This window comes from Tamandua tetradactyla, chromosome 13, assembly GCF_023851605.1.
Source record: "Tamandua tetradactyla isolate mTamTet1 chromosome 13, mTamTet1.pri, whole genome shotgun sequence".
Taxonomy (NCBI): Eukaryota; Metazoa; Chordata; class Mammalia; order Pilosa; family Myrmecophagidae; genus Tamandua; species Tamandua tetradactyla.
The window spans coordinates 90,541,573-90,670,794 of record NC_135339.1 but is presented as its reverse complement, the minus strand read 5'-3'; the positions used below and the strand labels follow the sequence as shown (position 1 = coordinate 90,670,794).

Genomic DNA, 129,222 nt, shown 5'->3' with positions numbered 1-129,222 from the left:
TAGCACAGTTTCCATCTTTTAAGATTTCATGTGTGTGTTAATTACTCTGGGCCATATGAAGCCACAGTCAACTCAATGGACACAGCCATCCTACTTCAACTTGTAAAACAATGTAACAGAGTAGGAAGGAGGTTGGGAGACAGTTCATGGCGACTTAGTGAGTACAGGGAACTAGGGCCATTAAAGGCAGGTGTGTGGGGGGGCGTGCTCACAGGTGTCAGAGACTCGCTGTCTTTGGAGGGACTCCGAGACTGCCTCCTTGGTCTCTGCCTCAGCTGTGTGATCCTTGCAAGTGACTTCACCTCTCTGAATTCACATTCCTTAGAGCGACCTGGGCTGTATTTCACGGCTGTGCCCTGCCAGGTGGAGGTGAGAAAGGCGGACAGCAGAGGTGAGTTAGGCCCTGTGATGGCGCTGTGAGGACTAGTGGTGCGCTTACCCGTACCAGAAAACATTTGCTGAAAGACTGCAGGAGCCTAGGAGTGTCTGGTTGGATAAGTGGCAGTTCCCATCGTTTTGTGGCCAAAATAGAGAGTCAAACAGCGTTGTCCGAGACGGAAAGGAAAGGGGCAGGTTAGGTTTGAGTGAGGATGGACAACGGCCAGGCAGGGGATGCCTGAGAGCAGGAGGCAATAGAGAACAGGACTGGGTCCACGGGGCAGAAGCGGGAGGGCGTTTCAGGAGGAGAGGACCCTTTGGAAAAGGCACTTTCTTTGAAGGTGTGAATCACAAATGTGCCATTTTAGGTAGGCAAGGCTCAGGCAACTCTAAAAGATGGTTTTTGCTGTGATTAAGTTGTTCTGCTAACACTTTGAATTTGGTACTAACTTTGAATCTCCCACACAGAAAATTTTCAATTATCAAAATGCCTGGGGAATGGAATATTCTGATTAATAAAAAAAACCCTTCAGGGTTCAATGCTAACCAAAACTCTCCCTGAACTATATTAGCACATTCTCTGACTTCATAAATACAGTGTTTCCAGAGAATGCTAAGGTTAGTTTCATCTTATAGGGCTACAGATACTGGATTAGAAAAGCTTACCGAAGGGCGACATAGCATTTAAAAGCAAACAAAATAAACGCTTACCCACACAACAAGTCCTTCATTTAAGTTTTTTCTTTTTGACAGGGAGATGGCTTCAGAAAAATATTAACCATTCAGCTAGGCTAATTTTATATTTTAGAACAGGGGACAAATTTTAAAGAAAGAAATACTTGCTACTGGCTGTTCGGTTTGGTAACTTCCGTGAGCCTGTTTCCATGACAGTGATATTGCCCTCTAGAAAATTCTCAATAAATGGAAGCTGTTATATTTTTTGCATTCTGGTCTGGTCACTGCCATCTCTCCCGGGTTTTCTTTGTTCTAAATCTGAAGCTGCCACCTCCAGCCACCCTTGTGCAGCCCCGCCACCCACCTCCCACCTCCCCCCGCCACCCCATCCCCCGCCCGCTGTCTTCTCTGCCTGGGTCTTGTGCCACCCATTGGCTTCTCCCGAAGGTTCGTCTCGTCCCTCAGGGCTCAACCCCGCCAGGCGCCCCCGCTCCAGTGGCCTCAGGCTGCCCCAGGACTGGGAGCCCGCGTTATCCTCTCGGGTCACCTGCGCTTGTTTGCAGCCCGGGGCTGGCTGGACACTAGGGCGCTCAGTGGGGCTCCTTTCTGTCTCGAAGGCTGAGCCCGTAAGCTCCACCCACCCCTGAGGCTGCCCTGGGTTCCTGGCCACCCGCAAAGAGTCCGTGAGGGGAACTGGTCTTCAAAGCCATGGTATTTCTATTTAAGGGGGAGTAAGGGAAAAGAAAACGCATCCCCAAGAGAGGCTGAGTGTCCTGGGACCCCCGCAGCGATGTCCCCACAAACCCACAAACCAGGGCGGGAGCTGAAAACAGCAGATCTATCATCTCTCATGGCTCTGGGCCGGGCCCGGGTTGAGGTAGAGGCAGCTCCCGCAGCCCCGCAGGGAAGGCCGGAACTTGCTGCTCTGGCGCCGGCCTCTGCCAGCCCTAACCTCGTCCTGGGCTGCACCCCCGCTTCCTGCAGCCTCTCCCCTGTGTCCCCCTCCCCTTTGGATCAGGTCGCCAGTCCTATTGAGTGGGGCCACCCTCATTCTAATCATCCCCTTCTCTAATTAGGAAACCCTGTTTCCCAATGCAGTCACCTCCCCGGGGCCGGGGCTCAGGACTTGATGGTATTTCCGGGTAGACAAAATTCAGCCTGTAACAGGGAAGAAAAGAGCCAGACCAGCTGATGGGGCAAGAGGGACCCCCAGAGCACAGACACCTGGGGGCTTCCCGACGTCGGTGACTCCAGCAGAGTCTGCTCTCTGGACTTTTAAGCATATGGCTCGGTGACATTAATCACAGTCACGACAGTGGGTGCCATCACCACGTCCCCCTCTGAAACGGTTTCATCAGTCACCCCAGACAGAAGCTCTGTACCCGGAAGCAGTGACTCCCCCCTCCCCCTTCCCCTCCCCCAAGCCCCTGGGAACCACTCATCTACTTTCTGTCCCTAAACGTTTGCTCATTCTAAATATTTCATATAAGTGAGTCACACAAAATCTGTCCCTTTGTGACTGACTACTTTCACTCAGCATCAAGTGTTCAGAGTTCCGTCCTGTTGGAGCAGAATTTCATCCCTCTGCCTGTTCCTCTGTGAGGATCGGCCACCTTTTGTTTAGTCACTTGTCAGCCGAGGACACGTGGGTCTTCTCCACCTTGGCTATTGGGGATGATGCTGCTATGGACGCAGGTGCAAGGAACTCTTCAAGCCGTTTTGTATTTTGGCAGTAAATTTTTCATTCCTTCATTTGACTTCTGAAAGTAAGGACACTGCATCTGGTTCTGAATATCTTTGGAAATTTGGGGCATGTGCTTCAGAAGAGCAGAGCTTCTGGCATTGAGTTGCCCTCCTTTCTCCATGGCTGTCTTTGAGTTCCCATCCTTTGGTGGATCGTGAGACCCACATTGGCCATTTGTTCAAATAGGGTGTTTGGCCTCCCCTCAAGTCCCGCTGGGTCAGACGGATTGTAAAGGTCATACTAATAATAAATGATGATAGTAATGGCAGCTAGCAGTGACACAGCAGTTACTTCGTGATGCTCTAAGTTTTTTCAGCATATAAACTCAGTTAATCCTCAGACTAGCCATATACAGGGGAAGCTGTTCTCCCATTTCATGGCAAACAGAGGTTACAAAACAGCCCCAGGCCAGGCTAATTCATTGCCACCACAGCCCTTACCATCTCAGTTTATTTGGACAAAACTGGTGTTTTGCTTTCCTTTTCCGGTATAATTAATTCAAATATACGGGAGAATCACAGCGGCGGGAAGAAAACCAGTTTCCTGGACAGGGCACACTGTTTGATTTATAATTGCTCTCACTTGTCTCAGGTAAGGAAAGTCCAATTAAATGTTAAATTTCTTGACCTGAAAAGAGGGGACAGATCCATCGATTGTAAAATAAAATTCCAGGCTGGGGAACGGCTATGGGTGTGCCCGTTCCTGAGGATTCTAGTGCATTTCATGATGATAGTTACTAACTGATCACTTCAACTTTATGAATTTAGAGAAAAATTACTAGACAACATTTTCGGGGGGCTGGTTTCAGTGGAATTGTTATTTTGTGGTGTGCAGGCATCTGGAACTCTGTTACCAGTGACCCTGGCGAGATGCTCTTTGGGGGAAAGTGTGACCTTGGAGGAAGTGGGGGAGGTAGACTGCTGCAAACTTTCCGTTTCCACGCGCTGGAATCAGACCTGCTGGGTAACCTCCTCATCTGTGCAGGGGGAGGCAGCACCTGCCTCAGGGCGTCAAGAGCCTCAGAGGGGAAGGTGAGTGCTTGGTTCCTGTCACTGTCCAGAGCTGGGAGTGCTAAGCGGCAGGCTGCCCTGCCCCATTCCTGCAGCTCTGCCCTGTCACATCCCGCCAGGTCCTCCTCACACTGCCCTCTGGCCCCCCCATCTGCCCTCACCCCTGACTCCTTTCACTTGCCGCCACACCCCCCTTGGCCATGCTGCACGGCTTCCCTCTCCGGATACCCATGCCGGCTTTCTCTGGGGCTTGCCCACCCTCGATCTTTCCAGATGTGGAGCCGGTACCCCTGTCCCAGCCCTAGGGACCCTCACTGGGGCTGCACAGTCTCCCTGACCCCCAAGTCCTCTCCAGGGTGCAGGCTGTGCCTGTCCCTCCTGAGACTCCGGCGTGGAGGTCCTGCAGGCACAACGCCTTCAGTACATATTTGCTAAGGGAGATGTCACCAGGGCTTCTCTTCATGAAGGAACACAAGGTGCCCGTGATGTGTAAACATCAAGCCCTCCCAGTGACTCCACAGACACGGAGGGGAATTACATAGGTGTGCCGGTTTGAAAGGATGCATGTACCCTAGAAAAGCCATGTTTTAATCCTAATCCCATTTTGTAAAGGCAGCTGTTTCTTCTAACCCCTATTCAGTACTGTATATTTGAATCTGTAATTAGATCATCTCCGCGGAGATGTGACTCAATCTACAGTCGTTGTTAAACTGGATTAGGTGGAGACGTGTGTTCACCCATTTGGGTGGGTCCTACTTAGTTTACTGGAATATATAAAAGAGGAGACATTTTGGAGAAAGCAGGAGATTCTGAGAGCACAGAACGATGTAGCCACAAGAAGCAGAGAGTCCACCAGCCAGTGACACTTGGAGATGAAGAAGGAAAATGCCTCCTGGGAAGCTTCATGAAACAGGAAGCCAGGAGAGAAAGCTTGCCGTGTTCACCACATGCCTTTCCAGATGAGCGAGAAACCCTGACCATGTTCACCATGTGCCTTTCCATTTGAGAGAGAAACCCTCAACTTCACTGGCCTTCTTGAATCAAGATATCTTTCTCTGGATGCCTTTGATTGGACATATCTATAGACTTATTATAGTTGGGACATTTTCTTGGCCTTAGAACTGTAAACTTGCAACTTATTAAATTCCCCTTTTTAAAAGCCACTCCATTTCTGGTATATTGCATTCCAGCAGCTAGCAAACTAGAACAATAGGATTATTGCACTTTGCTCTGAAGGAACCAAGGCACGTGCTTACCCACATCCTCTCCTTGCTCACATTAGGCCAAAGCAGCTTGTGCTCATCAATGCATCTGTTGTGTGCAAGTCCCAAACTTGTGCCTAGCCTTGAGCCCTGTTCCCTGAGCCCAGGAGAGAGGACTCAGGTGACTGCTCAGTGTGTTTCTCCACTGAGATTCCTAACCCCTAACTCAATTCTAACCCAACCAGTATCTAACTCCAACCCCAGTGCCAACCCCAACCCCAACCCCAACACTAATCCTATCCTCATCCCAACCCAACCCCAACCCCAACCCTAACCCAACTCTAAGCCTAAACCTAAGTAGAAGCCTAAACCCACTGGTGGGCCCACAGCTGTCATCGGCTGGCACACAGCTGTCGGCGGCGGGCACACAGCTGTCATTAATGGGAACACAGCTGTTGTCAGCGGGCACACACCCTGGGCTGAGCCCTCAGTCCCAGGTGTGTGACCAAGGCTAGTGGCCTGTCTCCTGCTCTATAAACAGGGCTGGCCGGCGTCCACTGCCTCACCGGCTATTTGTGAGGGTTAAATGGGGGAACAATTTTCAGGCGTGTAGCACAGCAGCTGGCGTGAAGGGAAGATAGGATAAAGTGGCTGCCATTTGCTTCTCTGCCGAGGAACAGGGTATTTTCTTTCCCAGCCCGTATTTCTGTGGAGAGGGTGAGCCATTGAAGTCATGACTGAGGCTATGACTGCATGTTTCCAGGGCAGACATGGGCACCCGTGTCCTCCCCGAGGGCCACCCTTTAGCTGCTCCTGGGGGGTGGGAGCTGCTCCCTCATGCCAGACGTCCATCTCCAGCTGACCCTTCCCGCATTCAAGGTCGAGACCAGGGGAGGCTCTGCTCCCTAGTTGCTTCCAGGCCTGGCCAAGTGACCCACTGGCCAAGGGGCCTAGCAAGGAGGCTTCCAGCACCTCCAGCCACAGAGCAGGAGACAAGGCCCAGAGGACAGGGGTGTGCTGCCCGGGGGTTTACCTCGTCCCTGAGGACACCTCTACAGCCTGGCCCAGGTCTCACCCTCAGCTGGGCCCCTTGTGTCCATCCTGCCCTGCTTGACTGTGACATTTCAGGGACAGAGACAAAGATAAGTGAATGAGAAGTATGAGTTCTTGTAACTTCACTCAGCCACAAAGGCTGAGAACTTCTGGAAGTCTAACGTGTGTGGTAAGCTTAGCTTAGCTGCAGAGCTCAGCCTTCTCCCATTATCTTGGTGCACTTGGAGTCTGACCCATGGGCAGCCCGGCTGCTGGCCTGGTCCAGCGAGTGCCCAGAGGAGCGCAAGCCCATCTGGAAAGTTCTGTTCTCCTCCAGGCCTCAGCGCTGGGTACCTTCCCACGGAGCGGGATGGCGGCCGGAGCACTCAGCGCTGCCATCTCACCCTGCGGCTGCGGAGTGCCCGGAGGGGCCGGGTGGGGCTGGGGGAGGGGGGCCTGCTTTTTTCCTGTCCGGGCTGTGGCGCTTCCTCCCCTGTTGACCTTCCCGGGGCGTCTCTGGCCGGCCTCTGTGAAGCGTCTTCTCTGCTGCGTGGTGGCCGGGCAGTGGGGACCTGGAGCCCAGCGGGTGTGACTCAGGCCACAGGGCCCAGCCACCGCCAGACCCCAGCAGCGCCCCGCGCCTCACCTGGGCAGGTGCAAGCCTTCAGGAGATCAAAGGCCAGAGAGACGGGAAGGGGGCGCCCCGAGGGGGTGTCGGGGAGGAGGCGGGAGGAGGGCTCGCCTGTGTGACCCTGATTCCAGAGACTTCCATCCTGGGTGCGCTGAGCCCTGAGGCTTCCTTTCTCCCATGTGCTCACTGCCTCGGCATTGTCATATGTCCAGCAGCTTCAAAGGGCATCTGCCCAACTCTCAGCTGTTTATCTCCTGCTTTGCTCCTCTTTGGAGCTCCAGGATGAATTCCACCTGCCTTCCTGACCGCTCCAGGTAGGTGCTGCTGCAGGCCAGATGATGCAGGAACCCGCTGTGCAGATGGTGACTGGCCTGCAGGAAGGTATTGGGCTAGGGCTCTTGGAAACGTCGCCTGTGAGGACATAAGTGAAGCTGGATCCCGCAGGGGAAGAGATCAATGCCAACTCTACAGAGATCTCTGGAGCTGGGACGGCCCTTCAGAGATGTCCCACATGGAGCAAAAGGGGGCTGGACCTCTGCTCTGATGGTCATTGGATGAGGCTGTCCCCAGAGAGGTGAGACCCTGGCCAGGTAACTCCCTGAGGCTGAGGGAAAATCCTGGGGAGAGTCTTGCCATGAGCTGTCAGCTGCCAACAGTCCCAGCACCTGGGGAGTAGGGCCCCAGTCCTGGAAGAGGATCAGCGTGTCACCTGGCACCTACTGTGGACATGGCTAAGATGGAACACCTGCTGTCCTCCACTGCCCATCTGCCCCAAACCCCAGCCTGCTCTTCCTGTCTGAGTAAAGGGCAGCACCACGTACTGGGAAGCACATTCGGAAGTTACTCCTGAGTTCCCTCTTTGTCTCCCTCTGTAATCCCATCCATCTGTTGACTAGGTAAATGCTCCCTGCAGAGCATAGCCTGAATCCAGCCCTTCCCCTGCACACTCCTCTTCAAGTCTGCACACTCCTCTTCAAGTCATTAGCTCTGCTTGCAGGATGGCTCCAGCTAACCAGCCCGGAGCTTCTCCACTCAGCAGCCAGCGTGATCTGCTAAAGTGTAAACCACTGCATGCACCTGCCTAAACTGCCCCCACCCCCCACGGCTTCCCATCAGCCCTCCGAGTCCTCTTGGATTTCTGAGCCTTCCACGGCTGGACTTGGACGGCCTCCCCCAGGTCACCCTTTCCACCTTCCCCTTCACTCCCAGCCCTCCAGCCACGCCTGCCTCTGCCTGCTTAGAAAACTCCTCCTCTCTCCCCCCCAAGGGGACCTCTGCTCTGATGGTCATTGGATGAGGCTGTCCCCAGAGAGGTGAGACCCTGGCCAGGTAACTCCCTGAGGCTTTCTTTCCTAGGTCATAGCCACATGGCCTTGCCGCCAGGGCCTTCCCTCCTGCCAGACCCCTCACACCCACCCTCTGCAGTTCTCTGCAGGGCCTCATCCCTACCTTATATAGTTTACTTGTTTGTGTATTGTAGTTCCCACTGAATGATAGAAGTGACTCTAAGTGAAAAGCTAGAATTCTAATCAAATTAATAGCTAGTTGATTTGGAGGGAAATAAAAAATAACTACATTGTTGGAAGTACAATCAGTGTATTAGTATTTCTGAGTAATGAATTGTCCCAAAACATAGTTCTTGTTTCAGGCTTTTCTTAAGAAACCCAAACTAAGAGGGAGGTCTTAGGCTGCCAAGGTTGCAGCTGAGGACCCCACTCTGGCCAGAAGAGGCAGGCAGAGATGGCAGGATGCCCTTGTGGTCTCCTGGCTCTCCCCGGGTTTGGGGTGAGGGTTTGGGGTGAAGGCCTTGTGTCCCTGGATGGAAGATTCTCCAGGAGACGTCCAGTGGCTGGAAACACACAGCTGCTGAGAGGTGCCAGGAGCTGAGCTGAGCTTGTGGGAACCGAGCGGCCAGGTGTTGGAACGCCCAATTAAGACAAGCCGCAATGAAAGGAAGCGTGGGTCACTCACTGAGCCAGCAGGAGCAAGAGGGTAACCAGGAGGCAGTGCCGGCTCCACCCATACTCCACTGATCCCCGTGGGACCACACTGGGCGAGGGTCAGGAGGGTTGGCACAGACATGCAGGCCATCCAACTGCCAGGGAGCCCCGAACAAAAGGCTCCAGCCATTGCAGGGACCTGGGGACCTGGGGGGCGGGGGTGAAGGAGGAGGGCAAGGAGTCCTGAGTCAGGATGGAGAAAGTGTCTACAAGGAATCCCTCTCTGATAAGGAGCTCTTGGCAGAGACACCCGGGGATGGCCTCGGCAGAGGACCCCCCGGTAAGGAAGCCTCGGAATGGAGGCACCTGGGCTAGGGATGCAGCGATGCGTGAGGGAATGGCTGGCCTGGGAGCCTGAGTCTTCGACCGTTAGCCCCTTTGGAGATGGCTGCCTGTGCCCTGCACCTGGGGTGGGGCGGGGCGGCGTGGGGATGTGGAGGCAGATTTTCCCTGTGAGGCCTGCCAGGTAAACCATTGCAATTGCATATAGTGAGGCTGGGAGGGTCACCCGTGGGGTTTTGGTTTGGAGCTGACCTCCCTGAGAGGCATCACCAAATCCACGCTCTGCGGTCCTAGATGGGCGTTACCCGTCCAGCCAGCCACAGCTTTGCAGTCTATCCTGAGCCCTTTGGCACGTGGTGTCGTGTCTGAGTGTTTCCCTTGGAGCGGGGCTCGCCTGTGGCAAGCCTGGACGTTGCTCCTCTCCAGCTCCGTGCACCTGCTCGGGCGGATGGGCCCAGAAGGGTTGTCGTCAGTTGCTTCCTGGGGACTTCCTGCCAGCGCCTCACCGAGCACCTCCCCCTTCCCTCCCTGTCCCGCAGGGCATTGCTGCACATTTGCTTCTCCAGTTCCCTCAGGCCCAGGGGACAGAAGTGAGGTCCTCCTTGTCTAGTAAGGGGCACACAGACAAATGTGAGGAAACACCCATGACCAAAGGGCTACTATGGGTTCAATCATGTCCCCCCAGAAGACACGTTCAAGTCCCAACCTCTGGCCCCACGAACGTGACCCTATTTGGAAATTGGATCTTTGAAGATGTTAGGAGTGAAGATGAGGAAAAGCTGGGCTTGGGGGGCCTCACCCAACATGAGGGGTGCCCTTACAGGGGGAGGCAACGTGGGTCCAGACAGAGTGAGAAAGCGGCCACGAGGCGGAGGCCAAGGCCGAGTTACGCTGTGGATGGTGGGCAAGCCCTGGAGGCCTGAGCCAGCGTGGCCCTGCCGATACCTCGGGCTTGGACATCAAGTCTCCAGAACGCGAGACGATCCCTTCCATTTGTCTGGGCCACCTACTCCTTCACGCAGTTGCCCTGGGGAACTAAGCAAGGGCCGGCAATTGCAGGCATAGTCGATTATTTCGTGTTGGTGATTTTTGGGGGTTAGGGGGGTAAAAGGTTCTCATATCACCCATTTTAGCAAGTATAACAGGGCTCCTAAAGTCTTAAAAACAAGTACCATAAATAATAAGGTTTAACTTCCACATGGGACTTGGAGCATGCGAAAGAGAAAATTGGTGTGTGGGGTTGAGAAGGGAGTGAAGAAGTGAAGATGGAAAGTGCTAGAGAGAGACCTGGAGATTACAAGAGGCAAAGATGCAGAGAGAAGGGTGAGCAAAGGGAGGCGCAAAGGGGCTTTAGATTTTAGGAGGAAAGGCCTGTGTTAGAAGGATCAATCGATTCCACCCGGCTGTGCATTTCCAAGCATGCTGGGTCCTCAAGCAAATACCATGCAATGTTTGGCCTGAAAAATGGGGATTCATTAGCTTATGTTTCTGAGGTTAGGTAAAAAGCCCAAATCAAGGTGCCATCAAGGCGATGCTTTCTCTCCAAAGACTTGTGCTGGGGCTGGCAATCCTCAGTCCTTAGCTTGTCACATGGCAGGGCACATGGCAGCCTCTCTGGGCCTCTCACTTGCCTTCTGGGTTTCATTGATTTCAGCTTCTGGCTGTGCCCTCTGTGGCTTTCGTTCTCTTATAAAGAACTCCAGTATTAGGGTTAAGACCCAACCTGACTGAGGTGGGCCACACCTTACCTGAAGTCACCTTCTCTAAAGGACCTACTTACAGTGGGTTCACACCCACAGGAGTGGGTTAAATTTAAGATCATGTTTTTCTGGGGTATATAGAGCTCCAAACCACCATACATGTTATCATCTTCTTAGAAATTCTGCTAAAGCACAACTCACAGCTCAGAGTCCCCTTTGGGCTAGAGAAGGAGCACAGGTTTCCGAGATGACAAATTATTAGCCATGCTTCATGCACAATTTATGTCTTTTGAAGGCCAGCCAACCTGCCACCACACCCACTCCAGCCTTGGAGGCTATTTCTCTGCCAGGTCTGAGCTAAATTTTAAAAGTCCTAAAATTAATTACTTATATGAATCAATTCTCACCTTAGTCCTAATGACTGTCTGGTCTAAAAGGACACAGGAGTGAAATGGAGAGGTGAAGAAAGAGACTCACGCTGAAACTCAAAGTAAAGATTTATCCTTGCATCAGAATGTATTAGATCTTGCAATTTGCATATACAAATAATTCAGCAACATTCACTGGCATTATAATCAGAGCAAGACCAAACTGTAAATGTAATAAAAGAAAATAGGAGCTAAAACTGTAATACATACATAAAAAAGATTGCACATAAATTAAAGGCAACGTAGTTAAACAAGAAAAGTATCGGTTAATCACACAGTTTAAAAAATAACATGGACATGTCTCCAAATGCTGAAAACACAGGTGTCAGGCTCATTTTAAAAAGTTTTAAAAAACACGTAAAAATACCGTTTAAAACACTGGTATGCATTCTTCACTCGTGTAGCACATGGAAAGAAACAGTGAAGCAAGTCACATGGTGACCGATAAAGCGAACAGATCAGAACGATAGTCTTCTAATCGCTATTTGGCATTTTAATGCAACTGCATGCAACATAGAAAAACGTGAAAGGATAAACAACGCCGTCAACCTCGGGCTGCTTTCTTATGTACAATGGGCTTTCTCTGACTGAAGGGGAAGAACAGATAAACTTTCTAGGTCGCACAGAGGAGACGCTGGGCTGCCGAGCCATTGCCTCAACAGGCAGCTGCTCTTGTGCCATCTGGGACTGAGCTGGGACAGCCTGGGCAGGGACGGGGAGACCACCAGGAACAGGACACCCGGGGGAGAAGAGCTGCCTCCAACTGAGAGGGCCACTCCTGCACCCAAGGAGCAGGAAGTGTTCGGGAGCGGGCAGAGCTGAGTCCCAGGACGTCTGCAGCAGGGACAGGGAGAACCCACGCCTGGGGTACTTTCCTGAGGGCAGCCCTCGGAAGGTCTACCTTAAACACGCTTCTTGATGCAAGAGACTTAAGTTAGACTATTAAAGGGCCTAAAGGAGCTTGAGGAAGGGCTCCTAAATTTGGACCCAAATCCACGCCCCTCAAATCTGACGTTGAACTCTCAGATAAATGACTAGGGTCACGTCATCCATCAGAACAAGCCGCCTCTGCTTCCGGGCTGCCTGTGCTGAGTGAAAACTCATTTCCTCCTCTTCTCCTCTAGTCAAAGAAAAGCTCATGGGGTTGGGACTTACACAATGAACATGTTTCCTCTTGGAGCTAAACGCATAATCATTCAACAGAGAAGGAGAGAGGGGCGCATTCAGCCACGAGCAGGGCAGGGCTGCAGCCGGCGGCACGGCAGTGGTCCTCCAGGGGTCAGGAGGAGGCGAGACGCTCGGTTACCTGTGACCCTATTATTACAGCAATCACCTACCCTGTGGGTTGCATCTGTGCACACTATAAATCAAGAGGGGTTAAGCAGTGCAGTAGCAGGGTGCCATCCGTCATCGGTGGAAATGTTGAATAAGGCCTTTACATCTGCTTTTGAAAAGCAAAAAATGTACCGAAAAACTTGCACATTGAAATGTGTTTAGTAAGTTAGACCAGATATCTTCTCTTTTTTGCATTGTGCTCATCTGCTAGGTACCTAATATCTACAGCATGATCATTGCTTTGTAATTAAATATATCTGCATTCATTTTCTTCCCCTCACACCAACTCTATCTGACAACGGGATTAACAGTATCCAGTGTCCAAAGGGGTCAGTAGTATTTGCATCCAAAAATAAGTTAGCCTTTAGGTTAAGGGTTTTTCACTCTTTTGTTTCTTTTATTAAATATTGGGGGATGGGAATTTTAAAAAAACATATAAATCTAAATAGATTTGAATATTTTTTTTCCTTACAAACAATCTTAGCTTTTTACAAGAGAGTTTTAAATACCAAAAATGTTTCTCAGAAAGTTTAAAGTATAGTTGCTTACAGTTATCCTGCTGTTTGTGCCCAAACTTGTGCTCCGTGCTTCTGTGCTAAGGACAAGACGTCTGTCTGTATTTGCATGTTTGGGACAGGAGGTGGTTTCTGACTGAGCCTCCAGGCACAGTTCGGGACCAGGCAGGCAGCCAAGGCAGAGAAGGAGGGGATTCTGAGAAATGCAGCCAACGTGATTCTAAGGTTATCTGAGTCAGACGGACGGATGGACGGCCAGCAGGTGGTGCTTCGGGAGTGCAGCACTCATGTCGGTTCTGCTGTCCCCAAGGCCACAGCAAACGAGAACACCTGACATTCCAGGCCCTCCTAATTTAGCTGAGATTGCCCAGACATGGCCTCGAACAAATAAATACATGTAAAATAGTACTACAGAGTCACAAACTCCTCAAATGGGAATTTGACCTGGATTCAGGTTGTAAAGTCTTATTTGGTGTTTCAAATGTAAAAATAAACCACGTCAGCTGAAACCGAGGACCTGTTTCCACTGTCCTTTCGTGAACAGTTTGCCTTCAGAAAGCTACTGCTGCTCTGGTTGCAAAATCAGTTAGGAAAGTGAATTTTCAACTGATTTCTGAGTCTTTGACTGTTTTCTTCGTAATTAAATTTGTGTTTAGTGTCTGGTATAAGCACACTTGGCATATTAAGATTTACAACTTTTACAGGTGCTGAACATGTGAGATTAAGTGAAATGCATCTAATGAGAAATTAAAATATTTACTGATATAAGCAGAGACACATTTTATGGGATATTATTGGATCTTAGTACATTATTCTAACTTTTATAAAGGGCATTTCAGATCTAATGGTTTTATAGCAGGTGGCTTTTAAAGCGTAACAAAATATATACAAAGAAATTAGGTTGAATATTAATGTCAACTATGAAATAAATTAACATGATTTTTACAAATATACTGACCATTAAATTAAAAAATATTTTAAGGCAGGAATCTTCATTTGAAATTAGCATAATCTGAAAATATATCAATAAAATCTTGTACCACTTTGTAGCAGAATTCATACTGTTCCTGGAAAAGAAAAACAAGAATACATTGAAATTACGTTTTTTGAAAAATGTCTAACTGAATCAGGAAAAACGTTAAAAAACAAGGTATAAAAAGCCTGTTTATAAGAATATCATATACCCTTATGCATATTAGCCTCTGTTAGTAATTCTGTTTTTAGGAATATGAGGTTTTCCAAATAATGCTGTCATCTTACAAAGAAACTACCAGTGTTTCAGTTTTCATTTAGATTGCACATTTTAGAACAGTCTGAGTAAAATGTCTTCAATTTTCATTTTTAAACTGGAAAACAACCATTTTTGAACTAAAAGAAAAAAAAATCCAGAGTATTAAATTTGTCAGAAAAACTTCACAATGTAACAAAAAAATCTATAAAAGGTAAATAAAAAGAAAATCTCAATTGTTTTAAAGCCTAAATCTACTCTACAAAAGGAACCTCGCTTTTCTTAAATTCTTTCTATAACGCAAAAGACTGACGCCTGCCAAGTGTAGGCGGCACTTAACTGATTAAAACACTTGCACATGTTGTTGGGCTTTGGCGCAGTCTGGACGACCGAGAAGGTTTGTGGGTTAACGAGGAGACAGCCGGGCTGCGAAGCGGGCGTTCAGCAGGAGGAGATGAGTAGGGTGAGTTTGCTTGCGGACCTCTCAGAGAACCTGCTGGGGTCTATGGAAGCCCATGTGGGCATAATGGTTGGTGATGGGTGGGGGACCACAGGCTCAGGTGACCACAGGGGGCATCTAACTGCCTCTCAAGTGCAGGACCCGGCCAGTTGCATGTGAGCTGAGCAGAGCCAGCAGGCGCCCTGTTTCCTTCCAGCCTCGTGGTGCTCAGACTCAACACTGGGGTCACCTGGGACAGGTCACCAGCGTCCCACCCCCGAGATGTGATTTACATGATCTGAGGGGCAGCCGGGGCAATCGTTAAGGTAAACGGCCTCAGGTGCGTCTAAGGGCCACGTGCTGTCTCACCTGGACATGGCCTGCAAACCTGCCCGGGCTCAGGGGTTCTCTCTGGCTGGGGTGCTCCGGGCTGAGATGGGAGGAGTGTGAAAGAGCCCCACCTACGTCTCTGAGTGTGGGGCACAAAGCTGGTGAGGACGCCTTGGGGGAAGCATGAGTTGAAACAGCCTTTAAAATCGCACTTGCTGGTGCAGGACAGGCCATTACAGAGATGGCGAGGAGACATCGGTTTTGGAAAAAGTGTGCACTTTCATCACATAATGAAAGAGAATATACAGGACAATTGTGCATTACAAGGGCTCCTGAATCCCCCTGGACTGTAACTTTAGGTTGAGTGAGATGCTTCCAAGGAAAACAGTTCAAATGGAAGTACAAAATAGAAAATTACAAGTATGAGGATTTTAAACGCCAATACGGCTTTTGAACTGTCTAACAGTACTTAAAAATAATGGACGTTGGAGTCACAAAAATAGTTCACTTTGACACAGAAGTTGGCATCCTCAGTGCTTCTATCTTAGGTGGGGGGGGGGGAGCTTAGAAATCAGAAGTGATGGACGAGCCCCCTCCCCGCATCCTGCCTGGAGGGCAGGAATGCAAGGAAGACAGTGGGTTGGTAAAGCTTCACTGTAAAAATCTCCAGTTAAGCTCTTTTCCTTGGGAATTTTTACCACCTCCGTATGCTTGAGGCCCTCTAATGAAACACACGCCAAGCACAGTATGAAACACTTCTCGACTCTTTTGGAAACATCCTTATCGTTCAGTTTCTTACCAGGGTTTGTACCATATGTGGTCTCTGAAGTCGTAAACTCTTCACAGCTTGAAACACATCTAAAAGTCCCTCGGCTTTCACTCGTTCCAGAATGTTGCTGAGTGCTATGAATGTACCTGTGCGCCCGGCTCCCGCACTGCGGAGAAAAGGTGCTGAATGCAGACAACCAAACTCGCAACTGAGGCTGGGAAATGCACGGCCCGGCCCTACCCAGCAGCCGGGAGGCAGCTACCGCCAGGCACCTATGGGGTGTCTCAGGATCACTTACATGTTTTTTAACCTTTGCATAAGCCCAAGAGAACAGAGTTCCTAAAACACTTCCCCAGTGACAGCAGACAGGGATTTAGTGAACTTGGTCAGGACCCGCTCTAGGTCTTAAACTAGTGTGTGGCTGTTTCCTCTCTTCCTTGGGGGGCTGAGCGGTTCCGGGAGCCTGGTCCTGGGACCAGTGTCCCCTGGGAAACCGTTAGAGCTGCAGCCCCTTCCGGTTCAGGTATAGGGAGAGGGGCCTTGCGGCAGGAGCCAGGAACCGCGTTCCCACCGTTAAGACAGACGCGCTCCCTGCAGGGAAGAGCCGAGCAACTCCATGATGGGACCGTTTTCTTGATAAACTGGATAAACCCCACAGGGTTAGAGCCCAGACCCTCCTGGGAGCGCCCAGCTGGCTGAAGGTGGAGCCAGCTGGTCTCTTTTGCACCCAGGAGGCTTCCAGGGCTCCGTCCTGGCGACTGCAGCCACCTCCTGCCAGCTGGGATGCCAAGGTGCAGGTCCTGTTCAGCCTTGCAGCCCAAGGCCGGGCTCTTAGCCTGGGACTGTGAGTAGAGCATGAAAGAATTTAAAGTTTTTTCTAATGGACACCCCGGAAGCCATTCTGGGCGGAAAGTGAATGGTGAGGCGTGGGCGCCACCTGCTGGCCAGGCCGGGAGCACGGCCAGGCGGGTGTTCGCAAGGACAGGCAATGCCAACCTGCAGGCCAAGTGGGGGTCTCTGGTGGCAGCTGGGGAGGGGGTGGCAGGGGTGGCGGGGCTGGGGTGGGGCAAATGGCATTCACGGAAGGTGGGAGCCAGGACGCTGTCAGGGGAGCTGAAGAAAGCCATCCTGAGCGCTGATGTCCAGCGGCACGGACCCAGAGCCCAGGAAAGGGGCCAAGGAATTATGGGCATTGCAGTCAGAATTGCAACCAGAGCAATCTTTCAAAACAAAGTCAAGCAACTGGAAGTATATGAGTGGGTTTTTCCAAGCTTTGCTTGGCTATTTTTCTGAAGACTTAAAAAGCCCATGGAAATGTGGCACATGCATGAGCTGTGTCCTGACCCTCCAAACGCTTTCATATTGATGACCTTCAAAGGACATGCTCCTCACACTGGCTCTCCCTCCCCTCCTTGAGTTATGCTCAGCTCCAAAGCGAGGTGGATGTGGGGTATCGTTGGAATGTGGGTCCACCAAGGCCCCTTGCAAAGCCCGCATTATGTGGCTGCTTTGCTGCGCAACCCATTGAAGGGGTGGCCTTTTTGTGCTGCACCAGTGCCCTCGATCAGCTCTGGGGCTGAACCTGGCAGGCCCAGGTGTCCAAGAGAGCAGGGAAGCAATGGCCGGCCGGGATGCCTTGGATCCCGTGGCTGTCTGTTATGCCGCATTCACACTGGGTCCGGAGGGCTGCACCCTGGGCTCTGGGTGTGAGTTGATTTCAATAACAACGATTGCATTCTGGATCTGGGCAGAACATGGAGGAGCACATGGGTTCAGCCACTTCCTTTCATGGAAGGGAAATTCAGGCCCAGGCTGGAGAAGATTCCAGGTCAAGGTCACAGAGTTAGAGCCTCAACTTGGAGCCAGGTTCAGCCCCCTCCAGGGGCTGTCTGCATGTATGTGAAAAGTGTCTCCACTGGGGCTGCCCAAGGCCCTGCAGGGAGCTTCCACTCCTCACAGCGGGCCTGCCCAAGCCTCTGCTGCCTTCCTCTCCTGCCCCTTGTGGGTTCCCTGTCCTGCCCCACATGCACTGGGCAGCCTGACCCTCAGTGAATCCTGGGGACCCTCTGAGTGACCACACCCTGGCTCGGAGGCAGAGCTCCTCTTTCCACAAGGATTATTTTGGATGTGGGCCACCCATCTTGCCTTGTTGAAATGAGTTCCCTGGGGTTTGGAGCCACCTTAGTCTAGTTTATGTGGAAGCAGGGTGGAGGCCCTTTGGTAAGAGAGTGGGGAAGTCCACTGCACTGCATGACCCAGAGCAGGGGAAGGAGTCAGTGAAGGGGGGGGCCACACCCAAGTGAATCTGAGGGCCTTGTGAAGTGCTGTCCAGGGGGAAAGTGAGAGTCAGAAAAAGGCACCTATTGTCAGCCTACTTTTTGACAAAAATCCTATCTAGGTAAGGGTGTGTGTGGGTGTGTATGTGTGTGTAAACACATACACACACACCCATCTCTCTGCCTGTCCTACCTGGTCCATATATGACAGCAGGTGAGTGGAGGCCAGTGTGGGAAGTGGCCTCTGGGTTAAGACCCTGCATGGAGGTGGGTGAGCAGAGATGAGAGGGGGGCAAAGGCAAGAGGGAGGTGGGGAGGGGCTAGACACAATAAAGGAAACAAGTTGAGAACAAAAAAAAGCCAACCACAAAACACCCTGCACGTGTGATAAGATGACATCTATGCATTCATACACAATTATGCGTGTCTGTGTGTAAGGGAATGAAGTCTAGGAAATCACATTGCTGGGACCAGATTCAGCCAGGTGTGGAGTCTGAGTCTATACCCCACCAGGAGTGGCAGCATGACTGGCAGGCATGTCTCACTGTGGTGCATGATGATGGGGCATTACTTGTCTTACCTCCATGCATGGTGATGGGGCATTACCTGTCTAACCTGAGGGGTGTGGTGATGGGGCATTACCTGTGTCACCTGCAGGGCGTGGTGATGGAGCATTACCTGTGTGCATGGTAATGGAGCATTATCTGTATCACCTGCAGAACGTGGTGATGAAGCATTACCTGTGTCACCTGCAGGGCGTGGTGATGGAGCATTACCTGTGTCACCTGCAGGGTGTGGTGATGGAGCATTACCTGTATCACCTGTGTGCCTGATGATGGAGCATTATCTGTGTCACCTGCAGGGCATGGTGATGGAGCATTACCTGTGTCACCTGTGTGCATGGTGATAGGGCATTACCTGTGTCACCTGCAGGGCATGGTGATGGGGCATTACCTGTCTCCCTTGCGGCACAGTGATGGGGGTGCTCCCCACCTGTGGTGGTTGCCTGTCTCCCCTCCAGTGCATGATGATTGGGGCTGCCCATCTCACCTGCGGGCAAGGCGGGGCGGGGCAGTGCCCATCTCACCTGCAGTGCACGGTGATGGGGTGATTGCCTGTCTGCTGCTGCTGCTTCTGGACGGCGGCAATGAGGTCGATCATGCCTTTGCCCTCAGCGGGGATCCCGACCTCCGGCCAGCCGTGGAAGTGGAACTGGCGCACCATGCGGGTCTGAGCCTCCTGGCGGGCGGGCGGCTGTAGGAGGGAGCGGGGTCGCAGTGCTGCCCGGAGCCGGCCCCAGCCCCGCCAGCCCTCCCCTCTCCCGGCCTGGCTGTCCTGAAGGCCCCGGGCAGGCTGTGTCTCCACTGTGTCCACCTTAACAGACAAAGCTGGCAAGTGGCTGATTCCTTCTGCCTGGGGACCCTGATGCCCAGAGGACATCATTTACGGGGTCCCCACCTGTTCATGGGGTGTTAGGCAGCTTTACTTTCTTATGGAGCCAGGACCCTGCATTTCCTGCCAGAGGCTCACAGTAAGCAGTTCCTGAGTCTAGCAAACCCGAGCTGTTTGGTTGTCGGCACGGGGGAAATGGAGCTAGGGGCAAGCTGGGGTGCTGCGATGGACCTGCCTGAGCTCAGAATCAAGGCAGGCCCCATAGGGGTTGTCAAATTCATTATTTACCCAAAGAGTTTCTATCTTTGCCAGGAAGCAGCTGCTGAGAGCCAGCAGGGCTCGGGGCTCACAGGGAGAGGGTGGCAGGGGGCTCTGAGGTGGGAGAGGCTGAGATGGGCTCAGTGTCCTCATGTGTCCCTGTCACTCCTCCGATCCAGCCAACGGCCTTTTTTCCCGGGCAGGGAGTGGGCAGCAGTGCACTAGGATGCTTCTCGGAGCTGGTCTCTCTGCTCGGCTGCCGCGTCCTCCAGCATGGAGGCAGACAACCACGGAGGTCCGTGTTTCCAGGGGCCTGCTGCTGGATGACCTGGCCCCCTGGCAGGCCAAGGACCATGTGTGGTAAAGGGGGCTCGGTGAAAGGCTGAAGGAACTCAGCAGGGCAGGGCCGCGATCTCGGGCACAGATTAGTGGAATGCTGAGTGGCGGCTGCAGCTCGTTCCGTCTGCAAGAACTTGAAGTGTGAATGTGTGAGTTTGCCCCTACCTGACTGAGTGTGAGCAGGAAGTCCCGGACACTGATGGCCTCCGAAAGGATATCGCTCTTTATCTCGATCGTTATTTCTCCATGAGTCACTGAGCCCTCTGTGGGCCAGTACTGGTAGCATTTATCCTTGAGGGAGAAAATAAAAATTTAAATCTCACAATGAATAACTTGCTCTCAGCAATTTTGACTAGAAGATGAAGACCTGCTCTCGAACCATTAACTTACTTCATTTGATCAGGAAAATAACTTAAGGGTGCAACTACAAATATCTGGTGATGCCTGCTGACCAACAGAAAAGAGAGAGGGTCCAGAGATGACACATATGTACAGAGAACAGACATGACAAGGCAGAAAGGAGAGGTCATTCCAGAAATGGAGCTGGAGTAATTCATTTTCTAGAGGGGAAAAAGAAACTGGATCCACACCTCACACCCTGCCAAGGCTGGTCTTAGGGCCACCATCCCCCACCCTCTAGAGTTGGGCAGGGCACAGCCTGCACTACCAGATGCTGTTGGCTTGCCTCTTCCTAAAACTCAGCCCACATGGGTTGACTTAAAGTCAAAAACAAAACTGTGAAATTCTTAGAAGAAGAACATATCTTTTCACCTTTGGGTATGGAAGTACTTACTAAACAAGACGCAAAAATGAGCTAACCATGATACAAAGGATCGTAACATGGGACTGCGTAAAACGAACTTCTTTTTATCAAAAAATGTCATTAAAGTGAAAAGATAGGGAAGAGATATTTGAAATACATAAGACCAGCAAAGGGCTAGTATCAAGAATATGTAAAGGACTCCTATAAATCAGTAAGAAAAAGGCAAAGAACTCAATAGAAAAATGGGCAAAAGGCATAAGCATACATTAGATACAAGGGAACACACCTTCTATAAATAGGAAGTGATGATGCTGAACTGCGCAGAAATCAGAGAGGTGCAAATCAAAGCCACAAATTAATGACATTTACACCTGCTCAAGTAGCAAAAATTAGGAGGCCTACTCCTACGAAGTGTGTAGCTGACTGATCTCTCTTATCCAGTGCTGGTAGCTTGTAAATTATTACTATTGTTTTGGAAAGCAATTAGGCACCATCTTGCAAATTTAAACTTTCACATACGCTCAGATATGGCATTTCATCTCTTTGGTGCACACTCAGCCTTGTGCAGCAGGAGATGTTTACAGAAATGCAAAGGAAGCATCACTTGTAAGGGAACAAAATGGAAACTACTCAATGCCCATGGCAGGAGACGGGATGAATAAACAGATGCGTGGTTTGCAGCATGGATATTGTCTATTGGTGACAAATGAACCAAGCCACAGGCATCAACAGAGAAGAATCTTGGAAGGCTAGTTCTAAGTAGAAAAAGCATGTCCCTGAAGGCTATGTATTAAAACGATATGTAACTTAGACACAGTACAAAACCAAGCCAAACTAAACACTATTTTCTTTAGGCACACACGTCTGTGAGATAAGGAGCTTAGAACAAGTAAACGACTCATCCACTAGGATAGTTATCACCAAAACAAAAGACAATAAGTGTTGGTGAATATGTGGAGAAATTAGAATCTTCTAAATTGCCAGTGAAAATGTAAAATGATGCTTTAGAAAACAATTTGGCAGTTCCTTAAAACGTTAAATATTATGTAACCATGTGACCCAGCAATTCTGCTCCTAGGCGTCTACCCAGAGAAATGAAAATATACGCCCACGCACTGACTGGTGCCTAATACCCACGGCAGTGTTATTCTCAGTAGTCAAAAGGCGGAGGCTACCCGAACACCCATCAACTGGTGAATGGACACACACCGTGCATTCTCTCTACATACAAGGATGTTTGTTATCAGTCATAAAAAGGAATGATGTTCGGATACATGTTACAAGGGCACGTGCTATAGGATTGAATTTATATGAAGTGTCCAGAACAACAGACAAATCTCCAGAGACAGAAATGTGGTCTCCAGGGGCTAGGGGAAGGGGGAACAAGCAGTGTCCACTATTGGGTATGCAGATATACTTCATAGCACTGAAGTGTGTAATTTAAAAAGGCACGTTGTATGGTATGTGAATTATATGCCAATAAAGGTGTTCAAAAAAAGCTAAGGAACCAAAGCCAAATTGAGCGTGTTGGTTACATCTCTGGGGGAACAACTAGGCAGATGTATATTATTGGTAAAAGTTTAGTTTTTTGGTTGGATGGTGGGTTCACAAGTGTTCTTTTTTTGGGGTGCATGGTTCGGGAATCGAACCCGGGTCTTCTGCACGAAAGGTGAACATTCTACCACTGAACCACCCACGCATCCCACAAGTGTTTAAAACGTTATTGCACAAACGTAATTCTAGAAGGAAGGCTCACTGGAAAGAGGGAAACACTGAGCTTATTGAATCCAACTAGGAAAATGCCAATTGGGCACACATCAAAGCCTTCACCTTCCACTCTTGAAGACAGTGAGTGAGTGTGTTTTCCTTCAACTGGTTAGGGTCTTGGCAAACAGAAAATAGCAGAACTTCGAGGCAGGTTATTGAAATGTAGGCCAAGAACAAAAGCCACTGGGTAGTTATGAAACCACCATCAACAAAAAGGGTGAAACAAAGTCCTTCCTCCTGTGCAATCCCTCTCCGTCCTCAGCCAGGCCTCCCCTCAGCTCTGCTGCCCGTAGGTGTTGGCAGGACTGGGCAGACGGGCGCGTGAAGGATCAGCGACGGCCCAACCCTTCTCCGTCATGGGGCTTCCTCGACCTCGGCTGGGAGCTCCCTCCCCACCCGCCCAGGGCACGGCGGGGCAGTGCCCTGACCTGCTCTCTCTCCTGGACCTCGGTCAGCATCACGATCGTGTGGCACTTCCACTCCCAGACCATCCTCCAGAAGTCCTCGACGGTGTGCGGCAGGGGCCCCTGGGTGGCGATGAAATAGTCCTTCTGCCGGTAGCCCTTCGAAAGGGGGAGCAGAGGTTACAGGCCAATCCCTCTCTGTCCCGTTCCCCGATAGCTGCATGACCACTTCCCTGGTCCTCCACGGCCTGCAGCAAGCCCCAGGTGGACACATATGCACCTGCCCAGGCCCCACAAACAGGCCAGCGTCCCCACATGATCTGAAAATCCGCCACCTCGACCTTCAGCACCCGGGACCACCTATGGCGGGAGCTGGGTGCCACCCCGTCCTTGCAGCCGCTGCTGCAGCCCCTGGCAGCTCTGACCCCGCATGTCTCTATGTGCTGCAGCTAGGAAAGCATCGTGGTGTGGGGCAAAGGGCCTTGGGTGTGGGTTTGGGAACACGGCTGGGATCCTAGCGGCCTTGAGCAGTTTTCTCACCTGCAGAGCAGAAACAGCAACGCACACCTGACTGCAGAGCCCCTTTCCACCCCTGCCTGCTGGTTCCACTGGCCACAAAACCGCCTACGACCGTGCTGGGGACACATGATCCCCTGGCCTGGCTATGGTGGCACCCATCACACAGCAGGGAGCGTGGGGAAGCATCGGCACCCCAGCGGCACTGCAGCCGGCAGACGCAGGAAAGGGCTGCACCGCACAGGCAGGATGGAAAAATGGTGCACGGCCCTGCAGCGAGGCCATGGCTTTGGGTTTCCAAAGTTCACGATTCTTTTTTTTTTTTTAGGCAGGTCGTTGTGCTAAGGAAACGGATTGGATTTCTGGCAGCGTGCCACCCCTCTCTGATCGTGTGACGGAGTGAACCAAGCCCTGCAGGAGGCTGTGCGAAGGCGGGACGGGCGCAAGGCGCTGGGAACCTACGTCGATGAAGGAGGCGTTGATGTAGTCCGTGAACTCCTGGCCCCTCTTCATGGAGAGGATCACGCGATTGAAGTCGTCTGCAAAACAAAGCGTTTTCCCTTCGTTGGCCCCAATGCCACCCTGCACTGCAAACTGGCATTCGTGGCTGCTGCCAGCTTCCTGAGTCTAAGACCTGTGCATAAAATCACCAACAGGCAATGCCAACTCTGCAGAGAGTTTATAGAACAGGCTAATTAAAATGGCCCAGGGATGTTTTGCTTTCTAGGAAAGCTCTAAAAATCATCCAGGTGGCATTTTCATTTCTCATGAGTTGGTGTCATCAATAATCGATACAAGTCTTCAAAATACTGCATTTGGGGCTTTAAGAGAACGTGTCCAGGTATGGGTGTGAGGGCGTCACAGCCAGAGACTCGAGTCGGAGGACACCCCCCACCCCACTCACTTCTTGTCTGCAGCTGTCACTGGGACCCCTTGGGCTGTGACCCATGGAAACAGGTTAGTTTACAGCCACTGTAAGGCAGTGCCTAGTTCACGGGGTGTGACTGCCGAGGAGATGGTGGACCAGGAGAGACCCTCCTCCCAGCCAGCCCCGCGCCCAGAGGCTTGCCGGGTGAACTCGGGGCTCGCAGCTTTGCAGGGTCTCTTGTGTTTGTCTTTCTTTCCCAGGGTGAGACCTCGTGTCCCCGCCCCGCACGTCCCCTCCTCGCCCATGGGACCTTCTGCTCTTCGTGGCCCCGCAGGCCAGCCCGCCCTCCCTCACTCCAGCGGCGGGGGCAGGTCAGCGTCCTGCCATTTCCCCGCCGGGGACCACCTGCCACTCCCTGGTCCCCACCCTTCCCGAGAGGGTCTGAGTGCCAGCTGCGTGGTCTCAGCCAAGGCCTCAGTTTCCTGGGTCCCCTGCCAGGGTGCTGGGGGGCCTGAAGGTGAGTGAGTGTGTGGGGGGTGGGCAGCAAGCAGCAGCGCCTCTGAGCCCGGGCAGTGGCCACCCGCAGGACACTGGGACCGCTCGACCCTGCAGTCGGGTCCCTCCTTCCCGACACCTTGGCCGGCATCCAGGAGTCCCGAGGCCGCCCTGCTCCCGCCCCGTCAGGCGGTCAGTGGCGCCCGGCGCGCCCCCCACGCGCCCTTACAGGGGATGATCTGGACGACGCGGGCTTTCTTCATGTTAGCCGGCAGGTTCCCAGCCCGCATGTTCTCCTTCAGGATCCGCACGTTTGTCAGCTTCTGCCGAGAGCACAGCGCCGCGCCGTCACCCCGCGGCCCGCCCCGCCCACGGTCACCCCGCCCCGCCCCGCCCCGTGGCCCGCCCCACAGCCCCGCCCGCGGTCACCCCGCCCCGCCCCGCCGCCGGAGTGTCCACTCTGCCCGCTCTGCTGCTGCTCGGCTCGGGCAGCCCCCGCAGGACCGCGCGCCGCGCGGCGGGGGCCTTACCCTGAACTCCTCCTCCAGCCCGATTCTGTCCAGGTGGGTGGCGGGGGTGTGCAACGCCTGCAGGTGCTTTTCCAGGGACGACACGTCCAGCTCCGTGTCCCCGTAGAGGTAGCACTCGAGTAAGGCTTGGTAGATGAACGTGTACTGCATCTGCAGGGGTCCCCAAAAGACACGGGCGCCCTCGAGTCCACCCGGCAGCCCCTGGCGCGCGGCCCCGCGGCCACCCCCTTGTCCTGGGCCCTTCGCCGCCGGGAGGGGCAGGGGCCGGGGCTGGGGTGCAGCCGCTCCCCTGTTCCGCGCTCGGGGGAGGGAGTGACCCGTGGTGGCAGGCGCTGGGCTAGGGACCGTCTGGGCAGGGTGCACGGAGGGCCTGGGGGCCAGGGAGCCGCCCGGAGCCCCCCAGGGAGCCGTGACTCACGTCGGTTTGGACCATTTGAGGGCGCTGGTTGCGGATTCTGGAAACGAACTCGAAGACGTCGACCCTCTGCTCGGCCTGCATCATGTCCATCATGGCGTCGATGACGATGAACGTGCCTGTCCGGCCCACGCCCGCGCTTCAGGGGGAAGACAGGCGCCGCCTGAGTCCCCTCGCCTCCCGGAGTCGGCGACAGAACCCACAGACCGGGACGGAAGGACACGCCCCAAAGCGGACACTCACACCTCTAAGAGGAAGCCGCTTAATGCAACCTCGGTGCAGTTCCCACAGCGCGATCTGCTGCGCGGCCACCCGAGGGCGCTGCGGCATTCGGAACAGGGTCCCGCGGGCCCTTGGGAAACGGCCCGAACTGCTGCAGTTCCCAAGCCCCCCGTGAGGTCCCGTGAACATGTTCTTGATTGGAAGCACCTCCTCACTGTCACTTTGTAATGGAACATTTTGTATAATGCCACATGTGCTGTGGCTTTGCAGGCCTGTCCTAAGAAAGGAGGCCACGGGTCAAGGCCACCTTGGCCGGCTTCTGCACAGGCCTTGGCTGCTTTTGGCTCCTAGACACGCCCTGGGCTGGGCCTCCAGTACTCCTCCTGGGAAGCTGTCCCCAGTACCCCCCAGCGCACGGCCACTGCACCCAGGCTGGGTGAAGCCTGCATGCAGCGCCCTGACGGCGCCAGGCAACCACTGGGTGGGTCAAGGGGCCCTGCAGATCCCACCCCCAGGTGCCGCCGTCCAGCACTGCAGCGGGTGCACTGAGGGGGCCGAGCCCTGGGGGCGGGTCTGGCATTCCCCTGGCCGCCGCAGGAGGGAAAGTGGTATTGGGAAAGAAAAGGCCTGACAGGCACATCCCTGCTGCGGGGTGGCTGCCTCAGCTGGCTCTGAGGTTGAGCTGAGGCTGGTGAAGGCCTGGTGACCGCGGTTGGCCGTGGGTTCCCCTCCCACCTCTGGACAAAAGCAGGTAAAGTACGAGGGGCTCTGAGCTCTGCACAAACACCAGGTAAGGTGGCTGTTGGTGCAGAGCCACGTAAAGGCCATCCCCTGGGCTCCACGGAGGGCGCGAGGAAGTGTCGCAGGCCGAGGAGGTACAGGGACAGCGGCCACGTGGGAGCTGGAGAGAGCCTCTGCTCGTTCCCCCATGAGATGTCCAGAGCCAGGCTGGCCTCTCGAATGCTGGCTCCTGGGCCAAGTTCAGAGTCAGAGAAAGAACCCCTTCCACGTGTTCTTTTGTGTTGTTTTTACGGGGACTGCACTGCACAGGAGGAGAACATGTCGGTCCCCCTGGTATGGTTAAGAACTGAAAGCTGGTGGTGAGCGTGCCAGCAGGGAGGGGCCCCGAGAGGCCAAAGCCGCATCTGCTCACAGCCCCAAAGCCCAGGGCACCCTGAGGAGAAATAAGTGCTTCGCCTTTAGGGGTTGCCAACCAGTGCATGCCTCCCCGCAGACCCTGGGACAGCTCTCGGCCAGACGAGGTCTCCTGTGGGAATTCCTGTTGTCACCCAGAACCGTCCGTCTGCCCTGCAGAGGGGACAGTCACTGAGGCCCAGCCACTTCTGGAGGGCTTGGCTTTGGGGTGGGGGAACATGAGAGTAGAGAGGAAAAGACTTGGGAAGCTGGCCAGGGAGATGACTTCCTGCCATCCAGAGGTGAGCTGGCCTCTGGCCAAAAGGAGTCCAAACAAGGTGAACAGTTGTGGAGCTGATTTTTTTTTTTTTTTTTTGACACAGGCAGGCTCTGGGAATCGAACCTGGGTCTCTGGCATGGCAGGCGAGAACTCTGCCACTGAGCCACCGTTACCTGCCTATGGAACTGACTTTTTAATGCTGGTGAGACTGAACAAGCAGTTCCCTTGCCAGCGACTTCTCCCCGTCCTGAAATGACAGCCTTGCCTGGGTCCCCACTGCCTTGGCTGAGTGAGACTCAAGGTTCTGCAGGGACTCTGCCTGCCCCGCCCGTCCATCTACTCTCCCTGCTTGGGGAGGGCCTGCTTTACCCTGCCAGCGCTTTGGCTGCACTGGAATGCCACTTTGATTAAAAACTGAGTTTCCAGCTGGCACTGCCAGGGACAAAAGCCACCTGTGCACAGAGCTACAGGTGCTCCAAATCTGTCACACAGATGTCCAGGAGAAGCAGCACGGACACTCTTGGGCAGAACGAGCTTCTACGGAGTCTGAACAAAATCACAAGTGTGTCAGCAAGACTCATGCCGTGCGGGGCAGCCTGGGGCGGCCCCTCTCCTGGCACGCCAAGGTAGGTGGCACCATTTGCTCTGTTTTACAGCAGAGAAGGTCAAGGGCCAGGGGTGCTGGGGAATTTACCCAAGTCCCTCTGTACCCAAGTGGCAGGTCTGGGTCAGCCTGATCCCTGGCCAGTTTGCCTGGGGCCTTGTCCCTGACTCACACACCTTCTCAGCGATGAGAAACACAACAGCAGCCCCTAAGAGGCAGTTCCTGGCAGGGGCGGGCATGGGCGCTGCCAGCATCGCCATCCTGAGCCGCGACGGCTGGAGTCGGCCGTAGGACATCATTGTCTTTGCCTTAAGAAACAAAACCTGCATAAGGCAGCCTACCTGAAGGTCGAGTCTGTTTTATGGACATGGTTTTCCACCCCAGAGGCCAAACTGTGCGTCTCGAGCCACGGAGGGGAGATTAATTTGTGTCCTGCGGCCCACACGCCAGAGAAAACAGAAAGTCAGTCTAACCAGAGGACGCAGCGGCCGGGGAAGGCAAAGTGAGGCAAGTTTTGGAAAAATGGTTATTTTGGGAACCCGCTTTTTCTCCCCCAAGGGACATTCCCAGCGGCAGTAGCGGGTCACACCTGGGGGGTGCTGAGCCCACCCCAGGCAGGTCACGGGTTCTGCCCAACATTGTCTCTTCCATAGCAAATGCGGCAATGGAGGCTGAGGGGGCAGCGGCTGGCAAGCGGCGGGGGGGCGTGGACCCTGTCTCCAGGACACCCCTATTCTAGGAGTTCTGCTCCTGGCTCAGGAACTGCTAACCCCTGAGTATGTTAGGTGCACCTCTCCTCTCCCCAAGCCTCACTTTGCTCTTTACAAGGACTCGGGGGGCTTCCTGTAGAAGCGTGGTTCTGATCTGGGCTTCGGGAGGTGACTTGGGGGGCTCTGGGGAGGTGAGGGGAGGCCATGTGCTCCCAGCCCAAGCCCCACTGGCACCACCCACCTCCCGGCCAGAAGGTTCTTCTTTCATCTGAAGGTCCCCCTCTGGTGCCACTGGAGAAGTGAAGTGCTAACTATGGAACGCATGGACAGCTGGACTCCCCCAGCCCCAGCTCTCCCTTCTAGGATGCCACTTGGTAAGCAGGTATTTGGGTTTGGGTGGGAGAGGGGCCTTCACGTCCCCCACACCAGCACTTCTGCCCTCCCCTCCATGGGTCCATTGCTCATGTTCCCACCAGGCCTGCCTGGAGGATCCCGCCCAATGGCTCTGGGCCCTGACATACCTACAGTGGACCACGATGGGCCCGGCATGCGAGGGGTTGAGCGTCCTCACTTTTTTCAGGAACTTCAGCATCCCAATGGGGGTGAAAGGCACACCAAAGTCGGGCCAGCTGGTGAAGTGCAGCTGTGAGACCAGCCGGGGAGCTTTGCAGCCATCGGGGAGCTGCTGTACAAGAGATGGGGGCCATGAGCAGGGCGGGCAAGCACCCTGGCCATGGCCCTCAGCCCCACCCCAACATCACATTCTGGTGATGGTTGGGCTGCCACCCCCGCCCCCTGCCATCTAGTGGGCAGCCCTGGGCCTGTGTGGCGAGCGCCTGTGGTTCCAGGCTGCCCTTCTCACCCAGGGAGGGGGCAGCTCTGCTGCACCCAGAGCTCACCGGGGTGCAGGGCAGGGCATGCAGCCACCTGTCCCATGTTCAGGCCGGGCTGGCCCCGAGCCCATGAACCCCACGTGCAGGCAGGGTGGCTGCACCCTGGTTTGTCGGGGCGGTTCCCCTTGTGCCTGTGGTCCTGTATCACCACTAACAGCACCTCCTCTCACTTTTATAGGGGCCTTAAATTTCAGAAGCAAAGATGAGGCAGTCAGCCTACACAATGCTGGCCCTCCTCAGTTTCTCTCTGAGCTTCTCTCCACCTCCCATTACCCAGGACCTCTGAGTTTGTTTCTCTGCCGCCTGAGTCCACAGAAGAAAATAAGCAATGGTTTTGGAAGCGTGCATGCACATGCACATGCATATGTGTGCCCATGCATGTGTGTGTGCATGTGCCTATGTGCGTGTGTGTCCACACATGCCTGGGAGGGAGGCCAGCAGGGGATACGATAATAAAGCTCATCCTTCCCTCTTCCTTGCCCAGGGGAAGAATGTAATCACTCTGTTCTTTAATTCCTGATAGAATGGCTTTCTGCTTTCTCAATTTAAAAAACAAAATCTCTCTCAAACCAATATTTCCTCCACTGTGTGCATAGGCATTTTTATTAAAGCTGCCTTGAACTCTTTTTGGGGGGAAGCACAACATAATGAGGAGGTTATAGACATAACTTTTCAAAAACCCTGGGTTCCTGCCTTACAATTGCAGTGTGTGGAAAGACCATGCTACAGGAGGGGGCTTCCCTTCCTCCTGGGGGGGGTGGTGTCCAGATGGTCTCTGGGGGCCAGGGGCAGCCCTGCTCTCTGCAGACTCAGGAGCACGTGTCTCTCGGCAACCTCTGCAGACACATGTCTGCCCACCTGCCCTGCCTGACCACATCCTCCACCCCCTTCCCACAGCCCCCTTGCAGCCCTGCACCCTCCCTCACGCAGCCCCCCCACAGCTCCCCCCACCTCCCCACGCAGCCCCGGCCCCCCGCCCCTGGCCAGGCCCACAAGCACGCCTGCCGTGCCAGGCTGCGAGCTCATCCCGCCATCCAGCGCGGGCGCCGGGCTGTGGGTGGCTTACGGCCTGGACGCAGAACTTGCGGAGGGTGTAATCCACAAGCGCCACGCAGTCCTCCACACACACGCGTAGGTCCCCGTATGTCCAGCAGCCCTGGTCCGGCCAATACTGGTAGCACTTCTCCTGGTGGGCAGAATTTCGTGGAAATAAGCAGGCGTGAGGGTGTGCTCCTCGACCCACTCCACGCTCTCTGCCCGCACATGCACGTAAACACACACATACACAGCTGCCCACACACACGCACACACACAGCTGCCTGCACACACACGCACACACGTGGCGGCGTGCACACACATACAGCTGCCCTGTGCACACACACATGCATACACGGCTGCCTGTGCACACACACGTGCACACATACATACGGCTGCCCACGCACACACACATGCACACACGGCTCTGTGCACACCACATACACAGCTGACCACACACACACACTTACATTCACACACGGCTGTGTGCACACACACACAGCTGCCCACGCGCATGCACACACACACAGAGATGCCCACGCACACACACATGCACACATATAGCTGCCTGCACGCACACACACATGCACACACAGCTGCCTGCGCACACACACATACGGCCGCATGCACACACACCAGGTTCAGAACGGATGGGTCTTGGAGCCGAATAGGAGCTGAGAAAGTGTGCTGTGTTGCATAGGTGTGAGCCAAGGCCATGTGGAGATGCCCTGGGGACCTGGGCTGCCTGGTACCCACGCCAGGAACCCGCATTTCCATCCCTTCACCAATTCCAGTTATTACTGGGCCAGCTGTCAGGGTGAGTGGACGAGAAGCTGCCCCGCAGGCTGCACCCGGCCGTGCCCCCAGCCTCCTTCCCCGTGGCTGCGCTGTCCCCCCAGTCTCCTTTTCTGCAGGCGCCAGCCTCCTTTCAGTTTGCTGCTAGGGACCAGCTTCTTTCCATCACTGCCTGTGGGCTTTTCGACAAGGATGGACCTGCCATCCTCAGTGACCCTCATTTTTCTCCGACAAGGACAGGGCTGGCTGGGGGCTGCGGCAGGCACACTGAACACCTACACCTGCCCCTTTGCCTCTCTGGCGTCCAAAGTACAGGTGAGTCCTGCTCTGCGAGGGGGCCGGGGCTTTCTGGATGCCTTCTCTGGGCATAGGACATTAGGATGCACGAGGGCCCAGGAAAAGGGTCCACAGAAAAGTGTCTGCTCTTTAACTGGCCTCATCACAGCTGAGTTTAGCCTGGAAACTGCCCCGTGGCCCCACATGTGGTCGTGCCCCAAGCGTTAATAACTGTATAAAGCAGAAAGCACTGTGCTGTGCCACTCTCTGGAGACCCGCACCCCTGCTTTAGGACAAGCCAGGGTCAAACCTTCCCCTCCCATGTCCCCACTGCGCACTGGTCCCTCCTTCCCAGGAAGCTCTAAAGCAGACCAGGGAAGCAGCAAATGCCTGGCAGGCCCTGGTTTGGGGGTGTCTAGCCCTACCCAGGCCTTTGGGACCCACCCTAGATTCTCCCCTCTAGGAGAGGACAGCCAAGTCCCGTCAGCAGCTGGTGTACTTCCCAGAGGGCCTGGGTTTACATTGGCTGGTGCTTTTGTGCCACTACCAGCCCCCTTTTTGCAGCAGAGGGTGTCTCCCTCTCTCCCTCCCCCCTCTGTCTCCCTCCCCCCTCTGTCTCCCTCCCCCCTCTGTCTCCCTCCCCCCTCTCCCTTCCCCCTTCCCCTTCCCCCCTCCCCTCCCTCAGTGGCAGATCACAGGAGAAGCTGCATTTCACAGCCCTCAGCACCGGATACTGAAGCCAGGGAGACAGACCACAACAGAAGTGTAAGCAATTAAGAAAGGGGAACTATTGAGAAAAGATTTCATCTTAAATGGTAAAATTTCAGATGCGGAAGCAAGGCAGCCCTGAGTCACAGGGATGGAAAATCCAGTGGGAGGCTGTGGAGAGAGATCAGAAGGCAAATATGAACTGAGCAGCAGAATGACGGAAAGGGGGAAACGGGGTGCTCTCCGAACCCCACTGCTCCTATGCTGGCCTCATTATGCTTCATACTTTGAAACAAGTCCAGGGCAACGCTGGTCCCAGGGGACGGCCAGTTGCAGTGGACCCCGAGGCCCCTCGCCAAGTGTCTGCCTCCTTTCCCCCAGCAGGGTCCAGTGACAGCCCCTGCTCGGAGTGAGGGCTCCGTCCCGCACAGCTGCTGTGGGGAAGGGGAGTTCAGCCCCCATTCCCTGGGAGCCCCACGTCACTCCTGTGTGCTCTCCTTCTGTGACAGATGATAAGGGCAGGGTTTGCACTCCCAGCAGGGGTGGCCTCCCTTGCCCTGTGTCCCAGCTCCTTCAAAACCAAAACCAGAACCTCCATCCTATCCCTGGCCAGAAATGGTGGCTGCAGGCTTTTGTCTGTGCGTTTTGACGGTACTGTGGGACGAGAGCGTGTCATGGCCTCCCTTCCTGGAGGACGCCTGCCCCCACCTTAGGTCCCCAAGGCCAGTGTCTCCTGAGCTATGGGGCCTCACAGGCAGGGGCAGACCATGGTCACCTCCGTGGCCCATGCCTGGCACTGTCCCCAGGACCCAGCAGGCCAGCGCAGGGCTGGGCAGCCCAGACACTACAGCCAAGTTCCACATTGGTCCTGCCTCCCAAAGCACCTGCCACCACTCTGTTCTGGCCCTCATGCTAGAACATGCTAGAACATGCTAGAACAGTCTTCCATCTGCTCGCTCCACCCCCAGCTCCCCATGCGCCTGGCATTTTGGACGAGGCACCCAGCTGTCCCTCTCAGCTCCCCAGCCAGTCCCTGGCAGTCTGGCCCCAAGTCCCCTGTTCTTGCCACAGTTAGGGGTCCTGCCCCCTGGGTCTGGGGTCTGGACATAGTTTGCTTGGGGGTTCCCAAGCACATCCCCCTCCCTGAATTACAGAAAACTCCCTTCATTCTCTGAGACCCAGTCATCTCTTAAGCGATCTTCCCCCACCCCCAGCCCACTGCCCAGGACAGAGCTGTTCCCAGCCGGGGCTCCTGCTATCCCCTCTCCTGTCTGCCTGGGAGCAGCCTGTCCTGCCGGGTGTGATTCTGGTTTATTCTACAGGGGTTTGTGTCCCTGTGGCTAAACAGTGAAGGAGTGTCCTGGGGTGGGGGTGGGGGGGTGGGGGGGTAAGGCTTTGCACCCAGCCTAGTGTGGAGCTAGGCTCACCCCTGCACTGGCCTTGGCTGCACCCCTGCCCACTCACCCTCCCTGTCCCCACTGTCTGGGTAACATTTTTAAATGTCACCTCCTGGCACATTCTATGTAGATTTGGTGTCTGCCTCTCCTGGGGAACCTCTGTCTGCCTGCCGACCTCACACCAGCCCTTGGGCAGCAACCCCCAACCCCCCATGACTCCCTACCCTTGCGCAGGGGACCCTAAGCAGACAGAGGGCCCCTGAGCACATGAATGGATCCCCCCAACTGCTCTTCTGGGGTTGCTGTAACTTCCGTAAGTTGCACGTGCGTTACTTCTTGAGTGAGAAACAGTCAGCTAAGCTTATTTGCCTGACAAATCAACATCCCTCAGTACAACTTGTTTTCAAGTGCATTTCTCCAGTCGGGACATAAAGCACAAAGTCATTTCTATTTCGAGGCAGAGGCCCACCGCCCGCCTACTAAAACCCGGGGCTCCAGGCTGGGACCCATCTTCGAACTGGTAAAAGAAAACTCGTGTGTCTTTTTTATATCAGAGAACAGTGACTGGGAGCGCAGGCTTTAAGATAAAAACGCTGTCAGCCTTGGGTGTTTTGTTTTTGTTTCTCTTCAGTGATAAGGAGGGCGGGAAGAAGGAAAAGGAAGTGGTAAGAACCGCGTCGTCCCCGTCACCCCCCCCCCCCCCCCCCCCCCCCCCCCCCCCCCCCCCCCCCCCCGCCCACAGGAGACTGCTCCCTGAGCTCCAGATGCAGGACCTACCTCTTTTCTTTCCTTCAGGTTAGTTAGCATCACAATGGTTGCGGACTTTTGTTCCCAGATCATTCTCCAGAAGTCGTTCACTGTTTCCTGTTTTGGGCCTATGTAGGTAGAAGATAATCCCAACGTCAGAGGGCATAAGGGAAGGCCATGGCACAAGTTCACAGGTCATGCCCTGCGCAGCTTCAGTGGGGGGGGGGTCCTGGGGAGAGCTCAGGGACACGGCCTGTGACCCTATGACAGCACCAGCAAGTGGGCGGGGACTCAGATGATTGGCGCAGGTTTGGATTATTTTACTCCTATGGGCGGTAAAGGGCCAGCACAGGGGAGGTGGGCCTAAAGCTGCGTGTTCGAAGGGTGGCTTGTGGCCACCCAGGTGTTTGCTAAAGCTTCAGAGCACCAGGCCCCACTCTACAACAGGTGACTCAGAGTGGTTGTGTGGTTGTGTGTGTGTGTGTGTGTGTGACAGAGAGAAACAGGGAGAGGCAGAGACAGAGACAGGCCTAGAGACTGTGGGCTGAGTGACCCCACCCCCTTCCGACCCTCTTTTCCTCTGTAGAGATCTCGGTCTCCCAAGCAAGCTGGGATGAAATAGTGCTGTCCAAGGAGATGTGGGCTGCAGTCCCTGAGGAGGGGATCTGAACAAAAGATAAAGTATGGCTACAACAAGTTCCCCTGCCTTGGGCCCTGAGTCCTGCCTGAATGCAGACACAATGCCTGGTGGTGTGGCAGCCACATTGGGACACTGAAGGTAAGAGTTCCAGGCTAAGGACTGTGGACAAAGAAGATAAAGAAGCCTTTCTCCCTTGAACTGTTGCTCCAGCTCTGGACTACCTTCCTCTACTTATAAGAAAGAAAACTGCACCTCTATTTGGTCAAGCTCATGTTTGTCAGATTTTCTCATGGTTCCAGCTGGGCAACCTTCTGATGTACTCTGTGTGTGCATATGCATGCTTGTGTGTGTGTGTGTGTGTGTCCCTTTATTGCTCAAGGGTCTGCCTTTTAATAAGCTCCCCAGGTGAGCCTATACTGAATATATTCAGTATATATGGGGAAGTGAGGGAGGCTGGGGAGTCTAGTTTAGCTCCATCCTTCCCACAGCTGCAGCTCCTGGGATGAAAACTGGTCAAGTGGAAGGACCCGACACAACCACGTTGGATAATTCACAAGGGCAAGGGTGTGTTTCCATGGTTCAGACATCCCTTTGGTGTGGCCTCAATCTGAAAGTCCACCCCCTCCCCCACCTGGGAGTCACGTGGCGCTCCTGGAGAGAGATCCAGGGTTATCTAGGGGAAGGTGCAGCACGCTGAAATGGCAACGCTTTTGAGTTGAGGGGCGGATGGTAAGAAGGCATCCAGACTGAGGATTCTCTTCTTGGAAGCTGTCACAGAGTTTCCGACAGCCTCTTCTATCCCTTCCCTTTGAAGACAGGCTTGCTTTAAACCACTGGACCGTGGGGTGCTGTGTGGAAATCATACAGGTGTGGAAATGGGTATGTGTGTCTGTCCACAGTGCACATCTAGTATGTGGGTTACACCTACACTTAGATGTCATATCTCCCCTGCCCCATAACCATCTGCCTTGCTGCAGAGCAGGAAGTAGCCCCCGCAGGCTCCAACACATCTGCTTCTGAAGCTCAGCTGGAGGGACAAAGGGCGTCCTCTCACACCTACTACTTCTCCAGCTGTAACGCCCTCGCGAGCATGCGAGTCACCCGGGAATCCTGATTCAGCGGGCGTGGGCTGGGCCTGAGACCCTGCATTTCTGACAAGCTCGAGGGGACCCCCCAGCCCCCAGCTCACCGCGAGGCCCAAGAGATTCAGAGTGTCTTTGAATTTCTCGTGCTTAGACACATGCACTTCCATCAATGCAATCACTCAGTGGACATGTAGCAGTACACACATTAAAAAAATCCAGTGATATAGAATACAATTCTTGGTATAGTTGGTATCAGAGAAGGAAACAATATGCATCCACTCCATTTTACCAAAGGGGCATTCAGAAATTAACTTAAGATCAAGCTTACCTTGAGCTGCTATGAATTTATTCTTCTCTTTGTAACCCTAGAGAAATAAAACCAAATTTTATACTCTTTTAGAATTGCCTTTGCTGAGAGGATTTTTTGTTGTTAGAAAAATAATACATATTCATCCTGGAGAATTCGGAAAATGCAAGAAAAAAAAACTCCCCAGAAGTTTCAGAAATAACAAATGCTATTGTAATATGTTTTCTCTCTAATCTTTTTTCTTTGTTTTTTGTGTCATTCTCAGACACAAAAACATGCAAACACACTTTTAAATGTTCATATGTACAAACGTTTTTATAGCCTATTTTTAATGAGAATTTTAGAATTGATGTTAGACAATCCTTTACAGCTTAATTAAAAGATATTTGTGTCGGGCGGGCCGCGGTGGCTCAGCGGGCAAAGTGCTTGCCTGCTATGCCGGAGGACCTCGGTTCGATTCCCGGCCCCAGCCCATGTAACAAAAACGGAGAAACAGAATACAATAAAACAAGAAAATGTTTAAAAATGTTTCCCTTTCTTCCTTCCTTCCTTCCCTCTATCCTTCCTTCCTTCTCTCTGTCTTTCCTTTAAAAAAAAAAAAAAAAAAAAAAAAAAAAAAAAAAAAAAAAAAAAAAAAGATATTTGTGGGGCAGTGGCAGAGTGCTCGCCTGCCATGCCGGAGACCCAGGTTCAAGTCCTGGTGCCTGCCCATGCAAAAAATATATATATTTATATTTGTGGTATTTCACTGCATATGGTTTTCCACAATTTATTTAACCAGTTCCCTCCAGTTCTATTTTTTGGTAATATAAATAACGCCGTGTGAACATTCTTGTGTGATCATCCTTGTTGAAAACAAATTCCCAGGTGCAGAGCTGAGTTCAGCAGTGGCGGAAGTCTCTCCTTCTCAGGGTGTCTGCCCCGACTGCCCAGGGAGGCTGTGCCAATCCCCTCTCTGGGTGTTAGAAAAGGATGTGCCACGGGCCACGGCTGACATTGAGAACCCAAACGGCCATGGCACGTGCTCCACACAGGAGCAGGAAGTAAACTTAGACTTACGTCTATGTAGGAAGCGTTGATATAGTCCGAACAGGGGATTCCTTCCACTTGGGTCAAAATCACCCTGAAGTGGTCATCTGGAAAACAGAACCCACTGTGTTGTCGGGGGAGAGGGCATCCCGTCTGCCTCGCCCTCCTGCACCTAAGGCATCAAGCACTAAGAAGGACTTGCCAGGTCTGCTGGGGCCGCCGCAGGCTGCAGAAGCCGCCACCTGCACCCCCAGGTAAGCCTGCCGGTGCCCTAAGGTGGAACCACATCTGTCTTACCATCTCTGAGCCTCAACACCTACGACAGGGCCAGACCCCAAGGGGTGCTTCATAGAACCTGGGGACGGACGACAGAAGAGAGCGCTCCAGGGAGCCGGCCCTGGGAACTGCCGAATCATCCAGAGCAAGAGAAGCGGGATGTGCGGGGACTCCTGCAGCCCCATGGCCATGCTTTCTAAACCCCAGATGGAGCCCTGAGATTCATGTGTGTAGGTGCATTTAGGAGGACCCCAGGATGGAAGAATTGGGGTTCACCGTCCTACATTTTCCCAAGCACTGACCATGATCACTCTGGGGACAAGCGGACCTTGGGGCCCGGGGAGGGTGGACTCTGTCCCCTACGGTCTGCCTTCAGGGCTGGAAGGCGGGCACAGGCTCAAGCACACCTGGCGGGCATGGCGGGCTGCTGGGCATGGCGGTCCTGCTCGGACGGTTCCCCCTGTTCCATGAGCAGCTTTCCAAGGTGGGAGGGTTGACCAGGGTATGTGCGTTTGTGTGTGTGTGTGTGACTGTGCACACACGTGCACAGGGGAGATCCCTATTAGGGCTGCATTATGACTTCTGTGGGCCCTTTCTCCCATTAAAAAATATTAAAATTGTAAGTTTACAACTACATAGCATAAAGAAACGATAATCTGGACCAGGGAGTAGACTTATTTCTTTTCCTTCTGATGTAGAAATAAATGAGAAGCTTTTCATGGGCCCCTGCCAGGGCTCTGGGCCCGAGGCGCTGGTATTGGAGGGTGTAAGAGGCAGGGCCCTGGCTGAGGAGCAGAGCTGGGCCTGGGGGTGACTTGTAGCTGTGCCTGCCTACTAGAAGGCGCATAATCGGATGTACTGGATGTAATCGGATTAATTACTGACCACGCATGGCCTGTCGCACACTTACAGCCATTTTCAGGGCAATTCCAGACCCATCTTGTCTCATTCAGGACCCTGGGGGTCTCAGACCCCCCAACTGAAAGCTCGTGAGAATTTCTCTGTGAGACCCCCACCCCCCACTCAGGGGCTGACAACCCTGAAGCGAAGTTAGCTTTCCTAAGCACATAAAAAGCGAGCTGGAAATAATTTGGAATAATTTGTGCTTCGCAGACAGCTATAGGAAAGCAGAAGGGGAAAAAATAGCCTCCGGTTAGATTTAGAATCTCGCAGTTTCTAAGAGCTTCCTGTCTCTTTATTCTAAAAAGTCACACATCACTTTTGAAACATTATTTCCTGAAATTATCAGCCTTTGGTGGTTTTCCAGAAAAGAGGGCCGTCCCTAGCCACGGGCCCCGGAGCCCATCCAGCAGCACAAATCCAGCCTGCAGACACATCAACTTGTCCAGTCTCCTGGCCTCAGGGACCTGGGACCCGGGCCGTCCATTCAGTCCAAGTTGCAACTTGGAAATCTGAAGGGGGGAGGGGGGGAGCAGCAGGGGAGGTGGGGGCAGGGCCTAATCCCCACTTTGAGTGAGATCCGGGACTTCCACGCCTGGGATAGGGGGGCAGCTTAGCCCAAATGCCTCCTGCACAAAGCCCCCGGGGCCCAGCCCACCGCCGGCAGCCAGCCAGGGGCCCCCGTGCCAGAGCTCAGCTAAATGACACACACCCCTTTCACTCGGCCTCACCACTTCTGATGCAAATGACAGATGCCACTGGCAGGCCCACCTCATGACCCCCGAGCGTGTGCAGGCTGGCCTTGTAAACCAGCAACTCATGCATAGAACACAGCCGCCTGGCAGGGCCCTGAGCCCCCGGAGGCCATCGGCAGTTTGAAGTCCCTCAGTGGGAGGGGCTGGGGCAGGGCCCTCTCCCCAGGGGGTGGGGTGGGGTGGGGTGAGGGGGGTGGGAAAGGAGTCTTTAGGGGGTCTTTGAGGAAGCTGGTTTGGCATTATAATGTCATTTTATGTTTGGAAGAAAAGGCCAAATTACTTCCTGGTAAGAGCTGCAGAACACGGAATCTGGCTTGGGGGAGGGCTGCAGCAGGTAGGGAGGGAACCAGATCAGGTGGGTGATTCCCAGCCAGGCACCTGCTCAGCCTGGAACACACCTCTGGGGGTGGGGGCGGGCAGGGGTGACCCCCACACTTGGCCGTTGCTGCTGCTCACACTGAGGTCCCACCCAGCAAATGCTCTTAGCACACGCTATCTCTAGGCCATAAAGGGTTCAGAGATTGAGAAAAAGCAGGCAAAGGACCCAGCAAACTTCCTGGTGCTAGCAGAGTAAATCAGTGGATACACTGGACTAATTAAGTGAGCCTAATTGCCGAATCTCTCCATTTCCACTTCACCCCAACTATTCCAAAACCCCAAACCTTCTCCTGCCACATCTTCCCTTTCCTTCCTTTGTGTTCAAATCACAGAGCTGGCTGCTCCCCTTCTCTGACAGGCCATATCCAAACTAGGAGCAAATCCTGTGCACTTGACCTTCAAAATGTGTCCCAAATTGACCACTGGACAGAACCTCCCTCCCAGCTCAGGGACAGCCAGACTGGTGTCGCTGATCCACTCTTGGCTGCTTCTATGAATCTGTGTTGAATGACAGCTATTTGATTAATTCTTCTAGTTTTAATTGGATCATAAGCTCATGGTGGGTTTTGTAATAACTGCAAATAAATCCTATGCATGTTGAATGGGAAAGAGATATTTCTATAAAATGCTGAAAATTCAGAGACCATATATATCTAATGGACCACGGCTGATTTTCATTCAGAGCAGATAGACTCAATTCTAATCCCAAAAATGTAGGCTGGAGCTAATGCGCTGAAGCCGGTTTTCCATAGGCAAGCTCTCCTGATCCCACACCCTGAGAAGGGAGGCTCCATGGAATGCAGGTGGGTCTTGGGCTCAGGATTCAAACCTGATCCTGGTAGCGCCCTTTGGGGGCGGCTGTTCTGACAGCCCCACAGGGAAACACTGCCGGGCCGGTGTGGGAGGTGGCATCCGCCCAGGCCAGGTGAGCAAAGGTGGCTGGGAGCCTGCAGGCCTTGTCCTGGCAGCCAGGAAGGCCGTGGAAGCCGGTGCCCAGGGCACAGCCCAGCACTGCAGCAGATGCCCCAAGATGAGCCTGGTACAGATCCGCTCCTGCTTGCCTGCTCCCTGCCATGCCCACCTCCTGGCACCCCACTCCCGCAGCCCATGGCCACCTTTTGCTGCTGTGGTTAACACTGGGCTGCTGCCAAGCCTTCCCACAAAGCTGCCAAACACCCATACATTTCTCATTCTGTCATTTCTACCCTCGGCTGGGGACCAGGCCTGCATCCTACCGGGCAGGGACCTGCCCACTTGTGCAAGCAGATCAGGCCTCACCGGTGAGCACAGGCTTAGCAGCCAGACCCACAGACAGGGAGACCAGTTCCCAGAGAAAGGCAGGTGCCAATGCTGGGCAGCTATGCCAATGCCTGCAGTCCAGGTCCTGGTGCAGGGGGGACACCAGACTCACTGGGAAGACAAATCCTGGGGAGGTGCAAAGGCAAAGCTGAGACCAGTCAAAATGCCACCGATCGTGCAAAAAAATGAAAAGCTTACTGGGAAGGATGTTGGGATATCTGTTTTTCTCTCTGTTTTCTTCTTTATTTGCCAGGTCAAAAGTTCCTTGTATGTGTCCAGAGGGTAAGGACTGGAAGAAAATGTAGAGTTAGTGCTCAACTTGATGACTCCGAACACCGCACTTGCGCCAGCTTTCCCCCGCCCGGGAATGAAGAGCGCAGCCCCTGAACAAACCACCTAACCGAGGCTCTGCCTAGATCCTCGGCCAGAGCCGGGGCACGGAGCAATGGAGATGCAGGCTCCAGCTTCCTGCAGGGGCCTCAGTGGACATGTGGACAAACGGGGAGAGCCAGACACGAGCCTCGAAGGGACACAAAGGCAGGGGCAGGCCCTGTGCTCCCCACCGTGTCTCTGGGGACCCATAGTCCTGGGTGTGGGAACCCCACAAATATTTATAGGTTGAGAAAACAGAGCTGTGAACTGGGTGACACAGGGACAAGGGACTGGGTGGGGAGAAATTAGAGGAACTGTGGCTTCGCGCTGGCCCTGAAGGACGTCCAGTGATTCTGGGAGGGGAAACCAGGGACGTGGCAGAGTCAAGGTGTGCACAGGGAACTGACACCGTCAGCACTGCCTCGAGGCTCACTCAAAATGCAGAGTCCCGGGCCCCGCCCAGGCCTGCTGCATCAACACAAGACCTTTATCAGGGCCCTCAGGTGGTTGTGGGCCCCCAGTGTCTGTGCAGCAGTGCCCTGACCCAGCAGGTCATTCTGTGGACCTTCCCGAAGGCCTGCAGTGGAGGAGCGGCCCAGCAGGGCATGCGCTCGGGTGTCCTGACCTCCAGCTCATGCTGCTTCGCCGAGCTGCTCGGATTCTTGGCTGCTCCCATGGCCCCTCACTGGCGCGCTGCTGGGACCCCCTCGGTGCTCGGGAGAGCCCCTCTTCCCACACAGCAGGGCAGGGCGTTGTGAATCCCGGACCAAGTCCTTGGCCAGGAAGCCCGTCATGGCTCGGCCCAGGCCACTGAACAGGAGTCATGAGTGCTTATGAGGGGACAGGTAAGCTGAAGGGCTGGTCACTTGCTCCCACTGTCACAACGCCCCTTTGGGCCACCCAGAGATCACCCCATTTACACCCGAGGAAGCTGAGACCCAGTGAGGTTGCACACCTGCCCAGCACCCCCTGCCAGCAAGTGGCAGGGATGAGGCATGGGCTCTGCAGGCTGCCTAGGAAGGGCCTGGAGCCACGGAGCGGCTCCTTCTGCAAAGGTGGGAAAGAGCTGTGTCCTGCCCTAAGTCCCAGGCAGGGCTCCGGGCAGGGGTCCTGGCACGGCCTCTGAACATGGTCTCCCAGTGCCCCCTCCCAGCACCTCCTCCCAGTGCCCCCTCCCAGCACCTCCTCCAAGTGCTCTCTCCCAGCACTCCCTCCCAGTGCTGCCTTCCAGCACCTCCTCCCAGCGCCCCTTCCCACTGCCGCCTCCCAGTACCCCTCCAATCTAGCATCCCCTCCCATCACCTCCCTCCAATTATCCCTCCCAGCACCCCCCTCCCATCACCTCCTCCCATTACCCCCTCCCATTACCCCCCTCCAATCATATCTTCCATCACCCCTCCCAACATGGCGTCCTATAAAGCACCCTGTCTCCCACTTCACCTGCACTATGGTCAGGCCATCTGACCTGTTGCCAATGGGGTCCCCAAGCCTCCCTCTCCCGGGTCAGGGAAGCTCTCCATCACACATGCAGCCCCTGTCAGCCTGGTGGGTGCTTACCACGGGGTGCCCTGTTCGGGGGCCACTAAACACCAGGCCACAGGCAGAGGCTCTGCCAGGCTGGGCCGAGGGCGGGTGACAGTGGCTCTCAGCCTCACTCCAGGCACTGGCTCCAGCACCCCCTGGAGTACCTACTTCTTCACCGGCGCTGCCTCCAGGCTGACCCTCTGGATCTAACCCACACAGTATCTCTGTGGCGACATTCTAGAGCCTTCTCTTTTCGTTTGCTCAAACGGTTTTTTGATCCTGGCTCTGGATAAAAACGTGAGCCTCCCTCCAGCTCCTTGGAAGGCTGCAGTGTGGTGGGCAGAGGAGGGGGTCTGAGCAGAGAGGGTGGACCCGGTGTCCTGAGGCCTTCAGGGTCTGGGCTGGGGCAAGCGATGCCCCCAGGGAGGGCAGAGGGCAAGTGCTCGGTCCACTGCACCCAGGCCCCACACCCAAGCACACAACAATCACCAGCACCCACTGGCCCGACACATTCTCGTCCGTTGGCCCACCCATCTGTCTGCTCGCCCAGGGCCCCTAACTCTCTGAGGGGCTCAGGAGGCCCAAAGTAAACAAGCAAGGCCCTGGGAGGGGCTGCTGTGGCTTGGTTGTCCCTGCGGCAACCGGCTGGGGCCTCGCACAGAGGAACCGCCAGGAAACGCCTTGAGCTTGGCCGGCGGCATGTGAGCAGGTGAGAGGGCGGCCGGTTTGCTGTAGGTGGGATTTCATTTCAGAGAATGCTGGAACCACGTTCCTTTCCTGCCCCCTCCCACAGCGCTGAGGCAGCAGAATGGCCAAGGAGCCAGCCTGGGTGGTCCTGCCAGAGCTCCCGGCAAGCTCGAAGGCCTGGCCCGCTGCTGCTGGTGCTGGGGTCCCGCCCTGTGCATGCCCACGACACTGCGAGAGGCCAGGCTGGAGTGAGGCTGTCTCTACCCGGAAGGCACCCCTTGCTGGAACCTCACCTCGACCTGGACAGCGTCTCTCAGAGGGGGAGGGGATACACAGAATGGACATTCCTGGAATTGCCGGTCACACACCTTCCCTCAGTGACCTGACATGACACAGCTGTGGGGGCAGGGGTCATCCTCATTTTGCAGATGGGGAAACTGAGGCAAATGGTGGTGGAGCCAATTGCCCAAGCCCTCGAGGCTGGTAAGAGGCAGACCTGGGGCATGCACCCCAGTGGGCAGATTGTAGCACCCAGGCTGTGAGCTCCCCACCCTATGGCCCCAGAACCCACGTCAAGGTCACTTTGCATCGGCAATAACTAAATGTCCAATCGCCTTTGGATGGACCCTGTGAGACTTGCCTGTTTCCCTTTTGTGGCTTCTGGGCAAGCAGCTTGGGGCAGAGGGAGAAAGAAGGGGTGTGACAGACCCCAGATGTCATTGGAGTCCTCACAAGAGGACACGGCCAGCCCCGCACTTCACAAGGGAGCAAACCAGGGACAAGAAAGCAATAAGCCAGTTGGGTCCGGGCTTCATGCCCCTTGACTCCGAGTCCAGTGCTCTCAGGCCCTCACACATTTCTGCAGAGAGGATTCGGCTGCTGTCCGGAAAGAGCAGCTCAACGGCAGGGCCAGGGGAGGGGAAGGGGAGGGCAGCCCTCGCTCGGGGCACAAAAGTTGAAGTGGTGTCCCCCAAACTCTGTTATCAAGATAAATAATAGTTTAAAGCAATGTTTTGTTTTCTTTTTTTAAATTTTAAAGCTGATACAAAACTATTCATGATGATTCAAATATCAAACCTTTAAATAAAGGTGGGGTCGGGAAGAGTGCAGCAAGAAGCCATACTGGAGCCCAAGGTGGCAGGAAAGATAAGTAAGACGGATCCTGCCTTCATTCACAATTGTGTGGTTGGCATCAATTCTGATATTTTTAAATGCTGTGTTCACATATTTATCCTGACTACTGAGTTCTTTGACGCCCCCTTAAATTTTGCCCCCGAGGGAGTGCCTCTCTCGCCTCACCCTAACCGCAGCCTTGCTTAATGGGAGTCGCACTTGCTTAGATGTCACGGAGCCAGGCATTCTGACTCACAGCTCCCTGCCAGCAAGCCTCACGACCACGACCACAGGGAGAAACAAAAGCGCAAGAGGAAGTGGGGCAAGGAGGGAGGGAAGAAGTCTTTCAGATGCCAACCCTGGGAGTTCTGTTTTGAAAAAGGAGAATTCAGACTTCTGTTGTCGGACTGAGAGATTGCAACAGTGCTGCTTGGAGCCTCCTCTCAGTGTGACCTAATTTCTTAAGGAAAGAGGACACACTTGGAAACAATAAAAAAGGAAGCAAGATAAAGGCAGTGGAACCTTGTGTTAAAAACTAAGGAGAACAGTTTAAATGCACCGTCGACCTGTCTGCCCTCACAGACGCTTCTACGGGAACAGTCACTCATCTGGGGCAGAATTCATGCTGTCTGCAAATGGAACGATGGCACGACACTTGGCTGTCTATAAAGGCCACTGCCTGAGTCTTGCGGTCAAGCTGAGAGAGTTCAGCCCACCTCCAGCCCCATTTCTCAGAGGATGCACCTGGACTCAGGTGGGCTCATTCAGGTATGAGCAGCCCAGCCAAGCACCAGTTTATTTCCCCACCCCAAACCCCATGCTCCTTTCGCTCAACACCCAGCACGTGGCCATGGACAGAAGATTGGAGACCCGAAACACAACCGGGACTACTCCGGATAGCACTTCCCAGTGCCTGTAGGTAGGGGAGTCCCAACAGGATGCTGAATAATGAACTGACTACTAGAAGGGGAGGTGTCGTTAATATGTAGGTGTGTTTTTTGGAGACATTTTGGTGGGAGAATTGTGGGCACTTTATGAGTCAGCTACACCCACTTTCTCAGCTGTTGCCACTGCTAAGTTTCTGGAGGTGATTTGTGCAAAACAGCAGGGCAGGATGAAAGCAAGTAGGAGCTGGGGCTCAGGGGTACGCATAGAATGGCTATCAGACAGCAGCCCCCCGGATGGCTGTTTAAAGGAGGTCGTGGCAAGTGGGAGGAGAGGCATTTACTACGCCCATTAAACTCTGGCCCCCGGAAGCCTCTAAAAGGAGGCTCTGTGGCTCCACTGCTTTCCACCGACATTGTCACCAGGCTATATGCTCAGGCCCTGGTTTTCCACCTGATCGCATAGGGGCGCTTCTGTAACAGTTAATTTTAAAACACGGCACTGGGAGTAACTGAGCTGGAGCTTCTCACCCAACTACCCCATTTAATAAATGAGGAGAGTGCATTAACGAAGGGGCAGTGCAGCAGGGTGTTTCAGGACCGTGTGACAATTCGCGAAGGGTGCCGAGCCTTTGGGATACGTCATTTGCACTATGCCTGCGTATTTCATGACGCTCTTTGGCAAGGCAAGAAGCAGGAGGCCTCCCCACTCCCCAAACTCACGTTGAACTCCTCGCGGAAGCGCTTGCAGTCATCGGCCGAGCGGAGCCGGATCTCCTCTTCCAGGTGCGCCACGGGGATGGCGAAGTACTTCTTGGGTCCCGAGGGGGATCGGCTGAGCAGCATCACTCTCTGCTGCTCTGAGGGACCAAAAGAGAGATGGGGCCCGCTTAGCCGCGCTGCCGCTGGCTGGCTCACTGAGCAGACCCGCGGGCCACAGGCCACGTGGAAGCGGCCTGGCTGGCGGGAGGGGCGCCCAGGAAATCCCGCGGCGCCGGGCTAAGCAGGCCACGCCCACCCTGGTCCACGCCGCTGCCCCCGGGATGCGCCCGCACGACTCCGAAGCCGCGGAGCCCCTCGCTCCTGCGCTCTTGCCCTCGCCCTCCAGCTCACTCCATCACGCCCCACCTCCCCTTCCCTCCAGCCCCTGCTCCTTCCACAAAGGATTTAAGGCAACTGCAAGCTCCAGTTCACTTTTGGAAATAGAGAAGGGCTAATTATAGGTTTCTGGGAGAACGCTCGGGGCAGAGTGGGATCGCTGGGACACGAGTGCCCCTCTAGGCCTCCTCTCCTTTGTAACCAACAGTCCTGGTTACTCAGATCCAATGAACTCCCGGGGAGATCAGGAGAGGCCATCTTGCTCTGCGGTCGGGGTGGGGGTGCGCTGAAAAGGGGAAGGGTGGGGCTGCAGCTGGAGTTCTGGACAAACTGCTTCCACACATTCGGGGGGGGGGGCAGGAGAAATCACCAGCATGTGCTTTTCCCCTGGGGAAAGAGCTGCTTGCTTGCCAAGATCTGCCTGCTCACTCTTTTGTCACTTTTGCAAATGGACCTGTTTCTACCTGCAGTCTTTTCGGAAGTTGGCCAAGGAGTTCCCCCCAAGCCTGGCTCCTTCCCCAGCCAGACCTGGGAAAGGAGACAGCGGGGCTCCAGTGATCTTCTGCTCCCCAGCCACACCCTCTCCTCCCTCTCCTACAAGGCTGAGGTGCCCCTGGGCACAAGCCTGTTGAAATGGGCAGGGCAGGGGGCTGGGAAGCAGGACAGGACAGTGGCACAGGAGGCTGCATTGTTACGTGAGGACGGCCGCAGGCAGCCCAGATGTGCAAAGCTGCAGCACTGTGCTTTCGCCAGGTCATTTGTTGCTGATTATCACTCAACCTCAGGGTTGGATGTCAAATTTTGTTTGAGGTCTGAAGGCAAGTTTGCTCATGCAAACCACTGTTTGGTAGAAGCTGGCTACAGGAAGTTGTAGTCACTGGTGCAACCCAATATTTTAAAAAGTATCTGCTGTGCACGCATTTTTCCGCCACCTCAATGTGTGAGAAAGAGGGAAAAAAGTGCCTTTTGTAAGCAGCACCGACAAGCTACCAACTGAACTTAAAATCTAAAAGGAAAGTTGGAAATGTCCCAACCAACTCTAATCCTCCTCGGAAAACATGAAACACTTGGGTAGGGAGGCATTCAGCTCAAGCCTAAAATGCTGCTGGATTTTAGGTGCGTGCTTTCGATTATGGACTGGACTGCCTCATCTTCGGATGAATTTGAAGAAGTTATTGGGGGAAAAAAAGCATATGCCGAAAACTTTTGAAAGCAACAGGATATAAACAGTCTCTCCAAAGAAACCACAAACAAAAACGTCTCAAACTTCTGTTTTACGCCATCGAGAAAGAGATGTGGGGAAAAAAAAATCATTTTCAAGAAAAAAAAAAAAATCTCCTCCAAGAGAGATTTTGTAACAGTGAAATTCTAAGGTTATAACTCAACGCCAACAATGGACCAGGTGAAAGGAGATGAACCTCGCAGAGCTGAAGGAATTTCACAATTTACTTTAAAAGGCTGGCGGCCCCACCCCGGTCCGTTAAGGAAGAAGGCATCTCGCCCGCGCCTCGCAGTCTCCGTACCTTGCTCTTCCAAGATCCCGTTGGGCATCTTCTTGTCCGCGCTGACCACGGCTTTCCTCTGCTTCCTGAACCTTGGGGGCACACGACACGCGTTAGGGGTCAGCAAGGCCGGCTCCCCCAGCGCCCCGCGCCCCGGCCCGGCCATACCCACCAGGTGAGCCGGGAGAAGCTCCTTCTGCCGCTCATGGCCGAGCTGCGTCTGCAGACGCCCCGCTGGGCGCGCCCGCGCGTGGGCCCCACACCCGCCCCTTAGGCCGCCTGCGCCTCTCACTTCCTCCCCGGCCGCAGGCACGCAGCCCCTACCTGAAGTAGTAGGTGGCCAGGAGCAGCAGCAGCAGCAGTAGCAGCAGGGGCAGCAGCAGCCAGAAGAGCAGAGGCCGGGGGGCGCCGGGCTCCGGGGGGGCTGCAGAGGCAAAAGCAAGGCCTGTCTGCCTTGGCGGCCCCGGGTGGGGCGAGGTCCCCGGCCCAGGCTGCACTCTGCGGTTTGCCGAGTGGTCCCCCCACTCACCAAACCTTCGTCCCTGATGCCAGAACCACACTTTACAGTTTGCACAGTCGCTCCTCCTCATCAGCCCTTCTTCTCCGAGGATAGAAAACACTTTACAGTGGACACAGTAGCCCCCACTTCCACCTGGTCCTCTTCCTGGACCCAGAGAGACACTTCATGGTGGGCAGAGTAGCTCCTTCTCCCCACCAGCCCTTCTTCCTGGACATCGGAACCCCACTTTACAGTTTGTAAGCTGTTCTGCAGTCCTGGTCCACCCGTGTCCACAAAGCCCTGCGATGTAGCAAATGAGCAGCTTTTGTGGTCGCCATCCACACCGAGGGGGTGCACGAGGCTGGGGTCACGCCCCTCTGCTTTACCCTCCCTGGGGTAGGGGCTGGTGCCCCTCTAGCATCCCTCTACGTCCTGGGTCTCGTATGGACGCTGAACCCCGTAAGCGTTTGGTGCATTTATTACTGACAATGACAAATGCTTTACTGAATTCACTGACACTTAGAAGAGGAAATGCACCAAAGACCCAACCAGGTTACGAGCAGGTAGCCCTCTCCTGAGCCCATTGCAGAGCTCATCTGTGTAACTAAACACCCTCTCTGCAGGCAGCGCCAATGCCTCTCCTCTCTGGCGATGGCCACCCCCTCCCAGCTCCGTCTGCCTGGGTCTCTGGAGCTGCTCCACCCACTGCAGACTCCCAGGGGAAGCAGACCTGGCTGCAGCCTTCCCCACCTGCAGCACCTTCCCCAGGACACCCCCCTCCTCCAATCTGCTCCCCCTTCCTGACCCCCACCGGGGCACCGGAGCAAACTTAAGCCCTGGCTGTGGGGGTGACGCCCTGACCCCCAGGGCCAGAGTGGAGGGAAGCCCCACCAAGGGAGCGCCCCACGTGCCTTCCTGGAGGAGGAGGCGAACCAGCGCCTGCACCCCTCTCCCAGCGCATTGCCATATAAACCCCGACTTCTGCATCTGCACCCCCTCTCCCAGCGCATTGCCATATAAACCCCAACTTCTGCATTTGCATAGAAGTCTGGCTGCGGGTTCAGCTTCTGCCTTGGCGGTGACTAAACTGCCCAGCTCGTGGTCCCAAGGCTCGATGGGCCTGGCTGAGGGGACCGCCTGCCCCTGGGGGTTCGCAGGGACTGCTTGGTCAGAGAAGGAGGTGACACACATGGGCCCAGACCTGAGAACCTGGCTGCAGGCCACCCAGCAGGGCATGGCCAGGGGCGTGTGGGTCACGTCCACTTCACCAGCCTGGAGCAGAGGTCCCAGCGCTCCCGCCTCCCATGGTGGGGGAAGGGGCGAAGTGCCCGTGACGGACCCCAAGGGTGCGAGAACTCCCCCTGGAGTGGCTGCCATTCGCCAGCGAGGTCCCTGCTCTGGAGGCAGAGGACGGGGTCCCCAACCCAAAGGCGCCCCCAGGGTCAGGCAGGCTGGGTGGGGGCTGGGAAACGGGGGAGTCCACGCCCCATCGGCCAGGAGGGCCGAGCAGGAAGGGGAGCCTGGAGGGCCTAGCTCTTCCCAGTTTTCAAAAGGAGAAAAAAAACCTGAATTTTTATATAAACACCTCTCTGATTTTTAAATATTGGTAAGACATTCCATTTAAGTAAAATTTTGAAAACTACCATGGGCTGGAGAGAAGACTATGCAGGCTGGGGCGTGGCCCCTGGGCACCAGTGGGCTCGGGCAGGGAAGTGGCATCTAGGAGGAACTTCTGGAGTCATGTTCTGTTTTCACTTTGTGCCAATGTGGCCGAGTGGCTGGGACAGAGTGTCAGGGTGAGGAGCGGAAAGGACCCTCTCTTGGGTGGAAGGACCCAGATGGTCAACGTGGGGCAGCCGCCGTCCCCGCCTACTACCCACTGATGCCCAAAGCCAAGTGGTCAGTATGTTTATGCAAATTTCATACCTATATGCACACGCGGGGCGTGTGTGCCTGCGTGTGCAAGGGTGTGGCTCTATGTGCATGTGTGCTTACTTCGAATCTGGTCCCAGACATTGGAACGATTCTGCTGGTGACCCGCTGGATTGGAAAGCCCTGAGAGGGCTGGGGCAGGAGGCCCACCAACGAGGGGCCTTGAACGAGATCTTCTCTCTGGCTCCCACCTCCTCCTGTGCCCTCCACAGCTGATATACTCGGCTTGGGGGTTTGTGGGAAGGAAGAGGCTGGGAGAGGAGAGGAGGACAGCAGGGATGCATATGGTGAGCTCGGGGACCACTCCTGAGCAGAGGGTGCTGGACAGCTCCGTTTTTCCTCACTCTCCACCTTGTTGCACATTTTTGCCTGGTTCTCATCTTATACCCAACATGGGAGAGAGGCTGCTTGTAAAACATTCAAACCAAACACAAAGTATAAGTGTGCACCTGCCATTCTCCTGCTCTTTCCCAGAGTTAAACAGTTACAATCTTGGATTTGGCTCTTTCCCAACACTTTCTAAACGCACCTTCCAAACACCCAGGTCTGTTAAATGGATGGAGTTGCACTGCTCTCTCACTGCATCTAAGAGGCAATGGATACTCAGAGGAGGCACTTACTTTATGCACCACCGAGAAAGAAAAGAAATGACGCTAATCATAACTGTGAGACGCTCTCCGTTTGAGGACACATCCAGCAGAGCGGAGTTAAAGGTGAAGAAATCAATGACATGCTGTACAGCAGGGCTGCACCTGCCCTTCTCATCCAGCCCTCTGTCTTGGAGAGCTCCATGCCAGGACACGTGGAGCTTGCACATTCTGTCCAGTGGCTGCATCAATTGCTGTTTTTTGGTTGGCCTTTTAGGATGGTTCCAATTTTTTTTTTTTGCTATTACTCACAATTCTGCACCTTGCACATATAGTCATATCTATAGCTATATCATCGATATATCTTTTTTTTTTCACCTTACCAGTATTTCTGTAGGACAGCTCCTGGAAGTAGAACTTGCATGTCAAAGTGCCATATCGTAAATTTTAACTTCTACACCCCCCTAGAAAGGATATACCCTGGATTTTAACGATCCTTTTCATTTTTGCCAATCTGATAGGTGAAACAAAATTATGTCATTTTAATTTGCATTTCCCTAATTTTTAAAGAGTGGAGCATGTTTTTGCATGATCAATTAGATACTTGTATTTTGCCTGTTCACATTCTTTGTCCATTTTCCTACTGTATTTTTTCTTAATAATTTTTAGGAATTCTTCATATCATATAGATAACATTGTTATATACTTCAAATATACCTTCAATTCCTTGCATAAAAGAATGCTTGTTGGTCACTGTCCAGCACGTTTTGCTCAGTGAGCAAACGAAACCATTTCCTGTTACTCGGACTTTGTGGCAAAGGATTGTGGCCATCCCAGATGACACTTCATACTTCTTCCAGGCAACAGGCAGAGTCTCAGAGTGCGCGGCTGCCAGGTGGATTCCTTCCAGAACTCTGGGCTGGAGGAGCCTTTTAATCTGCAGCCGGGCAGTGGAGTCAGCGTCCACTCGCTCTGCGGTGCGGCCAGCAGGGCCCCGGGCACGTGGAGGTGGCGGGCCCGCAGCTCTGAAGACCAGGAGGGAGTTTACTATTCACTTCTGGGGGTGCTGAGGAGACATGCAGCCCCTCTTCCTAAAAGGGCACCTGGCATCCAGGGCAATCTTATTAGCCAATGCTTTCATTTAAAAATGCGCTGGAAGGCCCAGGAGAGGAGCTAGACTGCATCCTGCCGGGTCCTGGGTGCTGCCCGGCGAGGGGTTGTCCCCAGTGTGCATTCTTGCCCTGTTTCAGGCAAGCTGATGCCCTGCCTCCTGGCTGGTGGATGTGAAGAGACAATCGGGAAGTCTGCCAGGCGTTCCGGAGTAGCCATTTCTGCAGGGGCTGGGCATTGGGCAAGCAGGTGCCAGCTCCTCTCTGCCCTGGACAGGGAGGACCCATCCTCGGGGCAAGTCTGAAAAGTCCCTGGGCATGGAGACACTCCAATGACCCTGCAGCCGGGGGGCTGGGCTTGCAAAGAGGACAGCGTGACAGATGTTGTTTATATTTGCTGTCAGCATCTGGCCCTTCTTTGTCATGGTTTTAGGTTTCTAGTGAAGGGTGCTGCTGTTGGCAGAGACTGGGTGGACACTGAGAGCCGCCCTCCTGGCTGGGGGGCTGGAGAGAGAGACAGAGCCTCGCTTCTTCCCTCCCCTTGGGGGCCAACGTGCGTAGGACATCTGTCCAGGGTTAGGTGGATCATGTGACCCCCCCCGGACTGGGTGGGGGTTGCACCCACCACTAACTGCATGGAGGGAGGTTGATGATGTTTGTTTTCCTGAGCCTTGAGACGAGCAAGGGGTGTCCTGCCAGAGCAGGCCTCGGGTTTTGCATCCAGGGGTGTAAGAGAGGGAAGAGGATGGAGCGGATATGGGAGAGGAGCAGGCAACGTGTCCCCTTTGCAGGGTGAGGGACCAGTTCTGGCTGGCCTCCCTGGTCATGGAAGGAGCCGGCAGCCAGGTGAGTCTAGCAGGGAAGGTGGCGAGGCTGCACAGAGGTCCGCGCCCACGCCAGGATTGCGCTCTCACCCAGCAGGCGTCTCTGTGCTGGGCACCTGTGCAAGAAGGAGATAACGGGGGTGCTGAGGGTGCCACGCCCCGGGCTGGAGGGACGACGAGCCACTCATGACGATGCACGCCCCGCCAACTGCAGCGCCACCACCGGCCCACACGGGTGGGGTGTCCCCCAGGCCAGGCGGCCTCTTCTAATCCTCGCAGCATTGCCAGGAAGTAGGGGCTGCCGTCCGTCCATTCCACAGATGGGGATCGTGAGGCCCAGAAAGGGGTCCCCCAGCCAGTAAGTCGTAGAAAGGGAGTCTGAACCCAGGTGGTACCAATCAAGAGCCTTTGCTTTTGTTTTCCTTCTTCCTCTTTTGCGCCTCCTTTTCATTTTTAACTTCGCATTTACTTCTTTCACGGAGGCATAACTTCCATACCATAAAATCCATTCATTGGAATGATTTGTACAATTCAATGACTTTTACTACTTTTACACAGTTGTGCGACCATCACCATAATCCAGTTTTAGAACATTTCCATCTTCCCAATAGGGTCCCTCGTGCCCATTTGGGGTCCCTCCCGTTCCCGCCGCCCGCCCCTGCCGTGCACTCATCCGCTCTCCGTCCCTGAGGGCTCGTCTCTCTGGACATCTGAATGGGATGGGAGAATATGTGGCTCCTCTCACCGAGCAGGTTTCTGATGTTCACTCACGGTGGAGCATGCATCAGTGGACCCTTTCTCCCTTTTTTAATTTTTAAAAATGTTTTATCATGATACATCTACTTGACATAACAGTTCCCATTTTAACCGCTTTCAGGCGTGCAATTCAGTGGTGTTAATGCACTCACAACGCTGGGCTGCCGTCACCACAATCCATCGCCAAAATCTTGCCAAAAAAATGTTAGCCTTCTTTTTTCAACTTTCAAAATGCAAAAAAGGAGGGAACAGAATAATGAACGTTCATATATCTACCACCCAACTTTCTTATCAGCGCAAGATCGGCTTGGCTCATCTATGCCCCACCTACCCCCGTCCTCTGCTTCATTGTTTTCAGGTGAGTCCCAGACTATCGTTGATTTCCCCACCTGATCCTCGAAGCCGGTGGCCAGTCTGAGCCGGTTCCTCAAGGAGGAGGGATTTGACCCCCTGCTCTCCTGCCTCCATCAGCTGTTAACTGGGTCAGAGGCTCAGCCTGCTGCTCCCCCAGCACCGAACTTCGCTCAAGTCGATTCTGAACAACTAGTGTTTCCAGCCTGTTTCTACAGGCCTGGCCTAGGTGTTCCACGGGGGAGAAAGCAACCCCACTGCTCCCCTTGCCTTACTCGCCTTCGTGGCCCCCTCCCCTGGACACGCCCTGGTGGTCCTGAGGGTGCAGCCAGCGGCAGTGGGGAGGGCCGGCCCGGGCAGGTGGGCCTCGGCAGGTGTGGCCTTACCTGAGGTCGCGGTTCCGTTGCCCTCTGGCGCGGTGGTCCCGTTGCCCTTGGAAGCTCTGGCAAGGGGCCAGCTAAACCCCGCCAGTAGCAGGGGACAGAAGGGCTCCATGGCAGACCTGCAAGAGGCAGGGACAGGCTCAGAGGGACAGCATGGAGGACACAGAGGCCTCTCCGGGAGAGGAACAGGGTTGGCTGGGGACGGGGGAAAGGGGCCGGGGATTCTTTTGTGCATTGTTCTGTCAATCAGGGTTAGGGAGGGACGACTCTACAAATGCCGGCACAATCTAGAACTGCGTTTGGAAAATAATTCCAACTTAACGCAATTTGGGTCAGTAACACCACAAACTATCCCACTGTCCAGGTTAATTTTTCTTTTATCGGGGGGCAGAGAGATGGGGAGAGTTAAACAAGGGCTTGGAGGTGTCCAGACAGGAGAAACTCTGGAAATACCATGAGCCAAGGTCTGAGAGGCAGCTTCAGAGACCCTCTGAAAAGCTTTGGGCTGCCAGCTAGCATCAACCTCATCCCAACTGGCTGAATGCTGTACTGTGCCCTGTGAGACATGAGTGCAATGTTTCTATTTTGCATCATGGTAACCCAGAGAGGAGTTAATTAGCACTGGCTGAAGAGCTGAGGCTCAGAGAGTTTGGTTAAGTTGCCTGAGGTTGCACAGCCAGTGTGTCAGACAAGTGGTTTCACCCATCTGCACAGGTCCGAGCTCTGCAGTCTTGAGGGCCACAATCCGCACCCCACCCCCACCCCCAATTTTGCAGGCCTTGGCTCCAGACTTGGGCTCAGACCACACGTGCCGAACTGCCCCCACCCCAGCTCTACCTGGTCCAGCCTTTCCCACGCTCCAGAGCCAGATAACACCTCCAGGGTGCAGTTCCCAGCTCCCAGGATGCTCCTAAGATGACAGGGATGGTAAGAGCTGCCTTATCTTGCATGTTTCCTGGGAGCCGAGAACTTCGCTGCAGCTTCCTTACCATCTGCTTGAACCATCCCAGCACTGCAGGTACCGACGCTAGATTCATTCAAAGGGTGGCCCTGAGGCTTGGACAGGCTCAGCCTGGTGGTGGTTACTGGTCAGGAAGGGCGGAGCTGGGGCTTGAGCCCACACTCTCTAGTTCCAGACCCAGTTGCAGCCCCCAGGCCCCCTTCCCCCGTCCCCCCTCCCCCCACTAGTGATTGGCATTCTAGACCTTTCATGACCCTAGATGCTAATCCCACCTCTCCTCCAAGCCCCCGTCCCCTGGCTAAATCGTCCTCCTGGTCAGGAGCCCTGCCCCACTCACCAGCCTTGCCTGCCCGGCCCTCTCCTTCTGCCCTGGAAACTCTGCCCCCTGCTGCGGGAGTCCCGCAGTAGTCCCCTGGGCACCCTCTGCCGGCAGGGCAGGGGGACCCTGCTTCCCTCGCATGCCAGCCAGCTCCCTGGCCTCTGCCTGCCCCCCACTCCCCCACCCCCTGCTCATGCTCTCTGCACCACGGGAGGCCAGAGCTTGCTCAGCTCCCCTCTGTCAGCACCAGGCAGGCCTCTGGGAAGGAAGGTGGGTTTGTGCTGGGCACGGATGGGTCCCGAGGCACAGCCAGGCCAGCCTAGTGCCCTGGTCCCCAACCCCCAGGGCAGTCATCTCGGACCCACCCGTGCTCCCTCCTGTAAAACACCTTAGATCATCGGTAAGGAGGATTGGAAGCCCCTGCTAGAGCTCATCTGGCCACCAGTGTGGGTGGGCTGTGGTCCCCGCCCCTGAGACTGGGGGTAGGGGCTGACAAGTTTGAGTTGCCATGGGGTGGGGCGTCTCCCCAACCCTGCCCTTCCCCATCCATTGAACCCCATCAAGGTCAGCTCTGATGCCCAGTCCCCACCGACAGCCCTTTCCCCCAAGAAGCCTCCTCCCTTGGAAATGCGAATGGACATTTCTGAACCAATTTCAGAACCTACGTTGAGAAACACTAATTCCTCAGATCCTCGCACAATGAATGCTCGTGCTTGTAAAGAGAGAAGATGTTTGAATGAGTGTGGCCACCCTATTCCTTCTTCCAGCTCCACTGGAAGGAAACCCTTACAAGCATATTACAATAATGAGCCCAGAACAGCGATGAGAGTGAAATCAATGCGTTCACTTCTTTCCTCTTTTTGTTTCCAAAATACCCATTTTAGATTTATACACATGTACACACAAAATAGCACTGACCACATATTGAATCATTTGTGTGGATATTGTCATCACAGAACTGAAAGCTGGAGAAGCTGAGGTTCCTTGAGGATAAGGAACTGGGCCAGGTCTCCTTGGAGGAAGTGGAGGGGCCAGGATTCGAACCCAGGACCCCTTGAGTCAACCCTCCTTTACCCCTCCATCCATGCTGCAATGTCCCTTCCATTTCAGGAAGCTCTGAACATGCTGCCCTTTAAAAAATCTATTCTTAAACACTGCTACAATAATTTTCAAATATCTGAGCAAATAATTGACTGGGAAGTATTAATTGGTTTACTAAAACTCCAGAGATGTAGAATCCTTAGTTGAAGCATTTGCTCTCATCACATGCATTAATTTGATAACCCTTCTGTCCAAATGCTAAATGACCTAAGAGAAGGCAGGCACCCTTGAGAAAGAAAAGATGGTTTGTTGTACTGGACATGGAGAGATTTCCAAGTGCCCTGTGGAGCAGCAGGCAATTTTCCCGGATGACCAGCAGAGGGCGCTGACCTTTGCTGACTTCAAGACCGGTCCCACTTCTGAGCTACCTTTAGCACAGCGCTTTCATCGCCAGGCTGATAAAAATTCCCAGTTTCTGGGCCTCAGAGGGCTCACACACGCTACCTGGCATGCAGAGACAGGACTCAGTACCAAAATGATTCTTAAAATGGCCATTAAATCTAGGATACATATTAACGATTTGTACTTAATTATATTTGTTGTGCCCTTACCAAGTCCCATGGGGCAGAAGCTAAGTGTGAGGTGGGAGCTCCAGAACCGAAATGGCCCAAATAATCTATTTCCAACAAAGTTATCTTTGGTTTTGCTCTCTCCCAAAGCCATTCCGCTCCTGGTTTGCTTCGCACTCCACCTCTGTGTTCCATTTGGTAGCTTTTCCGTGCTCTTCAGTGGATGACGATTGTGCATCAGGAAGCTGGCTTGGTCCTGGGGATGCAAAGGTCATACCATCCTGCCCTTCTCTAAAGGAGTGCCATCGCAGCCAGGAGAACACGTGGAAGGACAGCCGGCCGCCAACTATAATATCCAAGGACTCAACCGCAAGGAAATCAAGCAAGACGTCCCTACTACAAAGTGCTAGTGGGGTCAGTGTGGGAGAGCTCAGGGAGGGACACACACAGAGGACAGAGGCTTGGAGGAGCTCAGGCCTGTCCTGCCGGCCAGACAGTCCACGGTTCCGCTCAGTGGGTCTTCTGGTGAATAAAGGAAGTAGAGATGGGGGAGGGTGGAAAGATGGGGGCCAAAGTGAGAAGGTCTGCGAATGTAATGAGTGAGCAGCTCTGTGCAGGGACTGAGGTAAGGCGTGGGGCAGGAGCAGAGGGTGGGCAGATTAGGCCCTTACAGGAAATGGCCTTTAAGCTGAGACCTGCATGACAGAGCTTTCCAGGCCGAGGGAATGGCTGGCACAGAGCCCGTGATGCCGGCAGGTGAGAGAGAAGGGCAGCGACAGGGAGAGACGAGAGTGTCAGGCCTTGGGGTGCAGAGGGGACAGCTACTCTGACCACGGGACCGCCCAGTGCAGTGGACTGGGTGGCACGATACGTCTAAGAAGGTCACTTTGGCTGCCGGTGAAGCCCGGATGTGAGGAGCGCGAGTGCAGCCATGGCAACGCTGGGGAAGGCAGGGCCCTGGGGATGGACAGGTGAGCGGGGTACCGGGAATGGACAGGTGCACGGGGTCCTGGGGATGGACAGCTGCGCGGGGTACTGGGGATGGGCAGGTGCGCGGGGTACCGGGAATGGACAGGTGCGCAGGGTCCTGGGGATGGACAGGTGCGCGGGGCCCTGGGGATGGACAGGTGCGCGGGGCCCTGGGGATGGACAGCTGTGCGGGGTACTGGGGATGGGCAGGTGCGCAGGGTACCGGGAATAGACAGGTGCGCGGGGCCCTGGGGATGGACAGCTGTGCCGGGTATTGGGGATGGACAGGTGCGCAGGGCCCTGGGGATGGACAGCTGTGCGGGGCCCTGGGGATGGACAGGTGTGCGGGGCCCCGGGGATGGACAGGTGAGCGGGGTACCGGGAATGGACAACTGCACGGGGCCCTGGGGATGGACAGGTGAGTGGGGTATTGGGGATGGACAGCTGCGCGGGGTCCTGGGGATGGACAGGTGCGCGGGGCCCTGGGGATGGACAGGTGAGTGGGGTATTGGGGATGGACAGCTGCACGGGGCCCTGGGGATGGACAGGTGTGCGGGGCCCCGGGGATGGACAGGTGAGTGGGGTATTGGGGATGGACAGCTGCGCGGGGTCCTGGGGATGGACAGGTGCGCGGGGCCTCAGGCCGGGGCTGCAGAGGAGGCCACCACGGCCAGCTGATGGGCTGAATGCAGAGGGGGACAGAGCAGCCAGGACGGCGCCTGCATTTGCCTCGAGAACTTGGGCAGCTGGGTTTACCAAGAGGCAGAGAACCAAGGAGACGCAGGTTTGAGTGTGAGTGAACGGACACTGCAGGGGTTGCCTTGGCCTTGTGCAATTTGAGATGCCCGGTGGCATAAGTGTCAGGGGCCAGGAGGTACAGAAGGCGGGAAGTCTAAAGCAGGGCCTGAATAGGAGACTAAGATTTGGGTACTTGTGGTTCTTGTGGCTCTCAGGCGCACTCCAAAATATTTCCTCTTTTAAAGGATTCCAATAAACGAATCAAGACCCACCTGGAATGGGTGGAGTCAAAATTCCCCCTAATCAAAGCTTAATACCCACAACTGGGCGTGTCACATCTCCACGGAGATAATCTAATCAAGCTTCCAATCCTCCATAAAACGGATCAGGATAAAAAATGGCTTTTTAGGGTAATAATCCTTTCAAACCATGCATCACCTTTCACCAAATGAACATCCAAACTGGACTTAATTCCATGAAAGGGGGAAAAAGGAACTACTACTGGCAGTAACTGACTGCTTGGTGGTTTGTGAAGTTCTGCTTTTGGGAGCATAAACAACTATTGTTCACCTTCTGTGAAGTGCACGATGAATTTGGGATTGAAAATGGGCAAGTAAGTCAGGAGAGAAGGCATTTGCTCTAAGTGAAAAGTCTTGCTTTCACCAGGTCTGAAGTGCGTCTTTGTGCCTGTGTCTGTTCACCATCCTCCAGCCTATGGGGCTGAAAACAGTTACTGAGTAGCTATTGATACTCTCGGCAAAAAACTTTTTTTCTGGTGTATTTGTGGTCTGTGGTGATGCTATCCATCCCGAGGCTGAAGGTAAATATCCATACTTTGTGCAAGTTACTTTGGCATCAACTTCCTTGAAAACAGAAATTCAGCTTTTCGTAATGGTGACATGGATTTCACGCAAATTCAAAAAGTGTTACTAACAATTTAAATTAAGAGTTGTAGATTTACACTGTGCAACAAATGGAACGAGCGAGGGCTGCAAGGGAGCTGGGACTTTTCTCTGCAAGTTGTATGGCAAAACTGGGCAGCCTCGATTCCCTGCAGATATTTCAAAAGCACCTTTACCCTGCCATGGCTAATGTTTCCCATCGACCCTGATGACCAGTGGCCTGAGGGTAAGTGGCCAGCGGGGGCGACAGGCTCAGATTCTCCTGCCACCACTTCCTGAGACCACGAGGACTTCGGCCTCCCAGCACGGGCCCCCCTCCTTGTCTAACTAGCACCCGCACGCTGTCCTTGAACGGGAAGTGCGGCTGCCCGGCGCTGGGCGAGGCAGAGAGGACAGGACCCGATCACACACGCAGGGGGCTTCTGGCAGCACTGACGAGCGCGTGGCCGGGGCTGGGAGGGCACGGCGTACGGCCTCGCACACCTGTGCTGGACTACTTTAATGTGAATATCATTTTATAATTAAAGTTCTTACTTTGTAATGACTAAATAGTGAAAACTCTGGAACAAATGTGACAATGGATGGGACACAGGGACAACGCGCATGAGCCCACTGGAAAGCACAGGAGGGGAGGAGGGGAGTGGGGACGGGGCCCCGAGGCACCCGGGATGGACGCCTCTGGAATCAGGGTCGCACAGGCGAGCCCTCCTCCCGCCTCCTCCCCGACACCCCCTCGAGGCGCCCCCTTCCTGTCTCTCTGGCCTTTGATCTCCTGAAGGCTCGCACCTGCCCAGGTGAGGCGTGGGGCGCTGCTGGGGTCTGGCGGTGGCTGGGCCCTGTGGCCTGAGTCGTGCCCGCCGGGCTCCAGGTCCCCACTGCCAGGCCACCACGCAGCAGAGGAGACACGCTTCACAGAGGCCGGTCAGAGACGCCCCGGGGAAGGTCAACATGGGAGGGAGCGCTGCAGCCCGGACAGGAAAAGAGCAGGCCCCCCCGCCCCGCCCCCACCCCCCCCTCCCGGCCCCTCTGGGAACGCCACAGTCGCTGGGTGAGATGGCAGCGCTGAGAGCTCCCGGCCGCCATCCCGCTCCGTGGAAGGAGCCTGGCGCCGAGGCCTGCGCCCCACCACCAGCCCCGGCTCACGAGTGTGGGCAGCAGAAGAGAGGGTGGCAGCCCCACAGGTGGACTGCATCCGTTTAGGGGAGCCCCGGGCCTTGCAGCATCCAGCCTACTGGGACCAGACTTGGAGACGCCCAGAGACAAGGAGGGGGTAGGCTGGACCTTCCAGGCTGGGCTGATGATACACTTTGGGTTTTGAAGAGTTGGATTTCCTTGCTGGTTGAGTGAAATTCCACAGACTTTCACATACTGGTTTCTTTGGTTATTTGTTCATTTGTTCACTGTTCATTCATTCATTCAGCACTTACTGAATGTCCACTATTTGTGAGAGTTAAAAGAAACAGCCAAACAGGGCAAACCCTGGTCTTGCTCCCCAGAGCTTGCAGCTCGGCAGGAGAGATCAAGAATCAAATATTCACGAGGCCGTGGAGACGTATCAGGAAGTCCATGGTGTTGCACGAGCAGGTGCACCTCACCTAACAGGTCGCCTACCCCTGTCCAGAGGGGTCTCCAAGGGTGCTGGGGGCGGGGGTGTCTCTTCTCAGGGGGAGGAGCTGCCCAGGCAGAGGAGGGGCAGTGGGGCAGGAAGCAGAGTGGCCAGCAGGAGCTGGCAGAGGCCTGCAGGGGCCGGAGAACACGGCACCCTGGGCAAGCAGGCGAGATGCTCAGTGAAGGTCTCTGGAGGAATCAATACGAGGAAAATGCGCCGTCACGGTAGGTCCCTTCATTTCCTTGTCCTCCATCTCACCCAGCTGTTTTCCAAAGAGCCCAGCCACGGGGGCTGCAGACGCGCTGGGTGCAGCCTCTTCTGTCCATCATGTTCTGTCTGTCTGCCCCTTTCTGTTCTCTGTCTCTCTCTGTCTCCCCCTCCCCCATCTGAGGACACTTAACCTCCCTGAGCCTGCTCCCTGATTAGTAAAACAAGAGGATTCAACAGGATAATAAATGTGGGGGGACCTTGTAAACCAGAAGCCCTGGGGCAGGGCAGGTTATCATAACCAGCAGGCCCGCTGTCAGCCAGGGCCCCAGGTGCTGTGGGGAAACTTGCACACAGCAAAGCGACAGGCACATTTACAGGGAGGGAGCTGGGGGGTGGCAGGCAGCTGATGGGCAGACACCTGTGTGTCCAGGAAGGGCCCCAGTCTCCAAGCCTGGACTCTGTGGTCATCGACTGAGAAAGTTCATGTCCAGCACTGTCTGTTTGTCCTTCAGGAAGGTCCTTCTGTGATTGTCAGGGTGGGGGAGAGTTGAGTCCTCCCCCCTTCCCAAAGGATAAATGCCAGAAAGCAGCATTAAGAGAGGGCTTGGATGGACACCAGTGTTGCCAGGCTGATGGCTGAGGGGCAGGGCCCACCGGCCGGGGGGTCACTGCCAGGACGCTGGGCAGCTTAGCCCCGTCTCCAGGTGCCCAGTCACGCCTGGCCTGGCCTGCAAAGGCCTCAGGGGGACCCCTGTCCGAGCCAGGCCCAGTCCACAGGACACACATCGTCTTTTCCTCCTCCTCCTCTTAAACGGCCCGTTATTCAACCGAAAGTACACTTTGTACAACACATTTTCCTGTTCAGACACAGACCCACCTTTGGCTGGGAATCCGGCCTTTTCCCAGAGAAACACAACACGCCAGCCATGCAGGGACAGCCCCCGGCACCTCTGGGCACTGGCTCCACAGCCTGAGTGTATCCATCCCATCTGTGGCCACCACGGGAACAGGGTGTGCCCTGGGCAGGGCTAGAGGCCGGGGCTCGGGCACCCCGTCCCCAGGTGCCCTGGGACCGCCACTCGACTCCTCTTTGGTGCTGAGGCCACTGTGGGCCTGGGTCCCCAGGAACAAAACAGACATGGGTGGATAATGATGGTGTCCAGTGTCCTGGCCCCACTGAAGTGTCAGGGAAAGGCAGCAATTTGGGAAATGGCACATGGCGAGCCCAGGGAGTAAGGAGTTCAAACTCATGGTTGGAAATTGGCCCAGAGAAATTCTCAGACACCTGGTCGACCTCCAGTGTGGGTGCTAAGTCACTAGGTGGCTTCTGACACCCACTACCATGTGACAATTCAAATGAAACCCTTCCAGGCTCAGAGTTAGGGGCTGAAGAGACAAGGGTGAACACATCCCATGTCTTATTTCTGCTTTCACCAAATTTGAAATCAGGTGGTCAGACAGACTTGCGGGTAAATAACCACAGGACGAGGCATGCAGGACAAAAGGAGAAGGAAGCAGAATCAAACTCCAATGGGCGACTGTGATGGGGCAGGAGGGAAACCCATTTCCTCTAGTGGACATCGTGCTAATGTCCAGGTATCCAGCCAGCCTGCTCTGAAGGTGCTGTGTGTAGCGCACGGGACACGGGCAGGCGCAGCTCCGCGGGCTCTAGAAGCTCAAGGCTCTGGCTCATCAGTGTCCTGGGCCCTCGGTTCCTGGTCTCCAAAGCGGGGCGAGGCTCCCCGTGCCCCCAGCCAAAGTGGGTGCTTGGTGTGCAGAGAACACGGCTTCACCCTGTACTCCTTCCCTCCTCCCCGAGGCCCTCTTCGTCCCTCCTCCCCAAGACCCTCTTGTCCCTCCTCCCCACTCGTCCCTCCTCCCAGAGCCCCACCTCGTCCCTCCTCCCCGAGGCCCTCTCATCCCTCCTCCCCACTCGTCCCTCCTCCCCGAGCCTCCTTCTTGTCCTTCTTCCCCGTGCCCCCTCGTCCCTCATTCCTGTGCCCCCTCCTCATCCCTCCTCCTCGAGTCCCCTCCTTATTCCACCTCGTCCCTCATCCCCAAGTCCCCTCCTCGTCCCTCGTCCCCGGGTCCCCTCCTTGTTCCCCTCCTCCTTCTCCTTGCACCTCCTCCTCCCCATGCCCCACAGCCTCTCTGTGTCTGCCTAAAGCCCACCCTCCTTGGCAGCTTCAGGCAGGCCCCACTCCTCTCGTACAACAGAGTCTCTCTCTGTCCCTTTTCAGGGGAAGATGAGCAAAAGGACAATGGCCAACCACCTTCCCTCTTGGGCCACCCCACACGGCCCTCTGCCGTCCTTCCCAGCCCTCCTATGCACAAGAAATAACGTGAGCCCAAAATGGCAGGAATGCTGCAAACCCTTCCAAAACGGCCCCTGCCCCGCTCCCCAGTGTCTCCCCCACTCCCAGCCACAACCCGCCCCACACGTTCCCGGCTCAGGAAGGAGTGTGAATGCCAGGAGGCCAGCCAAACCCTTTTCCTGTCGACAAACCCAGACTGCTGACTGCCAGCTGGTTTTAACCAGGGTGGTTACAGCCCAGGGAACAAATGGGTCCCGAAACCACCCAGTGCCACTTTCACCTAGGGGTCAACTTCCCGTGTGTCTCACATACCCTGGGGAGCACGACAGCAGGGGGCTGAATCCCAGGGTACTCAGCACTCGTTCATGCTGCTTGGTGTGGTTGGCAGGCCACAGCCCAGACACCAGCACCCAGGACCAACATGCCCATTTTCGGTAAAATCAGGATGCTATTGCCCACAGGGTGCAAGTATTGATTTTTAAAAAATCCATCAAGGAAGCACACAAACTCAAACAGAAAGCTTGGGTTTTCATGGCAAATGAAAAACAACAACAAAAATAGCCAGTCGTTCTCCAAGTTTCAGGTATGGAGATAACTTCGTACATGAATGAAAGATTTAAAACAAAAAAGCCCTAAGCAGGGCAATTTGTCAGCTCAGCATGTGCAGCTGTATCCAGAGTGCTCCTACCTTTTTTCAGGAAGGCATTGCTTGTTAACAAGGAAAAGTTGCAAAGGCCGTGCTTCTTATCTGAGGTGATGAGGGTTAGAAATTAATTGCTTTTGAAGAAAGGTAATTGCACACACCCAGACGGAAAACCACAGACACATCGCTAAAAGGAGACTGATGAAGAAGTCCATGTGGAGAGGGAGGGAGAGAAAGGGAGAGAGAGAGGGAGAAAGAGAGGGAGAGAGAGAGGGAGAGAGAGAGAGAGAGAAAGAGAGAGAGAGAGAGAGAGAGAGAGAGAGAGAGAGAGAGAGAGAGAGAGAGGGAGAGAGAGAGAGAGAGAAACGCAGGCAGAAAGATGTGCATCTCGTGGGTGTCCCCCCACTGGCCTTTGTCTCGCGCAGGACCTGTGCCCACCCATGTCCTCTGGTGTCCTGGGTGAGGGACCAGTGCTCAGATAGCCTGAGCTGTCCAGGGAACGGGTGACCATCTCCTCTTCCCCAAGGGCAGATCAGGGAGGAGTGGAAGGATGGAGGAAGGTCTGGTTGACCGCCGGCTGACAGCCACCCAAAGGCGCATGGCCCCTCAGCCTTGGGAGGAGGGACACGAGGGTCAGCGGGACACACAGGCTGCCTGCTGGGCCATCAGTCCGGCCGTGGTCCCCGAGACCGCAGTCCCCTCCACGGACACACCACCCCATATACACATACATGGCCCCTGCCAGACATGCTCCTCCCACATACACAGGCCCCCCAATCAGATCCCCCACATCTGTACACATCCCCCCATATATGCACACATCCCCCCGTAACCTCCCCTCCCACATACATCCCCCCTGCCCCCTACACAAGCCCACTCCAGGTGTTCAGAGACATCCGAGGTCCTGGGGGAGCAGACAGTGCCCTGGGAAAGGGGGTGGCCCAGGAAGCTGGCTGGGAGCTGCCCTGAACCTCCACATTAGCTCTTGGTGGGAAAGCCCAGCCCAGGTCCAAGGCTCTGCTGATGGCGCTGCCCCAGATCCCAGCACTGGCAGAGGAAGCTCCAGCTTTGGGGAGCTGCTGGTGTGGCTGGAGTAGCTCCCTGCCCTGTGTGCCCCCAGGAGGGATGAAAAGCAGAGCTGGCCCTGGGTAGGGACCTGCATGCATCACAGCGAGGCACCCAGGGTCAGACGTTGCACCCACCAGCCTGGGTGTGTGGCCTGCGGTCACAGCTGTCAGAGCTCAGGGCCCGTCTCCAGACGAGCCAGAGCCAGGCTGGGCCTGTCAGTGAGCAGCTCTCCCCCCGCCCTGCCTGACGGAGACCCCCTTGCTGGGAGTAGGCATGGGCAACACCCCCGAGGCCTTGGCACGGCCACCCTTGCCCGCTGAGGACCTCAGACACCTGCCGGCCGAGGCGACATCACCCACACCACGTTCCTAGGCAGCGCCTGCCTCAGTGTCAGCTCCCACCCAGGCTTGGTGCCAGGGGCACCAGTGAGCACAAAGTTGGGTCAAAAACAAAACTACAGTGACAATTTAGAAAACATGCACCAATCCATTTCCTCTTTCGTCAGGAAACGATGATCATAAATAAAATGATTTTCAAGGAATTACATTTTTGTTTTTGCAGTTTCTCTATCATTATACAATTACCCAGGGACAGTTTTTCTAAAAGAGAGATGATGAGATGATGATTATTTTTACAAGCTGAAGGTGATCACATTTTATGTTAAAAAAAAATTGGGTGTGACAAAGCTGTGAGATAAACTAAGGACAATTTCATATCATAAAAAGTCTCATTGGGCCTGCCAAGACTAGCACCCAGACAATGCAATCTGTGTTCGCACAGGCCACCCTCCCCAGACTCTCTCACCTGCCCTTGCACCTGTCCCCAACAGGTGAGCTGCTTTCTTGGGCAAACAAAGCCACCGTCATTCCTGCGACGGACACAGCCCCCTGCTCCGGAGAAAGCCTTCAATGATGTAGAAAAAGGACCCACGGGAGACTGAAGGGGCATCTGAGACAGCGAGTCCATGTGTCCACGAGCTCCAGTGCCCAGCAGTCAACCCAACGCTGGTCGAGGTGTGGCCGAGAGCCTCCCTGGCATGTGTGGCCAGCATCTGCGGTCGGTGGAATTTAAGTCAAGGACCTCACCCTGGGTGGGTGGGCCTCACCCAATCGGTCGCAGAGCTTAATAACAAAAACTGTGGTTGCCCAGAGCAGCAATTCTCCACAGGACTGCAGCACCAACCCCTCCTGGGTTTCCAGCCTGCAGGCCTGTCCTGGGGTTTCAGACTTGTCAGCCAATCGCATAAGCCAATTCCATAAAATAATTCTCTTCATATGTCTCTACATTTCTACCTCCCTACCTCCCTACCTCCCCAGCCATCCTTTCCTTTTTTTTTTTTTTCTCTCTCTCTATCTTCATCACCCATTCACCCATCTATCCTCTGTTCGTTCTATTGCTTTGGAGACCCTGATACAGGATCTTTTGGTTCCTGATTTTGCTTTCTCTAAAATGGAAAGCATTAACAAGTAGTTTCAGAGATGGAAGAGCTTCGGTGATGGCAGCACAGCCCTGTGAATGTAAGTCGCAGCACGGAACTGTATACTTGACTGTGGTTAAAAGGGGAAAACTTAAGTTGTATATATGTTACTAGAATAAAAAATATTTAAAAAAGCAACAGGACTGTACAACACAAAAAGTGAACCCTAATGTAAACCACGCATAAATATAAGGACAGTCTCATCAACTGTAACAAAGGGAGCACACTAATGCAAGGTGTTAATAAGAGGTGGGTATATGGGAACTCTGTATTTTGCCTGATTTTTCTGTAAATCTACAACTTCTCTGACAGCAACAACAAAAATATTTCTGGAAATGTAGCTCTGGGGCCTTCCTCCATTGGCACGAGAGACTAGGAAAGTTCATCGTGGGCCTTTCAGGCCCTTCTCGGGGCATCTTGGCGATGCCCTGACCGTGGGACACTCGGCGTCTCCATGACGGCTGGGTGGTGTGGACTCGCCCAGAGGCCCCGCAGCGCTCACAGTCCAGCCCGGTCTGGCCCGAGCCTGTGGGCGGCTGCAGGTGGGCATTCCCGCCCCCAGGACCCCGTGCCGCCTGCAGGTGGGCATTCCCACCCCTGGGACCCTGCGCCGCCTGCAGGTGCCTGGCTTCCACGCTTAGCAAACACACCGAAGGCGCCTTCAGCTTTGCGGAGCATGGCTTTCAGAATTGATTTAGCAGGGTTCTAAAACACTGACAGCATAAAGTGACAAAACAAGTCTCCTCCCAGGGGTCCTGAGGCCCATGAGCATGCTTAAGTGAATCTCTGTAACTGCCTTTGAGAGAATTCCTGTAAAACACAACTGTCTTGTAAAAATGCAAACTGAGCTTCTTTGTGAGTGAGGTAACAACGAAGACGGGATGTTCACAAACACGTCCGTCCTGGCCCCCTCTCAGCTCAGGGACTTGCTCTGCGGTGACAGAGGGACTGTTTCTCGTGTCCAGTGATCACAGAGCCAGCATGGGGAGCACGAGGCTTTAGGGGGATGACTCTCCCATGGGTATAAAATCAGTAAGGGCCTCTCCCCTCTGTTGTCCGCCGGCCCGCCGCACGGCGCCCACGCCCCGCAGCAGCAGATCTGCCCGCCCTCCTCTCCCCTTTTCCGCCTTCACCGGCTCCTCCGCCACCAGCCTCGACAGCCTTGCCACCCTCACCTTTCCTCCTCCAGAACAGCTACTGGGGGAGTGGAGATAATACAGAGCAGCTCCCGGAGCCACGAGGGAGATCAAAGGGACGGCGTACCCCATCCTCCAATGGCTGACTATCTGGGAGAACCAGCTCCAGTGAGATCACCAAGGGGCACGGGCTTTCCTGGGTGGGACAGCAAGCGACCGGAGTCCCTCCCTTCCACCTTCCCAGGCCAGCTGGTAGAATTGGACAGGCGGTCCCCTTAGGCCACGGCGGCTGGTGCCCCCACCACGCGAGTCCCCCCGGACCAACTGAGAGAGTTGGGTCGGAAATCCCCAGACTGCGGAGAACAGTGACCGGGGGATCCCTTCCAAACACGTGACTCCCCCGTCCGGCTGGAACAGTGCACTCTCCCGGGCTGTGACAGCTGGCGCCCTCCCGCCACGTTTGGTGCCCCGGGCTGACTAGCTAATTCGGCCGGACGCTCTTCCGTGCTGCGGCGGCCAGCGACCCTCCCCGCATTCAGAACCCCAGGCCGGCTGGCACTCTGCCAAGACGCTTCGGCTGCCGAACCTCCCCTACGGCGAGAATTTTCCAGAGTTAAAGGACCCACAGCAACTTTCACTGGTGGAACCCGTAGACAAACGTGTGCCACGAGCACCACCTACTGGGCAGGATAAGAAAAACAGAACCCAGAGATTGCACAGAAAAATCTTTCAACCTGTTGGGTCCAACACCAAGGGAAATTTGACTAAATGCCCAGACGCCAGCAGAAGATAACGGATCACGCTCAGAAAATTGAACATATGGCCCAGTCAAACGAAGAAACCAATAGTTCAAATGAGATACAGGAGCTGAAACAACTAATGCTGAATATACGAACAGAAATGGAAAACCTCTTCAAAAACGAAATCGATAAATTGAGAGAGGACATGAACAAGACATGGGCTGAACATAAAGAAGAAATAGAAAAACTGAAAAAACAAATCACAGAACTTATGGAAGTGAAAGATAAAGTAGAAAAGATGGAAAAAACAATGGATACCTACAATGACAGATTTAAAGAGACAGAAGATAGAATTAGTGATTTGGAGGATGGAACATCTGAATTCCAAAAAGAAACAGAAACTATCCGGAAAAGAATGGAAAAATTTCAACAAGGTATCAGGGAACTCAAGGACAATGTGAACCGTACAAATATACGTATAGTGGGTGTCCCAGAAGGAGAAGAGAAGGGAAAAGGAGGAGAAAAACTAATGGAAGAAATTATCACTGAAAATTTCCCAACTCTTATGAAAGACCTAAAATTACAGATCCAAGAAGTGCAGCGCACCCCAAAGAGATTAGACACAAATAGGCATTCCCCAAGACACTTACTAGTTAGAATGTCAGAGGTCAAAGAGAAAGAGAGGATCTTGAAAGCAGCGAGAGAGAAGCAATCCATCACATACAAGGGAAACCCAATAAGACTATGTGTAGATTTCTCAGCAGAAACCATGGAAGCTAGAAGACAGTGGGATGATATATTTAAGTTACTAAAAGAGAAAAACTCCCAGCCAAGACTCCTATATCCAGCAAAATTGTCCTTCAAAAATGAGGGAGAAATTAAAACATTCTCAGACAAAAAGTCACTGAGAGAATTTGTGACCAAGAGACCAGCTCTGCAAGAAATACTAAAGGAAGCACTAGAGTCAGATACAAGAAGACAGAAGGAGAGGCATGGAGAAAAGTGTAGAAAGAAGGAAAGTCAGATATGATATATATAATACAAAAGGCAAAATGGTAGAGGAAAATATTATCCAAACAGTAATAACTCTAAATGTTAATGGACTGAATTCCCCAATCAAAAGACATAGACTGGCAGAATGGATTAAAAAACAGGATCCTTCTATGTGCTGTCTACAGGAAACACATCTTAGACCCAAAGATAAATATAGGTTGAAAGTGAAAGGTTGGGAAAAGATATTTCATGCAAATAACAACCAGAAAAGAGCAGGAGTGGCTATACTAATATCCAACAAATTAGACTTCAAATGTAAAACAGTTAAAAGAGACAAAGAAGGACACTATCTACTAATAAAAGGAACAATTAAACAAGAAGACATAACAATCATAAATATTTACGCACCGAACCAGAATGCCCCAAAATACGTGAGGAATACACTGCAAACACTGAAAAGGGAAATAGACACATATACCATAATAGTTGGAGACTTCAATTCACCACTCTCATCAATGGACAGAACATCTAGACAGAGGATCAATAAAGAAATAGAGAATCTGAATATTACTATAAATGAGCTTGACTTAACAGACATTTATAGGACATTACATCCCACAACAGCAGGATACACCTTTTTTTCAAGTGCTCATGGATCATTCTCAAAGACAGACCATATGCTGGGTCACAAAGCAAGTCTTAACAAATTTAAAAAGATTGAAATCATACACAACACTTTCTCGGAACATAAAGGAATGAAGTTGGAAATCAATAATAGGCGGAGTGCCAGAAAATTCATAAATACATGGAGGCTCAACAACACACTCTTAAACAACAAGTGGGTCAAAGAAGAAATTGCAAGAGAAATTAGTAAATACCTAGAGGCAAATGAAAATGAAGACACAACATATCAAAACTTATGGGACGCAGCAAAGGCAGTGCTAAGAGGGAAATTTATTGCCCTAAATGCCTTTATCAGAAAAGAAGAAAAGGCAAAAATGCAGGAATTAACTGTCCACTTGGAAGAACTGGAGAAAGAACAGCAAACTAATCCCAAAGCAAGCAAAAGGAAAGAAATAACAAAGATTAGAGCAGAAAGAAATGAAATTGAAAACATGAAAACAATAGAGAAAATCAATAAGACCAGAAGTTGGTTCTATGAGAAAATCAACAAGATTGATGGGCCCTTAGCAAGATTGACAAAAAGAAGAAGAGAGAGGATGCAAATAAATAAGATCAGAAATGGAAGAGGAGACATAACTACTGACCTCACAGAAATAAAGGAGGTAATAACAGGATACTATGAACAACTTTACGCTAATAAATACAACAATTTAGATGAAATGGACAGGTTCCTGGAAAGACATGAACAACCAACTTTGACTCAAGAAGAAACAGATGACCTCAACAAACCAATCACAAGTAAAGACATTGAATTAGTTATTCAAAAGCTCCCTAAAAAGAAAAGTCCAGGACCAGACGGCTTCACATGTGAATTCTATCAAACATTCCAGAAAGAATTAGTACCAACTCTCCTCAAACTCTTCAACATAATCGAAGTGGAGGGAAAACTACCTAATTCATTCTATGAAGCCAACATTACCCTCATACCAAAACCAGGCAAAGATATTACAAAAAAAGAAAACTACAGACCAATCTCTCTAATGAATATAGATGCAAAAATCCTCAATAAAATTCTAGCAAATCGTATCCAACAACACATTAAAAGAATTATACATTATGACCAAGTAGGATTCATCCCAGGTATGCAAGGATGGTTCAACATAAGAAAATCAATTAATGTAATACACCATATCAACAAATCAAAGCAGAAAAATCACATGATCATCTCAATTGATGCAGAGAAGGCATTTGACAAGATTCAACATCCTTTCCTGCTGAAAACACTTCAAAAGATAGGAATACAAGGGAACTTCCTTAAAATGATAGAGGGAATATATGAAAAACCCACAGCTAATATCATCCTCAATGGGGAAAAATTGAAAACTTTCCCCCTAAGATCAGGAACAAGACAAGGATGTCCACTATCACCACTATTATTCAACATTGTGTTGGAAGTTCTAGCCAGAGCAATTAGGCAAGAAAAAGAAATACAAGGCATCAAAATTGGAAAGGAAGAAGTAAAACTATCACTGTTTGCAGACGATATGATACTATACGTCGAAAACCCGGAAAAATCCACAACAAAACTACTAGAGCTAATAAATGAGTACAGCAAAGTAGCAGGTTACAAGATCAACATTCAAAAATCTGTAGCTTTTCTATACACTAGTAATGAACAAGCTGAGGCGGAAATCAAGAAACGAATCCCATTTACAATCACAACTGAAAGAATAAAATACCTAGGAATAAATTTAACCAAAGAGACAAAAAACCTATATAAAGAAAACTACAAAAAACTGCTAAAAGAAATCACAGAAGACCTAAATAGATGGAAGGGCATACCGTGTTCATGGATTGGAAGACTAAATATAATTAAGATGTCAATCCTACCTAAACTCATCTACAGATTCAATGCAATACCAATCAAAATCCCAACAACCTATTTTTCAGAATTAGAAAAACCAATAAGCAAATTTATCTGGAAGGGCAGGGTGCCCCGAATTGCTAAAAACATCTTGAGGAAAAAAAACGAAGCTGGAGGTCTAGCGATGCCGGACTTTAAGGCATATTATGAAGCCACAGTAGTCAAAACAGCATGGTATTGGCATAAAGATAGATATATCGACCAATGGAATCGAATAGAGTGCTCAGATGTAGACCCTCTCATCTATGGACATTTGATCTTTGATAAGGCAGTCAAGCCAACTCACCTGGGACAGAACAGTCTCTTCAATAAATGGTGCCTAGAGAACTGGATATCCATAAGTAAAAGAATGAAAGAAGACCCGTATCTCACACCTTATACAAAAATTAACTCAAAATGGATCAAAGATCTAAACATTAGGTCTAAGACCATAAAACAGTTAGAGGAAAATGTAGGGAGATATCTTACGTATCTTACAACTGGAGGCAGTTTTATGGACCTTAAACCTAAAGCAAGAGCACTGAAGAAAGAAAGAAGTAAATGGGAGCTCCTCAAAATTAAACACTTTTGTGCATCAAAGAACTTCATCAAGAAAGTAGAAAGACAGCCTACACAATGGGAGACAATATTTGGAAACGACATATCAGATAAAGGTCTAGTATCCAGAATTTATAAAGAGATTGTTCAACTCAACAACAAAAAGACAGCCAACCCAATTACAAAATGGGAAAAAGACTTGAACAGACACCTACCAGAAGAAGAAATACGGATGGCCAAGAGGCACATGAAGAGATGCTCAATGTCCCTGGCCATTAGAGAAATGCAAATCAAAACCACAATGAGATATCATCTCACACCCACCAGAATGGCAGTTATCAACAAAACAGAAAATGACAAGTGCTGGAGAGGATGTGGAGAAAGAGGCACACTTATCCACTGTTGGTGGGAATGTCAAAGGGTGCAACCACTGTGGAAGGCAGTTTGGCAGTTCCTCAAAAAGCTGAATATAGAATTACCATACGACCCAGCAATACCATTGCTAGGTATCTACTCAAAGGACTTAAGGGCAAAGACACAAACGGACATTTGTACACCAATGTTTATAGCAGCGTTATTTACAATTGCAAAGAGATGGAAACAGCTAAAATGTCCATCAACAGAAGAATGGCTAAACAAACTGTGGTATATACATACGATGGAATATTATGCAGCTTTAAGACAGGATAAACTTATGAAGCATGTAATAACATGGATGGACCTAGAGAACATTATGCTGAGTGAGTCTAGCCAAAAACTAAAGGACAAATCCTGTATGGTCCCACTGATGTGAACGGACATTCGAGAATAAACTTGGAATATGTCATTGGTAACAGAGTCCAGCAGGAGTTAGAAACAGGGTAAGATAATGGGTAATTGGAGCTGAAGGGTTACAGACTGTGCAGCAGGACTAGATACAAAAACTCAAAAATGGACAGCACAATAATACCTAATTGTAAAGTAATCATGTTAAAACACTGAATGAAGCTGCATCTGAGCTATAGGGTTTTTTTTGTTTTTGCTTGCTTGTTTGTTTGTTTGTTTGTTGTTGTTGTTTTTTACTATTATTACTACTTTTATTTCTTTTCTTTATATTAACATTTTATATCTTTTTCTGTTGTGTTGCTAGTTCCTCTAAACTGATGCAAATGTACTAAGAAACGATGATCATGCATCTATGTGATGATGTTAAGAATTACTGAGTGCATATGTAGAACGGTATGATTTCTAAATGTTGTGTTAATTTCTTTTTTTTTTCTTTCCGTTAATAAAAAAATAAAAATAAATAAAAAAAAAAAATCAGTACGGCCCCCTGATTGCGCGTGCCCACCTATTCTGAATGGATCCACGAACGGATTCAGGCTCCTTGTCTGTAAGCGCTGCAGCCCGACCAACCTCCCACATTTGTGGTATTGATTGCCTTGTTGTGGCATTTAAGGGCAGGCATCGTTTTTGCTGAGCGGTTCCATTCTCAAGGGAGGCTTGGTGGGGGCAGGGCAGGTGGGGGGGCGGCCGAGCCCCCAACATCCCCTAAGCAGAGACCCCCTAGGGCGAGGTGGGGGGTGGACCGTGGTGGGTGGCCCCATGCCAGCCTCCTCTTGGGTGGCGTGGGCACAGGGCTAGGCAGCAGTGCAGGGGTGGGGGGCACAGCCACCCTGGGGCCTGGTACTGCCCACCCACCCACCTGGGGTCGTGCCTTCCCCAAGGGCGGCCCCAGAGTGACACAACAACTCAGGCTCCTATGAAAAGCCTCAGACTGAATAAGGAGCTGTGACTAACCGGCTTACATCACCATTTGGGGGCTAACCCAGGCTGAGAGGCCTCCCGAGGCCCATAAGGGGCTCTTCTGGTCCCCACAGGGGAAAAGGGAGAAGCCCTTCCTCCTGCTGCACCAGTCTCCAGGGCCGGGCCACTGTGCAGGCAGAAGTGCACCTGGCGGGGCTGAGCCTGTCCCGCCTGGCCCTGCGATGCTGGCGGGGACTCTGGGGCGGACCCGAGAGGCGCCTGAAACATGAGTGGCCGCAGGAGACCCAGGAACCTCTTTGGAGCCACAGAGGGTACTCGGCCGTACAGCCGGGGCTCATTTGTGCTCAGGGACCCAGCCGCCCTCAGGATGCTGCATTTGACCTTCACGGAGACCTTCCTCAGTTTCCCTCAAGGGACCAGCCAGCGGGGACACCTCAGGCCACTCAGGCCTAGGACGCCAGCAGGGAAACATCGGTGGCCCGTCCAGCCTGGACGCCAGGCCGTCAGCGGTCCCGATGCCCACGCCGGGCCTGAAACCGGGGCTGGCAAGGGCAGGCAGAGGGCAGGCAGGGTCCGAGGGGAGCGTCATTTCTGGACTTCCTGCTGTTGCTTCGGCGTCTCCGGCTGTGAGTTGTGTGCCATCTGAGCAGCTGCGATGGGATAAACTGGGACACAGGCTGGTGAAACCATCAGGAAGGAGCTGCGTCTTCCCAGCAACATGATCGGGGCCAGGGACACCCGTCCCTCCAGGGCACAGCCAAGCTTGGGCGGGGTTAGATGACCATGAATTAATACATCCAAGAACATTTTTATAAATTCAAGGCCATTCGTTCTCAACCGATTGGGAAAAATGGCTCTTCAGTAGAGCAAATTTAATTGGTGTAAATAAAATCAGCTGATGAAGTAGCGCCTGAAAATGCGTTTTCCTGGTTAAACGGCAGTGATACTTTTAGAAGACAAGGGTGCCGCATGCTCGGGACTGCAGAGGGAGCTCCCAGGACCCTGCAGCTCCAGACCTGCTCACAGCTCCCCAAGGCAGCGGATTTGCAGGGTTCAAGCCACTCGCTGACATTGGGGATAACAAACATCTCTATTTGGGTATTATCTTGAGGAAAGTGAACGCAAGGGATACTCGGAGTCCTGTCCTCAGAGAGGAGATCAACCAACTGCACATTTTTAATTCAGTGACATGATTTCAGAGTCCTCGAAAAGCATGGGGTCACCCTCAAGCATGCCTCGGGTCCCTGGTTCCAGGTCCTCTGCAGTCTCACAGGAAGGGTCCTCATGGGTCCCCGCAGCCAGTGAGGGCGAGAAGAGGGAAGCCCGGCAGGTGCAGGCGGGCAGGGGCATCAGGCAGCCAGGCCTGTTCCAACATACAAACAGCAGAGACACAAAAGATGCTGCGTGTGTGAAATGGGGACCAAAGCTAAAAAGGGGTGTCGCTTAGCTGCGACCAAGAGGGCAGGAGCAGGGTCCGCTCAACATCAGCTCATGGCGGCCTTTATTTCCCCAGGCAGGGCACTCAGCCCCTGGGCCACAATGGGCAGCACACACGTTATGTGACACGCATCACACAAAGCACACATGTTATGTGACATATAGCATACGTTATATGTAACATATTATGTGCAATGTATGCTATGTGCAACATAGTGTGAAACACATGGTGCACACAGCACGTTTTCTGTAACGTAAGGGGATATGTAACACATTATATGCAACAGACATGAGCTGTAACACGTGTGCCATAAGCACCACTAAGTACAAATGCAACGCATGTATTATGCAACGTATCACACACAACACTTGCATGTTTAACATGTTCCACACACCACACTACACATCTACATGTTACACATTGTGCTGGTTTAAAAGGATGCATGCCCCGTAGAAAAGCCATGTTTTAATCAAAATCCCATTTCATAAAAGTAGAATAATTCTTATTCAATACTGTATGTTTGAAACTGTAAGCAGATCATCTCCCTGGATGATGTGATTTAGTAAAGAGTGGTTGTTAAACTGGATTAGGTGACAACATGTCTCCACCCATTTGGGTGGGTCTTTATTGGTTTATTGGAGTCCTATAAAAGAGGAAATGTTTTGGAGAATGGGAGATTCAGAGAGATTCAGAGAGAGCAGCACCACGAGAAGCAGAGTCCACCAGCCAGTGATCTTTGGAGAAGAAGAAGGAAAACGCCTCCTGGGGAGCTTCATGAAACAGGAAGCCAGGAGAGAAAGTAGCAGGTGATGCCATGTTCACCATGTGCCCTTCCAGCGAGAGAGAAGCCCTGACTGTGTTCACCATGTGCCTTCTCACTTAAGAGAGAGATTCTGAACTTCATCGGCCTTCTTGAACCAAGGTATCTTTCCCTGGATGCCTTTGATTGGACATTTCTATAGACTTGTTTTCACTGGGACATTTTCTCGGCCTTAGAACTGTAAACTAGCAACTTATTAAATTCCCCTTTTTAAAAGCCATTCCGTTTCTGGTATATTGTATTCCGGCAGCTAGCAGACTAGAGCACACATGCTGTGCATAGGTACGGGTGCACACAGGGGCTCGCTTTCTCCTGGGCAAATCTGCTTTTCTCTCCGTTTCTCTCTCAGTTTCTGGCTGGCAAGTACCAAACAGCATTCGCACCCTGGCCAGGCAGGGTCAGGGGAGTGGCCTGGAGACAGGTACAGGAAGGCGGGCACTGGAAATGCCCAGGGGGACATGAGTGGCCCAGACCCCAGAGTTCCTGGAACCATTAGTGCCCCTCACCTCCAGGATGGCAGGCCTTGTACTGCCTCTGTCACTGCCAGCCTAGGACAGTGGCATGCTGAACTGCCTCCCATGAACGGAGATGCGATCCTGCGAGGAGGGAATGGGAGAGGCGCCCTTCCACCTTGGGGATCACGCAGGGACCTGTGTCAAGGATCTGCCCTGCTGGGACCCCCTCAGTCCACACCCCTCACTGCAAACAGATATTCTATGACAAATTCACTCCCATCCAGACTTTACAGATTTCCAACCATGGCTGAAGCTCAACCACCCTCACAACAACCAGCCCCACAAAGCATGTGTTATGGGGAGTCCCTATTTCAGCTGGGGAACTGGCTCAAGTGCTGGCCCAGGCCGGGAGGGGCCGGTTCCACGCCAGGCCTGTGCATGCCATGCCCTCCTCTCTTCCTGGACAAGGCCGGCCCTGAGGCTGCTTCTCCCAGGGCACCACCCAGGGTGACCAGCCTGGCCTGGTTCCCCCGGTGTGTCAGCCCGGCTCAGAGTCCACCGCGGGAGGGGCTGTGCAGCTCCGCAGTGACCTGCAGAGACTGTGCTGGGAGACACATGTCAACGTGGATGCTGCCGCGATGGACACTTCCTCAGCCTGGGCTGCGAGGAAGGAGCAACAAGTTAAGTTTTACATATTTTATTAGCAAGGTGCTTTGGTGCAGGCTTAGGGCTAATGAGTAAATAATTGAGGGCCACCTGGGATGCGCCATCACGAGCAGGAGCTCAGCTGGCTCAGCCGCTCTGTGTGGGGTGTTTCCTGGACTAAAGTCCCTGGACACGGGAGCGGAGAGGCTCTGATGTCTTTGTGGAGCTCTGCAGGTGTGAAAGCCTCCTGGGTCCAGGTGAGAAGTGGGGAGTGCCAGAATGGAGATGGTGGGAACACACGGATGGGAAGACAGGAGAAAGGCTTAGGGGTGGGGCTGCCAAATAAAATACAAGGCAGCTGGTTACACATGAATTCCAGGTAAACACTCATTTTTTGGTATAAACCAGCCCCAAATATTGCATGGGACATGCTTATACTAAAAGCAATGCTCCACTGCTTATCTGAAAAAACATAACTGGGCACCCTGCCCTTTGACTGGCAACCCTTTTGAAAGAGGAGTTGCGGCTGGCAGGATCTGTGGCTAATTGCTAGGTGGGGGTGAGGGGCAGGAACCCAGGCTTGGGGGGCAGGAGGTGGGGGCTCTCACTCTCTCTCACGGAGGGGCTGGCTCAGTACAGTGACAGAACCGTGGTTTCTGGGTTAGTGTTCCATGGACCACCCAGCTGGCTGTGTGGCACTCAGGGGGCCCTGCTTGGAGATTGAGTTTGGGAGCTGCCGGCCAGCAGGTGACAGGCCACACCTTGGCAGTGGATGGAGGAGATCACAGAGAAAGAAAAAAAGGGAGCTCGGGAACCAGTGCCAGGAATGCCAGTGTTTAAAGGAGCCAGAATAAAAGGGAAGCCAAGCAGACTGGGACAGTCAGAGAGGTGGGGGCGGGGGGTGGAGAGCAAAGGAGGAGATGGATGTGGGGTCAAGAAGGGGCTGCCTTCCCACCTTCTACTGTGAATGATTTCCCAGCAGTGAGTTGTACGTTCTAATGAAGTTAAAAGGGGGAAATTTTAGGCTATATCTATGTCATTAGAATAAAATTTTTTCAAAAAAGGAAACACAGAGGACCGTACAACACAGTGAACTCTGTTGTAAATGCTATTCTCTTCTGAATTGTAACAAACGTACCACACTAATGCAAGGAGTTGATAAGACTGTGGTATATGAGAACTCTGTATTATGCACAATTTTTCTATAAACCCACAACTTCTCTAACTGAAAAGAAGAAGAAAGGGGCCCCTGCAAAGAGGCTGGAGGAAGCAATAGGAGCGGCCCCAGGGGCTCCAGGCCCCTCACCCCACCCCAGGGTGGGGAAGTCCTTCCTTGAAGGGACGGGGTGCTGAGCCCAGGGCGACGGGCTCCCTCCTTCGGTCAGCCACAGCCACTGTGATTTCCGTGTGTCCAGCTTGGGGTCAGTCTGTCTGTGCCCTCGGCTCTTTCCCTCTAGGAAATCTGCAGCCCAGGCTCAGGGAGCAGATGCTTTACCCGATGGTTCCAGATCTCTGGGCATCTGCTCTGGCTGGAGGCCTGGACATGTGGACGCCCCTGAATCACGAGGCCGAGCTGCGAAGTGCTGGCCGGGAGGCTGGGCAGGGCGGCGTGTGCCAGCTTCACAGGCTTACTCAAGCGCTGGCCATTGACATGACGGCTAGCAAGTGAACACGTCCCTGCCCCTGGCCCCCAACCCCTCCCTGCCCACAACTCAGGCCAGTGCAGAATCTGTCCAAGAGGCGTGAGCTGCAAGCACCTGGCTGAGCCCCCGTGGACAGAGCATGGAACTGGGGTTTTGATGCAGAGATCTCGGGTTGGGTTTGAGAGTTGCCTGAAAATGAAGTCAAAGCCTCAGCAATGACTCCCTTCTGTTTAATAGAGGCCCATGGAGCTGGGAATCAGGGTGGAGCCAGTGTCCACTCCCTTTTCTTTCCTTCCAAGTGGGTACTCTGACCCCGGGCGATGGGCGGAGGCTGCGTTCAGTTTGCTTCTCATTGCTTTCTTGTCCTTGTGTTGTGTGAATCGCCGCTTTGTGTTCACAGGATTTTGGGGGGCTCAACTGAGACAAGGTGTGTGGGAGCTCTCCTGAGTGGCCATGGGGGCACAGGAGGCGCAGGACGGGAGGACTTGGAGGAGCTGTGGGGTCTGCAGGGTAAACCAGGGCAGGGTGGGGGCTCTAGGCCCATTCCTGACCGGGCAGCATCCTCACTGGGAGAGCAGGACAGGTCCCTGCTAACTGCCCACGCAGCTGACCACTTGCTCATCCCACGGCCTTAGAGCCGTTCTCGGGTGTAGAGAACTGGGAATGGCACTCTCCTGAGCAGAGAAGAGAGAAGTCTAGTCCCTGCGTCCTCACTGGTGAGCCATGCTGACCCTGTTCTGCGATGCTGACATCATACCAGAGCAGCAATTTGTTTTCAAAGAAATCAGGAAATCAATTGCTTTCAAGAGTAAAAGGCACCTCAGAGTCCATTCCCGTACTTTTTTCTATAAACACTGCTAGAGATCAGAGGACACTTGCAGACTATATACCGAACTTGATTTCATCGAACAACTTTTAAAAATCCACAAGAAACGTCACTCTCCTGTTAAGGCCAGTACATTACAACCACCGATGCAGTGGTCCGTCCACACTGACCTTCTAGCCTGGCTCAGCCTGGGGAGGGCAGGATGCTCAGAGGATAGTAACAGTGGGGGAGGGGACACAGCACTTTCTACCCAGGTCACCAAAGGGGACTCATAGGAAGATGATGTGTCAGTAACTCTGTTAGTGGACGATTCAGTTTCCTATAGGCCATGCAATAATGTGCATTTCAATTAATCAACTTTTATGCATTATTAGAGAAGTTGTAGGTTTACAGAAAAAGCATGCATAAAATATGGGATCCTCAATACATCACCCTCTTATAACACACTGTCCTGGGGTGGTATATTTGTTACAATTGATGATAGCACATTTTTACAATTGTACTATTGAGTATATAGTCCATGTTTTAACTTACGGCTCACTGTTTGTGTTGTGCAGTTCCATGGATTTTTAAAATGTTTTTATTCTAATACTGTATATACAACCTAAAATGTTGAAGATAAAAAGGTGAAAACCTTATTCTGTAAAATTAAGTCTTCCTCAATTCCAATGATGACAGAACCGCTGACAGCTAAAGCACACAGAAACTTCTCCAAATAGCGTTTTCATGGACTGGAAAATCACCTGTGAATTCAGTTTCTCTCCAGGAGATGATTCACTGACCAATCAGCCATTTGGTGGGTCATGAAACTTACAATGTTTCACTATCTGAGGTCAAAATAACATAGGAAGAAACCATAGCCTGTTTTTTTAATTTGTTAAACTTTTTTCCCTAGGGAAGAAAACTATCCTTCTTGTCTTGAAAGAACAAAAAGCAAGGAAGTTTCTGAGCACCTACAAGTAGTGACTTTTCACACTGGAACGGAGGTAATATAAAACCAAAGACAATGTATGAAAACATTGCTGTCTAATCTGAAATAATTTGCACAATTTAAAATGTTTGGCAAGCAACTATTCATGAACTTAATAAATGACCAATAGCTTAACTTTTTCCTATGCGTGTAGTAGCTGGTTGTCATTTTCAATGAATTATAACATCATTGAATCATTTATTCATTAAAATTCATCATTTAAGCAGAGACAAAGTAATTCTGTTTGGGATAGTCTTTGGATCTTATTAAAACCCAGTTCCTATTACTTAGCAGATTATTTATGATCAAGGAGAAAATGCCCTGAAGACAGAAAGGTTAACCTTTACAGATATTAGTAAACAACAGTTAACAGACACCAAGGAAACCACCTTAAATAATTTCTCAATCCCTGTTTTTTTCAATCGGAAACAGCCACGCCCCAATTGGCAGGCGCTCCTGATTTATACGTGACAAATGTGCACGGGGATCTTTACTCCATGCAAAAGGCACTCAGATGGTGATGATGATTTTATTCAAACACTTCTAAACTTTACACTCTATACCCACCAAGCAGCAACTCCCTCACTCCCCTCTACCCATTTCCCGGCAACCTACAATTTATTTTCTGCATCTAAAATTTTGCTATTTCTAGTATTTCATGCAGGTGACATCGTTCATACTTGTCCTGGGATGCCCAGCCTGAGGTCGTGGAGGTCCCTGTGTGGTGGCCGTCTCAGGGCCTCCTTCCTCCTCAGAGCTGCACGCCATGCCAAGCGCGGGCAGGTCCCTTCTGTCGCTCCGTCCATCTGCGGACGGTCCCTTGGGTAGTTTCCACCTCTTGGCTACTGGGAATAAGGCGGCTGTGGACATGGGCACAGAAGTATCAGTCTGAGTCCCTGTTTTCAATCTTTGGGGGTGCATACCTAAAGTGGGATTGCCAGGTCATATGGTCATTCTGTTTTACCTGTCTGAGGAATGGCCATGGCTCTTTCCACAGCGGCTGCACCGTCTTACAAGCTGCTCAGACCACCTGGTGCCTCTCCTCTCACCTGTGCTGTAGTGCAGAGTGCGGCTGAGCCAGGCCCGGCCCACTGGGGGGCCCCTGGAGGGTGCCCCTGGACCCTGGCGTGTTCTCCTCCCTCAGGCCTCCCCTCTGGCCCTGCCCGTGACCCTCCTGGACAGATCCCCCTGCCCCGCCCCCCTCGGCGACCCCCACCCTCCGGGGTGCCTCGGCTCCCTGGGGAGCCCCATCCCCAGCCCTGGGCTGGGAACCTCAGGGCCCTACGTCTGCTCCTCCCCCCCGGCATCGGGAGAGCCATCCAGACCAGGCCAGGGGGCCCTTCCACCTCCCGAGGGGCTGCTGCAGGGCGGGGGTCCCGAGCAGGCCCTGCAGGAGTGGACAGGGTGGGGGCAGCCGAGGGTGGGGCCACCGCTGCCTGGCTAGAGGCCCCCGGCGGGGAAGGGCCTGCCTGACGCCCGCCTCCAGCGCCCACCGAGTCTGGAGACCGCGGGCGACCCCTCTCCTGGGCCTGCGCTTCACCTACGGCCCCCACAACACCCCAACAGCCCAGGGCCCCCACCCAGGGAGAAAGGCAGTGTCGGGGCGCAGGCGGCACCTCCACCCACCCAGAGGAGCCCGATCCGCTCTCCCCCCTCCCCGGGCGTCGCTGCAGGGTCTCTCCCACCAGAGGCGGCCTCCAGGGCACACGTGTGCTGGGTGCACCCGAGGGGAAAGGGTGCTGGCCGAAGAGGGGCCTCAACTCCCGGGCTGGGGCTGCTGAGCTCTCCCAGGCTTCAGAACATGCGGAAACAGTTGGCTGTGATGACCGAGGAAAGGCCACGTCCTCTCCTTTCCTCTGACTTTATCTGGCGGGGTCAGTAAGTCAATTGGGGACGTCCTTCAAGGAGGATCATAAATAACCCGAGTGTCCACCGCGCCTCCCCTAGAGGCTGAGCCGCCCCCCCGCCCCTCCAGGCTTCTGTGCTCTTGCTGCAACCTTGGGCTAATCGTCTCAGCGATCATGCCAATCAGGGATCAATAACCGCACGCCTGCTCTAGGACCGCTCCTGAGACTGGGGGCTGATGAGGCTGGAAATCGAAGTTCTGGGAAAAGCAACATCTAAGTCCCATCAGAGTCAACTGAAGACCCCGAAGCCCCACTGAAAAGCAGCCTCCTGGGGAGAAGCAAATCTTCAAAGATTCAGCAGGAAACTTTGAACTCCAAGACTAATTCTTCCTTTTTCTTTTTTCCCCAGGAGCATTCTAAAGGCATGTCTGGACCTTTCTTCTCTCCTCTGTAGTGGACTCCCAAGGTCCTGTGTCGGGCGGGGGTGAGACTCTCCGGCCCAGTGCCACAGCAGAGCTCTGCATGCCTCCAGCTAATGAGGAGCAGAGGAGAATCGAAAGCCATTCACTCGGTTCTGGAGGGCAGTGCAGATGGGCGGAGGGGCTGGCGGTGGTCGCACTACCCTCTTAGGAGTGCTCTGAGCGTGCTCCTTCTGGAAGCAGGCTGTATGACAGGAGCGTCCATTCCCTGAGGTGGAGGTGGCAGGGGACGCCTGGTGCAGGAGCCCTTCTGAGAACGCACAACTGCTGCGGAAAAGACTCTAGCAGGTCACTGCACTTTCCTGTCTATTAAATCCAACGCTTTTCAGTTCAGCGAGCCTCTTCCAAACCCATGGCTCTGCTGAATGCTGAGGCGGCTCACAAAGCTGTCTTGGACCCCAGTGCTGTCCCAAGGAGGTGACAGTGTCTTCAGAGAGGGGATGGGCCCCTCTGTGTCTCAAGAGGCAGGAACTATTGTGACTTGCACAAATGTTCCCATGAGTTTAAAAGAATTCCAACAATCCCATAATTGCAGGGCTGTGATATGGATTACCCACCTATCAAATCATGCAGTTCCCAGGAAATTCCCTCATTTCAATGGGGCGCACACTGGAAGCCCACGGCCCCTTGCCATGAATAGGATGGCGATGCTGTGGGCTTGCCCGGAACATGCTCTTGATCATTTCATGGGTGGGAAACTGGAAGGGAGAGTGAGAAGGACAGAAGGACCAGTGCTTCCCAGAGGGCTGTCCAACTGGCCTTAGAGGGCAGAAGGAGCTACTGGCCATTTTGCTTTTACAAACAAAGTTGCTTGTTGCAGGTTTTTTATTGCGGGAGGGTGGTGTTTTTTTTTTTTTTTTTATTAGAGAAGCTGTCAGCTTACAGAAAAGTCATGCATAGAATACAGGGTGGGGGTGATGGAACTGTACAAAAAATACTGAGTTCCCACATACCACCCTTGCATTAAAGCAGTATATTTGATATAACCGATAAAAGCACAATTTTCCATTTGCACTACTAACTATAGTCCATGGTTACGTGCTGTATAGTCCCATAGAGTTTTAAAAAATTTTCGTTATATTAACACGTATATAACCTAAAATTTTCCCTTTTAACCACATCCAAATATATAATTCAGTGCTGTTAATTATGTTCACAGTGTCACGCTACCATCACCATCATTCATTCCCAAAACTTTCCATCATCCCAAATAGAAACCCTGCAAAATTTAAGCACTAACTCACTATTGCCTACTCCTACCTCATCCCCTAGTAACCTATATTCTAGTTTCTGACTATGAAGTTTCTTACCATAATTATTTAATATCAGTGAGATGATACAATTGTCCTTTTGTGTCTGGCTTATTTCACTCAAGCTGATGTCTTTAAGGTTCACCTATGTTGCCATATGAATCAGGACCTCATTCCTTTTTACAGCTGAATAATATTCCATTGTGTTATAGACCACATTTTGTTCATCCATTCATTGGTTGATGGACACTTGGGTTGCTTCCATCTTTTAACAATTGTGAATAATGCTGCTACAAACATCGGTGTACATATATCTGTTCGAGTCCCTGTTTTTAATTCTTTTGGGTGCATATTTACTAGTGGGACTGCCAGGTCACACAGTAATTCTACACATTAATTTCTGAAGAACCACCAAACTATTTTCCATGGTGGCTGCACCAGTTTCCATTCCCACCGTCAGTGCACAAGTGTTCCTATTTCTCCATAGCCTCTCCAACACTAATAATTTTCTGTGTTTTTTTATAGTAGCCATTCTATTGCGTGTGAAAGGGTATCTCATTGAGGTTTTAATTTGCATTTCCCTAAGGGCTAATGATGTTGAGCATCTGTTCATGACCTTTCATATATCTTCTTTAGACAAAGGTCCATTCAAGTCTTTTGCCCATTTTTCATTTGGGTTGTTTTTCTTCTTGTTATTGAGTAGTAGGATTTCTTCATTGATTCTGTAATATTAAAGTCTTATTGGACATGTGGTTTCTAAATATTTTAATATAAACTGAGAACAGATGCAGATTTATCTAGTTACTCAAGTGTTTTGGTCTGCTAAAGCTGTAGGAATACAGTATATCAGAAATGGATTGGCTTTTACAAAGGGGGATTTATTAGGTTACAAATTTATAGTTCTAAGGCCATAAAAATGTGCAAATTAATCACATTAATTAATTAATTAATTAATCAAGAAGATGATACCTGGACTCTGAAGAAAGGCCGCCAGCATCTGGGACACCTCTGCCAGCTGGAAAGGCATGTGGCTCATGTCTGCTGGACCTTGCTCCCGGTTTGTTGCTTCTAGCTCCCAATTCCAGTGGCTTTCTCTCTGTGTCCTGTGGATCTCCTCTTAGTGTCTCTGGGGCATTTCACTCTCTAGGCACCCATGAGTCCTTTTCTTAGTTTTTCTGGGACAAACTCTGGATTTCATCTCTTAGTTTAGTATCTCTGAGGAATCTATTTTTTTTTGTCTCCAAGTGTCTATGCTTTCTCCAAAATGTCTCCCCCTTAAAAGATTCCAGTATGCAGATTAAGACCCACCTTCAGTGGGTAGGGTCCCATCTCCATGGAACCAACTTAATCAAAAGTTCCTATTCAACAATAGGTCTTCCCCACAAGTTTGGATTAGAAGAACGTGGCTTTTCTGGGGTATGTAACAGTTTCAAACCAGCATACTAAGTTTATCTAGTTCATCTAAAACCCTAACACTGAGCCAATAGTGACACTAGGCAGTTTTGTTTTTTTTTTTTTACATTGAATTGTCCTTAAGTAGGTTTCCATTGTTGACAACCAAATGGCAGAAATTTAGTGAAAAACTGCTCATATTCGTGAGCAGACAATATATGAGAACTTGGAATCATGAGATCAATTGGCAAAACCAAAATCAAGTGAAAAAATGAATTTGTGTGAGGGTCAGCTGCACTGTTTGAGAGAAGGGCATAGTTGGGATTTTTCTGATGCACAATTGTGCACTTCATGGTATCTAAACGGACAACACCTACAGCTTAAATTCTGACAACTTAGTCAGAAGGTCCATTGAGGGAAAGGGCGGTCTTTCAAGGATCCTTCGCTCTGCCTCCATTCCTACAGTCACACAGTAGTCCTTGCTGAACACACACTCACACTCACACATACTACACACACATACATACAGACCACACACATAAACAAATACAACACACCCAACACATGCACACCCACCCACACACCACACACACACATATACACATGAAATACATACTCAGACACACAAACATCTACCTACTCACACACACACCACCCCACCCCACCCCCACACACCACACACCACACACTCACACACCTCTCAGCAAAGCTTTTGGGAGTCCAAGGAAAAAATCTTGGCTGTCCTGCAAGGACTCGCAGCTCTTCCTTAGACAGGTAGCAAGGTGACAGCACATAGACCAGAACTGTGGGACATGCCAGCCTGTCTACCGCGGCTGTCCTTACAGCTCAGGCTGAGGACTGGGGTGTGCTCAGCACACTGCCCTTTCCCTAGGACCATGTCTGTCACTTCATCAGAATGGCCTTGACCTGCGACCTATGCCCAAGAGGGGCCTTGGGGACAACTGTGCATCTCTCTCCAAACCCCCACCCCATCACCATTGTTGACAACCAAATTGCAGAAATTTAGTGGAAATTTTCCCAGCCCCCTCCTGCACCCTGGGGCACAGGGTGGGTGCTCAGGGATGCCTGGTGAGCACGTGATTAGGTGAGCGAGTAAATGAATGGGTTTTAAACAGCTCGCACCATCACAGAAGCACAGAATGGAAAATCCATGTTCGGGCTACCTCTTCCTTTGCACTAGTTCAGGCGATGGGGGCGAACCCCACGGAGGCCTCCGGGCTGTTGGTATTTCAGAGGAACAGGAATAAGCCAGGAACAGTGTGGGGGCACCCGGCTACCAGGTGTCCCCGAGGTTTAGGCCCCTGTGAGGTGGGACAAGCCTGGGGCAAGAGGGAGGAAGTGACACCCCAAAAGCAGCAGCCATTGCAGGGAGCTCTTGCAGCCCCAGGCACCAAACCGCACCCCCATACATGTGTTCTGGTTTCATCCTCATCACAACCCTGTGGGCAAGTGTTCCCATCTCCACCCTCTCAATGGGGGAAGCCGAGGCTCACTCAGGACAAGCTACCAGCCTGAGGCCGGGTAGTGAGTTAAATGGCAGGGCTAGGACTTAGCCAGAGCTCTCGGATTCCCAAGGCCCTGCTTGAACAGCTGCACAACCCTGCTGGAGGCTGGCAAGGGGAGGGGGCGTGGGGTCAGGGGAAGAACCCCAGAGCCTGAGAGCACCAAGAGCCTCAGCTTAGACCTGCTGGGGTTCAGGGACTGCTGACTTTTATGGGGTGTGTCCCCAGTGCAGTGTACACTGTAACTCAAACCTTTCTCTAGAAAGCCACTAAAAAATGCTGTGTGTGTGTGTGCGCGTGTGTGTGTGTGTGTGTGTGAGAGAGAGATAGAGACATAAGACGGAGGGCATTGGAGGGAGCTGGGGACTTGGAGAGCCCAGGGTAACTGCCCCCCTTCTGCAGGGCTCAGCACCCCCAGAGTGAGAGGCCCCCATTTTCCATTATAAAGGCCTGGCCTGGGAGCACTGGGCAGGGAACGAGGTCCCTAATTCCAGGGGTGATGGAGCCTGTGGCAGCCCTGCTCCCGGCCCCGAGTCCCCTCCTCGGACCCACTCCTACGAGTGGCTGCCAGCGAGGGTCACATCCAGCTTGGTGTCTCCTCAGCTGCTGTGAGCAGGAGGAAACACCTGCGTCGCTGAAGCCACACACTTCCAGATCTTGGCTGGGTGGAGGAGGCCTGTATGGAGTGGACCATGAGATGGGAAATCCATCAGGAGGAATGCAGATAATGGAGCACGTTCACGTATAGTGGGAAAACCACTGAGCGGACGTGCTCCACCTATTTGCCTGTCTGAAAACCCTCCCAGAAGAACAGCTGATGAGACCAGCAGCTGAAAGCAAGGGGTATCAGCGAGCTGCCCTCCAGGTGGAGCTGAGAACAAAAGTGCCTTTCTCCAAAAAGTGAAGCCCAGAAGCCCTACATGCCCCAGCCGTCCCACTCCTAGATATCTGCACAGAAGGGACGTGAACAGATACGCACACACCAGGGTTCATGGCAGCATTATTCACAGCAGGCAAGAGGGGGAGGCAACCCACTGTCCACGGACAGATGATGGAGAAACAAACCCTGGTATCTCTGTACGTTGGAATGCTATTTAGCTGTAAAAGGAATGGATTTCATACCTGTTACAACACAGATGAAGCTTGAAAACGCCACACTGAATGAAATAGGCCAGAGGCAGAAAACAGATATTGGATGATTCCACTTATATGAAGTGTCTATAATAAGCAATTGCATGGAGATAACAAGTAGATTAGAGCGTACGGGAGCCAGGGGTGGGGGGAGGGGAGTGGGGAGTTCTTGCTTACGGGGAAGGAGTTTCTGTCTGGGATGATGAGAAAGGTTTGGTAGCGGATGGTGGGATGGCAGCACAACATTGTGACTGTAATAAGTAAACATTGAATGTTCTGCTCCAATAAGGTCAACATCAGAAATTCAACACTCAGAAAAATGGAAAGCCTCATACAATTCAGATTTGGGTTTTCGGTTGTGATGAGATGGATCCAAGAGGTCACTCTCAGGCTCTCCACCTCAATATGCCCTTGAGTCCTTTGTTTTCTGGAATTTTCCAGAGCCCACTTACAACCCGGGGGTGGGGGGCGTGCCAAGCTGGGGAGGGCAGAAGCCAGGTCGGTGAGCATGTGGCGGGCATGAGAAGCCCCTTGGTTTTGTGACAGAATCAGGTGCGGTGGACCCTGTGGCCTGCCCCCTGCCAGGAGTTTTATCGGCCACCTGCCCTTGCCCGTAGAGTGGCACCCCCCGAAGGTGGCTCTGAGCCCCCCAAGAAGGACGTCCCGTGGGCCTCTCAGCCATGGGTGGGATGATGGCACACACAGCTGAGTCCCGGTCTCGGTGTGCCCCCCTCTAGCCCACCTCCCGTGCAGTGGCTTCCAGGGCAAATGTCATAAAATGCAAATCTTGCCACATCCTGCTCTTCAGTGGCTCCCGCATCCCTCAGGGTCAGTCAGACTCTTCTCCACCCCCGACCCGACCTGATCCTTCCAGCCCCTGCCCTGTGCCCCCCCGCCTGCCCTGTGCCCCCCGCCCTCCTGGCTCAATGAACATGGCTGGTTCCTCGCCCTTGTGTTTCTGCAGTTCCCAGGTCTTAACGTTTAGATGCCCCTCGCCAACTGCTCTGCCAGGAAGCCGCCCCGCTGCCAGCGCCCCCACGCAGGACGCCAACCAATGCATCTGAAATGGGGCAGGGCAAGCAAGGAGGTTTGAGCAATCTCAAGGGAGATGCTTCTTTTTTGGGCACGCTCTAGCCACAGTTGTGGGAGGGGTTTACTTTAGTTCGGTCTCCCTTACTACGCTGCAGATACACGGATTTTTAATCTTCTTTTATTAAAAATAAATCCACCCTCCTCGCTTGGGTCTCTTGTGTACATATCTAATTAGGGCAGAGGCTCGGCCTAGCCAAGAGGGGTGCATTACTGTCCCTTAAGAAGGAAACTACTTCAGACTTCAAAAGAATTGCCCGGCTCTTCTGAAGAGTGTTAATTGGGCCAAACAATGTGCACGGATTATTTATAACTCTCCTCTGATTATTTGGGGAAAAAAATGTCCGCAAGTTATAACTAAGAAAAGAGCTTGATAGTTTGTAACTCCAAGACGCTACTTGGGAACCTCCGTGGGCGACCAAAACCCCGAGGTGGAGGTAGAGCCTGCCTGTGACCACAAGGGTGGGGGGCCGGGAGCCCACCTCACACCTGGCATCTTGCCTGACCCTCTCTCTGCGACTCGTGCTTCCGGGGTCCATCTGTGGGGCAGGCCCGCAGCTCCCTGCCAACTCCCATCTCGGGCTTGTCCGTGTTCCTGGGACAAGGACACAAACGGGTACCAGGACCTGCTCCCCTATATTTCCCCTAGGTGAGCCGGGGAAGGAGGGGCGAAGATCCCTCTTCTAGATCTGAGATGCTCACAGCCCTTGGAGCCAGGCAACTTGGCTCCAGTCCCACAGCTCGAAATCGGCAGAGACAGCGTCGCAGTGGGGTCCGGTCTAAGCAGATCCAAAGTAGCTACATTCATGCACTTATTCATTCATTCCACTGTTCACTGTACAACGGTGAACGCCATGACACAGTCCGCCCTCAGGGACCCCACGCTCCACGCCTACTTTGTCCACTGCAGGTGGCTTATGGCTTTTCTCAGCAGACTGCACCCCTTACCCCTTTGTGTTGATGCCTTTCAAAATCCTTTACCACCAGCCACCTGTACTGCTCAAAAATAAGATTATCGAAAAAAATTAAAGAAAAAGATTTTCCTTTCATTTCTCAATTATCCCAACAAGTTTCCTAATACAGATTCTACCTCCGATCTGTTTTGGTTGTACAAATCAGAGGCCCAGGGCGTGCCTGCACCTTGGCCTCAGCCTCCCTTTGCTTTTCTGAGGAAGAATGCTTTCTTCAACACCCTGCACCCAGCCAGTGGAGCGCTCCACTTGGTAAGGCTGCACGCTTTAAGTAATACAGTTCCAGCATTACATTTTTCTGTACTGATGCTGTCAGAAAACTACAATCAACGCTGTGTAATTATGGGGCGATTTATAACAGCCGTGCAGTAGTAAACCAAAAAAAGACGACCCTTGGGGAATATTAATAAATAGATGCTCTTCTCTTTAATAGAAAATTCATGCCAGTTTCATGAAATGGTTTGCTCTCACACTGGGAAACATTATGATATTCATGAATTTTTAAAGAAACACTGATTTTTGTACAGCCAGTAGCTGATAATAGGGATTTGCTTATTTGTTTGTCCATTCGCCAAATATTTACTGTCTTCTGGACACAGAGCAAGGAAGGAGGCTTGTGCAACTGACAAGATTAAAAAAGCAAAAGCCTTGCTTCCAAGAGATTTTCACTCTAATCAGTGGGAAGGGCCACCCCTGGAAAGGGCTTTTGTGGGCTCAAGGTGAGGGTGTGGGGAGTGGCTGATGCAAAACCACTGGAAAGTTTTCTTACTTTCCTGCACTCAATTTAGATTTACTGGGTGCTAGAGTCCTCCCAGGAACAAAGACCTTGTCCTGCCCTGCTCCCATGGGAGGGAAACCATGCCTCTCCCACACTTAGCACAGCGCAGGGTGCTGGGCCACTCTTGAATTGACCCCCCAGCCGCTCGATGGCGGACGGTCAGAGGGGGCAGCTGTGGCTGGAGGAAGCAGATGCCTGGACTACCTACCTTCTTGAAAGTTGGGGTCTCTCTGGGGGGTTTTCAGCAAAGCCCATGGCAGACATGAACGCTGGATATTTAAGAGTCTGGGGCCCATGAAGATGCTGGGTCTGCATTTGCAGGCAGAGGGCAAAAAGTGTGGTTTGTTGGTCAGGGGGCAGCTGGCCTCCAGAGCTCCCCATGAGGCATTTATAACAAAGATGGGGAGGCCCCAGGAAGCCCCAGGAGGCAGATCCTCTACCTGCACCCCCCTGATGTGGGAGACAGGTGTTCTTGGGGCACACCTTGGCACCTCTACCTTGTGGCCTGGGGCAAGCTGCTGCTGGGAGGTGGTCTCCTCCTGTGCAACATGCCGCCTGCTTGCTCGCATGGGGCTGGTCACACGTGGACCCTCTAGCACAGATTCTGCGCTGAGCTGGCCGGCATGGGGTGGCTGTGGCCACCTCGCAGATGTTCGGGGTGCCGCCTCTGCACCGGCACGTCGAGGCCCCCTCTCTCACCCGGCGCCTCCCAGAGCTGGGCACCCCTTGATCGTCTGGGGCTGCAGGGGTGTCCTGGGAAGTTCCCAACCCAGTGGGCAAACAGATAATAATGAGTGTGGCGAATGGTAAAAAGAGGAAGCACAGAGTGAAAGGGGTGTCAAAGAATGGGATCATCAAACGATGGAGGTATAATTTCCCACGTTATTCGACGGGTCCACCGTCACGCTCGAATTTAGAAGCATTAAGGATGCAGGCGGGGCGGGGCCGTGGGCCCTGCGTTGGCGCATGCGCTGGGCCTTGGCCCCCAGGGGTGATGCCGCGGACGACCGGCAGGTGGCGCCGTCGGGGAAGCCTCCGAAGTCTGGACCACTGGGCAGGGCCCCCAGCCTGGGCTCCGGGGAAGTCACCACTCGGCACTGCCTCCCGCCTCCCGCCCTTCCCTACCAGTCTCGCCAGGGGCACTCCAGGAACGAAGTTTCTGGTACCTGCACTCTCCAAATTAACAACTTCATCAATGTCGGGACAAAGATTTGTTTTCAAATAATTTTTCTTGTCGCGCCTTATGCTGAATTGGTTAATGAGTACCTATGATGAAATGCGCTGGAATTCTCCTGCACAGGCACACGCACGCCCATCCCCAGGCCTGCAGCTTTGCAGTCGATGGATTCATCTCTGTACCAAGTCAACAAGCTTAACATTTAAATGGACTTCCCTTGCCTGAAATGAAAGAAATCATAAATCAAATAGCATGCCACATCCAGGAAACTGGCTTTTCTCCCGCAGCAGCCGTTCTTCCATACATATTAAAATTAATTATATGAGAAAGGAAAATATTACCCAACGTGTGTCCAAATAAAGTGATGCAGGGAGGGCACAGGGACAACTAGTTGAGATGGAAGACTGCTGGGACAAGCTTGCCTTCCGGCTGCCTTCCACGTACTGCATCAGTTACCAGTTCTTGAAAAGGTCGACCGATGGCAAATGCTAGATGTTGGCATTTGTGCTTGGGGAGAAAGGGCAGGGAGAGAGGACAGCCGGGTGGGAGAGGCCAGGCCAGCGCTGGCCAGGGCTGCGGACACCATGGTCTGCTCCCTGATGTGATGAAGGCACCTGTGCTCCAGTGGGGGAACTGGGGGCAGATTTTTATTCCTTAAAGGAAAAGTGTCAGTTGTCAGTGCTCCAAATCAAGTGGTCTCAGCTGGCTCTTACCTCCAGCACGGCACAGGCAGAGAGCCCCTGGCTTTGGAGTCCCTTGCTCTGCATCTTCCTGTTTGAGGGAATCTGGACATGCTGCGTCGCCTAGAAAAGGTGTGTGACCTCTTCACGGGGAGCTGTGGGTGAACAAGGCCAGCTGTGTGGAGTGGCTCAGCCTAGGTTCACGAATGTCCCACAACCTCAAGGGGCCCCAACGAGCTGCTCAGAGGCCCTGCGGAATGAGTGAATGAATGAGTGACCATCATTACTGAGGCACACCCTATGAACAGAGAGGCTGCCTGCCCCTATGGGCCCAGCACAGCCTCGGTGGATGCCTTTGTCCCGCCTAATGGCCAGAAGAACTCTCTTTCTCTTTAGAAGTGTCAGGGTTGAGATGATGAGCCATCTGTCTGCTCACTTCGGGGGTGGATGTGGCAAGGTCACCCCAAGGAGACAAGGGAGACCCTGTTGACTTGTTGTAGATCCATTGGAACACAAAGTGTTAACAAAATCCCCATAATTTAATTAATGGGGCTCAAAACAATGAGGAAACTGGGGAACCCCAAGTGTTCACCCCCAAATCATTTAATTCCTTTCAGCAACGTTCAAAGCACAGCTGCGCTCAGCTGCTGGAGTTCAGGACACTGAAGCCCCAGTCCTGGCTCCACCTTCCATATGCTGTGTGGCCTCGGACCAGGGCTGTCCCTCTCTGAGTCTGGAATATGAGACAAACAGCAACCTCATGTGTCTCTATGGACATCCATAAGATAAGAAGAAGCCCTGGGCTGGGGTCTGGCCATTCTTAAATGCTATCCTTGAATTCTGGATCAGAGACTGAAGGTGGCAAACAGAAACCTTCCCTGCCTTTCCCGCTTTTTTTTCCCTGATTCAAATAAACATCCTAGCTATCTCAGGAAGAAACTCATCGAGCTCACCTGCTGTGGATGTTTACCCTTTGTGGAATGTAAACAAGTACTTTAAAACAAGTTTTGCTCAAAGGCAACCAAACAAGAAGTCAATTGAACCAACTTTGTTTCTCTTATAGTCTGGAATTCTGATGGGACAAAGGAAATGTAAGAGGCCTCATTTTCAGTCCCAGAGCCCTTACCCCTGAGCTGGCAGGCTGCCGGGACAGTGATGGGTCCCGATGATCAGGCCAGCAAGTACTGACAGAGGGACCACTCCATTCTCAGAAGATGCCCGAGACCCAGCCTCAGGCACAGTGTCGCCCCAACCAGCCCCCCATCGTGGGTGTGGGAGGGAGGCTTGTGCCCACCTGGGGTGATGAGGAGAGTGCCATGGAGAGGGCTGGTGCTGTCACTGGACTTGAAAGGTGAATTCTCTAGCAGTCCCAGACTGAGAAAAAAATCTGCAGAGGACATGCCAAGTGTGCCAGCACCAGCCAGACCAGAGACCTGCCCGTTTTGTCTTCCCATCACCCCGGGGGCTCGGCCCGGTGCCCAGTGCGTCTAACTCACAGTTCGCTGCCTAACTCAGTGTGGGGTGGACAAACGAGGCGCTTACAGAATGCAGACCTGACTGCGGAAGGAGGAGAGAGCAGGCTGGTTGCCTCGTGCCTTTGGGAGCATTCACCCCAATTATCTTCTGAGAAAGGATTGGAATCTTCTAGGCTCTGCCCTTGGGTGTCCTCTTGCTATCCTGGGCAGCAGCAGGAGTCAGGGCAGGAAGGGAAGAACTCAGCCTGGATGAGCTGAGAAAGACCGGCCTGGGGGCCGAGGGGGAGCCCTTCCCACGCAGACCCCGAAGTAGAGACACCCACATCCCACTAAGTCCTGGCTGGCTGTCCCAAGGGGATGCCACCACTCCAGGAAGAAGAGGACATCGTTTAGAGGCAGGAGAGCTGGGTTAACTATCCCTGGTTACCGTTAACTTTTACTTGAATCTCTAGGACTTCTCCCTCCCGAACTGAGACTATTCCAGGTACAGAGAGAGCTCTGCCTCCTGCCACTTTGTCCCCACTTTCCAGAAGCTCCCAAAGGGTATCTGACGTGCAGCAGGTCACACAGTGGTGGGCCCGGCCCGGGCTTCAAAGAGAGAAGATCCTCCCTGCTTCCTGCCCAAGACATGCTCTTAGCAAGGGGGCCCTGCGGGCACCGGGGTGCCTCTGCTCTCCTTCAGGTGTGCTGGAAGCCCCTCACCTGGGGTCTAGTCCCACCCCTGTGGGCAGGTGGGAGGTGGGCAAGCCCCAGGCTCCACCCCTAAGTCAGCCCCGGGCTTCTGGGAATTTTACCTATGGAGGTGCGGGGATGTGAGACGGAGCCCCCTCTCCTGTTTCAGGAACAACCATCCATGGGGGCAGAGAGAGCACGCAGTGGGGGCACAAAGTAAAGACGCCGACGACGCTGATGCAGTGGCTGAGGATTTATGGAGCTCCGCCCTGGCCTGACAAGCACATTTCGTCCCCCCAATGGCCCCCCAGGTGGTGCAAGGCCTGAGGCAGGCCCGCTTTGCGGGGGCAGACCTGGGAATCAGAGAGGCTGAGTCATTCGTCCAAGACCACTCAGCTGGCAACAGAGCCTGAATTCAAACTCAGGCAGTCCGAGAAGCAACCAGACTCCAGAAAAAAGAACACCTGGGAGTTCTTGTGAAACATTTTTTTAAAGATATTATTGGGACGAGCATGGATACTTTATCCAAACTGACAAACATTTATTTTCAGGACAGACAGACATGCAATTTGTAAATTCCAAAAATGCACTGAAAATATTTATCCGAGCCCCAACTCCCTCAAATCTATGAATTGTTTTGGCACTGACAAATATTAGCATTTTGTGGGTTTTGGATTTCAAACATCTCAGAACTTCATTTTAATTCAGTTCTACCTGGAAAAAGTCTTTACGTATTAAAATGGCTGCTTAATAAATATTTGTTCAACGGGTGAATGAAGTAAGCAGAGTTTATGATAAAGGTCTGGGGTGAGCTTTATTTTTCCCCAACCAATGTCTCCATAAACATCCAGCGACATCTTCTCAAATATTTATCAGTATAGAGTCATAGAATTTTATATACTTTCACAGAGAATCCCGTATTTTGTTACCAAAAAAAAAAAAAAGGGAAGAAAAAGAAACCTCAAAGGAAATGAATGTCACAATGTGCTAGAGGGTACGTTGTGGGAAATGGGCAATGGGCTGTGCGAATTTGTTTGAGTTCATTCAGTTGTGTTGAAAAACGTTCAGGTTGAATGAAGGTTGACATCTCTAAGGAAAGGGAGATTGGACACGAGCTTTATCAAACTTTGGAGTCTTCCCTGAGCAAAGTATCCTGTTATTTGAAATTCAATCAAGATGAGGAGGTTGAAAGGAGTAGAGAGGACACTTCATGGCAGAACCATCACAGGAATACATTTATTTTTTCTTGATGAAAAGGAGTCTTTCATGGGATTTCATGGCCGTGGGGGCTTGGGAGAGCCACTCGACTGTTCCAGAATATGCTCTTTAGATTCTCTGGTCCACCCTATATTTACTGACTGCCTGGCTGTGCTGTACTCAGGTAGTGTAAGGTTTTGCTCCCTGCACACACATCTCCCACTCCAGCTACTGGAGTTTTCAGTAAAGATGTTAACTCCACATTATAGAAGCATATAAATGGTTTGATCTCTCATTTTCATTTAGATACCATGTAAACCACAGTTTAGCAGGACTGAAAGACTACACCTTCTTGAATTCTACTTAGCTCAGAGGGGAGAAAACAGACTTCAATTAAGCAGTGATTTTCAAGTCAAGGTTAAGTACCTAAGAAATGCCCAGAAGCTGATTATGTGTAAAATTCTTGTGCGGTGATTTGACCTTGCTTAGGAAAACCAGCTTTCTCTGTGACCTGTGAAGTTGCACTCGCTGCCCGGAGACCCTGGCAGTGCTGACTCCAGCTGAGGTGAGAACTCGAGAGAGGACATGGACACTCTATGGTGGGAAACCCAATAAGTGTTAGTACTGCCTCCAAGACCTTCATAAAAAAGAAGGAAAAGCAGCCAACTTGCCACAGACTCTGAGCCAAGAAAGCTGTGAGGAAGCTTCTGAAATCCCGCTCGTTCTCTGTCCATCCATTTTCCCCTTTGGTGCCTTGGCCTTCCAGATCCTTCCAGATCCTTCCGCCTCCTCATCTCCCACATCCCCCAGCTACCAAATCTGGCCACCTTTCTACCTCAGCCATCTTTCACTTCTTCTCTCTCCTATTCCCTGAAGCTCAAGACCGCTGGGCTGCTGCAGGATGAAGTGAGATTTAACAAGGAACAGTGCCCAGTACGATGCCTGGATGCCAACAGGGCACTCACAGCTGGCCTGCTCAGCATCACCCATGTGCCCGACACCCCATCACCAGACTCACTGTCCTCAACACCCCTTATCTTGTCCCCTGCTCAGAAACATCAAGGAACACCCTAGGATGCCCCTCTAGCCTTCACACGCTTGGCCACATCATCCACTCACTACTGCAAAATATCAAACCATGCTTATATTAAAAGGAAACTCTTTATCATTAGTGCAAATGGGAAAACCAGTCTCACAAGGCAGAGACAGAGATGACCTGACCAGTCAGTTCAGTGAGGATGAGGAGGACGCGCTATGAAATCCATGCCCAGCAATGGCCTAGGGAAGGGTCTTGGGCTGAGGCCTGCCCTCTCTTGGTAAAAGGTAAATTAGCAAGTGTTAGAGAGCTGTGAAAGTCACAGGCACCGAACTGAGCTTTTCTCCTTGAGCATTACAAAGATAGGAAGAAATAAAGAAAGGAAGGATTTTCTCCCTTTGTGTTTCAATATTTTTGCTATGCTCAGTTTCCACCTAAATTCATCTCCGAACGTTTGTGCATCAGGGAAATGAAAGGACAACCCATAGAATGGCAGAAAATATTTGCAAATCATGTATCTGATAAAGGCCTAGTATCCAGTATATATAAAGAGCTCTTTACAATTCAATGACAAAGACAAATAATGCAATGAAAAAATAGGCAAAAGACTTGAATGGACACTTCTCCAAAGAAGACATACAATGGCCAACAAGCACATGAAGAGATGCTCAGTATTATTAATCATGACATACTTCACCACTTCCCCTAGGATGGCTATAATAATGATAATTTAAAAAAAACAGAGAAAATAACAGGTGCTGGCGAGGGTGTGGGGAAACTAGAAGCTTCATTGGTTGCTGATGGAAATGAAAATGGCACAGCTGCTTTGGAAAACAGTTGGGCAGCTCCTCAAATTGTTAGCCTAGAATGACCGCGTGACCCAGCAGTTCTACTCTCAGGTATATGCTCAAAAGAAATGAAAAGAGTTATTCAAACAAAAGCCTGTACACCAGTGTTCACGACAGCACCACTGACAGTTGCCAAAAGGTGGAAACACCATCTATCAACTGATGTAAAGAAACAAAATGTCATCTAGCCACACAACGGAATATTATTCAGGCATAAAAAGGAATGGGGTTCTGATACATACCACGACATGGGTGAACCTCGAAGAACTTTATCCGAAGTGAAAGACAACAGACACAAAAGGCCACATACTGATTCCGTTTTTACGAAATATCCAGAATAGGCTAATCTGGAGAGACAGAAGATTAGTGGTGGCCAGGGCGGGGGAGGGGGTGGGGACAGACTGCTTAGCGGGACCTGGGTTTCCTTTCGGGATATGTTGGATGGAGTTCGTTGGAACTGGAGAGAGGAGATGGCCACACAGCACTGCGAATGCACTAAGTGCCATGGAACTGCACACTTTAAAATGGTTAATTTTATGTTATACCAATTTTATCTCAACAGCAACAAAAGTCATCTCGTGGCCACCACGTCCTGGGCGCCAGTGCCTTGGGCTAAAGGGTGCACCTCCAGCCTACCACACAGTACCCTCAGGGGTAATTACAGGAAGGACAGACTATTGTCCCTTCACTTTGCTCAGCGATACACATCACACACACACACACACACACTCAACCTTCCCTTTAACAAAAATCAACAGGAAGGACAGAGGCTACATTTCCTGGGTGACGTGTGCTCTGCCCTTTTCTAAGTGGGACTGTTCTTATCCTCCTTTTGCAGATGTGGAAACCGAGGCACACAAATGTTGAGTAACTCTCCAGAGGTCCTAGCGTGGAGACAACACAGCATCATCTCTGGGGCGGGGGCAGAGGGGGGAGCGTGGAAACTGCAACGCGGCTGGGAATTTCAAGGCGGGCACACACGCTCCTGCACACGCCTGCCGTCTCTAGACTTCATCTTATGTATAAAACATTGCTCGTGATTAAATACTGAGTCCTACATTCCGAGGGCCCCATTGTGCTAAATTACATGGTGAGCATGTACTGCAAATTATACTCATTATTAGAAGTTACACGGCAGCATTTATACTAATTAAGTTGGGTCTCATTTCTTTAGCTCTAATTTTAAACACTGGCAGGACTCCAGAGCCTTATGTTCATGTGTGAACTGCCGCGAAAGAATGAGCCAAATGTACTTTTAATTTTCCAGCGACTTGAGATTTTACACTTGAAAAACTACAAATTATTCTACTGCTTTCTTTTTTTATTTTTATTTTCATCTATTATCATGATGAAAGCAATAGAGCATAGTTTTAAAATAAGAATATACAGCATGCTTTTAAAATCTGGAGTGCTAATAATTTTAAATGTATTAGAGACATTTTTCAAGTTTGTTTTTTCAAACCAAAGCCATCTTTTTACCATTTTTTCCCAAAGAAATAAAAAAATTGATTGCTATCCAATGTTATTCGGGGAACACAAATACACACACACAAATCAGTGGCAACAACAACAGCCCCGTTTTAGCTGAGAGCCTCATGAGAGTCAGCTTGTTACGCCTTTCAGTCACCCACTGAGGAAGTTAGGCCTTACAGGGGTAAAGTCGGCTCCCCAAGGTCTCATGGGGGAGGGCGGGGGGAGGAACTGAAACCTGAACCCTGTGTCTGATTCCAAAGCCCACGCTGCATTTCATTACCCCCGACTCTACAGCTATGCGTGCACGTGTGCTGGAAGACAAAACCCATCACATGTAAGACTCATCTCCAAGGACTGCAGTGGATGCATGTTGAATCATCCATCCATTCATTTTCATTCATTCAGAAACTCCTGCCGCCTGCAGCGCAGGGATCAGGAGCTGGGAAGGCACTGAGCGAGAATTCCCCATCCCTGCCTGTATTCATGGGTTCTGCTATTGCCAACTTTTCCTGCCCCTCCAGGCAATGCTGCGTTTCCCCACCTGTCTGTGAGCCTTCCTCCGCCCGCGTTTCCATAGCCACAGCCTCTGCAATGAGAGAGTGGTCCCCGCCACTGACTGGCAACTCACCCGAAGAGCCTTCTCTTATTTATCCTCTTTCCTCCGTAGCCCTCCTGCAGCGACCGCCTTCATTACAAACTCTCCCGCACACGCTGTCATTGCTCACTTCCTCCTGGAACCCCGTGCCCTTGCTTTCCCACACGACAGTGACGTTGCAACAGAAATAAACACACAGGGAAGCAGTCCAGGGTCAACTGTGCGTTCGCGATCTTGCTACAACTCTGCTCTTTCCACAACAGACAGCGCTGGCTCTGGATTTCGGGGGGGATGTGGGGCTGAGAGTGTGGCCACCCAGGAGCACAGGCTGGAGCGGGGCAGCGGCCAGGCTCGGTGGGGTGACAAGCCAGCCACAGAACTGTCCGCAAATATCGGACAAGAGGGAATGCTGCAATCACCCCTGCTTCTGCAGAAAGGGCTAAGGGAGTTTATTTAAGGCAGGAGGAGAAAACCAGGGTGAAATCATTTCCTCTTCAACCCTCAGATCCCCTGATAACCCCATTTCAAATACTGACCTCTTATTACAGAAGAAAATCGAGCTTACCTCTGCCTGCCCTAAGGATGAGGGCTGATCAGCAGTGCGTGGCTGCTACCGGCACTGAGGGTTTCTCACGCGTTATGTCCTCCGAGGCTTTCCTCAGCCCCTGGGAGGTCCCCAGGGTCAGGAAGGGGAAGGCAGGGTCCTTAACGTGCCACTGTGGTGAGGAAGTGTCCTCAGGGCAGGGGTGCCACGAGCTAGCCCCTCCTTGGGTGGCCGGGTGCAGTGGGGGCCTCACTCCCAGGCCCTTGGGTAGGATGAGGAACTGCCCAGCATTGCCTAAAAGTTCCCAGAGGAATTTTTCTCCTAGTAGGAGGATTCCCATTGCCACTGGAAGGAGGAAACCTTACCAAATGCCAGAATCATTCGGTGTGTGATGGTGATAAAAAAACTATGCTAAAAATCTCCAATGCCACAGGGGTGCCCCGTGGTTACTCACTAGAGCTGGCATGCCATTCAATTTGAAAGCAAACTTAGGACCAATTGCTCATCAAGAACTTCTAACTTCCAGAATACTATCCCTTCACTTTTTGCTGTATGCTCTCCCCCTAGGCGATACATAGTGTGTACACACACACACACACACACACACACACACACACACACACACACACCCTTCCCTTTAACAAAGAGCAACTGAAATGGAACGTACATTGACTAGAAGGTCAGGGAAATCCTTCCACGTTATTGATGAAACGTGATTAAGCACCCACCCCCGTCTTTCTAACATAAAATCATTGCATATTCTCTCTCAGTGCAAACAAAATGAAACAAATATTTTAAATGAACCTCAAGCTTCATTTGTAAATTCCAATGCACAGACCCCAACCAGGGCCCTGGAAGAAGAGAGCACCCACCATCCTTGAGCAGCAGCTTCCTGAGACTGGGCACTGTCATGTGCCTGAGGTACGAGCTACCCACACCCCGTGGCAGTGGCCCAAGTGCGTCCTGATGGAACTCTTACAGTAATGGGGAAACAACCAGCCAGCCTGTGAACGGAATGCAAGCCCTGTGGGGTCTCCTCTACTGTGCAGGGAAAAATAAACCCTCAGCTTTAGGAATAAACTGATTTAAATGAACCAATCATAGGATGAAACTTTATATTTACCCTCAGCATGAGACTGGCTCTTACCATAAGTATCACAAGCAATCCCCAGTGGGTTTTTTCTAGGTTTACCCATAAATGTACCATTAACAATTTAAAAGTAATTCTGAGCATTTTTAAATATACAGTCTCTGTGAGAACACATGCTATTCAATACGATATAGCCTTACACCAGAGGCAGTACGCTAAGAAGGAAAGAAAGAAACACAGCTAGAGAAAATGCTTCTTTTCATTTTATGGTGTGATGTCTTTAAAATTTTCACATTTGTTGAACGAAACATGTCCAAAATTTTAAGCATATCCACCCGGTTTAACGTATATTTAATTATTATATTTAGGTGAAAGAGCAAGTGTTTATATGTTAAAGAGCAATTTAATGAACTAGGAAGCATAAAATAAACATAAGTCATTTGTACAAAACTGCTAAGCTGCCACCTCCTTAGCTTTTACATTTTATAAACTGATTGGGTAAGCACACAGGAACCTGACAAAGGATAGCATGTTGCTGTGACATTTCTAAATTATCAATAAGTAGTAACATTAGCTATTGAATCGTAAAAGCTGTTGGAAAATGCACTCTCTTCACAGCCTACACTAGTGGCAGAAGGAACATTCTAGAAATTCCTAAGGAACATTTTAGAAATTTCTTCTCACGTCTTGGTTCTGCCTCCACGCACTTACAGAGCACCGCGTTCTGAGTAGCCCCCAGGTGACCAGCTCGTTCAATCCCACGTCCGTCCGCAGCACTGGAGTCTCGCTGGCTGGTAATGCAAACATTCCCGAGCAGGCTACAGACGCGAAAGGCGAGCCGTGGTTTATGTGGACATTCCCTTTGTACTTTTCCTTCTGAGGCTAGCGGCTGCTGTACTCACACTGTGTCATCAGAAACCAGAGCAAAAAATCCAGCAGGGAAAAGTTACAAGAGAGGTGGCTCATTGCTGGTTGCAAATCAAGCTTAAAAAGCAATGTGTAATTCACAGCCGGGAACTGAGGGTTTTAAGGTTTAAAATAAACACGTGAGAAAGTTGCCCCAGCTGCCGTGGGCAATGCAGCCTGTGGGCACGTGGCTGCAGATGGCAGCCCCAGCTGGGAAACGAGCCTCCTTCAGCGTGCTGCCCTTGGAAAGGAAGGGAAAGGAACTGGGGAGCACTCTGTTCTCAAGACAAGTTCACGGCCCACAGAGAGAAAGGAAGGAAGGGCAAAATATCGTGTGACCCGGGCCCATGGATGAGAATTGCCTTCTTTCATTTTAATCCCATTTGCCTGCCAGCACCCCTAGCCTCAGGCTTGCTTCTCCTATGCCTCAGATTGAGGTTTCAGACAAAAGTTCCCTCAAATGTTATACTTGCAAAAGGATAGTTCCAAAGCAAAAGCTAATTGAAGAATAACATGAAATGAAGACAATGTGAAGGAAAGGGGGCTCTCCGGCGCATGTGTTCTGTGCTTTAAAGGTAAAATTCTTCCATTTTGGAGTTTTCCACAACCCTGTCTCAGACGTGATGCAGCTTTGAGCAGATAAAACGTCTTTTCATATCAAAAAACCTATTTTTTTCTTACAGTACTTCCTAAAATGAAAAGGGGAAATGCATTCTCACACTAACTATTCTGTAACCTGAAAAACCGAAGCTCCTGGCCTTAGCAAGTTCTCCTTTTCTTCTGATGAAGTAGAATACTCTTGCCATAGCTTCTCTATTTCAGGTACTATGGGTTGGATCAGACCCTTCCATGGTGGTGGGTTCTTAGCATAGGCCTAAAAGACTGCATGCAGACAACTCTAATGCAATTTGAAGCTGTTTGGAAGGAATACCTAAATAAATGCACCAAAGCAGTTACATTATGTTGGAAAATGATTTGCTGCAACTGCCTTTTTTTTTTTTTTTTTTTAAGACTATTACAATTCCCATGACCAGCCCCAGGCACATGCTTTCTTTTTGTCCTGAGAATTCAGATTTTAAGTGTTGTTTATTGAGTACTTTCTATGCCTGAGGGACTGTGCTAGATATCAATATACTCTGTTTCATTCAATTCACAGTTACTTCTGCTTCCAATAAAAACAGAGTCTGGACAGGATGGAAAGACTATAAAAGATGGCAGCACAGATCAACAGCAGTTCCAGAGATGCGTTTTCTGTGGCAGAAGCATTGACCGGGCTCTTAGCAGCTACTGGTAAAGCAGCGTGGATGGAAAGCTCTTGTATTTCATCATCTGTTCCTCAAATCTCCTCCTTGCTTTCCTTGGTGACTTAGACGATCAGATCAGTTGTCTATAAATCCATTTATTTGCCGACAACTTCCCTTCCCATTCATTTTGTTGATAAGGGATTCTGAAACAATCATCGCAAACCATCTCTGCCGCAGACAGCCAATGCCACTTGACTGCAACAGGATTTGAGATCTCTTTTATTCCCGAAGGGGGCCATTATTTCCACCGGTTGCCATGGTGATGCTGCAGTACTGCTGCTGTGTGTTCGGCTGCTTCCCACTGCAGTCACACCACACACTTACATCAAGTCATTGGTTTCGTACGCTTCGGGGTCTGCGGAAAACCGACACCTTTCGAAGCAAAACTTAGTGCGTCCAACTCTGAGCTCCACTGTGCAGCAGTGGTGAAGCTGGACCCCTGAAAGTGACCCCGCAAACCCCTGCAAGCCTGTCCGAGACGGCAAGGTTGCAAAGAAGAAGGAGGAACATCTTGAATACACAGAAGGAGGAACGTCTTGAATTACATTACCTTGTTCCCCTTCATTAAGCAATTTAAGGAGAGGTTTCTTACCTTATCAATGACGAGAAATGTGTTTCAAAAAGCAGAAGTGCTACAGCTAGAAATGAGGAACTGCATTTGCAGTTGGGGGCTCCATTAGTTGAAACTCTGACATATTCACTTTTTTTTTCTTTGCGTGGGCAGGCATCGGGAATTGAACCCAGGTCTCCAGCATGGCCGGCGAGAACTCTGCCACTGAGCCACTGTGGCCCTCCCTTGACATAGTCACTTTTGACGGAACAGTTTTGTTCTCGCATTTGTACACCTCCTATACTATATTTTACCTGTAACTACTACTACTACACACACAACACATACATGCACTTATATCAATTCCTGAGATCTCTAACCTATGAACTTCGGCTTAAAAAAAAAAAGACTAATATTACTGGCCAAATTTTTCAGTCTGCAATGCCCTGGTTTCCTGAGTTGGACTCTTCAAGTGCTCAACTCAGCTTGAAACTAAAGGGTGCTGGTTGGGGTTCTGGCCTGTGGATTTAGGTGGTGGGAAGGGAGGTAGACACTTTTATTAACACCTAGGGGAGCGGGCCAGAAGGTTGTCTTGAAAATGGAAGTGGGCAGCCCCCTGTGGGACACCTGGACTTAGCTGGACCTTCTGAACAAACAGTTTCTCTGGCAGCTCAGTGCCTGCAGGCAGTGGCCCTGGGCTCTTATTGCAATTTTGCTCGTGAAAACCGGCCTTGACTCCTGGCCAGCAGCATTCATCAGAAGGGGAGAAGTGACGTGGACTGGACCCCAGAGGATGCTTTTTGGAAAAGGCAGGTGCTTTCTGAAGGCAAACCTGGAGGAAAAGGTTAAATCTGAGTTTGGCCCATGCTCGTCAGTTAGCATCTGAGTCACACAGACTGTCACACACAGTGCACTTGGGTCTTTTCTTTTCATTTGCTTTTCCTACTTGTGTGTTTGTTTTTTATTTTTGTTTTGTTTTTTCTTTTTTTGCCTTGACACTATTAAGCTTGGCCGCCTGAGTCAAAACTGAGATTTGTCTTAGGAACAGAAAGAAAGCTTGCTCCACGTAGAAAGAATGTCGTGGGGGCCTCAAAACTGGGGTTTCCACAATGAAACAACGCTCTTCTTGCAACACCCACTGCAAAATGAAACGAGGGTTGTGACATTCACAGTAATTCCCAGCAGCCGGGACACACCAGCCCCATTTATCTGAGCGTGGATCCCGAGGGTGGAAGGGTTGAGCCGTCCGTGCAGCTCTCTGCCTCCCCTTTCATTGGAAGGAAGAGTTTTCCTAAGCTCAGCTGCTGGCACGAAATGGAACGAAGGGCCAAAGCCGCCCGCGAAGCAGCGGACTGGACGGGCCAGGATGTGCTCACGTGGGTTCCAGGTGGCAGTGCCATGGGTGGAAACTCTGGGCAGCCTCTGGTGTGTGCGCCCTGTAGGAGACTCTGCAGCCCGTGGCGGAGTGTCAGACAGCTGGCAGTGTGAATGCATCTTCATCCCACAACTACGATGAGGCCGGGAGAGTGGGGGTGCCCCTTTCTGCTTTCACTCCTGCCCACTGGTGGGGCCTGGCATAGCCCGACCCTGTCCCCAGCCCTCTCAGGTGTTTATTTTGTACTGGGAAAGCACGGGTGCCTTTTGGCCCTTTTAACTGCATTTGGTGGACGTAGGTAGTTACGTGTTGCCAAGCAACAGATGCTTCCAAGAGACTGCGTGCTCGTCTTTGAAGAACTCTCTCCTTTCCAAATAATGAGACGCCAGTCACTGCCCCAGGTCCACACGGGGAAAAACACATGTGACTTCTCATCATCCTGAAATGGAAAGTAGATGCTCTTGGCAACGACATATCCAGGACATGAATTTTCCCAGGGAAATGAGATTCCTCAGCACCAAAGCTGCCATTGTAGACAGGAGCAGGTGGGATAAGTGGCTTGCTGAATTCTTGAAGAAAGCTCCCTATTTCATGCGAATGCACATTTTATAAATAGAGGTCAAATCCATTTAGTTAAAGGAGGCCTGGAATCTTTTTTCTGGTGTGTGGAGGCGGTGGAGGCAGTTGGTGAGTCAGTACAAACATGGAGAGAATGCTAAATGAGGCATGGAAGGACGATCAGGTTCGTGACCTGACAATTTTCCTTTGATGCTCAGCGAATTTACCCCAACTCCAAGTAATGCTTACTTTAGTCATCCTGTTATCCCATCCAGAAGAATTAATCAAATATTGCAGTATCATTGGAAAACAAGATTTTCATCTAAGTGTTCACAGCAGCCTACCACATGAAGCTCTGGGTACTGTCCAGTTCGGAACTCCCCCTTTGGACCCTGGACCATAAGCTAAGAACCAGCTGGGTGCATTCAGAATCCAGAGAGTTTAGGGGACTCAGAGACCCATGCAAATCCTTTAAATGGATGCCCTAAGAAGACTTGTGATTCCTCCGCAGTCTGGCAGCCAGCGGACAGCAGAACTGGGTTTTGAACTCCAACCCCCAGCCACCAAGCCCAGGTTCTGGCAAGTCCCCACTCTGGACCCTCTGTTCTTGGAGTGGGCCACCTGGACTAGCCCCCTGCACTGCAGAAAGGAGGAAAATGACCCCATCTGGTTCAGATGTTAAAAACAGGGACTTAGAAGACAAAGGGACAAAGTCGAGTCCTATGCACACCTCGTAGCCTTGCCATGTGGCTGCCGGCCTGTAAAGCACCAAACGGAGGAGGTGATGCTGGAGCCATCTCTTGGGGGGGTCTTAGGATCAGAGGAGGCAAGCAAAGGGCTGGGAGGCAGCTGGCCCCGAGAGAGCACTCCATGTCCTGGAAGAAACAGGTGGCCCAGGTGACTGAGGAAGAGGCAGCTAGGTGTAAAAGATTTACATGTGCAAAAATCTACTGGGCCAGCCTGAGCTGACCCAGCGCTGTGGCATGTGATCTCAGAATCAACACACCTTTGTTTTTTTTGGCTATCCATGCTTTGGTCAAAGCCCCCTAGATTTCAAGCAGGTGAGCTTTTGGCATTTTTGTAGCCTATTGTCAGAGAAAGAATTACATTCCAAAATGGAGCCTCACCATTCACCACTTGTCATACGAGCATGAGCACTGTTATGCCCAACAACTCACTGGCTCTCACGAGGCCTGCTCCAGGATTTCCATGAGTCTGCTTGGTATGTTGGTCACCAAAAGTTTCTACCTGCAGAGGCCATTTCAGTGGGCAATACCCCATGACTCCTGCTGGGTTGCCTTGGCTGCTGGCTAACTCTAAGATGCTCTCTAGGGGAATGGAAAGAAGAAAAACAAGAAAGCCTTATGGTGTTCCCCTTCAATGCCTGAGCAGCCTCCTACAATTTCATAGGGTATGGTGGCTTATATCAGGAGTAGACTACAGACGTCAGATCTAGGAATACCATAAATTGGGAGATGTATTTTGGGTTCTCTCTGAGAAGAAAAATACACAAGTCTAAGATCAAACACTGGGGAATCTGAGGGAGATGGGGAACACTTTTCCAGTGGCTCTTACTGAATAAGGCCCAGCAGGATGGGTGCTGAGTCAGAGGTGGATTGGCTTTTATAAAGGGGATTTATTAAGGTGAGGTAAGGCCATGAAAATGTCCAAATCAAGGCATCAACAAGAGGATGCCTTCCCTCAAGAAAGGCCGATCATGTCTGGGGTTTCTCTGTTACATAGGAAGGCAAATGGCAACATCTGTTGGCCCTTTGCTCCTGGGCTTCATTGCTTTTACCTCCTGGTTCCAGTGGCCTCCTCTCTGAGCTTTTACCTGTCTCCAAGCATCTCCAAATGTCTGTGTCTTGGTTTCATCTCTGTTCCCTGTGTCAGCTCTGAACTCTGTCTATGTTTTCTGCCTTTTATTCTCTTTGTGCAAGGCTCCAGTAAAAGGATTAGGGTTCACCTTGAGTGGGCAAGGTCACATCTCCAGCTAACAAAAAGGTCCCACCCACAATTGGGTGGGTCATATCTCCATTGAGAAACCTAATCAATTCCCACCCAATAACAGGTCTGTCCCCACAAGAACAGATCAGAAGAACATGGCTTTTCTGGGATACAGAACAGTTTCAAATCAGCACAGGGCTTCTCTAATTAATTGCTTTACAAACATGTTCCTTTTCAAGACAAGAACTTCAATGCTAGTAGATGGATTTGATTGGTGAGCACAACCCTTAGAGCTTAGGAATCTAGGGTAAGGCAGAAGAGGAAGAGAATGCCCTCCAGGAACCCAACTTGAACAGAAATGTGCAGGGACGGTCCTTTGGTGACTGATGCCCAACCGGAAGCACTTGAGGACGTTGTGTGACTTCACCAGTTTATCTATACTGAGCTTGTTCCACAAAGGGCATCAAGCAGTGTAAGGATAACTGCATTGTGTTCATTCATTCATTCAACAAATATTCATGGGTGCCTTCACTGTGCCGGCACTTGTGAGAGGGAACAGAGGGGGACAGGAGCTCTGCCCTCATGGAGCCTCCACGCTAGTGAGACAGAGAGTAGATGATAAGACAGCTCCTAATATCAGTAAGCTTTGCGGTGACAATATAAAGAAACTATAGCAGACTGGCAATGTAACCTGGGGTTGGGAATGGGGCAAAAAAGGGTTGGCAGCATTAGATGGGGTGGTCAGGGAAGGCCCTTCTAGAACCTAAGGATGGAAGCAGAGAGAATGAAAGCTTTAATGATAGGTGGATAATGTTCCCCTGAACACTGTTTCACATTACCTGCCTTTATGTTAACTGCCGACTTCCAACTCTCCCTACTCTGTGCCATTCCTTGCATCTATCCATCCGTCCATCCATCCTTCCTTCCTTCCTTCCATCCATCCATCTATCCATCCATCATCCATCCACCCATCCATCCGTCCGTCTGTCCATCCGTCATCCATCCAGCCAGCCTTCTTCCAAACATGGAGTTGCTCAGGTCTGCCAGGTGCTGGGCCAGCAATGGGGATTCAAGTCAGAATGTTCCTTGTCCTCTAAGAGTTGAGACGCCCCACCTGTCAGAGTCAGGACTGGTCTGAATGAACTGCCCTCCAGCCCTCTGCAATGACCCAAAGAAAACATTGGTTTCAAGCCATGTGTAACACTTCATATACAAGGATGATGGAAAGAAAAGGGGTTTTAAAAAATGTGCATTTTCTAAGCTGAACAGGTAGCCCTGTAGCATCAGGTCTTTCTCTGAATTTGACTTTTCATTTCCTAAAATGAATATTTAATTCCCTTTTAACCATGTCCTTGAAGAAAACCTTTGACTATGGCTTTAAGAAACTTAAGAGAAACACTACCAGGATGGCTAAGACACCAGTGATATTGCTTCTCTGTCATTTGCAGAATCTGGATTTGAAATTTCAATGATTATTCCTTCCATCATCTACTTGGTCCCTGATCAGGCCACTAGATCCAAGATTGTTTCCTAAATTTCCCAGGGATACTGAGGTATATACAGCAGACCAATTTTTATAAAATTAACTATAATATGTTTTTTAAGGAAACAATGCTGTAAAACAGTTATCTTTAAGATGAATTTCACAAAGAGATCAACACATTCTGTTGAAAAACGAAGACTCCATTCGCACCATGGTTACCGATGCCCTGATGAGGTGTTTGGATTTCTGATATGATACCTGGATTTCTGGCACAGTAGTTGGATTTCTGATGCTGGCGCGTCAGCATCTGGAGTGGTCACTTCCTGTCCCAGGCCTGCAGTTTGGCCTTAGAGTGGCTGCGTTTTCGGGAGCCCAGGCTGGCCTGGGAGAGATGGTGAGCAGCCGCCACGAGGCAGGGTGTCTCCTCTCCAGGGAAGCAAGCAAGACGATGGGTTCAAATCAGGAAGAAGAGCAGCCCCGATCCAGCGATGTACTTCTCAGAATCCTGGCCTGTAGCGTGGGCTACCTTTTGATTATTTCTAGATCTTCTAGGGTTCCATCTTGGATTGACAGAATTCTGGAGCCTTACGGAGATGTCTCTACTTGCCCACTGGACGGCTAAGAAGACCAGGTTCTTTGGAAGGTGGGTGACGATGAAGGAGGCCCAGGGCTCCTGGCTCCAAGCCACGTGATTACTCAGCCCCTTTTCTGATTCTAGTTTTACCACCCCTGACCATTCAAAGGTCTTCCTGCCCCTCCCATCTTGTATCGCTTCTCCTCTGGATTTGCATCCTGTCCAGATGCCTCTGGACATTTTGGCTTCCTCATGTGTACCCAACTGCTCAGGGCCACCGAGTGAAATTCAGTGCCAGGCAGGCACTGCGGGCTCCACACGGAGGGCGAGTTCCAGTCGCAAGCCGAGAAGCTCACTGCTTTGTGCTGGGGTCCAGGCAAACTCCTCATTTTGAGGACAGGATGGATTACACCTTAAATTCACCCTGAAGGAGCAGTGTTCAGGTGTCAATGGTAGCAAATACTTTGGTGAGGAAGGCGGGGGGCGGGAGGGTGCTGAGCTCTGACAGAGCTAAACAGCTTTGGCTGTTAGGAGGGGTGGTCAGATGCCGGCTGGGTGGACAGAGGCCACCTGGAGTGAGCAGAGAGAACAGGGTGGAAGCCCTGCAAACCTTGGGGGTGGGGGCACAATGACATTGTGAGACCTTCCATATGACTTCCCAAATGCAATGGATCTGCTGCAACATGAAAAAAATAGATTTTAAAAATGAAAAAAAATTTTTTTTATAGGAAGAAATGCTTCTGGATGTTTGATAAGATTCAGTCTCCTCTTATGGAGAAAATTAGAACCCTAGATGATGATATCATAATTGTCATTTCACTAAGAGTCTGGGGGAGGTTAAATGCCTTCTCTGGACTGATATCACTATGTCCCCTTGTCTTAAACGCTCTGAGTTCCACGTTACTCATTATATGAAAAACACATTTTTAAAGGAAACATGACTTAACTCTGTGCTCAACAGGAGGAAAACATATGGCTATGGCTAGTGAATCATTCATTAAAAATTAAATAAATCCACCTACAACGGGAAACAGCATAACAGAATGTTAGTATTGGCTTCAGATTGGAAGGAAGCCAGAAATAGAATTTGGAAATAGCGATGGCTCTGAATTCCTTCTTGCTCAAATTGTGTGCAGCCAAGATATCCCACTTCATCTCCATGACAGATGCTGTAAGAGGGCAGCAGAGCAGGGTTGAGGGTTTCCATGGTTTCTGAGGACATTAGGCTGTCTGCCTTCCCAGTGAATCACTTCTTCACGGAAAATAAACCCTCGCACAGCCCCCAGAAGCACCGAACAGCCAGGATCTCGGAGGAGTTGGGAAAACACCTTTGTTTTATAATGTTTCTGGTTGCGTTTTAAAAATCAAAGCCCAGGGATTCCCAGCCTTCACTTCCTGTATATAACGAACATCATGGAAAGAGAAAAGACTGGTTTTGAAGGATTTTTTTTTCCATTAATAAATCCTTCCTTTATACGTTCCTGCATCTCGGGGGACATGGAGAGAGTAATACATGAGGGAGAGGAGAAGGGAAAGCTTTGATGGGCAGCTGCTTCCTTTACAAAATGAAGATTATAAAACACTCATTCATATCATGATGCACAGACCCCACCCCAGGAGGGAACTGGCTCAAGTTACCGTTGAGACATCTCAGGAGCTGCGCTAGGGGGATTCTGCTGTTAGCTGAAAATTCCAGGCCAGCCGAGGTCACAGAATTCATGTCCTGAAGGAGCCCTTAAAAAGTCTCATCCAGTCCTTTTCTTTTTAGACAAAGGAGGCATGACTCTGGGAGAGGAAGTGCCAGGTGTAACTCATCTAGCCTTCTAGAACTAAACACTATTTCTGCCCACTATTTCTAGGTCCCTGCACAAAACACACATTTATACTTGCCAAAGAAAGGACTCAACTATTAGCCTTCCAGGCAATATTTCATGAAATCAGAACTAGGATCCACCGCTTGGATTTTCAAGACCTTGAACGATTATGAGGCAGCAGGCGATGCCTGATAACCCTCGTGGTGAGTGAGTGGACAAACTATTGGCCGTGCTGAAAGGAAACCTGGCAAGTGTGTGAAGAGAGATTAGAAAACGGGATTTGGTCAGCAAATGACATTCAGAAATCATTTAGAACGCTTGCCAAGATCAACGAAAGAGGTCACAAAGTTGTTCCAAATACAGTCTCTGCCAGCAAACGGCTCGGAGAGTCCGCGGGACACATACACAAAACTCTTCTCACTTATTTACACTCTCAATTACTTGCATGCCTGTAAAGTAACAAACTCTTTTCATAATAGAAAATTTATTTCCTCTTGGCAGGTCCAAAACTCAACTTCGGTGGTGGTAATGAGCGTGGACTAGGTTTTCAGTTCGAGAGGAACTTAAACTAGTGGGGGCATCGCTACCCACTGCGCCCTGTGAACTCACTTCTCTGGGTCTGCCTGGGTCTGTTTTCTCATCTTTAAGACGGAGGTGAGAATGCACACCTTGATTTCCTCCAGGGACTCACGAGGTGCAAATGAGATAATGAAACTCGAGCATGCTTTGCAAGCTGTGCTCCATACACGTGTGTGTGTGTGTGTGTGTGTGTGTGTGTGTAACATAAGTGAAATTTACATTTTCAGCATGAAGACCTGAAAATTATCTGGCAAAACAGGAAAAGATCAAATCCTGTTTTTGCAAGTAATAATTTCCACTGACGTGATGCTTTAAAAAAATTCAACATAGCGTCTCTCTCTCTCTCTCTCACACACACACACAAACAAATACATATGTATTTTCAAGTACTTGAATATAATATCTGTACATTTCCAATAGCAGATCGTGATGGAAATGTCGGAAATCAGTTAAACCCCATCCACACATTTTTTACAAAGTTGTTGGAATTAAACCAGCCCTCACCATAAAATCACACAAATTCAAGTTTTGTTTTTTGCTCGCGAACCTTTCTATTCAAGACAAGGCAAAACAGCTACTCAGAATCTCCACTCCATGACGCATTTTTGATTGGCAATTCCACAAGGACCCTTCCTTTTCTAACATTTTAATGTTTCAAACCAAGACCTGAATCCTCACTAAGGAATGTGAAAAAGTCCCTTCAAACTGGCACTTCTGGAAAAGCAGCCGGCTGCCCCTACGTTGCGTGGCTCACTGTCACGGATCAGCCGGGGACGCGCCCCGTGGAAGGAGGTCAGCCCAGGGCAGCGTCCCACGTCGAGTGGGGATCTGCCCGCATTCCTTCCATTTCGCACCAGACCTCTTTCCCGAGACAGTGGCTCACTGGGTCTGCAGGTTCTCTCTGAGACTCACACATTGAAAATGTCTATGAGTCCCCGGTCTTCTTTCCCCTCGTGCGAATCATGACGCTGCTCAGGTATCGGTGTCTGTGAGATGAGCCACAGGGAAAGGAGAACCTGGCCAGGCCACCTGGGCCTGATGGCCGGCTCACGGAGTACGAGCTGGCCTGGCACCTCACCCTTGCTCAGTGTGCCGTTTCTAATTAAAAGGTCACACCGCACATCCAGCCGTCAGGGAGCACTCAGAGGGCAGTTTTGATTATAGAAACAGAAGATGTCTGATAAAAAATGGGCGGGCGTTTGCGTGTGTCATCCAGCTAGCCGAAGCCCCAGGTATGGCTGGGGGTTGTTTTTCTAAAAAGCTGAACATCACCTTTGATTCCTGGCTCTGCGACAACCTCGCCTGGACCCAAAGCAGACAGTTCCTGTCTGTCACCCCCCCGAACTCTATTTGGCTGAGCTGCGGTGGATTAGAAATGGTTTCCGGAAACATAAATCCCAGATTTCCTGCACAAGGGTTGGACAAAGTTAAAATAGAGGTGCTTGCCAAATTTTTAGTTAATGAAGGCTTCCTGATAATAGTCTTTAAGCTAATTTTTAAAGACTATGGAAATTATATTATAAGCAGCCAGGACATAAATCCGAAATGACAAGAAAGGGCTCCCTTTCAGTTTCCCATTTACCTCTTTCCCTGCCGACACAATGCTGGGGAGTCTTTGCCTTGGAGAATCCATGCTTTCCTGTCAGTTGAAAAGGGATTTCTAGAAGAATTCCAAGTCTGACCTGGATCTGCTGCTCAAATGAAGAGACATGAGTTTATATAGGAAATCTCAGTTCCTCTCTTCTCTAAGTGGAAACGGTGACTGCTTAATAGCCATGCTTTTGCTAAATGACAAATGATGACCTATTATACTCTTTTAGGAGGTACTTCTTGGAAGAATGTTGAAAACTTCCTGGGGGTGGAAAACAGAAATGGAAATAAATAAAGCATTAAGCTGGATGTCACCACCAGTTCCAAAGGAATACATACTCTCAATTTACAGTCAGTTTCTAATTTCAGCCTAGGGAAGAATAACTTCTCCACTGTTGGAAGAAACAAATTTTGCTTCGAAAGGAAACCAGTGGAATCCACAGGTGCTAGTAAAAATCCTATGAACATGGCAAAGGAAGAAAACAGGCCTCTCAAATACATTCAAAAGATTTGAAGTGTCTGTGTTATGCACATCCCATGTCTCATTTCTTCCTGCAGACTTCACCCCGACACAAAGGCAGCTCAGAGAGTAGAGTTTCTGAAATCTAACCCCAGCTGATGCAGCCGGAAGGCACGGGCAGAGGGTGTACCTGCCTTGTCAGGGCATCGTGCTAAAACCTTCAGATTCTTTTCTTTTTTTTCTGATGTGGCATCCATCCAAACCAACACCAGGAAGCAAATGACTTGAAAGAAAAACCACACACGTCAAAATTCATAGAGAAGGATGCACAGACGACTAAAGAAGAGAAGGAGCATGAATGGAAAGTCTAAGTTAATTTTAAAATTAAAATTCACTGTTACTTAAAATGAACAATTTAATTTACTTTTTTTAAAATTCCTTTGGTATTTCCATGAACCAAAGTGAAATAGTCAAGATACCATATCATTTTACTTTTACTTACTGATGATACCCTTAGGTGTGACAGTACAGGACCTCAAAGAGTCTGGAGAAAATAGTTAAACCTTAATGATGTGTCTTCCATAGATTCTTAATTCTGAAAATCTGTTGCACTATTTAAATACTATGCAACTGAGTCCCCCATAGGGACACACATTCTCCACTTGAAGGAGCTTTGGTCATATTTGATCACCAACACAAACTGCAGTTTACTCCAACAGATCTATTCAAGTACTAAAAAATACTCATGATAATGGGTGGTTGTGCTAAAAAGACTCCTCCCACTCCAGTTTAACAAGGAAGGAAAAGTGACTCATTTTTTTTTCCATGCAAAATCAGGGATTGTTGAGAGGAAGAAGAGCCCCACTTGATATCCATTATCTTACTGGTGCATGTATCCCTGCCCAGTTCAATGCCTTCTTTAAAGTTGTCAACTGTTGTCATCTTTTTGTGATCATGTCCATAACGGCAACACCCACGGTAACCACAGCTGACCTTGAGTCAATGCCCACTTTGGGCCATCTCCCTTGGACAGCACAAAGATCCTAGGCAATGATGGGCAGGTGAGAGAAAGGAGGTGCCGATAGGTCAGTGTGTTCCTCGGTAAGGATTCTCTGGATTTCTTCTCTGTGCCTGCTTGGTGGTGCAGACACAGCTTCTGGCCTCAGGGAGCTTACTCTACCCCACCCAAGGGGAACTTTTCAATTTTTTTTATTTTTCTGACTCAAAAGTAAGTTTCTAATTCAACAAGTTAAAAACATCTTCCCTCCCATCATTTAAAATCCTGAAGCTCTAAAATGAGTCTCAAATGTTTAGCAATGAAAGTGCAACGGGTTAAAACCAAACTGATGCTGTACTCTGATGGCCCAGTGGTCAGATTCCAGACTGGGGCAACGGAGAGGTCCACGTGAGATTCCCACTTTGCCCACCTTTCCTTGTGTCAGACTGAAAGATTCGGGAAAGCAGAAGCATTTTTAATCTAAGAAGTCCTTACAGCAGAACTTTATTTTTGTGCTGGATAGAGATAAAGGATGGGGCCAGGAACAGAAGGGATGCTGCTAAAGCCACTTCACTACAAAGTGGTGGAGATGAGGGGGTACAAGAGGGGGTACAAGAAGTGGGCCTCCTGGGACAAGTGCCCAGTAACCCTTGGGTAGAATGCTAACTCCTGAGTAGGGACTGGTTTTGAGATGACACTGGGAGGTAGGGAGCTTCAAGCCCCTATCGTAGACAGCTGGGAGAGCTGTTGACAACTGCCAGGCAGCAGGACAACTTGTCAAGAGGCTCAGAACTTCTAGAGTGGGGCAGAGGGAAAGATTGGGTGTGGAGGGGCCAGAGCTGAGCAGAAAGCCAAGGAAAGTAAATATCATACAGTTTTACAAACCATAACCTATGGCATTTTGGAAGGAGACGGACATATGGAGCCTGATGCTCAAATACGTCCTTCTTGTATGGTAGGCACGCTGTTAACTGGGGTCCAGTGCTTTTGATAAATGCCATGTTTAATATCCATTCAAACTGATACAGAGAGCCAAAACTTTTCACAGAGGATTACAAGGCAATGAAGGATAGCAAACTTCTTGTATTTAAGTCTCTATTCCAATAAGTAGTTTCTTTGGCTCTACCATTGACATTTACCCAACAAGAGTACACCATTCAGAATCCACACCATCCAATAACATTGCTATAGAGAACAGGGACAACAAAAGTGATTAGCAGGCAATAAGCAATGGCAATTTTACTGTTTTCTGTTTTGCTAAATGGTTGGCAACATTTAGTATTCATTACCAAGTTAAGTTGAAACAGTTCGTGCCACCAAAATGCCTGTTATCACACCAGGAATAACCACAAGCCTCTATGCTCAGATGAAGTAGAGCCACACTGCCAAAAAACAACGAGTAAAAGGGGGCCAGCCAGGGCAAAGAAATGGTCACCCATTGACCTTGACAGAATTCCGGGACAGAGTCAAGGCATTGCAAAGAGGGTTATGCATTTAAGGAGTGTACTTCCCAGTTGCCTGTGTCGTAGCCTGCTCATTTCAACGCAGAGGCACAGTCTTAGATATGTGTATGCCTTCCAAAGGTGAGCACACGCAACAATGTGCCAGGCCTGGGCCACTTGCCCACAAGCTGCAGCCACTTCAAAAGCTCTTAGGTTCTTTTCTTTAAATTTCCTTAGGAAACCTCACAGCATGGCAGTCGATGAAGTAGAACCAAAGAAGAGTATTGTGTCTCAGTTTTCTTTCCCTAAGTAGGACATCAAGGCCATAGACTTTTGCCATGGCCTGGACCCCCAGAGGCATAAGATTGTGTGACAGCCACCAGTCTTCATTGAGCGAAACCCAGAAAAGCTCTTTTTCAGCAGTTTTCTCCACAGCAGATCAATTTAAGAAGCAATTACCGACAATGCAATTGTCTGCCACGGCGCACCCTTGTCCTCATCAAATGTGTACCCCGGAGATAAGGCAGGGCCTTTTCAAAGTAACTGTGAGTCATTGAAAGGAAAGCATGTGCAAACTGTGTTCTCAACAATGCATTTCAGGATACCGAACAACTGAGCCAAATTTTAAACTAAAAAAAAAAAAAAAAAAAAGTGATATAATAAGAAAGTGTGATATGAGCTTGTTCGAACAAGTTAAGGCATAAAATTAAAATCTGACACACTGACCATCTGGCCTTTTTTCTCAAGAAGATAATGCTCCTTGAACAACTGCATCCCACACACTCCTTAAAATCTAGTTAACTGTATATCATTCATAATTTAAAAAAAAGTTTCGTACTCACCAAGGGAAAACGAAGGCTATAGCCTGAAAAAGAAAAAAAGAAAGAGGAAAGGAAGTTAGCTTTCTGGTTAGTGGATGTTGGTGCTCATGCTAGTCACCTCTTTCTCCAGAGCACCAGCTGAATCTGCTTGTATTTGCTTCGTTATTTGGGGTCTTTTTCAGGGCTTTTTTCTACATGATCATAACTCCTTTTTGCAGCAATCATCAGATTTAACCGTGTGCTGCCACACAAACTCTCCAGTAACCCCAGGACAGAGTGGCTGGTGGGACAGAGTGGCTGTTTTAGTAGCGACAGCTGGGTGGCCAGCCTCCCCGACCTTCCATCAGTCAGCCGCCCTGCTGCAGCCTCCCATGTCCCTGTTCCTGAATCAGTCCCCTCAGCCCATCCCATCCAGAGAAAACCTTTACACCTGGTTAGGGCCATCCCGCATCCCAGTTTTCCAGCTTAATCATTTACCAGCTTGATCATTCCCCATTAATTTAGCCCTTGTGCACTTAAAAACAGTAGCTTTATAGAGTTATAATTTACACACCATAAAGTTCACCCTTTTAAAGTGTACAATTCATTGGTTTTTAGCATATTCACAGAGTTGTACAACTGTCACCATAACCTAATTTGGGAACATTTTCATCAGCCCCAAAAGAAATCCCATACCTGCTAACAGTCACTCTCCGTTTCCCCTGCTCTGTCCTCTCCCATCCTACGTTGGGGATTTGGGACATTTCATATAAATGGGATCACACAATCAGTGGCCTTTTGTGACCACCTTTTGTGACGCTTAGCATGTTTTTGAAGTTCACCTGCATTGTAGCATACATCAGTACTTTGTTCCTTTTTAGTGCCAAATAAAATTTCATTGTGTGTCCCACACTTGCTGATCCATCCTTCAGCTGGTGGGCACAGCCCACGTGGTCTGGTGGGAGTGCCCACGGAAGGGGCCTCACACGAGGGCTGTGGACTGAGACCTTGCAGCTGCCATTAGTCTCTGGCACAGCCAGAGGTGCAACTGTATTTCCATCTCCACTGCTGTGAAACCATTAATGTAGTATGTGGCATTTTCCATCAAAATAGGCTACTTCTTATCCCAGTCCTAGAAAGGCTAGATACATATTTTTTTTGCATGGGCAGGCACAACAGCTAGATATTTTAAGCCACATATAATAAAGACTCTAGCACACAATTATACCAAGCTGTTGTGCTAATTAAAAAGCTGACCTGTGAAGTAGATTTGAAGACGAAGACGAAGAAGAAGAAAGAGTTCTGGTCGCTAAAGAATTTAAAATCTACTTGTGAAAATCTACAGCTAACATTATTATTTACAGTGGAAGATTGGATGTTTTTCCCCTAAGTTTGGGAACAAGGTAAGCTGCCACCACTCATATTCAAAATTGTACTAGCCATCCTAGCCAATGCAATAAGGTAAGAAAAAGAAATAAAAGATATAGAAAATGAAAACAAAAAAATAAAACTTTCTTTATTCTCCAATGATATGATTGTCTACTTAAAAAATTCCACATGTAACTACAGCTAATATGTGAGTTTAGGTCACAAGATAAACTGTGAATATATAAACATCAATTGTATTTTTATTTACTAAGAACGAACAATTGAAAATTAAGGTTAAAATTACTCTATTATCTATTGGATGACCATATAAAACAATGTCTTTATATGTTGATTAGCATGCAATATAATGGAACTAGAGGATTCCCAGGGTGCAGTAGAGTTCAGTGAAACACAAAGCACAAAGGCAAGGGGAGGCTGGGGGCAGTGAGGGTCGGGCAAGGGGTGACCACTGGGGAGAGAAAGAACTGCTTTTTTGGTAGAAATAATTTATTACAAGTGTCTACCTCTTCCAGTATCCAAAAAAATAACCAGGGAAAATGCTGAAAAGAGTAACCTGTGCTCTTCCCCCGAGACTGAGCAAGGAGAGAAACCCAGAGTCCAGGATACCTCCAATATCTTAGGGGGATTGATAGAAACACTTAAAATTATCTTCAAATGCAATGCTGGATAATTTTAACTTAAACAAAAATCCAGCAATATGCAGGTGCTTCTGGAGCAGTGCTGCAGACAGAGATAGCAGACTTGAGTCAAACCAAACTAAAAACACAAGGTGAGAACCAGCCTGGTGCTACAACCAGATGGGCACTTTGCTAATGGCTGGTTCAATAAAATAATAAACATGGTTGTATAAATCCCAACTAAACACAAATGATAATTTTGAATTAAACTTTGAACCTAACTTTTTTTTTAAACTATCAGTATAGTAAATGGGGACCGACAATTAGATCACGTGTTGTGTTGGTTTGGAGCTATCTTACTACAAAACCACAGCTATCAGCTTCTCTAAGTGCAGAGTTAGAACAAAAAACTCAGAGAGCCAAAATGTCCTTTAAAGCAAATCCCCACCAATTCCTTTAGCCTACGGCCATGATGCAGATGGCTTCTGAAATACTCAGCAGAAAATAAGCACTTTTTAAAAAGGGGGTGGGGGAGGTTGGTTCAAGCAGATGGACCCTCTGCCTTCCGGAAGGGGAAGTGCTGCACAGTGTCCTTCCACAAGCCGGAGAGGTCCCCGTCTCGCCGGAACAGACAGTCCTCCAGGAAGGGAAAGGTAAGCTCCTGGGTGATGGAGCCTGACAAGGGTCTCGGCTGCTAATGCACCTCTTCTGTCTCACAGCAGTTCTAGGGGACAGGATTAGTCCCTTTAAAAGAGGGGACGCAGTGGCCCCATTGGCTGTTTTCTGCAACCCATCAAAGAATAACCTCATTCCGCTTCCAGGTGCCATGGAGGGAGGCAGCAGGCACTGGGTGTGCTAGCTCTGGGCTGCAGAGTCCTCTGGCCTTGCCACACCTGGGAAGTATCTGCACTGCCATTTACGCCAATTTGCTGGTTGTTTGGCTGTACCTCTCGCCCCCACAGTGAGCCGTAGCTTCCTCAGGGCAGCTGACTGCCTTCCCTCCTGTTCCACTTCCCGCGGTGGGAGGGCAGGGAGGAAGGTTCTGTCCAGGGCGACGAGATACTGGATAAGCCCTTCATGGCCCTTCCAGCCCTAGAGAGGGCACCGCGCTGGCCTCTGTCCCGAGGAACTTCTGGGGGGAGAAGTGGGTCTGCAGGCGTGACTTGGGTCAGGGACCCTGGGCCAGTCTGGCCTCGGAGTTGTGGCTGGTCTGTCCCAGGAGAACGGAGACGAGGAGGGAGGAAGCCAGCAAGGATGTGGGAAGAGAGGCTGGTGACGGCATGGAGCAGGGAAGTCCACCCAGTGTCCCTGGGGAGGGCGGCCGTGGGGCAGGCCGGGGCAGGAGGCCGGGCCCTGGCTGCCCACAGACATGGGGAGACCTAGAGAGGTCGTTGTGCATCCACGTTTTGCAAGGAGAAAATGAAACCATGGCCTTTAGAATGCACACATTGGAACTGTTAAGACAAAGGAAAATGAAAATGCTTTCTAACTCATTAAGGGCTGAGGTGGAGAGAAATGGCCAATCTTTCCAAACTCAGACAAAAGTAAAATGAATAAAACGTCTTGCTCACACACCCTTGACCTAAAACGTCCTAAGTGTCCAAGTGGGGGTGCATTGGTTGCAGAGGGTGTATCTGTAAGTGACTCTACAATGTTAGAGCAACATTTAAAATGTTTCTGGACCTCCATTTAAATTTTGTCTTAAAATGTTTATATATAATTTAGGCATATAAATTGCATCTAAAATGTAACCTTTCAATGATGGATTCAAATGTTGCAGAACGAGGCCACACAAATGCCTGGCCTGAGCTCCCCAGCTAGGCCGCATGTCCCTGGGCCCCTATGTCCCCCAAGGACAGGAAACTGTCCCCACAGATTAGTCAGGGATGCCAAGAACGGTCGTCCACTCTCAGCCAAAGTAATGCTCGAGCACGATGACAACCGTAATTCCTTTCAATGCACCGGCCAAAGAGCAGTCAGGTGACTGCAAATAAGAAAACGACCAAGACCGCTTTGTCCCCTAAGCGCGTATGCCCGGGAAACCAATGAAACCTCTGCGGTGGCCCCACCGGCTGTTCTCTGCAACCCATCAAGGAAAAACCTCACTTGCCTTCCAGGTGGGAACTGAAATGATGGGGGAAAAGTGCTAAATGTTTCTGAATAATCTCAGCTTTAGAGTCTCTCTTCAGACTCTGCCAAGTCTCACAGTTTCCTTGTTTACCTTCCAGGCATCAGCAAAGCTGTTAATTTCTGTATTTTCTAATGCATGAGAGAAAGGCTGAAAGGAGCTACTGAATTCGGGGGAGGGAAACTTCCCGGAGGATGAGAGTTTGGTTGGATCCTATTCTGCCTCTACCTCTCCAGCCATACCGAAAAGGGGATTAAATCTTTAAAACAATATTGCCGAGGCTGGAAAATCATCCGTTTGCTCAACCATCTATTTCGCCAATCCGTGACAGACAAGCAAGACTTCTAAATATTTGGCAGCTTTCAAGAATTATTCATGGGCAGCTGCTTTGCAAAGATCTGCGTGCATCCTGCCTGTCTCCCGCGAGTGGTTTTGGAAGCCCAGTCCCTCACCCAAGTATGCATAATGACACTCTCTAATTACTCCACAGTTGGGGGCACCCTCTTTGGATTATGAATCCATGCAAATTAGCAAGCCAGACTAACCCAATTCTGCGAGTACAAATGGCCGTGGGCTTCCATTCCACTGTGCGTTTATGTCGTGGTCATCGACAGGGAATTTGGGAACATGGAACTTGATTCTCTGAGCTCCCTTCCAAGGAGAGGGGAGCTCTCTGGTGCAAAGGGGAGGGTGACCTCTCCTGTGTCCCTCTTGCACCTGCCATCTGTGCAGGGACAGGGCACACACGTGCCTCACCCTGCCCGGTACCCACTGTGAACCTGGCATGGGAAGGGCACTGGGGAGCGCTCCCTGGCCTTCTCCTCCCACTCTGAACTTCTGTGCCATCGATTCGGGTGGGGTCTTCTCCTTGGCTCTTGGCACAGATGCTTCTCGGATGCTAACAGTTAGTCACTGTCATATTTTTAGCAATCTTTGCACCATGAATAGCTTCTTTTAAAAAAAGAGTATCGTGGTAACATAGATACAGCATACAATTTGCCATTTGAGTCATTTTAAGAATACAGTTCAGTGGCATTAATATATTCACAGTGTCGTGCTCCTATCACCACCATCGATCCATTACCAAAACTTTTTTATCCCCCGACACAGAAACTCTGCACCATTAAGCAACAACTCCTCGTTCTCCCTCCTCCCAGCCCCTGGTGACCTGTAACCTACTTTCTGTTGGTATTTCCTATCAGTGAGGTCAGGCAAAATTTGTCCTTCTGTGTCTGGCTTATCTTCCTCGACATAATGTCTTCAAGATTCACCCACATTGTGGCACAAATCAGAACTTCATTCTTTTTCCCAGCTGAATAATATCCCAGAGTGTCTGGACCACATATTGTTTATCCAGCATCTGTTAGTGGACACTGGGTTGCTTCTGCCTTTAGCCTGTTATGAATAATGCTGCTCTGAACTTCGGCATAAAGAATCTGTCCAAGTCCCTGTTTTCAGTGACTTCCGTGTTTTCAGTGGTTCTGAGTGTTTACCTAGAATTGAAGTTGTGGGTCAAATGGTAAATCTTTGTTTAACTTTTTGACAAACCGCAAGACTGTTTCCCACAGCAGCTGCACCATTTCAATTCCTACCACCAATGTATGAGGTTTCCCATTTCTTCACATCCTGGACAACACGTTATTTGCCATTTTTAAAAAAAACAGTAGCCACTTAGTGGGTGCCCAGTGGAATGGGAACCGCTTCTGCAGATTCTCCAGTGCTTGGGGCAGCAATGGGGTGGGCAGCCAGGCCAAGCAAAGCCTCGGAGAAGGAGCATCAGTAATCACGCAAGAGCTGAGTGCTTACACGGTCATCTCGGAACCCTCTCACCATGCCCAGGAGGTGGGGTCTGCTCTTAGACCTGTTCTGCAGATGGGAAAACTGAGGGCTGCAGGTGAAGGTGAGCTGAGGAGTCCCACACCAGGCAGGGCAGGCCGGGTCCTGAGCCTGGGCCAGAGGTTCCCGGGCCCCCTAGAGCAGAACTGGCCGCTCCAAGCACTTCAACCACACGTGGACTCCCCACGTGGGCTGCAGCAGGTGCATGTCCCCAGGCCGGCCACAGGATCCACACCCCCTCCTGGGAGCCCTCCACCCCCTCCCACCCATTACCCCTTCAGCGACCCCCTCCCTGGGTCCGTGGGTGCTCACTCATTAGGTCAGCCGGGCTGTCACCCCAACTACTGAGCTGGGCTCGGAGCGCTGAGCGGGAGTGCCGAGCATTAAGACACAGGTGGGAGGGGGCTGGGGGACGGAGGACAGGACCCCTGAAATGCAGCGGCTCCTACCTTAAAGTGCAGGCCACCTCCCCCCCCCCGCCCCGCTTGTCCACCTGGAGGGACCCAAAGGGCTAATGAGCGCCTCATCCTGCAGCGGTGTCCCCTCTGAGACCTCCCAGCACGCTTCCACCGTGTCCATCCTCCAGGCTGACGCGAGGAGCCGGCTGTGCCTCGGACCCAGCCAGCACCCCAGCACCGCGCAGGGCCCCAGCCGCTCCTAACCGAAGGGTGGGGGGATGGAAGGCACAGCTCCCCCCCAAACACCCACAAACGGATACAAATGGGCTTTCCTGGAAATGGACCAGAACCGTCCAAATACCCCTAAAGAGTGGGAGAAAGACCAAAGGAGGTGGTGGAGTTACACAGAGCAGGTAGGGTTTAACAAATGAGTATGTTTGCTGAATCGTTTTACTGATATTTCTTTTAGCCTCCAGGACCTTAGAGCAGCTAGAAGTAAAAACCTGAAATTGTGGAATTGTAACCCCTACCAAACTCTGAAATCTACCCTACAACTAACTGTTGTGATGTGCTTTGAAATTTATTGCCTTTTTGTATATATGTTATTTTTCACACAACAAAAGAAAAAAAAGTCGATTGTGTTGATAAATGCACAGCTGTACGATGAAGAAAAAAGATCAGTAATGAAGACATTCTATCAACTGATCTATAACCTTAGGTTTATAGCCATCACTAGTAACGCTGGTTTTCAAAAACATCTCAAATACTATTCATAAAAACAACGTACACAACAACATCGTCAGAAATAACACACGGTCCTGCTCTGTGCACCGTGGTTGGGTCTATTCCATGATAGGACAAAACCGAAATTTCTCATGGGCAGAGATGGCCCGGGGCCCTTGGGCATGTCAGCCCCTGATGACCCTCCCACCGCGCCCCTCCATGCCCGAGTCACCTGTGGGCCCCCATCCTGGCTGCCCCTCTTTTCTAGTCCCTCCTCCTGTGGCCACGTCTGCCTCACTTTGCCAGGCTCTCCTCAGCAAGTGGGGGCCGCCCCTCACCTAGCTCAGACAAGCCTCCTGCTCACGAAGGCCGGCCCCCGCCTCCACCCACCCCAGTCACCCCATCTGAGTGCAGTAAACTGAGTCATGTTCATCCATTGTTCATCCAAGACAACACTGGGCAACTCCCTTCCCTCTTCAGGACTCCAGAGCCCATAAAATGAGGCGGCTGGGTGGTCCCGGGGCTCTGCAGGCGGTCAGGGGCATCTCAGACCCCTCACACTGGGCATGCAAACACCACTGAGGGCATCTTTTCTCCAGTTTGCAGAAAAATAAAATCAAGGGTACATTTGATCACTTTGATTTTTCTCCTGAAGGTTTTTCTTAAAAAAGAGAAAATTGGCACCATTACTGCTTGTTTGTTGCTAAACATTACCTGGAATAAAAGGACCAAAATAAAAATGAACCATTAATGGAAGAATGAGGGTGGGGGATGGGGGCTTGTCAACTGCTATGGGATGAACTACGTACCCCCAAGAGACACATTTGAATCCTAATGCCTGTGCCTGGGAATGCAGCCTTATCTGGAAATAGTGACGGTGTTTTTACTTAAGGTGAGGCCACCATGGATTGGGGGGGTCCTCATTCAGTCTGATGGGTGTCCCTAAAAGAAGGGGAAATTTGGACACAGTCTGGAGGCCGACGCAGGGGGAAAGGCTGCGTGCCAATGGAGGTAGAGACTGGAGCCCAGGGATTGCCGCAGCCCACTGGAGGTTAGGAGAGATGAGGAAGGATTCAGCCTACAGATTTCAGATTTCTGGGCCCCAGAGCAGTGAGAGAGTAAATGTCTGTTGTTTTCAGCCACCCAGCTTCTGGCACTTTGTCCCAGCAGTCCCAGCTAAGCCAGATCAACCTGACTTGGTTTCTCTGCTTGTTTTGTGGATGCACACGCTTGAAGATGCGATTTCTGATTTTATAATGTGTATGTGAGGCCATGTTTTTTTCTGAGGCAACCTGAGAGAAGCATCCCAAGCTCTCACCACAACACTGGCCCCGGAGAGGCGTTCAGAACCCTTCGCTGAGCAGATGAGTGAGTTTTGCGGTGTTCCGAAGGACTGCTGTGATCCCAAAGCCTCTGCTGCCCAAACAAGCCTGAGAACCCTTCTGACCTTCCAAGCGATTTTCTAGAATCAAGCTATGCTCAAGGTCGGTCCTAGAGGCTAGGGGTTAGGTGACAGTAGGAAGCATGAAGGGGCCCCTATGACTGCTCGTGACAAACCTCAAGGGCCTGTAGTCACTGGCGAGGCAGAGGATAAGCAGGGGTGGAAGGAGCCACACGGTGGTGGAAGTGCAGACCCTTACCCAAGAATGCCCTTGTCTGCATGCCCTGGGCCTCCTTCCTTGGCCCTGCCAGAGCCCTGATCACACTGTACCTGATGCTGTTACTATCATCCTAGCTCTGGGAGTTGCAGAGGGGTCAGTCGGGGAGCATTCCTTGGAAGCAAGGCCTGTTTTACCACCACCACCCTCTCCCTCACCTTCCCTCCCTCTCTCTTGCACCCAACATGGGGACATCTCTGTGTAAAGTGCTCAGGACAGGCTTGCTGAAGGCATGATGCTGATGGTAACTGAATATTCCAAACATGATTCAAAAGACGTTTTCTTGATATAATTAAAAATCAGTGAACCCCAGAGGAAAGGGTGCTTCGCTAATATTTAGACATGTTAAACCAATGTTTGTAGCTTTTACGGTTTGGAAAACCAGTTTGAAAAGCACCTGCCTTTCGCCAGGGGCTCCTGGGGCTGTGAGGCAGCTGCCAACAGGGTGTATCACGGGCGTGGGTGGAGACGACCCATCAACTCAGCTTCACACAGCAGCGGGCTGCCGAGGCCCTGGGGGAGCGACATCCACCGAGGCAGCACACGGACGGGCCACAGTGATGGGAACATATTCAGAGCGGTCATCGTTCCTGGGGACCCAGAATGAAAGGAAACTTCCAACATGCTTCTTAATTTAAAAATATCAATTGTTGCAGTCAATTAAAACGCTAGTTACTACCGATCCTAAACAAATGGCAAAGGGATGTATGCAAAATG

At 51.3% G+C, this 129,222-nt stretch overlaps 1 protein-coding gene across 6 annotated transcripts; it reads right to left on the bottom strand.

Annotated features, from left to right (window-relative positions):
* Positions 1-12,786: 12,786 nt before the first annotated feature.
* On the bottom strand, positions 12,787-121,308 carry PTPRE (protein tyrosine phosphatase receptor type E). Of its 6 annotated transcripts, none has more exons than XM_077126406.1 (20): positions 93,857-100,035; positions 54,816-54,931; positions 48,696-48,795; positions 48,393-48,463; positions 46,495-46,631; positions 41,390-41,480; positions 37,614-37,690; positions 36,576-36,612; positions 34,553-34,650; positions 30,631-30,750; positions 29,193-29,356; positions 25,725-25,860; positions 25,307-25,456; positions 25,006-25,099; positions 23,876-23,952; positions 22,922-23,056; positions 20,129-20,254; positions 19,062-19,228; positions 15,729-15,864; positions 12,787-13,999 (listed from the first exon to the last, which is right to left on the bottom strand). In XM_077126406.1, the coding sequence occupies exons 1-20, from the start codon at positions 93,967-93,969 to the stop codon at positions 13,925-13,927; spliced, it is 2,220 nt and encodes a 739-aa protein (XP_076982521.1). In that variant the 5' UTR covers positions 93,970-100,035; the 3' UTR covers positions 12,787-13,924. The 6 variants fall into 6 exon arrangements, with proteins under 6 accessions (XP_076982521.1, XP_076982524.1, XP_076982520.1 ...); XM_077126405.1 differs by lacking the exon at positions 12,787-13,999 and adding an exon at positions 14,006-14,663 and having other exon boundaries at positions 29,193-29,353; positions 93,857-100,041; XM_077126407.1 differs by lacking the exons at positions 12,787-13,999; positions 93,857-100,035 and adding exons at positions 14,008-14,663; positions 119,799-121,308.
* Positions 121,309-129,222: the final 7,914 nt, after the last annotated feature.

Bases quoted from the DNA above. Each gene is read 5' to 3' on its own strand.
- PTPRE (XM_077126404.1), bottom strand. From the start codon at position 93,969: ATGTTAAGCTTGTTGACTTGGTACAGAGATGAATCCATCGACTGCAAA. The intron at 25,100-25,306 runs GTAAGGCCCCCG...TGCTCTCGGCAG, and splicing joins GGCTGGAGGAGGAGTTCAGG to AAGCTGACAAACGTGCGGAT. The intron at 20,255-22,921 runs GTCAGGGCACTG...TTCTCCCTCAAG, and splicing joins AGGTCCAGGAGAGAGAGCAG to GATAAATGCTACCAGTACTG.